Source organism: Phacochoerus africanus, chromosome 14, assembly GCF_016906955.1.
Source record: "Phacochoerus africanus isolate WHEZ1 chromosome 14, ROS_Pafr_v1, whole genome shotgun sequence".
NCBI lineage: Eukaryota > Metazoa > Chordata > Mammalia > Artiodactyla > Suidae > Phacochoerus > Phacochoerus africanus.
In genome coordinates this window covers 49791771-49919793 of record NC_062557.1, presented here as the reverse complement: position 1 = coordinate 49919793, position 128023 = coordinate 49791771, and the positions used below count along the sequence as shown (strand labels likewise).

The 128023-nt window shown below is 53.2% G+C and overlaps 4 protein-coding genes across 9 annotated transcripts; 3 read left to right on the top strand and 1 right to left on the bottom strand.

Annotated features, from left to right (window-relative positions):
• The first annotated feature begins 23021 nt into the window (after positions 1-23021).
• Positions 23022-48477, top strand: TEKT1 (tektin 1). Of its 3 annotated transcripts, XM_047758541.1 has the most exons (9): positions 23023-23087; positions 24728-25459; positions 27381-27587; positions 31881-32046; positions 34094-34222; positions 34778-34921; positions 35630-35852; positions 46482-46678; positions 47346-48477. In XM_047758541.1, exons 3-9 carry the CDS (start codon positions 27398-27400, stop codon positions 47551-47553), a joined length of 1257 nt encoding a protein of 418 aa, XP_047614497.1. In that variant the 5' UTR covers positions 23023-23087; positions 24728-25459; positions 27381-27397; the 3' UTR covers positions 47554-48477. The 3 variants fall into 3 exon arrangements, with proteins under 3 accessions (XP_047614498.1, XP_047614497.1, XP_047614496.1); XM_047758542.1 differs by lacking the exon at positions 24728-25459 and having other exon boundaries at positions 23022-23087; XM_047758540.1 differs by lacking the exon at positions 23023-23087 and having other exon boundaries at positions 24333-25459.
• A 14659-nt stretch (positions 48478-63136) lies between these two features.
• GGT6 (gamma-glutamyltransferase 6) lies at positions 63137-66218 on the top strand. 2 transcript variants are annotated; one of them, XM_047758787.1, is made up of 4 exons: positions 63137-63332; positions 63919-64121; positions 64209-64322; positions 64804-66218. In XM_047758787.1, exons 1-4 carry the CDS (start codon positions 63199-63201, stop codon positions 65808-65810), a joined length of 1458 nt encoding a protein of 485 aa, XP_047614743.1. In that variant the 5' UTR covers positions 63137-63198; the 3' UTR covers positions 65811-66218. The 2 variants fall into 2 exon arrangements, with proteins under 2 accessions (XP_047614743.1, XP_047614744.1); XM_047758788.1 differs by lacking the exon at positions 63137-63332 and adding an exon at positions 63345-63840.
• A 1450-nt stretch (positions 66219-67668) lies between these two features.
• On the top strand, positions 67669-82420 carry MYBBP1A (MYB binding protein 1a). Its single transcript, XM_047758494.1, has 26 exons — positions 67669-67918; positions 68137-68235; positions 68883-68966; positions 69055-69129; positions 69235-69342; positions 70906-71081; positions 71198-71365; positions 71490-71607; positions 72522-72817; positions 73079-73189; positions 73715-73840; positions 74025-74192; positions 74283-74388; positions 75949-76045; positions 76155-76306; positions 76643-76729; positions 76805-76963; positions 77056-77232; positions 77309-77466; positions 78437-78677; positions 78858-78983; positions 79070-79138; positions 79647-79760; positions 79963-80064; positions 80964-81118; positions 81253-82420. Exons 1-26 carry the CDS (start codon positions 67712-67714, stop codon positions 82289-82291), a joined length of 4518 nt encoding a protein of 1505 aa, XP_047614450.1. The 5' UTR covers positions 67669-67711; the 3' UTR covers positions 82292-82420.
• Positions 82421-82603: 183 nt separating this feature from the next.
• Positions 82604-127291, bottom strand: SPNS2 (SPNS lysolipid transporter 2, sphingosine-1-phosphate). Of its 3 annotated transcripts, none has more exons than XR_007131933.1 (13): positions 127260-127291; positions 104589-104654; positions 95063-95199; positions 90537-90688; positions 89964-90030; positions 88429-88571; positions 87986-88138; positions 87677-87866; positions 87290-87355; positions 85297-85395; positions 85037-85200; positions 84550-84710; positions 82604-84071 (listed from the first exon to the last, which is right to left on the bottom strand). XR_007131933.1 is itself a non-coding variant. In XM_047758496.1 (13 exons), exons 1-12 carry the CDS (start codon positions 119321-119323, stop codon positions 84554-84556), a joined length of 1650 nt encoding a protein of 549 aa, XP_047614452.1. In that variant the 5' UTR covers positions 119324-119534; the 3' UTR covers positions 82604-84071; positions 84550-84553. The 3 variants fall into 3 exon arrangements, 1 of the variants encoding a protein (XP_047614452.1); XR_007131932.1 differs by lacking the exon at positions 127260-127291 and adding an exon at positions 118954-119498; XM_047758496.1 differs by lacking the exon at positions 127260-127291 and adding an exon at positions 118954-119534 and having other exon boundaries at positions 84550-84596.
• Positions 127292-128023: the final 732 nt, after the last annotated feature.

The window sequence follows — 128023 nt, the reverse complement described above, 5'->3', positions numbered from 1 at the left end:
CCATCCTGGCCTCAGACAGAGTTTGCACACAGTAGGTGCTCAGGGGACTCTGTTGACCTGCCAATACCACTCCACTGTCATGGTTGCCACGACATTGCACGTGGGCAAATCCAGGGGACACCAGCGACTTTGTCCCTCAATAAGGGCTTTGGTGTAACCAGAGCGGGTTCTGGGCGAAACTAACCAGGGATCAGTGGCTGGTGAGCCCCGTGGGAGGTCCTCTGTCGTGAAGGGGTACCTGATTGACAAGAGTCTTGCCTCCCACTGTCCCCATTCCCTCTCCTCCCCGACCTCCCCACCACCCCAGCAGGGCTGGGCTCTCACACACCAGGCCCGCCCCTGAGAGGGACCAATTCCCCAGAGAAAAACCCACAGTTCTGCCCAGAACTGTGCCCCTTGCCCGGCTCGCTGCAGGCTTCCTCTGGGCCTAGGAATTCCATTCCAAAGGAGATCTGTTTGTTTCTTTCTGTTACTTTATCCAGCAGGCTTACGCTGACCCGAGGAGGGTGACTAAGGGGAAAGGGAATATTTGCAGCCAGGGGCCATCGCAGTTGCTGTATCAAGTATCTTTTGGGGCAGTGGATTTCATGACAGGTGTGTTTTTATTCAGGAAAAATAATGCACTTAATTTAGAGGGAGTTCTTCTTCCCTTCCAAGAATATTCCCTCACCCTCTCCCCTGCCCCCATCCCGCCCGCCCCGTGTGAGCCCGGATGATGGCAGCCACCGCGTTTATCGCCGAGACACCATCGCGCCATATGCCAGAAGACCTAGCTTCCAGTCTCTGTCTTTCGGTGACTAGGTGAACTCACTGAGCCACAGTCACAGCTTTCTCCTCTTTCAAATAGATGCCGGCCTTGCCCCCATCAGCATGGAAGGGCTGGGGAGGGGGTTTTAGTGAGATGACCTGAGACTTGGGATGCTGCAGGGGTCCTTGCTGGGACCCCATGGCAGGAAGGGGGACCCAGGTTGGTCTCAGCTCACTTTCGGGCCAGACACATGAAGGAGAAGGCACAGAGTGGAAAGGGAGCTGGGTTGGGGTATTTTCTAAAATTGCCCTTGCCCAATGGATTGGTTATTTTTTTTCCTAGACATTTAAAAAAGTGATTTGAGTGAAACAAAATGTGCATCCTTTAGAAAACTTTTATCAAAGTAATGCATGCACATAGGCTTAAAAGACAAATGGTTCTAAAAGACATGGAAAAACACCAGCCCCCTTCCCCTTCTGCACCTTCGCAGTCTTGCTCCCTGGAAGGAACCATCCTTAGTGTTCCTTCTTCTCTGTATTTCCCTTTGCATTTATCCTCACTTTTTTTTTTTTTTTTTGCTTTTTAGGGCCACGCCCATGGCATATGGAATTTCCCAGGCTAGGGGTCTAATCGGAGCTGTAGCCACCAGCCTGCGCCACAGGCACAGCAACATGGGATCCAAGCTGCGTCTGTGACCTGCACCACAGCTCAAGGCAACCCCGGATCCTTAACCCACTGAGCCAGGCCAGGGATCGAACCCGCAACCTCATGGATGCTAGTCAGATTCTCTTCCGCTGAGCCACAATGGGAACGCCTCTCCTCACATTTCTAATTGACACTGTTCCATTCTTCTCTCCTCTCTGGATCTGCCCTTTGTACACCCCCGTCAACGTCCCTCAGCAAGAAGGTGCCCCTCCCACATCGCAACTCCATCCCTCTCTCCCAGCAACACTCCCGCCCCAATGGGGTCACATCACAAGTTTGGGTTAAACCAGTGGTCAATGCTCTGTTTGTTATGACTATGCACATAGTGTCTTAAGACCTCAGGCAGAACTATCCTGCTAATGTGTGAGTCAGATCACGTCCCTTCTCAGCAGCAGCTCCCCTCTCAGCCAGTGTGAAAGCCAGCGTCCTCACAGTGGCCGACAGTCCCTCTACATCCGGGTCCCTCTTGCCTCCCCGACCTCATCCCCGAGTCTTCTCCCCTCCCTAGATCTGCTCCAGCCCTGCTCTTCCCGCTAGTCCTGAGTGCAATAGGCTTACTCCAGCGTACGCCCTTTGCAGAATGCATCCTTTTCCTTTATTTCCTGGAACTAATCACTACCTTTTGTTTTTTTAATTTGCTTAGCATTCTATATACCAATTGCTAGTCCCCCCCAAGTGCTTCAGTGTTTTGGATACTATTTTTGGATACTGGATGCTATTTTTGGATACTGGATACTATTTGGATACTGGGTACTATTTTTTTTTCATTGTGGTTCGTTATGGGATATTGAATATAGTTCCCTGTGCTATCCAACAGAACCTTGTTGATCCATTCTATATATAATCGTTCGTCTCTGCTAGTCCCAAACTCCCAATCCATCCCTCCCCGCCCTCCTGCCCCAGGGGAACCACAAGTCTGTTCTCTGTGTCTGTGAGTCTGTTTCTCTTTTGTGGATAAGTTCATTTGTGTCATATTTTAGATTCTGTCTTTAAGTGATATCACGTGGTATTTGTCTTTCCCTTTCTGCTTACTTTGTTTAGTATGATAACTTCTAGGTCTTTCCTTGTTACTGTGGATGGTATTATTTCAGTATTTTTATGGCTGAGTAGTATTCCATTGTATATATGTACTGTGTCTGGATACCATTTTCTATGTCCTCAAACATGTCATTGTCTTTTATTCCTTGGGTGCCTCCATCCCGGTCCCCTCTCAACTGGTTGTCACTGTCATCCTGGCATTTGCTTTCACTGTCCTCCTGTATTGAATCCCATGAGTGCTAATTCCACATCTCTCTTATTTTCCTTCCTTGTTCGGTTGGCGCACATCCTGCAGTAGCTGTTTCAGAGACGATATATGTGTGAGGTTAAATTAAGTCCTTGCATGTTTGAAATGTTTTATTCCACTTTCATACTTCATTGGTCATCTGGCTACAAGTATTCTAGGCTGAAACTCATTCTCACACAGAAGTTTGAAGGCATTGCTCCATGATGTGCTAACTTCTGTGCGGGTATTTAGAAATCTAATGCCATCCTGGAATCTTTTTTTTTTTTTTTTTGCTTCTAGAAGCTTTGAAAATCTTTTCTTTTCTCAGGGTCTTCTGAAATTTGTGCTGATGAATCTTGGTGTGAGCCTTTATTTATTGTGTCAGACACTCAGTGGGGCCTTTCAATCTGGAGACTCATGTCCTTCAGTTCTGGGAAATATTATTTTTGCTAGAATTTCCTTCCTTCCATTTCTCTCTTCCCCTGTTCTCTTTTGAATTCCTATTAGTTGAAAATTGGACTTCCTAGACTGGTCATCAGTCTTATCTGTCCTCAAAGTATTATTATTATTTTTCAATCTCTTTGTCTTTTTGTTCTATTTTATCTCCTAAACTTTCTTTAAGTATTTTCTTCTTACTCTCCTTTTAAAATATTTCCAAAATCTTGGAGTTCTCTTGTGGCACAGCAGGTTAAGTATCCGGCATTGCCACTGCAGTGGCTTGGGTTGCTCCTGTGGCATAGGTTCAGTCCCTGGCCCTGGAACTTCCACATGCTGTGGATGTAACCAAAAAAAATATATTTCCAAAATCTCATTCTTTTTTTTTCTCATTAATCACTCTAAAAATAACACCCAACTCTCTCTCCCTTTTTTTTTTTTTTTGTCTTTTGTCTTTTTAGGGCTGCACCTGCAGCATATGGCTCGTTTTCAAAAGCAGGAGAGGGGAGTTCCTGTTGTGGCTCCGCAATAACAAACCCAACTAGAACCGTGAGGTTGTGGGTTAAATCCCTGGCCCTGCTCAGTGGGTTAAAGATCCAGCACTGCCATGAGCTGTGGTGTGGGTCACAGACACAGCTTGGATCCCGTGTTGCTGGGCTGTGGTGTAGGCCGGCAGCTGCAGCTCCGATTCGACCCCTAGCCTGGGGACTTCCATATGCTGCAGGTGTGGCCCTGAAAAGCAAAACAAACAAAAACAAAAAAGCAGGAGGAGGAATGTCATCACCCCCTACACGTGTCATTTCGCCCCCTGATTCTCGTGCTATGCCTCATTCTCACTTTCTGTAGATCTCGTGCCTCCGAGTCCCCAGAACACAAGAGCTTCCTTTTGCTTGTTGGCCTCCTTGTTTGCAGAGACCCAGCGAGGGATCCCCAGTTCCACCAAGTCAGCCACCGTCCTCCCCATCTTCCACATGGGCGTGGAACTCTCTTATCCATGTCATCTCTGCTCCCACTCTCTCCCTTACAGGTTATGTGTATATATTTTTTTCCTCCGCTGCCGTCCTAGGGAGGCGTTGGGAGTGGGAAGTCTGCCATCTGCCATGCTTCCTGGGAAGTGGGTTGCATTCCAGTAACAAAATTGGCTGTATCGCTTAAAGATAAGGGAGGGCAGCTAAAATACCCAGTCAGTGGGCAGGATGTACCACACATGCCTTCCATGAGGGGCCAGCCATCAAACTCCCCAATGGTGGACTCACCTCCTAGAGCTCTTATGAAGATTCAGCCAACTAAGGTGAGTAAAACACACAGTGCCTGGCATTTGAACACTAAAGTGCAATTACTCTTATCATTTGGAATGAACTTGACTGAGGGCTCTAACTTCTAACGCTCCTATTCTGTGCCATTTCTTTTGAGCTTCTCCCGGGAGGTCCACCAGCTCCTGGGTCTTGGGACTCTGGGTTTCGAAGAGACGAGGGGAGATGCTGGTCTTGGTTGTGCGTAACTGGTATATATAGGGCACGCAGCTCAACCCAGAATGTTCTTGGTTCTTGACATGAACCCATCTCTTTGCAAACACAGATATTTTGCCTTTCTCCTCAGCCCTCTTCTAAAGTTTTCTTCTATGTATTCCTAAAAAAAGGACACAATGAACTTCTTTGCAGATCAGATACTGACTCACAGACTTTGAAAAACTCATGGTTTCCAAATGAGACAGGTTGGGAGGTGGGGGGATGCACTGGGGGTTTGGGGTGGATATGCTATAAAATTGGGTTGTGACGATCATTTTACAAGTATAAATGTAATAAATTCATTGAGTAATTTGAAAAAATCTTCCATGTATTCCTGCGCAAACGCATCTTTTTTCTCTTTTGTACATTTTATTGAAGCATAGTTGATTTACAATGTTGCGTTGATTTCTGCTGTACAGCAAAGTGATTTAGTTACACATATACATATTCTTTTTCATGTTCCTTTCCCTTACGGTTTATCACAGGATATTGACTAGAGTTCCCTGTGCGCTACAGTAAGACCTTTGGTTTATCTGTCCACATTTAATAGTTTACATCTGTCCGTTCCAAACTCCCACTCCATTCCTTCCTCTGCACCCCCTTTCCTCCTGGCAACCACAAGTCTGTTCCTCTTGTCTATGAGTCTGTTTTTGTTTCATAAATACGTTGATTTGGGTCATATTTTAGATTCCACATATTAGTGATATCATATGGTATTTGTCTTTCTTTCTGACTTACTTCACTTAGTATGGTACTCTATCTCACGTTGCTGCAAATGGCTTTTTTTTTTTAATTCTTTGTACGATTGAGTAATATTCCATGGTACAGATATATCATATCTTCTTTATCCATTCATCTGTTGATGGACGTTTAGCTTGTTTCCACGTCTTGGCTATCGTAAATAGTGCTGCAATGAACATGGGTGCATGTTATCTTTTCAAATTATGGTTTTGCCTGGGTATATGCCCAGGAGTGGGATGGCTGGATCCTATGACAACTCTGTTTTTAGTTTTTTGAGAAATGATACATATCGTTTTCATCATTAGAGTCACTCTTTAATTTGTAAGAAAGAGACCTTGGTCCCAGTTCTGTCTTTGCCACAAATTGCCTGGAAATAGCTCAATCGTGGCATCTAGATTCAGTCAGCCCGGTTTGAATGCCAGCTCTGCCACTGATTTGTGGTGTCATCAGTAAGCACTCAGTCTTCCATGGGCTTAGTCTCCGCATCTGCCCAAGTGGTAATAATAGGACGTAACTCATAGCACTGCTGCGGGGATTAAAGAGATAATCCATGTGAAGCTCCCAGCCTAGCACACAGTGTTCAAAAAAAAGCTAGCTACTATGGCTCTTCTTATCGTTCCCCTTTTAAGCCCTCGCACAAACTTTGTTGCTCTGAGCACAGCTGGAGATGAGTTTCTTAGGGGTTTGAAGCTTTTCAAATGGCTGAGGCAGAGGAAATGTGATCTTGATTATGTTTGTAGCTTCTACTAGACCACATAGCAACAGAACAACATAGCAACTAGTGAAAGCAGTTCCGTTGTGTTCAAGTCAGTCAACTTGCTTTTTTCTTTTTTTTTTTTTTTTTGGTGTCATTCTGACTTTTTTTTTAAAAAAAACTGCTTGAGAGGAGTTCCTGTCATGATTCACTGGTTAATGAATCCGACTAGGAATCCTGAAGGTGTGGGTTTGATCCCTGGCCTTGCTCAGTGCGTTAAAGATCCAGCATTGCTGTGAGCCGTGCTGTAGGTTGCAGACGCGGCTTGGATCCCGCGTTGCTGTGGCTCTGGTGCAGGCTGGGGGCTGCAGCTCCGATTCGACCCCTAGCCTGGGAACCTCCCTATGCCGCAGGTGCAGCCCTAGAAAAGACAACAACAACAACAAAAAACTGCTTGAGTAGTTTTCATGTCATAGAGGCAAAGCTCCTCGGATAGAAATGGTACTTGATTTTTCTGTCTGCTCAGGGCCGTTCTCATCACAAATTTAGAAGGAATCACAAACTCCTTCCCTCCGTGCTCTTGAGCCTCTTTTATAAACTGCTTACCAGATTGTTGCCACAGTGCCCTCTAGTGGAACATAATGATTTCCTTGAGTTGGGTTGCTTAGATTTTCTTAGTTCTTGTCTATTTTTTCTTTTTTAATTGAAGTACAGTTGATTTACGATGTCTCAGGTATACATCAAAATGTTAAAATATATATATAATATATGTGTACTTTTTCCAACTCTTTTCCATTGTGGGTTATTAGAAGATGCTGGATATAGTTTCCTGGGCTACAGAGCAGATCTTTGCTGTTTACCTATTTTATATATGGTAGTGCGTATCCCATTTATTATTTATTATTCATAGTATTAGGATAATTTGAAGATATGGCTTATCCACATATTTCACAACACTTTAAAAAGTTACTTAACGATTTAATTTTCAATCCTTTGAACTGAGAGACTTGGTTTTCACCATCTAAGATTCTGCCTTCATCCAGAGCTGTGCCACCTGCTGGGCACATAAGTCCTGACTCCTGCGGTCCCTCTGGGTTCAGAGCGGTGCTCGAAAATTAGTCCACAGCAGTTCTGGGGTGGTGGGGACAGCAGGCCTCAAAGAGCAGGGGCCCATTGCTCTGCATGGAGTGGGGGAGGGGGGGTGCAGTTAGAACTCAAAGAACCTGCCCACAATCACCCATTTGTGCCAGTTCCTGTGCAGCTGCTCCCCATTGGGACGTGCTGATGATCCTGAAGGAGATCTGAATATGCCACCCCCAAACATGCTGCATAAGGATGATTTTGAGCTGAACGTAGCTGAGAAACAACAGGTGCAGGAAAAGTCCTCTGCCCTCCCCTTTTCTACCTAAAAGTAGGGCATAAATTTCCTGTGAGGAAGGTGCCCCTCTGTATCAGGAGGAGGAAACTAACTCTTATCACCGGAGATTCAGGTCACACGGCGACCCATCTGCATAAACAGACCTTACTAAAATAACTCCTATATTCCATTAGTTTCCCCATACATCCCCTGGCCACTTTCCCAGAATTTACCCCTTCTAGAAACCCAAAGCTCTTTTTCCCTTGTCTAGTCACTTCTCCACAATTTATTGCCCTTTATTAAAATGGTATCTAAGCCCAAGTCTAGCTGCTGCTTTGAATTTTCACTTCTTTTTTGGTGATGTCCTCAGGCACCCCAAAATATTAACATCAGTCAAAACTGTATGCTTTTTCAGAGGTGAGGGTGATCTGGCTGTAATATCTGTCACCCCGTTGATCACCAGGGTTGACTGGGCTGATCTGGCTGGCTAGGCGGGTGTCCCGTTCCTCCCTCACCGCTCTATGTGCGTCCCCCCCGAAGCTGCACGCTCAGTCGAAAAGGACGACATCCCCGATAGAGGAGGCTCGTTCTTCGGTCAAGGGTATAGGAGTAGCTGTGCTCCCCTGCTAGAACCTCCAAACAAGCTTTCAGAATTGTATGCTTTGTCTTCTTCTAATCGCTGTTGGTTTAATTTGCATGTCCCCAGACACTGAACCTAAGAGGATGCAGGAACCATTTTTCCTTTCCTACAATCCTAAGTATGGAGACAATTGTGAAAAGGACAGACGGTGGGTTAGCACCCTTGGCTCCACCCCCCAGGGAGCATCTTGCAGCCGCTTTGACTCTTGAACGTTTCTACCTTATCCAATTCAACACCTTCAGCCGCTGTGCCTAACAAATGGCTAAAGGGAAGAAACCAACCACACCAAGAACCCAGGGCACACTTGGCCCTACCTCATCTTGACTTTCAAGGGGCTCGGTGCACTCTGTGAAATGTTAATCCTCCAGGGTGAAATCCAACCTAGTTTATCCTCAGAGCTACCAGAGCCAGTAGTGACGGTGAGCAATGAAGCACTAAATTTCTTCTCCTAAAGTACAAAGGATCCATTCACCAAACTCACTGTTGCAGCACAAAAAGCTATTCTTGTATCAGATCAACAAAGGGAACTGGTCCAAGTGCAAAGACAATTTGAGGCTTATGTTCTGTTTCCTGTGGAAAAGTGAAACCCAAGAGAAGCACACTGGTTGGACAGAACAGGCCCCACCAAGGTGCAGCATTTCTTGAACTGAAGTTCTGATCCAGCAGGTTTGTGGTGGGGCCTGGGAATCCATACTTTAACAAGCACCCCTGGGGGGTTCTCTAGCCGCCTATTGGAGGGTCGCCCACATTCTGAGAAATACTCAGTGGTGTCTGCCAAGATTTAATAGCAGATGCCATTAAAACTATCAGGAGCACAAGGCCATGACAATATAGTAAAAGAATAAGTATAATTACTTTTTCCAAGGTTTGGCTCAATGGGACTTTGATTGGCCCACATAAATGCTAGTAGATAGGTATTTATAAACAATAAACTTATGTTTAACATCCTGAACTATATATATATATATATATATATATATATATATAGTTGGTCTTTTTAGGGCTGCACCCGTGGCATATGGATGTCTACTCAATGTGCCGATTCACTTTGCTGTAAACCTAAAGTTAATACAACACTGTAAATCAACTATACCCCAATAAAGTTTTTAAAAAATTTTAAATGAAAGTAAGGAGTTCCCATTGTGGCTCAGTGGAAATGAATCTGACTAGTATCCATGAGAATGCAGGTTCAATCCCTGGCCTCACTCAGTGGGTTAAGGATCTGGTGTTGCCCTGAGCTGTGGTGTAGGTTGCAGTTGCGGATCCTGTGTTGCTGTGGCTGTGGCATAGGCTAGCCTGGGAACCTCCATATGCCAAGGGTATGGCCCTGAAAAGACAAAAAAAAAAAAAATTAAAAAATTAAATAAAAATAAAATATTTTTGAAGTGTAAACACTAAAAAAAAAACCCTGTTATTTCTATACACTAATAATGAACAGAGAAATTAATAACCCCATATAATTGCATTGAAAAGAATAAAATGCCTAGAAATAAATTTAACTAAGCAGGTGAAGTACATGTATATTGAAAACTGCAAGCAATTGAAGAAGACACAAACAAAAAGATATTTTATGCTCATGGATTGAGGAATTAATATTGTCAAAATATCCATACTACCTAAAGCAATATACAGATTCAATGCAATCGCAGTCAAAATTCCAATGGCATTTTTCACAGAAATAGAAAAAACAATCCTAAAATTTTTATGGACCCATAAGAAACCCCAAATAGCTAAAGCAATCCTGAGAAACAAGAATAAGGCTGAAGGCATCACATTCCCTGATTTCAAACTATATGGCAAAGCTATAGTAATTAAAGAAGTATGGTATTGGCATTAAAAACAGACACATAGATCAATGGAAAAGAATAGAGAGCCCAGAAGTAAACCCACATATATTGGTCAATTAATTTATGACAAAGGAGCTAAAAATAAACATTGGGGAAAGAACAGTCACTTCAATAAATTATGTTGGGGAAACTGGACAGCAGCTTTCAAAAGAAGGAAACCGTACCACTGTCTTACATCATACAGAAAACTAACTCAAAATATACTAAAGACTTGAATGAAAGACCTGAAGCCATAAAACTCCTAGAAGAAAAACATAGGCAATAAACTCCTTGACATTGCTCATGGTGATGATTTTTTGAATCTGACACCAAAAGCAAAAGCAACAAAAGCAAAAATAAGTGAAACTACATCAGACTAAAAAGCTTCTATATAGCAAAGGAAACCATCAACCAAATGAAGAGGCAAGCCACTGAATGAAAGAACATATTTGCAAATCATGTTGTTGTTTTTTTCCCACTGTACAGCAAGGGGATCAAGTTATCCTTACATGTATACATTTTTTTTCCCCACCCTTTGTTCTGTTGCAATATGAGTATCTAGACATAGTTCTCAATGCTACTCAGCAGGATCTCCTTGTAAATCTATTCTAAATTGTGTCTGATAACCCCAAGCTCCCGATCCCTCCCACTCCCTCCCCCTCCCATCAGGCAGCCTCAAGTCTCTTCTCCAAGTCCATGATTTTCTTTTCTGAGGAGATGTTCATTTGTGCTGGATATTAGATTCCAGTTATAAGTGATATCATATGGTATTTGTCTTTGTCTTTCTGGCTTATTTCACTCAGTATGAGATTCTCTAGTTCCATCCATGTTGCTGCAAATGGCATTATGTCATTCTTTTTTATGGCTGAGTAGTATTCCATTGTGTATATATACCACATCTTCCGAATCCAATCATCTGTCGATGGACATTTGGGTTGTTTCCATGTCCTGGTTATTGTGAATAGTGCTGCAATGAACATGCGGGTGCATGTGTCGCTTTTAAGTAGAGTTTTGTCCGGATAGATGCCCAAGAGTGGGATTGCGGGGTCATATGGAAGTTCTATGTATAGATTTCTAAGGTATCTCCAAACTGTTCTCCATAGTGGCTGTGGCAGCTTACATTCCCACCAACAGTGCAGGAGGGTTCCCTTTTCTCCACAGCCCCTCCAGCACTTGCTATTTGTGGATTTATTAATGATGGCCATTCTGACTGGTGTGAGGTGATATCTCATGGCAGTTTGTTGTTGTTGTTGTTGTTGTTGTTGTTGCTATTTCTTGGGCCGCTCCCGCGGCATGTGGAGGTTCCCAGGCTAGGGGTTGAATCGGAGCTGTAGCCACCGGCCTACACCAGAGCCACAGCAACGCGGGATCCGAGCCGCGTCTGCAACCTACACCACAGCTCACGGCAACACCGGATCGTTAACCCACTGAGCAAGGGCAGGGACCGAACCCAAAACCTCATGGTTCCTAGTCGGATTCGTTAACCACTGCGCCACGACGGGAACTCCTCATGGCAGTTTTGATTTGCATTTCTCTTATAATCAGCGATGTTGAGCATTTTTTCATGTGTTTGTTGGCCATCTGTATATCTTCTTTGGAGAACAGTCTATTCAGGTCTTTTGCCCATTTTTCCATTGATTGATTGGTTTTTTTGCTGTTGGGTTGTATAAGTTGTTTATATATTCTAGAGATTAAGCCCTTGTCGGTTGCATCATTTGAAACTGTTTTCTCCCATTCTATAAGTTGTCTTTTTGGTTTCCTTTGCTGTGCAAAAGCTTTTCAGTTTGATGAGGTCCCATGGGTTTATTTTTGCTCTAATTTCTATTGCTTTGGGAGACTGACCTGAGAAACTATGCACGATGTTGATGTCAGAGAGTGTTTTGCCTATGTTTTCTTCCAGGAATTTGATGGTGTCCTGTCGTATATTTAAGTCTTTCAGCCATTTGGAGTTTATTTTTGTGCATGGTGTGAGGGTGTGTTCTAGTCTCATTGCTTTGCATGCAGCTGTCCAGGTTTCCAAGCAATGCTTGCTGAATAGACTTTCTTTTTCCCATTTTATGTTCTTGCCTCCCTTGTCAAAGATTAATTGACCATAAGTATCAGGGTTTATTCAAATCATGTTTTTGACAAGAGGCTAATACCCAAAATATAAAAAGAACTCATACAACTCAAAAGCAAAAAAGAAAATCAATTAAAAATGGGCAGAGGATATGAATAGACATTTCTCTCTCTTTTTTTGGCCACACCTGCAGCATTCAGAAGCTCCTAGGCCAAGGATGGAACCTGCACCACAGCAGTGGCCCAAGCCACTGCAGTGGCAACACAAGATCCTTAACCCACTGCGCCACAGGAGAACTCCATGAATAAACATTTCCCCAAAGAAAACATACAGATACTCTACTTCATGAATCATCAGGGAAATGCAAATCAAAACCACAGTGAGGTAACACTTCACACCTGTTAAAATGGCTGTTCTCAAAAAAACAACAAATAACAGGTGTTGGCAAGGATGTGGAGAAAGGTAACCCTTCTATAATGTCGGTGGGAATGTAAATTGATGTAGTCACTATGGAAAACAGTATGGAGGTTCCTCAAAAAACTAAAAATAGAACTACTACGCGATCCAACAATTTTACTTCTGGGTATTTATCCAGAGAAAACAAAAACACTAATTCAAAAAGATATAAGCACCCCTATGTTCATTGCAGCATTATTTATTATAGCCAAGATATGCAAGCAACCTAATTGTCTATAGATGGATGAACAGATAAGTAAAATGAGATATACACAGAATGGAATATTATTCAGCCATAAAAAAGAACAAAATCTTGCCACTTGTGACAACACGGATGGACCTTGAGGACGTTATGCTAAGGGAAATAGGTCAGACAGAAAAATAAATGACGCATGATCTCTCTTACATATGGAATCTAAAAAATTAAGTTAACTTAAAAAAAGAAGAAAGAAACCGAGTTCATAGATACAGAGACTAGATTGGGGATTGCCAGAGGCGAGGAGAGGGGTAGGAGAAATAAGGGAATGGTTTTTGAATTTTAAAAAGAACAAAAGAGCCCTGCCCTCAAAAAAGCAAACACTTTAATAGGGAGAAAGAAAAAAGAATAATAAACATACCAAGCATATTATCTAGTAGGAAGGAAGGTTAAGTAGGATGGGGTTAAAGGGCAGGATAAGGAAGATGGTACAGCTTGAAATAGGGGTCAAGAGAGGTTTTGCTGTAAAAGTGGACATGCACTTGAAGGCCGGAGCGAGAGAAGCCTGCAGATCGCTGGGAGCCCCAAATCCTCCTCCTCTCCTTTCTGGACGGTGCTGGATGGTGCTGCAGCCACAACTCCATGCCTTCAGTAAGCAGTTCATTAAGCAAAAGGGAAGGAGGCATGCGTTTCTAATCCCAATTGTTTAAAAATGACCAATGACAGAGGTTTAGTCATTCACCTATCTCCAATGCCTAGCAGTGTGTGAGGATTCAATTAATATGTATGTGTTGAATCAATTAATTCATCTATAATCAATAACTTTTAAAATTGATGCGAATGTGAAGTTACCATTGTGTTCAGTGGAAATGAATCTGACTAGCATCCGTGAGGATGAAGGTTCGATCCCTGGCCTCCCTCAGTGGGTTAAGGATCTGGCGTTGCTGTGGCTGTGGTGTAGGCCAGCAGCTACAGCTCCAATCTCACCCCTAGCCTGGGCAGAATTTTCATCTTTTGATAACTGGAACTCACAAATGTATAATAATCTTTTAAAAAATCTTTATAATTAAATTGACTCTTGGTAGGTGAGCAAAAGCAGTCATAAAAAGAGAATCTGTTTCCTATAGCTTTTTCTCTGGTTAAAAAGGAAAGAATCACTACATTTGGTCATTTACTGTAAAGAAACGGTAAATCAAATTTCCACTTTGGTGAAGCCATTACATCATCTTCATTTGTCATGATTCCTTTGAAATTTTGGTTCCTAATAACTTCCTTCCTTCCTCCCTTTCTCCCTCTCTCCCTCTCTTTCTCTTTTTCTTTCTCCCTCTCCCTCTCCCCACCCATGCCCACCACATGCAAAAGCTTCTGGGCCAGGGATTGTATCCACACCACAGCAATGATCTGAGCCACAGCAGTGACGACTCTGGATCCTTAACTGGTTAGGCCACCAGGGAGCTCTCCTAATAACCATTTCTTACTGTCACAGTCTCAGAAGAAGTCCAGGCATAAAAACAAATAGAAATTTGTAGTTTTCATCACTCTCACCAGTAGTTAGGCACTTGCGTTTCGGGAAGACTCTACATTATTTACACATTCACTTAACAAGTCCCTTTCTGCTCTCCGTGGCTGGCATGTTTCAGAATGGGCAGCGAGGGGCAGCCTCTGGAATCAGACCTGAGTTCAAATCCAGCTCAGGCTCATGCCAGTTGTGTGATCTTGGTCAGATTACTTGTTTGTCTGCATCTCAATTTCCTCATCTGTAGAAAATGGACACAATACTCCCTCATAGAGCACATTATGGATTAAACTAATGTACGCACAGCGCTGTGACATGGGAGACACACAGGACATGTTTGATGCCCTTTTTCTTTAAGGTCTTGACATACTCGGAGGAACATCCATTTACAAGGTCGGAGGATATGGTGTCACAACAGCAGATACCAGAGGCCAGTAGTTCCCAGGCAGCACTTCAGATACCAGCGTCAACTGAAACCTTTTTAAAAAAGTTCTTTTTAGCAATACTCAACAGGGTAGGGGTGCGGTATCTGAGTATAGTATGTACTTATTTCCTAGTTAAATAGGTAATACACGCTGATGACTAAAAACTTAAATGATGGAAAGCGATGGGCAATGAGAAGGGAATTGCCCCCCCCGCCCCCCCCTCCCCCGCTGCATTCCCATCCCCTGGCCCCTAGTCCCCTGCCACGGGGCATTCATTGTTCCAAAGATATGTCTCATTTTCCCTATCTTTTTTCTCTGTGTTCTTCAGATTGGATAATTTCTATTCTAAGTTCATTGATTTTTTTTTTCATTTACATTTTGCTGTAAGCCCATGCAGTGATTTTATGTTTCTGATACTGTGGGGTTTTTGTTGTTGTTTTTGTTTTAGTACTAGGACTCAATCATTTGGTTATTTTTTTCTAATAGTTTCTATTTCTTGATGATATTTATTATTTATTCATTCACTATGAATAATTTTCCTTGATCACCGGTTCTTATCCCATGATCTAGTCTCCTTATCCATTAAAAAATCTTTTTTCAGGAGTTCCCGTCGTGGCGCAGTGGTTAACGAATCCGACTAGGAACCATGAGGTTGCAGGTTCGGCCCCTGCCCTTGCTCAGTGGGTTAACGATCCGGCGTTGCCGTGAGCTGTGGTGTAGGTTGCAGACGCGGCTCGGATCCCGCGTTGCTGTGGCCCTGGCGTAGGCCGGTGGCTACAGCTCCGGTTCAACCCCTAGCCTGGGAACCTCCATATGCCTCGGGAGCGGCCCAAGAAATAGCAGCAACAACAACAACAAAGACAAAAAAAAAAAAAAAAACTTTTTTCCAGGAGTTTCCGTTGTGGCTCAGTGGGTTAAGAACCTGACACAGTGTCTGTGAGGTCTGTGAGCGAGTGCCTAGCGCAGTGGGTTAAGGATCCGGTGTTGCCGAAAACTGTGGTGTAGGCTGGCAGCTGTAGCTCCAATTTGACCCCTGGCCCGGAAACTTCCATATGGTGCAGATGTGGCTATAAAAAGAAAAAAGAATTTTTTTCCATGTCTATCTATCCTATATAGATAGCATTTCCTATCCATCTAGAGAATGAAGAATTAGACCTGGGATGCTGGAATAAATAATGTAGGCTCCTGGAGTTCCCGTCGTGGTGCAGCGGAAAAGAATCAGACTAGGAACCATGAGGTTGTGGGTTTGATCCTTGGCCTCGCTCAGTGGGTTAAGGATCTGGTGTTGCGGTGAGCTGTGGTGTAGGCCGGCAGCAACAGCTCCAATTAGACCACTAGCCTGGGAACCTCCATATGCTGTGGGTTCGGCCCTAAAAAAAGACAGAAGACATAATAATAATAATAATATAATAATAATAATAATAATAATAATAATAATAATTAGTGTAGGCTCCTGAGTCCACTAGCTGAGAGAAAGCAGGTCTCTCCTGGCCACTCACTGCATCGGGGGAAACACATTTCCTCTGCCTGGGGGAAAAGGAAGCAGAATTGCTAAAACCATGCCCAAGAAAATAATTTCTTCTGAAATGATTCCATTATCTATTCGTCATAGGAAAGTATTTAACATCTAATTAGTGTATATTAAAGTCACTGAAAATTGCTTTCAAGATGAAAAGAAGCCAAAACTGAGAAGAGTGTCTAGAACAAAATAACCACTCATAAGCTTTTTTTTATAAATGAATGAATGCCAAAAAAATTTAAAATAAATTATTTAACTGAATTGTATTTCCTAGTAAAAATACCAGAACCTTCCAAGAAAAGCAATGTCTGAAGGATTTTTTTTTCCATGCAGATTTTATATTTAACACATTTAATAAAGAATAGGAGTTCCCGTCATGGCGCAGTGGTTAACGAATCCCACTAGGAACCACGAGGTTATGGGTTCGATCCCTGGCTTTGCTCAGTGGGTTAAGGATCCGGCGTTGCCATGAGCTGTGGTGTAGGTGGCAGACGCGGCTCAGATCCTGTGTTGCTGTGGCTGTGGCGTAGGCCAGTGGCTACAGCTCTGATAGGACCCCTAGCCTGGGAACCTCCATATGCCGCAGGAGCGGCCCAAGAAATGGCAAAAAAAAAAAAAAAAAATCCACACCATGGCAGAGTATGTCTGGATATTGTAGTTACCTTTGTTCTTTATGATGAAATTATCAGACACATCAACAAGATCTCAAGATCCAGTTTCTGAGAAAGGAAGATGGGAAGGGATACAGGTTCAAGCAGGGACTTCTACAAAAGCTTGAAAATCACCTGATCCTGGGAGTTGTAAAAAGATATTTTATTTAATTAATTTTTTTGGCCATGGTGTGCTTGATTGGGGACCTTGGTTCCCTGACCAGGGATTGAATCTGGGCTGTGATGGTGAAAGCACTGAGTCTGTTATAACTGCTGGACCACCAGGGAACTCCTGAGATATTTGATTGATTGGTTAATTGATTGATTGTCTTTTTAGGGCCACACCTGCGGCACAGGGAGGTTCCCAGGCTAGGGGTCAAATCAGAGCTATAGCTGCCAGCCTATGCCAAGGCCACAGCAACACCAGATGCGAGCTGCATCTGTGACTTACACCACAGCTTGCAACAAAATTCTTCAAGATCTTAGAAAGCATGTGATTTGAGTATAATTTTTAAAAGTTGTCCTTCGTGATTACCTACTTGGAGCTTGTGAAAACCAGGAAAGGATGCTATCGTGTTGTCCTTTTATCGCAGTGCTCCTCTCATTCTCACGGACATTTCCCAGTGTGGCCACGCCCTCCACCCTGGAAACTTTCTGAACTCCCGACTAGTGGGATTTTTACAGAGGCTTCCTCACACAGGCATGATCAATTACTAACTTGATTTCTAGTTCCTCTCCCCTCTGTAGAGAAACTGGGGGTAGGGCTGAAAATGCCAAGCTTCCAATCACGGCGTGTGCAGTCTACAAACCATGCCATGTGACCAGGAGGGACAAACTTCTTCGGCATGGTGACCAGCCGCCATCCAGGAGCCCATCCAGAGTTGCCTCATTAGAACGAAAGCTGCTCCTAGTGTTCTTATCACTCAGGAAATTCCAAGGAGCCCTGTGAGGATAAAGACTAAAAATATATTTATTATAAATCACAACATCACCGTATTCTTTCCCCTCTTTTTTAGACACTTGATAGCATGCAGTACCGACCTTCTGCACAATGGTATTTATTGTTGTTTGGGGTTTTTTTTTTTCATTTAATATTACCCCTTGGGGATTATTTCATTTGGCTGTACAAGGACTTTCTTGTTTTTTACAGCCTCACAGTTTATGATTACAAGCCTGTACCGTAATTTATTTAATAAGCCCCCTATTGGTGGGCATTGGAAGTTGTTTCTAGTCTTTTTCCATTATCAACCATGCTGCAGAGAGTACCATGCTACCTGCAGGCATCATTTTAAAGCCCTCTCATCGCTGCTTTCTTTCTTACCTTTGATTACTTCGGCCTTGTTTCTGGAGAACCTGTCAAGCAAGCCCTGAATATTTGAACATGTTCAACTTCCTATTTGATTGACTAGAAATCAGCCAGGAGCAAGTCTTCTAAGGCTGATCAAATGAATACTGATTCTGGAGTTCCCATTGTGGCACAGAGGAAACAAATCTGAGTTGGAACCTTGAGGTTTTGAGTTCGATCCCTGGCCTCACTCGTTGGGTTAAGGATCCGGCATTGCCAAGAGTTGTGGTGCAGGTTGCAATTGCGGCTCAGATCTGGCATTGCTGTGGCTGTGGTGTAGGCCAGCAGTTGTAGCTCCCATTAGACCCCTAGCCTGGGAACCTCCATATGCAGCCTTAAAAAAAAAAAAATATATATATATATATATATATATATATATATATATATACACATACTGATTCCCTGGGTGTTTCTAAAACAAAACCCTGAAAGACTTGAAAAAAAAATAGGAGTTCCTACTGTGGCACAGAGGCTTAAGGATCTGGTGTTGCCACAGCTGTGGTATAGGTCGCAGCTGTGACTTGGATTTGATCTCTGGCCCAGGAACTTACATGTGCCATGGGTACAGCCAAAAAAAAAAAAAAAAAGTACTTCCTGTCATGCCTCAGCTGAAACAAATCCAACTAACATCCATAAGGACACGGGTTCGATCCCTGGCCTCACGCAGTGTGCATTGCTGTGAGCTGTGGTATAGATCCCATGTGGCTGTGGCTGTGGTGCAGGCCAGCAGCTGTGGCTCCGATTTGACCCTTAGCCTGGGAACGTCCATATGCCTTAGGTTCAGCCCTAAAAAAGCAAAAAAAAAAAAAGTTTCACAAAAATTCATCCAGCAATCTTCAAGAGGAAAGACCCATGGTCTTCCTCAAGGTCCAACTGCCAAGGCATTGCCAAGGCACTGCCAAGATTCAGATGCGATCCAGGAGCCCAGATTCCAGGGACGGACAGCCTGGAAACAGGGATCCTGCCCAGGATGTTGTTGGCTGGGGGAGCAGCCCACAGGAGAGCTCCCAGAGGCAGAAGGGGGCACACGCTGACCCCTCACGTGGCTTGCCTTTCCTTTGGAGATCCGTGTAGCACGTGGGGAAGGACATAGCATGGCCCCTTGGCTCAGATTCCAGAAGGCAAATATGGACTAGATGTCTTACCACATTCAGAAGAGGTCTCAGTTGAGCCTCTGGCATTGCACATTGAAAAGGCCACTTTGGACCACCCTAGAAATGACCCGCCTAAGGGCAGTGCTCGGATAATGGGCACAGAAAGTACAGAATCTGGAGTCAGGTCCTTAAAGCCTCTTTGTCTTTTCCCCCAAGACAACTAATAAGCTGGGATTCCAGATATAGTACCATATCAGCTTCAGTATCTATTAGGCTGCACCTGCAGCTCTGATTTGACCCCTAGCCTGACCCCTCAAACTTCTATATGCAGCGGGCGCAGCCATAAAAAGAAGAAAAAAATTAGCTGCATGATAATGAGAAAATCCTGCGATGAGTTTTAAATAATATTATTTTCCAGACTTGCAAACTCGATGTATTCTTTGCCCAAAACCGATTCTAAAGCTTGTAAGAGGAATCAGTGGGAAATGTTGGGTTTCAAAGCAGACATCCTCATAACATCTTTCATTCCTTGGCATAGCTCTAAGTGTTAGACAAATAACATCCTAAATGTAACGAGCATGGCGGCTAGTGCTGAGTCCCCTGCGATTGTAGGGCTCAGTATTGCATTACCGCAAGAGCATGCATCTCAGCAGGTGGCCTGAACTTTGCCTGGCGTGGATTAAAGGTGGCATGTATGTTCTCATGAGGACAATTTTATTTAAAGAGACACACAGAGCCTTGGATTTTTTAAAAACTCTGCTGAATAAATCCTTCCTAATCAAAGAACCTTTCAGATGCAGTTCAAAAATACGACGAAAGCTGGTTTTAGTCCGAGGTCTGCAAAATGTTGTTTGGCTCCAATGAGCTAAATGGACACGTGTGTAATAATTGACAGATTTGATGTATGTATTTTGATGACTTTTTCTAATAGTTTAAAATAAAAGCCAAACATTTTGTGAAACCAGTGAAACATCTATGCCAACCCCTGGAGTTCTGGGCTTCTGCAGTGCCCTCTCGTTTTACCGGTGAGGAAACTGAGGACCAGAGAGGGTAAGCAGCTTGCTCAAGGGGTCACTGGCATCACCCCTAAGTGCCTGCCCCTCAGCCTCTCCTGGGCAGTTCATCTTCAGCTCTGCAAAGGGCCACAGTTGAGTTAATTGTGCTGCAATCAATAGCTCTTGTTCTGCATATTTTCATGCTATAACGTTATTCTAGGAAATTTCCATTAAAATAATCAACACCTGCTGGTATGGGAGTATGACATATAATTTGGGACTGTAGGTAAACTGAAACAAGTTAGGAAGAAAGGGTATAATGAAAGTTAGAAATTTTAACGTCAGGAAGTGCGCCGCTTGGTTTTTCTTTGTTTGTTTTTTAGGGCTGCACCCACGATGTATGGAAGTTCCCAGGCTAGGGATTGAATCAGAGCCGTAGCTGCCAGCCTATACCACAGCCACAGCAACGCCGGGTCCTTAACCCACTGAGCAAGTCCAGGGATTGAACCCTCATCTTCATGGATACGAGTCGGGTTTGTTACTGCTGAGCCACAATGGGAACTCTTCTTCTTTATCTTTGAATAATGAAATTTCACCAGAATAGGATGTATTAATATAGGTGGACATATAATGTGTGTACTACGTGTGTGTGCGTGTGTGTGTGTGTGTGTGTGTGTGTGAGAGAGAGAGAGAGAGAATTATTTCGGATGGGTCTTTCAATCTCAAGACTTGACTCTTAAATTCTGTATGATATCACTTATATGTGGAATCTAAAAAAAAAAAAATCCAAAAAAACAAAAAACTAGTGAATATAACAAAAAAGAAGCAGACTCATCCATACAGAGAACTAACTAGTGGTTAGTTAGCGACAGGGGAGGGGCAAAGAGGGATGGGGGGATGAGAGGCACAAACTGTTGGGTGTAATATGGCTCAAGGAATGACTATAGAACACCAGGGTATAGCCAATATTTTGTAAGAACGGTAAGTGGAAAGTAACCTTTTAAAATTGTATTAAGTTTTTTTGGCGTTCCCGCTGTGGCATAATGGGATCAGTGGTGCCTCTGGAGCTCTGGGACGAAGGTTCAGGCCCTGCCTGGCACATTGGGTTAAGGATCTGGCATTGCCCTGGCTGTGCCCTACCTAGGTCACAAAGTGTGGCTTGGATCTGATCCCTGGCTTGGGAACTCCATATGCTGTGGGTGCAGCTAAGGAAGAAAGAAAGAAAGAAAGAAAGGGAGGAAGGAAGGAAGGAAGGAAGGGAGGAAGGAGAAAGAAAGAAAGAAAGAAAGAAAGAAAGAAAGAGAAAAAGGAAGAGGGAGAGAGAGAAGGAGGGAGGGAGTGGGGGGAGGGGGAAGGGGAAGAAAATTGTATTCAATTTTTGTTGCTTAATTAACTTAAGTCTTTAGCTCCAGGACATTTTCCCTTTCTCTTTCCTTCACCTTCTATTCTTCATTTTCCCCCCCTTCTGGAAGTTCCACTTGACAAATATTAAACCTCTTGGGTCTATCCTCTTGGACTTAATTTTTCTCCTGTATTTTCCATCTCCCAGTGGACACGTGACGGGGGTGTGTGTGGGGGGGTGGCACCTCCTCCCCACACATGCCCTCAGAGTTGCCCATTCAGGCCTCTCAGTTTCTCCAGAGGAAACGCATTGCATCTATTTAAAATCAACTTGGGTGTTCCCGTTGTGGCGCAGCGGAAATGAATCCAACTAGGAACCGTGAGGTTGCGGGTTCGATCCCTCGCCTCGCTCAGTGGGTTAAGGATCTGGTGTTGCAGTGAGCTGTGGTGTAGGTCGCAGACGTGGCTTAGATTGGCATTGCTGTGGCTGTGGCTGGCAGCTGTAGCTCCGATTAGGCCCCTAGCTTGGGAACCTCCATATGCCAAGAGTGTGGCCCTAAAAAGCAAAAAAAAAAAAATCAACTTGGTTTTCCAATTAAAACCTTTCAGTTCCAGGGACGAAGTGTCAAGAGGTAAGTAGGTGTAAATATACATTCATATGTATATATATGCCACATCTTTTTTATCCATTTCTCTGTCAGTGGACATTTAGGTTGCTTCTGTGTCTTGTCTATTGTAAGTAACGCTGCAGTGAACACTAGGCTGCATGTATCTTTCCGAATTATGGTTTTTGTCCTGATAGATGCCCAGGAGTGGGATTGCAGAATCATATGGTAGTTCTCTTTCCAGTTTTTTGAGGAGCCTCCATACTGTTTTCCATAGTGGTTGTTACATTCCCAGTAACTTCCCTTTTCTCCACACCCTCTCCAGCATTTATTATTTATAGAACTTTTGATGATGGCTATTCTGAAAGGAGTGATACCTCTTTGTAGTTCTGATTGGCATTTCTCTAATAATTAGTGATGTTGAGCATCTTTTCCTGTGCTTTTTGGCCATCTGTATGCCTTCTTTGGAGAAATGTCTATTTAGATCTTCTGCCCATTTTTTGATTAGGTTGTTTGTTTTTTGTGATATTGAGCTGCATGAACTATTTGTCTATTTTGGAGATTAATCCCTTGGGTGCTTTGTTTGCAAATGTTTTCTCCAATTCTACAGGTTGTCTTTTCGTTTTGTTTACAGTTTCCTTTATTGTGCAAAAGCTTGTAAGTTTAATTAGGTCCTGTTTATTTTTGTTTTCATTTTTATTACTCCAGGAGGTGGATCCAAAAAGATATGGCTGTGATTTATGTCAAAGACTGTTCTGCCTATGTTTTCCTCCAAGAGTTTTATAGTATAGTATAGTCTTACATTTATGTCTTTCATCCGTCTTGAGTTTATTTTAGTGTGTGGTGTTTGAGGATGTTCTAATTTCTTTCTTTTACATGTCACTGTCTAGTTTTCCCAGCACCACTTATTGAAGAGACTCTTTTCTCCATTGTATGTTCTTGCCTCCACCGTCCTAGATTCACTGACCGTAAGTGCGTGGGTATAAAGTCTTCTTTTGAAATAATTATGCCTACAAGTAGAAATGAGCGTATTTTAAGAAAAATATCAAAATAATTTTATAAGTGGTAAATGTCAATGGATATGTCAAAAATGAAGAAGTTGGTACTAGGATGACAAGTTTTGGAAGCATAGTTTTATTCTAACCAACAACAACAACAAAAAATCTCAAAATCACTTCAAACTTCAGTGCACCTTGCCTGTTTCTGCTTTGAATGTAACTTTTGGTTGCATGTTTCTGAGTTTGGCAAATTCTAAGCCCTGAGCTGCATATCTGCTTTACATTCTATTACTCCCTACCTATATACTGATGCCAGACACACTGAGTAATCGTTAATAATAAGCTGTTCCATATGTCCTCTATTGGACTCATTCTTTTGCTGGTCTATGTTGGTGCAAACTAAGATTTTTCTTTTGCAAATATTTTCAAATACTTGCAATTACACTTAAACTCCAGAATAAATAGTTGAAGGAGAGTTATTTTCTTCTTTTTAAAGTATGTCAAGAGATGCTAAAGCATCCAAGTTAGGCCTTTCAGAGGTCAGAACCAGCAGAGGAAAGTCCACTTGGCTGGACTCAACTATAAGCATGTCCTTCAGTGAGAGTTTCAAGGTTTTTCTATCCCTCTCCAACCCGTGGAGTAGGGGCAGGGGATTTAACTTGTATAGGGATGAAAAATACAACGGTTACCTTTGATCATAATTAATATTGCAAATTTCATGTACTTTGGCCAATTTCCAACAGGTCCAAGAAATTTCCCCTTCTTTATTTAAACTGAGGTGAGGGAACCCCAGGGTCAGGGCCTCCAAAGGAAAAGACAAGGGCCATTCAGGGTTGGCTCGCTCTATGAGGACGCCGCCTCTTTTTTTTTGGTCTTTTTAGGGCCGCACCCATGGCATATGGAGGTTCCGTGGCACATGGAGGTTCCCTGGCCAGGGGTCCAATAGGAGCTGTAGTCGCCCCCCTGCTAAGCCACAGGTACAGCAACGCCAGATCCAAGCAGCGTCTGCGACCTACACCACAGCTCAAGGCAATGCCGGATCCTTCACCCACTGAACGAGGCCAGGTATCAAACCTGCAACCTCATAGTTCCTAGTCGAATTCGTTTCCGCTGTGCCACGACAGGAACCTCTTTTCTTTTCTTTCTCTCTTTTTTTTTTTTTTTTTTTCCTTCTTTAGGTGTCCTTGGAATGGGGCTGGGACTCCGGGCGGTTCCTGCAGGACCGCCTTCCCCCAGGTCCGCCTTCCCCGAGTGGGGAACCCGGACTCCAAGCCCTGAATAGCCAAGTGTAGCCAAGACCCGCGAATCTCCCGCTGGGTTGTGGGTGGTGGCAAGGATACCTTGCTCCTTAAGTCGCCGCTGCTCTGAGGTGCGAGGAATATGAATATGCAACACGAGCTCCTCCGCTGGCCAATGAACAGGCGGTGTGTTTAATATTCATAACACTAACATAGATCTCGCGATATGTTAGGGAGGCGGGCTCCACGAGGCAAAGCCTCCTCTAATTGGTTGCCCTTTAGGAGAGGTTGACTTCGATTGACTGGTGTAAAGGATGTCAAGGCAAGTTTGCCATTTGGGCGCGAGATTTGAACATCCGTTTTCTGTTTCAGGCTCTACAGGGGAGGACACAGGTCTGCAATCTGCATTACGTCCCCCACAGTATAATCCCTTTATTTTCTACATATTAGTGCTTTACCAGTATTACAGCCATAAAGAACATGTTCCATCACCGTACTCTTAGTTTGGGAAATAAAATCTACTCATTTTATAGATGGAGAAACTACTAGCTCTGGGTCCAGTCCCCGCCCGCAGCTGGAGACGGCCGTCGGTCCGCTGAGGGGCAGGCCCGGGGTGCAAGAACGAGCACCTCCTTCTACCTCCTCTTAACCCCCTCGCGGCCGCGGGAACCCCAGGAATCCCTCCCCCCGGGTTTGCGGCTTAGTGGTCCCGGGCCAGCCCAACCCCGCTGTACACCTGGGGAGTCCGAGGTGACCCAGTCCTCAGCAGGGAAAAGGCTAGTCGCAGTTCCTGACTCCCAGCTTGGGGGTTTGGTCGCTGTCTCCTGTTTGGTGTCCCGAGTCTTCCGGCCCTAGCGCTCCCAGGCAACAACCCTCTATCTCCAGCGGGGGAGGGTGGGGGTGAGGAAACTCAGAACTCGCGCCTGCGCAGAGCCTTCCGGTAAGACAGCCTCGCTGCAGACCCCGCCCCCTTTGCCCTGTTGACGTGTCGCCTGTTGCCATGGAGACTGAGCTGTTTACCTCCCAGTTCTGCAAGAGCCCGGAGCTCCAGTTGGGGTAAGGAGATCCCATCCTGAAACTGTCGTAGTACTTTGTGGTGCTGAGGTAAGTAAACCCTGGTTCCACCCCACCAACTGTGAAGGGTAGCCCTCAGACCTACCCAAAGTCTGTGCCCACTGGAATCAGCCAGAATTTAGGTTTAATTTCGACCTCATTTAGCTCTAATTTCAAGTTTTCTGGGAGCTCCTCAGATTTATCCAAGAATCCTGGGTTAAATGTTGAGCCCCACACTCAGACAACCTCAGCAGAGGCCATAGGAAGGGCTGGATTAGGAGAACCTGAGTTGTCAGAGGTGGCCGGGTGGCCTGGGGCGCAGCCCGGTCAAGATCTGACTCCAGTTTCATCCTTGTATGCTTGAAGAACTTTAGAAAGGTCCAGAAGCCTTTAGGGGCAGGAGCTGATTTTTGTTTTTGTTTTTTGTGGGTGTTTTGTTTTTGTTTTTGTGCTTTTTAGGGCTGCTCCCACAGCATATGGAGGTTCCCAAGCTAGGGGTCTAATCAGAGCCCCAGCCACCGGCCTACACCACAGCCACAGCAACGCAGGTTCCCTAACCCACTGAGCGAGGCCAGGGATAGAACCCACAACCTCACGGTCCTCTGTCAGATTAGTTTCTGCTGCTCCACGTCGGGAACTCCAGGCGTCCCGATTTCCTGAGTGGGGATGTGGGTGGAGGCATATTTTAGCCCCATCTGGGGAAGGCAGCCCTCACAGTCAGAGCTGATGCAGATGAAGTGGGGAGAAGTTCCTCTTTCTATTGCTGCTGGCAGTTGCCTGCTGCCTCCCAGTGTGTTCCTCTTGTTTTCTCCTTTTCTTTGCTCTGGGAAGGTTTTGTTTCTTTCAAGTGCTGAGTAGGTTCAATAGGCAATCCCTAATGAACCTGAGCACTGCCCTTTGACCTAGCACTTCTAATGAATCATAAAAAGGAGTTCCCGTCGTGGCTCAGCAGTTAACAAATCTGACTAGCATCCATGAGGACGCAGGTTCAATCCCTGGCCTCACTCAGTGGGTTAAGGATCCACCACTGCCATGAGCTGTGGTGTAGATTGCAGACACAGTTTTGATCCTGCGTTGCTGTGGCTGTGGCCGGCGGCTGCAGCTCTGATTCGACCCCCAGTCTGGGAATCTCCATATGCTGCGCGCATGGCCCTAAAAAGCAAAGGAAAAAAAAAATACATGCATGTGTTCACCAAAGAACACTTCTGAGAATATTGATAGCCTTCTCATGATGGCCCCAAACTGGAAACCTAAATATCCATAAACAGAAAAGAGAGAGCGATTTTGGTATATTCAGAATATATACTATACAATATATACTGCACTGTAATGAGAATGAACCAAGCTATAACTATATGAATAATGCCGATAAATTTCTTACAATGTTGAACAAAAAGAAGTCAGATACAAAAGACCACAGAGTGATTCCATTTACATTAAGTTCAAAAATACCAAAACTAACATATAGCGTTAAAAGTTGGAATAGTGGTTACGGTGTGGGTGTAGGGGTGAAGAATAGTGACCAGAGAGTTCTCAGGGTGGCTCAGTGGGTTAAGAACCTGACATAGTGTCCAGGAGGATACAGGTTCCATCCTTGGCCTCACTCGGAGTGTTAAGGATCCAGCATTTGTACAAGCAGCAGCATGGGTCACAGATAGGGCTCAGATCCAGCGTTGCTATGGCTGTGGTGTAGATGGCAGCTGCAGCTCAGATTCAATTTCTAGCCCAGGAACTTCCATATACCACAGGTACAGCCCTAAAAAAAAAAAAAGGAGTGGCCAGAAAAGAGGCATGAGGTAGTGCTAAAACTTGTTTCTTAACCTGGGTGCTGGCTGTCCAGAGGTTCTCATTTTGTGTACAGGTTATGGTTTGTGCACTTTTAGGCATGCCATGTCACACTTTAATAACAACTGACATTTAAAAAAACTTGCTTTCTGTAAATCTGAAAAAAAAAAATTCTGCTTTTGGTCAGGACATTGGAAACCTCAAATGGCCAAATTACTGCAACCTCCGCCCAAGTTCTTGCCCTCAGAGTGGCACATTGCCAACAAGAACCAGTACCACCGAGCAGAGGCCCAAAGGTCGCGCTCCGAACGCCTGGTGGCAGAAAGTCAGAGGCTTGTGGATGAAATCGAAAAGACCACAAGAAAATCTCAAAGCGATGTGAACAAGAAACTAGGTAAGAAAACACACTTGGCTTATTTGTGAGCACATTTGGCTGATACTGTGGACGGACGGTGACACTGTCACTTGCACTTCATGTTCAGGAGTGGCAGTGTAGTATCTTGAAATAGGAGGGAGAAAAACAGGTGTACTCTCCAGGTTCTGCCCTAAGTTAGATCCATGATAACCCAGTCTGATTTTCAGCTACCTGTCATTCATTCTTTTTTCGATTTGATACATATCTGCTGAGCATCTAAGAAATGGACCGAGCACAGGGACTGTCACGAGGATGATCAGAGTCTCTGTTTTTTAGGGACTCCTGGATTGATGAGGAGAAAAATACAAAAATCATTAAGCAGACAATAACTGGATAGGTGCTGGGGAGAGGGTACAAAAGTAGGGGTGAGGAAGGCCCTCGAGAGTTGGAAAAAACTTCCTAGAGAGGAATATTTGAGATGAGTCTTAAAGAAAGAGTAATGCCGGCATTCCCGTTGTGGCACAGCGGAAACAAATCTGACTAAGAACTCTGAGGTTGCGGGTTCGATCCCTCGCCTTGCTCAGTGAGTTAATGATCCGGCGTTGCCGTGAGCTGTGGTGTAGGTTGCAGATATGGCTCCGATCTGGCATTGCTGTGGCTGTGGTGTAGGCTGGCAGCTACAGCTGTGATTAGACCCCTAGCCTGGGAACCTCCATATGCCTCGGGTGCAGCCCTAAAAAGACAAAAAGACCAGAAAAAAAAAAAAAAAGAGTAATGCTGTCTTGACAGTTCCATTCCTACAAACATGATTTAAAAGTTGGTGTGCTGAAATCGGCAAAACAAGAATAAACATAAAACCTTCCAATTGCCAAAAAAACGATAAGCCAGAGGTCACAAACCCAACAGTCTGTCAGGGTTGGGCAGGCAACACAGGAGTTTGGATAAACCCCCTTGTGGCAAATGGGAGTGGTGGTGACTACAGGTACCTGGAGAATGCAGTCTCCATCTAAGCAGGGAGCAGCTACTTGATTTCAACCCCTCTTTATTTTCCAAAAAGAATATGGGCCTGATATTGCCAAACTGCCCGATTTTTTCTTTTTTTTAAAGAAAATGTGAGCCTTTCCTTTGGACACTCAGTGTCCATGAGGATTCAGGTTTGATCCCTGGCCTTTCTCAATGGGTTAAGGATCTGGCGTTGCCATGAGCTATGGTGTAGGTTGCAGGTGCAGTTCGGATCCCATATTGCTGTAGCTGTGGCGTAGGCTGGCGGCTGTAGCTCTGATTTGACTTCTAGCCTGAGAACTTCCATGTGCTACAGGTGCAGCCCTAAAAAGCCAAAAAGAAAGAAAAAGAGAGAGAGAGAAAGGGAGAAAGAAAGAAAGAGAAAGAAAAAAAGAAAGAGAGGGAGAGAAAGGAAAAGAAAAGAAAAGAGAAAAGAAAAGAAAAGAAAGTCTGGGGAGTTCCCATTGTGGCTGAGCAGGTTAAGAACCCGAATAGTATCCATGAATATGCAGGTTAGATCCCTGGCCTGAGCAACGGGTTAAAAATCCAGCATTGCCACAAGTGCAGCATAGGTCACAGATGCAGCTTGTATTCGACCCCTAGCCTGGGAACTTCCACATGCTACAGGTGCGGCCCTGAAAAGTTAAAAAATAAATAAATAAAATTTGGAAAGATAGAATTATCCACTTTTTAAATGCTGGCAATTGTGGTGTGTTTTTTTTTCTTTTCTTTTTCTTTCTTTTTTTTTTTAGGGCCACACCTATAGCATATGGAGGTTCCCAGGACAGGGGTTGAATCAGAGCTGCAGCCACAGGCCTAAGCCACAGCCACAGCAATGTGGGATCCGAGCCACATCTATGACCTACACCACAGCTTGCTGCAACACTGGATACTTAACCCACTGAGCAAGGCCAGGGATCAAACCCACATCTTCACGGATGCTAGTTGGGTTCTTAACCCACTGAGCCACAGTGGGAGCTCCAATTGTGATGTATTTATAACACTAGGCAGGAAGAACAAACACATCTATAGATAAAACCTGGTCTAAGGGCTGCTAGTTTTCTGGCCTCCAATAAACCAAAGCTTTATTCAGGCCTGCAAAGTTAGATGTTAGGCTTCTCCTGATAAGTTGATCCTTATACCTGATACCAGCCTATACCAAGCAGACCTGTCCTAAATAATTGAGTAGATAGGTAGGTATTTGAAATGAGGATGCACCATTCATTTTTCACATTAATCATGTTTTAATAGGCATGAGAAGAAAGTTTTCAAGGTCTGAGTTGATTTCATTGATTCATTGACTCATTATAAAATTAGCCATTGCAGTGGCATTAAAAAACATCAAATATCTAGGAATAAACCTAACAAAAGACAGGTAAGAATTCTGTACTGAAAGTGATGAACTGATATTGAAAGAAGTTGAAGAAATTCTAAATAAATGCAGGGATAGATCAGCTAATAGATTGGAAGAGAGTATTTTAAAGATTCAATTCTCTTCATATTAATCTGTAGATTCGATGCAAAGTCAATGAAAATCTCGCAAGTTTTTGTGGTGAAATTGGCAAACTGCTTCTAATATTCGCATAGAAATGCAAAGGGGCAAGAATGGACATAGCTTTCTTGAAACAGAACTAAGCTGGAAGGCTTTCACTGAGGATTTAAGGCTTACTGTAAAGTTACAATAAGGGACACAGTGAGGTATAGTCAGAGACAGAGCAATATTGATCAATGGAACATAGTAGGGTCTAGAAGCAAACCCACACATATACAATACATTGGACTGTATTAAAATGAAGAATCTTTGGAGTTCCCTTGTGGTGCAGTGGGTTAAGGATCCAGCCTTGCCACTGCAGAGGCTCAGGTTGCTGCTGTGGCATGAGTTTGATCCCTGGTCCAGGAACTTCCACATGCTACAGGCATGGCCAAAAAATAATAATAGAATAAAACAAAGAACCTTTGTTTATTCAAAAGACTTCATTGGAGCTCCCATCGTGGCTCAGTGGTTAATGAATCTGACTAGGAACCATGAGGTTGCAGGTTCGATCTCTCGCCTCACTCAGTGGGTTAAGGATCCGGTGTTGCCATGAGCTGTGGTGTAGGTTGCAGACTCGGCTCGGATCCTGCTTGCTGTGGCTCTGGCATAGGCCGGCGGCTACAGCTCTGATTAGACCCCTAGCCTGGGAACCGCCATATGCCGCGGGAGTGGCCCTAAAAAATGGCAAAAAGACAGAAAAAAAAAAAGACTTCATTAAGAAACTGAAAAAGCAGGACTTCCCATCATGGCTCAGCAGTAACGAATCCGACTAGGAACCATGAAGTGGCGGGTTCAATCCCTGGTCTCACTCCACGCATTAAGGATCTGGCATTTCCGTGAGCTATGGTGTAGGTTGCAGATGCAGCTTGAATCCCACGTTGCTATGGCTGTGGTGTAGGCTGGCAGCTGTAGCTCCTATTCAACCCCTAGCCTGGGCACTTACATATACCACAGGTGCGGCCCTAAAAAGCAAAAAAAAAGAAACTGAAAAAACAAACCACAAAATAGGAGAGAATAGTCATAACATACATACCTGACAAAGGATTTGCATCCAGATTTATATATAAAGAACTTTTAAAAATAAAGACGAAAAACGCAGAAAACTCAATACAAAAAATGGGTAAAAAACTTGACAGACACCTAACAAGTGAGGAAATCTAGTGCACGAGGAAGATAGAATTCAGGTTAAAAAGGCAAGTAAGTGAAATTATTCCAAATTGTTATCTTGGACTAAGACAATGTCAGTAAATAGGGAGAAATGGGGCAGATTCGAATCGTATTTTGGAGACAGAACCAGCAGGACAGGCTGAAGGACTGGGATGGGGCACAGAGGTGTCGCAGGGCTACGCTCTCTCTGAAGGCTTTACAGGGAGATTCTGATCCATGTCTTTCTCTTAGTTTCAATCGTCGCTTGTAAATGTCAGCGTTCTTTGACTTGTGATACTATTTGGCTTTTCAAATATATATACATTCATATTCTGATAGAATAAAAGTTATTAAAAACAGTGGGCAATTGAAGAATTGAAGTCGGAGTGTAGAATGATATTCGGATGAATTTGATGTTGCATGTAAGAAGAAATCTTTCTTTCCTTCTTTCCTCCCCTCCTCCCCTCTCTCCCTGCCCCCCCCCCCCCCCATAAACACTTACAAAGACATTAAAAGGCCTCAAGGAGCGCTGCTCTAAGAAGAAAAGAAAATATCTCAGGTAGTTTTACAATAGTCTTCAAGTTTCCAATCCAAGAGTTGGTTGCCCGGGAATTAGATTCACCCTGGTGTAACTTCTCTGTGTGGTTCAGAACAGAGGCTTGAGGAAGTCAGGTTCTGGAAGAAGGAGTTAGATGACAAACTCGAGCAGCTGGTGTCCGCAACCGAAGACCTGCTCATCTATCAGACCAGACTGGAGAAAGCGCTTGAGAGCCTTAAAGAGCCGCTGCACATCACTGAGAAGTGTCTGGAATACAGGTAGGAGGCAGTGAATGCTCTCTAACGAATCACCTGTCATGAGAAATGAACCGCTGGGTAGTAGAAGCTGACTCTTACAGGTGGTGGCTTAGAAGGAGGCAAATGGGCATGTGTTCTTTTAGAGCCTGAAATTCTCTCAGGGGGCTCCTGGTGCGGGGCAGCAGAAGGAGCCGTGGATTGAAGTCACGTCTCAGTTCTGCCCTTGACCAACTGAAGTGTCAGTTAGGACTAGGTTTGGCTGCGGGTCATCAGAAAAATGAGCAGAATAACCTTGGACTTAACCCAGTTCGTTTCCTTCTCTCTCACATTTAAGGAATCTGGAGATAGGTCAGGGTTGGCATGGTGGACCAGTGTCAGGCTTGCAGGCCTTTTCTGTCTCGTTTGGTCCATGTGCGTGGCTTTGACTCCCAAGGTTATCCCATGATTCAAGACGGCAGCTGGAGCTCCAGCCCTTATGTCTACATTCCAGCAAGTAGGAGTAATTACGGTTTGGTATCCCCCATTTCAACCTGCACTCCATTGACCAGAGCTTAGTCACACGGCCACACCAATGCAAACTGGGGAAAGGGAGTCTTTCTTTGGCGCAGGTAGAGCAGATAGAGTTACTAGAGGACAACAAGACTGCTCCCTCTACAGAGCCACGTGGAAGCACTTTGCAAACCAGAGAGCACTCTACAAACATTCCTTGTGTCTACAGACATGCCTCCTGGTAGTCCCATGAGTAGGGTCATCCTCTCTGCTCTGGGGTGATGCTGATTTCCAGACCTGATCCCCATCGCAGCCCTTGCCGGAGCCCCCTGCTGCCAGCATAGCCCCCTCTGTTCAAAAGCATCCTCCATTCTGGTTATTTTCTCTTTCTTTTTTTTTTTTTTTTTTTTGGCCTGAAGCATATGGAAGTTCCCAGGCCAGGGATCAAACCCGCACCACAGCAGCCACCCAAGCCACTGCAGTGACAATGCCGGATCGTCAACCTGCTGCGCCCCAGGAGAACCCCCATTCTAGCTACGGAGTTAACTTTCCCCAGGGCAGATCTTCACAGGTCACTCCCACGCTTAAAACCCTTTCCTTACATCCCTACGCCCTAACACCTTCCAAAACGAGGTTCCTCACGGGTGGGGCCCCCGTGACCCCAGCAGTGGGTGTGCTTAGGGGCACTGAGCTGCTTGCAGTTTCCCACATGCATCGTGGCTCAGTCCACGCTGTTCCTCCTTCCCAGAAAGCCCTGTCACCTCAGTGAGCTTAGCCGGGACCCTCAACCAGGCAACGATCCCCCAGCCAGGCTGAGAGAGTCTGTGAAGCAAAGGTTAGTAGTAGCAGATCAAAGAGGCCAACATCGGTTGGCTGGAGCCTGCACCTAAGGGTGACTAGGATGTAGAGGTTGCTGAGTGGACTGAGCACGTGCTGTTCTGTGCCAGGTCCTCTGCTGGCTGCTTTCGTTCCTTGCCACAAGCCAGGGACGTACTAATAGTTACCCCCAATTCACAGAAGAGGAAACCAAGGCACAGATAAGTTATTCAGTGAGCCTGAGGCCACACAGCAGGAGAGGGGTGGAGCCTTCCACACTGTCACGTGAGCAGATGGAAAAGAACAAATATACAGCAGTGACGGATCAATTTTGGGAGTAAGCGGTTAAAAGTGAGTGTAATGCCCAATTCTGGGACATGGGGTGAGTTAACCTCTGTGAAACTCCCTTTGCTCACCTGTACTTGAAAGGTTATGTGAGAATGAATATTCATATGAAGAGCTCAGCTCGTGGCTCAGCAGAGACAAATCTGATATCCATGAGGACGCAGGTTCGATCCCTGGCCATGATCAGCAGTTTAAGGATCCGGCATTGCCGTGAGCTGTGGTGTAGGTTGCAGACCCGGCTGGGATCCTGCGTTCCTGTGGCTGTGGCGCAGGCCAGTGGCTACAGCTCTGATACCACCCCTAGCCTGGGAACCTCCATATGCTGCAGAACCTCTGTATGTCCAGATAATTTTAAAAGTTAGCAAATTTCAAGTTGCCTCCCTCCGCTCGTGGGATGACTGATCTTTGTCCTGGTCAGGGAGAAGCGAATTGGCATCGACCTGGTGCGTGATGAAGTGGAGCAGGAGCTGATCAAGGAGGCCGAGGTCATCCAGGGGGTGACGGCGCTGCTGACACGCACCCTGGAGGAGACGTCCGAGCAGATCAGGTAGGCCGTCGGGGGTCTGCCCTCGTGTCTCCACCGACCGTATCTAAAAAAGGCAGCGACCACCCAGGCCGTGCCCCACGGCACAGAAGCAGTGGGGTTTAACATCCTACCAGCTCTTTTCCATCCTACAAGGTGGCCCAGGGAACACTCAGGATGAGACCTGGACGACCTCTCGTGCGTGACAGTCGCCCTCTGGTGGTGGGTCGGGAGGGAGCTGGAGTACAAACTGGAGGACAATGGAGCCAGTTCTCCCCAGGTGGACCCTGCAAATAGGATGCCACAGTGGTGACATGGGAAAATGTCGCAGTTGGAGGGAGGACTTGAAGTTCAGGCTTGCACACATTCATTTGTCACCAAGTACCTAATGGGGTGTGTGTGTGTGTGTGTGTGTGTGTGTGTGTGTGTGTGTTTGGAGGAATAGGAAGGTGGGAGGAAGGGCCTCCTTCCTGCACTAGGCCAGCTTTAGCTCCGTTTTGCAGGGTCTCCCCAGAGCCTGGGCTTAGGTGCCCACGGGGCTTTGCAGAGGGAGAAATCCAGCTTGGCTTCTCCCTTCAGGCTGAACCGCTCTGCCAAGTACAGTCTTGAGAAGGACCTAAGGGACAAGTTCACGGCCCTGACCATTGACGATATCTGCTTCTCACTCAACAACAACTCGCCCAACATCCACTATTCTGAGAACGCTGTGAGGATTGAACCGAAGTGAGTGGGTCTCTGCCGGCCCGGCCATGCTGTGTGACGTCCCAGTGCTCCTGGGACAGGTGGCAGGACCTAGGACGTCCCCCTGACCATAGGCTGCAAGCTGGGAAGAAACAGGCTTGGGGTAAAGGCTGGCGCTGAGTGGTGACAACCCTGACACAGGGCCAAGGGGTGCCTTGGTACCTTGTGTATCACTTTCCTTCCAATTAGCATTATGCTGAGATCCCCCAGTGTGGCATAAAGCAATTCCTTTTCAAGCCAGCAGTGTATGCATTTATTTGTTTTCAGTATGGACTCCTGTTCTCCTGTTTTATTCAGTGTGTTGTAATCTGGCACTATTATGATTTATTTTGATACTTAAATTGCCCCTACCTGTATGATTTTGACCAAGTCGCTCCATCTTCCTGAGCCTCAGTTTTCCTCATCTGTCAAATGGGGGTACGAAAGTTACTAAGCTTACTAAGCCACTGCAAGGATTAAATGAGACGCTGTCTGGAAGGTGCCAGCCCAGCGCGTGCTGCAGAGTGAGTGGGTTTCCCCAAAGTGACAGCTATTGCCGCTGGCCACTGCTCCCTCTGCCTAGAGCTGGGGAAATATTCTAGGTGCTTCTGATGGCGGAGGGAGGCTTGGCTGCTTGGTTTCCAGTAGCTTGTCCCCTTCCCCCCGCCCAGCCCAAATGCACTGTGGCTGAATGCACGGGTTGTCTTCCAGCTCTGTGAGCCTGGAGGACTGGTTGGACTTCTCCAGCACCAACGTGGAGAAGGCTGACAGGCAGAGGAACAACTCGATGACACTGAAGGCCCTGGTGGACCGCATCTTGTCCCAGACAGCCAGCGACCTGCGAAGGCAGTGTGACGTGGTGGACACCGCGTTCAGGAACGGGCTGAAGGAGACCAAGGATGCCAGGGACAAGCTGGCTGCTCATCTGGCCGAGGTGAGCTCCCGGGAGTGACCATGGACCAGCCCGTGCAGAAGGTTTCACCCCGGAAACCTAGCGTAGCCTCTGGGCTTGTGACCCTGGGCGACCTAAGGAGTAAAGTCCCCCACCTCGCTCCATCTTAGCAGCAGGCTCTGGGTGCAGGGGGCCTGGAGCAGGACTCGGTCCCACTCCGGGCCTCCTGTGTCATTGCTGCAGAGCACAGGCTGTCTGCCTACACTGGGCCTAGTTCCTGCTCCTGTCTAAGATATTCTTAGACATTCTTTATGACTCAGAAGTTCCATGAGTTGAATGCAACCAATTTCTCCAAACTCAGCTGCCACCCTGGTCTGGCCAATTGTCTGTCCCTCCCAGTTATCCAGCTGAGTGCTGGTAAACTGACTCCTGGGGTGGGGGGGTGGGGGGGGATGGGCAGTGGGGGCTGGGAGGGGGAAGGCCCTGATTTGTAGAAGTTGCAGATTTCTGTAGCATAAATACTTCTACTATGGTCAGTTTCAAGTTGCCCATTAAACACTGGTCTGGTGGAATTCCACAATATCTAACCATCAGCCCAGTAAGCCAGCTCTAGCCCTCCTCCTGCACCAGCAAGGACCCTGGATCCTGAGCCTCTAGGCCCACCCCACAGGCTAAGCTCAGGGACACTGAGTAGAGTCCAACAGAACAAGAGCTGAACTGGGACTGAAGATCTGGGGGCCCAAGTTCCAGTCCTGCCACAGACCAGCTGAGGGACGTAAGCAGGTGAGCTTGTGCCTCAGCGGGAACATCGGGTCAGTTACAGCCACCCCATGTGGCCACTGATGGCATTTCACTGATGGTGAAACAGACACAGAGGGCAGAAGGGACCCCAGGTGGCGGGTGCACCGCTGGCAGCCTGGGATTAGAGCCTTGTCCACCCCGCGGCCTTCCCACCTTGCCTTCCGTGAACCCAGAGTCCCCCTGTCAGAAAAGATCTCTGCGATGAGCAGAGCAAACCACGATGTCATCGGGTGTCATACTGCAATGTTCAGCCAGACGACAGGGAGAAGAGGCTGTGAGTGAGTGTGCAGAGCCCGGAGCCAGACAGGCCGGCTTTGACTTGCGACTTCAGCACTTGCCGTGCGGTCTTAGGGAGGCTACTTAATGTTTTGTGTGCTTTTGAGATGGTCAGTCAAGCACAGCCACGAGGAGGCGGGAGGCTCAGGAAAAACGAGGTTTATTGGAAATTCCCTGAGGGTCTAGTGGTTAGGACTTGGCCTTTTCACCACTGTGGTCCGGGCTCAATCCCTGGTCTGGGACCTGACACATCCAGCTGCTTCAAAAAACAATCAACCTTTTTAAAAATGTATTATATTCACAGGTCCTAGCGGCAGGAGGCGGGGCTCCCCAGGCCAGGCCACCCGGGGCAGACAGCAGGGTGCTCAGGAGGCAGAGAGTGGGAATGCGGGGAAGGGGCAGGCCACGGCCTTTCCTGGGGTTTCATCGGGGCGGGCAAAGCAAGGCCAGGGAGCCGTTTGGGATCTGCTACTGTGTGCCTAGCCTCAGTGGGCTGTGGCATGGTCCCCAGTTGCCTGGCACCCGGCCCTGGGATGCTCGAGGAAGAGGAAGATGGTCACCTGAGCTGAAAGGGCACATGGCAGGGAGGTCTCTGGGCTGGTGAGTCTTCATATCCCAGGCTGCTCGGGCTGGGTCCTCTGCCATCTCTAAGAATCAGGGAGCCCAGGGAGGGGCAGCCTCCCCACAGCCAGACAGGTTTTCTTAGGTGTCAAAGCATCATAATATACAGAAAGTTTAAAACATTTCCAATCCACTGTTCCTTAGTTCCCTCCTTAATAAATAATGACAGCAACAGCCCTCACCTCCGAGAGTTGGTAAGGGTAAAATTCGACAACCCAGACAAAATATTTAGAACAGGAGTTCCCACTGTGGCACGGTGCGTTAAGAACCTGACTACAGTGGCTTGGGTCGCTGTGGAGGTGCAGTTTTGATTTCCAGCCCAGGATCCAGCGTTGCTTCAGCTGTGGTGTAAGTCACAGCTGTGGCTGGGATTCAATCCCTGGCCTGGGGAACGTGTACATGCTGTGAATGCAGCCATAAAAAAAAAAAAGAAAAAGAAAAAGAAATTTAGAAGTTCCTGTTGTGGCTCCGCAGTAACAAACCCGACTAGTATCCATGAGGATGCAGGTTCAATCCCTGGCCTCACTCAGTGGGTTATGGATCCAGCGTTGCCATGAGCTTTGGTGTAGGTACCAGATGCAGCTTGGATCCCATGTTGCTGTGGCTGTGGTGTACGCTGACAGCTCCAGCTCCAATCTGACCCCTAGCCTGGGAACTTCCATGTGCTACATGTGCAGCCCTAAAAAGCCAAAAAAAAAAAAATTTAGGACAATGCCTGGCACATATCCATTTTATATGTGTACACACATATATATATATAGATATATATATATGTTTATATAATTTTTATATATAGTCAATATAATAATCAATAAAAATTGGCAGCTGCTGTTGATGATAATAATGATGATGAACACAGCCAAGGAATAGTCAAGTGGCTTCCTGGTGGAGTAAGAACTAAGTCCAGGCATGGAGAGTTCCCTGGTGGCCAATGGTTAAAGATCCGGTGTTGTCACTGCTGTGGCTCAGGTCACTGCTGTGGTGCTAGTTCAGTCCCTGGCCCAGAAACTTCGTATGCCATGGGCACAGTTGAAAAGAAAGAGGTTGGAACCAAATTAAGAAGAGGCAAGAAGCTGGTCTTTGCAGGGGCCTGTGAGAAGCCCCATCCTGCTGGGGGAGACCCTGGCAGGAGCTGGGAGCCGTCTGGCGGAGGCCTTGGAGGCCACATCTGAAATGAACACCCCAAGTGATCTGGACAGGCTGGAACGATGGACTAAAACAGATCAGGCGAGACTTGCTGCCCCATCCGGAGACGCCCACCAAGGCTCCATGAGAAAAGGCTCTACCTGGTCACCATCTGGCTGGAAGCCTCTGTGGTCAAGAGGCAGAAAACTGAGGAGAGCACCTCCAAATTAAAGGGTAGGGTAGCCCCCGTTTTGATTTCAATAACACCATTGTTTCCTTATTGAATGAAACCTATTTTGACCCCAGTAAGACTTAGAGTTAGTACCACAGTGTTTAAGATAATCTAACCAAGGGTTTCAATTACCTTAATGAGTCAGCAGACTTTTTCCATAAAGGGTCAGTTAGTAAAATAGTTTAGGTTTTGTGGACCAAGAGGCAAAATCAAAGATAGTACATAGGTATTAATATAATAGAGAAAACAAATTTCCACACATTCTTCATCGACAAAACTAAAAATAGGGAGTTCCCATTGTGGCTCACTGTAAACGAATCTGACCAGCATCCATGAAGGTGCGGGTTCGATCCCTGGCCTCATTCAGTGGGTTAAGGATCCAGCATTGCCGTGAGCTGTGGTGTTGGTCACAGACATGGCTCAGATCCTGCGTTACTGTGGCTGGGGTATAGGCTGACGCCTACACCCCCGATTAGATCCCAAGCCTGGGAACCTCCATATGTCTCAAGTGCAGCCCTAAAAAGACAAAAAAAAAATTAAAAATATAATAACTGGGGAGTTCCCGTTGTGGCTTAGTGGGTTCAGAACCCAACTGGTATCCATGAGGACATGGGTTCCATCCCTGGCCTCAATCAATGGGTGAAGGGTCTGGCGTGTGGTGTAGGTAACAGATACAGCTCAGATCTGGCGTTGCTGTGGCTGAGGCGTAGGCTGGCAGCTGCAGCTCTAATTCTACCCCTAGCTTGGAGAACTTCCATATGCCATACCTACAACCCTAAAAAGGCAAAAAAAAAAATACATTTAAAAAAAATCTATTGCAAATATTCATCTGCTAATGCTGATCTGTAATGAGATTTTATATATTTCACCTTTGAAAACGTTCCTTCATTCAGATAAGTACTGCCACGTACAGATAACCGTCTTGGAGCAGACAATTTTAATTGAACACACTTTCGCTTGGAAGGCATCCACAGATTCCCGTTAGACTGTTCTCCTGATATCTGCCTTGTCATACATCATTACATTTCAGATTAATCACTCCCTGTGGAAGCGTAGTTAGAGGCTCTTAAGTGCATAGTTAAGTGGATTTTGAAGAATGGAAATTTGCTTTGAGTTTCCAAAAAACCCTTCTGCAGCTTGGAAAAATACTTCTGCAAATGTATGTGGGAATGGAGGTCTTGCTTCATGTTTTAGTGGTGGTTTTTTGTGTTTTTCTATCTTACTGGAGTATAGTTGACTTACAATATCGTGTTAGTTTCAGGAGGTCAGCAAAGTGAATCAGTTATGCACATACATCCACCCATTCCTTTTCAGATGCTTTTCCCACACGGGTTATTATACAGTATTGCGTAGATTTCCTTTGCGATACAGAAGGTCCTTCTTACGTATCTATTTTATTGACAGTAGTGTATCTGTGTTGATCCCAACCTCCTCATTTTTCCCTCCCCACAGTGTTTCCCCTTTGGGAACCATAAGTTTGATTTTGAAAACTTTGCCTCTGTTTCTGGTTTCTGAATAAGTTCTTTGGTATCTTTGGGGTTTTTGTTTGTCTTTTTGCCATTTCTTGGGCCGCTCCCGTGGCATATGGAGGTTCCCATCCTAGGGGTCCAATCGTAGCTGTAGCCACTGGCCTACATCAGAGCCACAGCAACGCAGGATCCGAGCCTCGTCTGCAACCTACACCACAGCTCACGGCAACGCTGGATCCTTAACCCACTGAGCAAGGCCAGGGATCGAACCTCATGGCAACCATGGCAACCTCATGGTTCCTAGTCGGATTCATGAATCACTGCGCCACGACAGGAACTCCTGAATCATTTTTATTAGATTCCGCATGTGAGTGATCTCATATATTTGCCTTTCTCTGTTGGACTTAGTGTGATTGTTTCTAGGTCCATACATTTTGCTGCAAATGGCATTGTTTTGTTCTTCTTTATGGCTGAGTACTATTCCATTGTATATATGTAGGTTGCTTCTACATCTTAACTGGGCAGCATAGAAAGAGGATAAAGCAGTTTGATATTACTTGTGGCTCAAGTCATGTTAGTGGTTGAAATAACTTTAGCGCAGTCAGTGTTTGAAGGGCCTGTCTTGCCCTGTGATTTTAGGTTGATTCACTAAGAATTATTTTACAGTGTGCAACAAAAGCTCATTTCCAAAGCCACTCAGTGTTTGATAACAGTGGTTGAGGGTGGTTGTACTTGTTCAGAAAAATTTCAGTCTTGGCCCTGAGCTAAAATAAATCACAGAAACGTTTCACCACTGCTAAACCTTGGTACCAGGCAAGTCGGGAAAACCAGCTTCTACCTCTGACGAAAATTCTCAGAACCGATGATGGCCAAGTCCATGAAAGCTAATGAAGTTCATTGACACAGCTGGTTCAATACCACATGACGGATCCAAGTATTTTCTGCAAAGCCCTTCCTGATGTGCAACATAATCAATAGCCAACCACAGGCAGTATTTAAATAGCTTACGTTTCCACAGGCTCTAAATATGTTCAGCTACGCCTTCTTGTGCTCAACACAGAGAGGTACCATCATCAGCTCTCTCTCTTCTCAGCAGGTTCCACTTCAGGTTGTATTGAACTTGTGCTTGCTTCTCAATGTTTTGAAAATATCTTTGCCTGTATTCTTTCACGCACCCATTCATAGAGGCTCATTCTTTCATCACTTCCAACCCCGCCTTGACCTTGAATGAACAACCCTGAACAGTGTTTGAACAGTAGCGGAACCCCCAGTTCAGGAAGAGCCTAGGAAACCATCCAACGTCGTGCGCTTTGGTTTGCGTGCTTTTAACTGACTCTCGATGTTCCTCCGAAGGTCCTTCACTCCTCAAGTAGCTCTTCTGGCAGAAAGACCAATAGTCTGAAAAGAATTTCTATTCTCTGGAGCCCCTTCCTCAGCTGCTGCAAATCAATCACAATTTCATTAAGTCACCGTCGAGTAACTGGTGTTCCTTCCTTGGAAAACCCATGAGCCACTTGGAACCTTATTTTGATGACAGCCTCATTTTCATTTTTGTGAAGAAGTTCTGCGGGGATGAGATCCTAAGTTTCTAATGTCTCTGGCCGTCGCTCCCTGGTGAGTTGGGAGCCTTGTGGTGAATGCTTAGTCCGGTCCTGCTGTCTCCTTCGGCACAACCACGGGGTCGTGGCACCATAAACGCAGTGCTTTGCTACCCAAGAGATGAACAAAACCGAAACTTCGCTGTGCCTGACAACTACAACACACGAAGCCCACTCTTCTTGTCTTGACATGATGGGCATGCATTGGCAATAAAAAATAAAACAAGATGCCACCACATGGTGACACATAAACACTCGGAAAGCTGTCAAGTTATGACCATGTCACTCGGACCGGCCTTGCTCTGGACAGCAGTGCAAAGCAATGAGAGCGGAACACACACTGTCCGCTACAACGTCCCAACTCTGCCCTTGCAGTTCCAAAAGCAGACATGTGTAAATGAATGAACACGGCTGTGTTCCAAGAAAACTTTAGTAATAGACCCTAAAAATGTGAAGTCGATATAATTTTACAAGATACAACATGTTATTCTTCTTTCGATCTTTTTTCCAACCATTTAAAAATGCAAAAACCTCTCTTTTAAGAGAATGTAAAGAGAAATATTTGATAAAGGACCGTTACTCAAAATATACAAAGAACCCTCAAAACTCAACAGTCAGAAAACAAACAGCCCACTTATAAAATAGGCCAGGAGTTCCCATCGTGGCTCAGCAGAAACGAATCCAACTATGAACCATCAGGTTGCATGTTCGATCCCTGGCCTCGCTCAGTGGGTTAAAGGATCTGGCATTGCCATGAGCAGTGGTGTAGTTTGCAGATGCGGCTCGGATCTGATGTGGCTGTGGCGTAGGCCAACAGCTGTAGCTCCGATTAGAGCTCTAGCCTGGAGACCTCCATATGCCATGGGTGTGGCCCCAAAAAGCAAAAAAAAAAAAAGGCAAAAGTGAGAGTTCCCACTGTGTGGAGGCGGATTAGGGATCTGGGTTGTCAGTGTAGCAGCTGGCATTGCTTCTGAGGCTCGGATTTGATCCCTGGCCCAGAAACCTCCATATGCCAAGGGAGCAGCCAAAAAAAAAAAAAAAACCTGGGTAAAAGATCTGAACAGACACCTCACCAAAGAAGCATATGGCAATGAAGCATATGAAAAGATGCTGAACATCATACCTCATTAGGGACTGAAATTAAAACAAGATACCACCACATACCTATAGATAATCTAAAACAGGGAGTTCCCTTTGTGGCTCAGTGGTTAACGATCCCGACTAGGATCCATGAGGATGCAGATTCGATCCCTGGCCTCACTCAGCGGGTTAAAGATCTGGCGTTGCTGTGAGCTGTGGTGTAGGCTGCAGACTCAGCTCAGATCCCCAGTGGCTGTGGCTGTGACATAGGCCAGCGGTTGTAGCTCTGATTCGATCCCCAGCCCGGCAACTTCCCTATACCTTGGGTTCGGCCCTAAAAAGCAAAAAAAAAAAAAAAAAAGAAAGAAAATCTAAGACATTGACACATCAAATGCTGGCAGGGAACTGTCATTGCTGGTGGGAAAAGCAAAATGGTACAGCCACTTTGGAAGACAGTCTGACAGTTTCTTACAAAACTAAACATATAATTCAGCAATCTCCCTCCTTGGTATTTACCCAAATGTGCTGAAAATGTATGTCCACACAAAAATCTGCACGTGAATGTTTATGGCAGCTTTCTTCATAATCGCCGAAACTTGGAAGCAACCAAGTTCTCCTTCAATAGATAAAGTTTATCCAAACCGCTCTAACCATACAACGGAATATTATTCGATGATAAAAAGGAGCAATCAAGCCACACAAAGACAGGGAGGAAATTTACATGCATATTACTCATGAAAGAGGCCAATCAGAAATTCGTACTGTATGACTCATACTGATTGATTCCAACTATATGACATTCTTGAAACGGCAACACTATGGCGAGAGTGGAAAGGTTACTGGTGGTCAGAGCTTCAAAGGGGGACTAGGGAGGGAATGAGGGACGAAAAGGAGGAGCACAGAGTATCTGGGGGGCAGTGGAACCTATTCTGTATGATAATCTGATGGCAGATACTTGAATGCATTTGTCAAAACCTGCAAAATGTATACCACAAAGAGTGAATCCCAATATTAACTGTGGACTTTAGGTAATGAATGCGAGTTGTTAATAATGCGAGGAAACTGTGGGAGGGGAGATAAGGTATATGGGAATATGGTATATGCTCACTTTTGTTATAAATCTAAAACTACCGTAAAAAGGAACGTCTATTCATTTAGAAAAAAATTCCTCTTTCACAGTCTGTACAAAAACAGGTAGCAGACTGGATTCGACTCAGAGGACATAGTTTACTGACTCCTGATCTAACCCATAGTGTCAGTCATTTTGTTTTAAAGAGTCTGTTTATTTTGGGTATTTTAAAGTATTTGTAAAATACTTAAAATATGATCTGATTTTTTTAAATTATAACTTAAATATATTTAATTAAAGAATTAGGAGTTCTGTCATGGCACGGTGGAAATGAAGCCGACTAGGAACCATGAGGTTGCAGAGTTGATCCCTGGCCTCGCTCAGTGGGTTAAGGATCCAGTGTTGCCGTGAGCTGTGGTGTAGGTCACAGGTGCAGCTCGGATCTGGTGTTGCTATGGCTGTGGTGTAGGCCGGCAGCTGTAGCTCCGATTAGACCCCTAGCCTGGGAACCTGCATGTGCTGCAGGTGTGGCCCTAAAAAGACAAAGACCAAAAAAAAAAAAAAAGAATTAACTTAGCCTTATCATATTAAGCTGAAATTTTGAGTTTGAAGTTAGTGTTAGGAGTTCCCTGGTGGCCTAGCAGGTTAAGGTTCTGGCATTGCCACTGTTGTGGCTCAGGCCACTGCTGTGACATAAGTTTTATCCCTGGCCCAGAAACTTCCACATGCCACAGCATGGCCAAAAAAGAAACAAGTTTTAGTGTTAAAACATTTCAGAACCTAAGATTAATCATTTCTACTAGTTTACTAGATTGACAAGATATTTTAAAGAACTCCAGAAGTTCCTGTCATGGCTCAGTGGTCATGAACCCAACTAGTATCCCTGAGGACCTGGGTTCGATCCCTGGCCTCGCTCAGTGGGTTAAGGATCCAGTATTGCTGTGAGCTTTGGTGTAAGTCGCAGATGCAGCTTGGATCCCAAGTTGCTGTGGCTGTGGTGTGGGCCAGCAGCTACAGCTCCAATTTGACCCCTAGGCTAGGAACTTCCCTATGCTGCAGATGCAGCCACCCCCCCCCCCAAAAAAAAACCTCCAGAAGGCCTTAGGACAATTCAAGTATTTGTAAAAGTTATATATCAAATTCTAAATTTTGTTTTAAACAAATGTTCAAAGGATTTTAACTAAGTTTGGTGGGAGCAACTATTAATCAAAATCAATTTAAAATATTAACATATGGAGTTCCCGTTGTGGCTCAGTGGTTAACGAATCCGGCTAGGAACCATGAGGTTGCGGGTTCGATCCCTGACCTCGCTCAGTGGGTTAAGGATCTGGCGTTGCCATGAGCTATGGTGTGGGTCGCAGACGTGGCTCGGATCTGGTGTTGCTGTGGCTCTGGTGTAGGCCGGTGGCTACAGCTCTGATTTAACCCCTAGCCTGGAAACCTCCATATGCTGCAAGTGTGGCCCTAAAAAGCAAAAAAAAAGACCAAAAAAAAGAAATTCTTCTGTTTTTGTGTGTAAAAAAATATTGTTGTTATATTAACAAGAAAAAAGAATTCTTATATTTTAGAAACATATACTCAAGTATTTAAGGCTGAAATGATATAATATCTGAGATTTCCTTTAAAATAAGCTGATGGCAGGGGTGCAGAGAAAGCATTATAGATGAAATAAGATTGGCAGTGTATTGACCATTGCTTAAATTGATGGTGGGTCCATAAGGCTCACTGCACCATCTGCTTTCACCTATGTTTGGAAATTCCCATGGTGCAACATTAAAAAAAAAAGTGTAATGATGAAATAAAATTTTCAACTAGTTAAATATGACCAGAGTAACTTCTAAGGAATCTTTTCTTTGCACAAAGCCACCAAAGAGACCTACAAAATTCAGATTAAACTGCTCACATGCGGAAGTTCTCGGGCCAGGGATCAAACCCACACTGCAGCAGTCACCAGAGCCATGCCAGATTCTTAACCTGCTGAGCCATCAGGGAACTCCATAAACTTTCCCCTCTTTCTTCAGGCTTTTAGGGGGCAGGTCTGGTACAAATGGGTGGATTGATGAGAAAATAGGCAGCTTTCAAAGGGACTTTGCACCAAGACAAATGGGCTGCTTCCAGCCTTTGCTGAGGGGCTTCTCCAGGGAATCCACATATTTGGGGAGGAAATGAGGCAACCATGGCCCCTCGTGTTTCTTCCACATGTGAAGTTCCAAGGTTGGGGGAGGCACTTTGCCCACCAGCAATCACGGCTGTAGGGAGGGGAGATCAGACCCGTTCTGGGGCCCTGCCTGGGTCAGAAGTTGAGGTCCGCTCTTCCTAACTTCCTGAGTGTCTGCTGTTGCGTTTTTGAGGAACACAGCCTGGCCTCACCCACTCTCATCCCCTCGTCCCTTCTGTAAGGTCATGGAAGAGATTGCCTCCCAGGAAAAGAACATGACTGTTCTTGAAAAAGCCATCCTTGATCAAGAGGGGCCTGCCAAGGTGGCTCACACTCGCCTGGAGACCAGGACCCATCGGCCCAACGTGGAGCTGTGTCGCGATGTGGCACAGTATAGGCTCATCAAGGAGGTTGATGAGATCGCTTACAACGTTGCAAGGTAGGCAGAGGGCTGCTGGGGCTCCATTTGAACCCCGATTGTGGAGTTCTCATCATGGCGCAGCGGAAACGAATCTGACTAGGAACCACGAGGTTACAGGTTCAATTCCTGGCCTCCCTCAGTGGGTTAAGGATCCAGCATTGCCATGAGCTGTGGTGGAGGTCGCAGACGAGGCTCGGATCTGGCGTTGCTGTGGCTGTAGCATAGGCCGGTAGCAACAGCTCTGATTAGACCCCTAGCCTGGGGGGTGCGGCCCTAAAAAGACCAAAAAAAAAAAACCCAGATTGTGAGCCAGGCTCAGCAGTGTCAACATGGGCCAAGCCGGCTAGGCACAAGGACCTGTGCATCTGTGATGTTTGAGGGGTTCCTTTCTAAAGAGCAGTCCCTCCTACCTCCAGCCAATCGCTGCCCTGCAGGGACTGGATCCCAGGGTTTAAATTTTTCTAAAGTTCACATCCCGAGGTTTAGGTTAAAATCTACAGTTTTAAGCCTGTGCAGTTCATGGCTGGATCTGCCTTGTGAATCTGGCTCGCAGCCACCAATTTGAAATCTCTGTCTTAAGAGAACGAGGGCGAAGACACAGCAGTTTGGGTTCTGCATGGAGTACAGAAAGAGCGATAAGTTACTAATTCCCTTGTGTTCCCTTATGTTCTTCCTGTTCTCGTAGGTTAAAGGAAACGCTGGCGCAGGCTCAAGCAGAGCTGAAAGGCCTGAATCGCAGGCAGCTCGCCCTGCAGGAGGACATCCAGGTCAAGGAGAACAGCATCTACATCGACGAAGTGCTGTGCGTCCACATGCGGCGGTCCATCCCTCCGCGCGCCGGGGACGACCGCGGGCAGTGGGCCGGGGGGCTCCGGCCCGACGCTGTCTGCTGAAAGCAGGATGCCCACCAAGCCATTCCCATTAAACCGCGTCCTGAACCAGGAGCGCAGAACTCTCCTTTCAGGTTCCCGCCAGAAACTCTGGGCGGGGGTTCCCAAGCCCGAGCTGTGGGTGCAAGGCTCTATCCTGCTGCTGCTGCTGCTGCTGCTGCTGCTGCAGTGGCCGTTGAACAGGTAACCCCATGAATTAGCACAGGCCAGTCTTGTATCACGGGACTTCAGGCCTGGGGGAGGGGCCCAAGACTTTTTCCTTCGATTCATTTCCATTCGGGAGTTGGGCGGGACCAACGCCCACCTTACCCACAAGAGGGCGTGCGAACGCCTCTCCTGGTCCCAAGATTCCCTTCCCTGGAAAACAGCGCAGCGGTGGCTGCTTTAGACCCCGGCCGGTCCGCGGGAAGCAGGTTCAGGTCATAGGGAACTTAGAAGAGAGAGAAGCCGCCCTGGGTCGGGAGTCCCCTGAAGTCTTCCCAGCACCTGCAGGCGTCTCTCTGGGCCCCGTTCTCGCGGCTGAAACAAGTAGGCTGCGACCCGGGGCCCTTTACCAGAATGCCTGCTCCTCGGCAAAGGTTTCCTTAAGCAACTGAAAACAGTGAAGCTATAAGGGGCTAAAAATAACAGCACGTAGGCAGAGTCGCGGCAATTATGAATGATACAATACAGAAAGGCCACAAACCAAGTGCCACGTCTGAGGTGCCAGGAGCAAAAACAGGGTACTGTGCGTGATCCCCAAACAGCACACCACCAAGGGGGTGGGCAGGCCGCCTAGGCCGCCCCTCTGGCCCAACCTATGAACCTGCCCCGGTTCTCATCCTCATTTAAGGAACCAGCTGGTGCCCCTGTGGGGAGTGAGCAAAGGCACCTGTTACTTGTTTTCACTCCTGCTGCTGGTCAGGTCCCAATAAAGCCTTGCCTGGATATCTTGTGTGGCCTTTTATCAATTTCTATTGACTAAAGAGCCAAAGGCCTTTAACAAAATGAATAGGAAGGGGAGTTCCCGCTGTGGCTCCATGGGTAAGGACCCAGCGATATTTCTGTAAGGATACAGGTTGGATCCCTGGCCTCAATCAGTGGGTTAAGGAGCCCTCATTGCTGTAAGGGTCAGCGTGGGCTGCAGCAGCAGCTCTGATTCGACCCCCATCCCAGGAACTTCCATATGCTGCAGTCCAGCAGTTAAAAAAAAAAAAAAATGAGGAAGGATAGGGCCTGAGGGCTGTCCAGCTCTTAGGAAGTCAATCCTGGTGGGAGGGGTTGAGGAGCGGGTGAGCCAGGCAGCCGTTTTCTGGGGTCATGGTGTTACCAATTCAGGTCCTTGGACTCTTTGGTTTATAGAAATTGATAAGAGGCCAGACAAGGAATTCACGGCTTCACTGGGACTCAAGCTGCAGCAGGAGGGAACAAAACAAGTCACAGGTGCCCTTGCTGGCTCTCCAGGGGGGGTGAGCTGGTTCCTCCGATGGGGGAACAACAGGGCCAGGTCCCTGGGTTGGGCTGGGGGTGGGGCTTGGGTGGTGCCTTACACGGGGGTCCTGCCCAGACCCTGCTTTTGCTCCTGGCACCTCAAAATGCCCGTTGGCTGGTGGCCTTTCTGTACTTCATCATTCCTAAATGCCCCACTCATATGTGTGGTTATCATAATTGTTATTTCCCCAATACAGTTTTTTTGCTACTGCACAGCGTGGCGACCCAGTCACACATACATGTGTACATTCTTTTTTCTCCCATCATCATGCTCCATCATAAGTGACTAGACAGAGTTCCCAGTGCTACCCAGCAGGACCTCAGGGCTAACCCGTTCCAAAGGCAATAGTCTGCATCGATTAACCCCAAGCTCCCCATCCATCCTGCTCCCTCCCCCTCCCCCTTGGCAACCACAAGTCTCTTCTCCAAGTCCATGATTTTCTTTTCTGTGGAAAACCTCCTTTGTGCCGTATGCAGTTACTTTTAGTCCCTGATGGTTTTTCTGTTGCCGGAGGAGATAGTTGTCCAGGCACAAGCATTCCAGTAAAGGGCCCCCGGTCCCAGCCTGTTTTAAGGAGGTATGAGGGGGGACGTCTCTGGTTCCCAGGGCGGGGCAGGGCTCAGCGGGCACCAGTGGACCCGTGTGTCAGCTGTGGGGGTGGGTGGCTCTGGCGGGAGGACCTGTGAGTGATCCTGAGGAGGCTGGAGGCATTGGTACCAACAGGGCAGGGGTGGCGACGGCTTACAGAGGGTGCTCTGACCGCGTTCTGAACCCAGTGACCAGAGCCTGAGGATTGGCAGCCTGGAGAAGAGGGAGGCAACTGTGCTGGGCTCCGGAGGTCCCGCCGCCCGAGGGACCTGTCGCACCACTGCCTTGAAAGGATTTCTGGGTTTTGTTTCCTTTCCTGAATGTAAATGCAGTGTGAGTTTGGTGTTGGTTTTCAGACTAGGTAGCAATCATTCTTTTTTTTTTTTTTTTTGGCCATGCTCATGGCATGTGGAACTTCCCAGGCCAGAGATTGAACCTGGGCCACAGCAGTAACCAGAGCCACAGCAGTGACAACGCCAGATCCTTAACCCACTGAGCCACCGGGGGATTCCTGTAGCATCTTTTTCTTAATACTCAAATAACAGTAAAAGAAAAGAACTACTCCCATTCTTGCCACAGATTCAAGTCAGTGGCTAAGCATTTGGGTTCCAGAGTCAGGCATAGCTGGTGGTCCTGTCACACCCACCTCCTGGGGCTCCCGCGGGATTGCGTCTGATCACCTGTGATCTGTCTCGGGGGGCAGCAAGCAGAGAAGGGACAGAGGCCGGATAGTCCGGGTGGCCGGGGCTCAGTGACTGCCCAGACAGCAGATGCAAGGCACTGGTGGTCAGCGGCTCACATGCTCCAGCGTCAGCTAAGAAAGGAAAAGCATCCTTGAGATTTGGCAGCTAGGCAGTCGCCAAGGACCCTTTGCCAAAGGCAATTTCAGTAGAGTGTTCGGGGCAGAAGTCAAGAAGTGTAGATGCTTATTTTTCCTTCTTTCTTTTTTTCTTTTTTTTTTTTTTTGGTCTTTTGTCTTTTTTGAGCCACACTTGTGGCATATGGAGGTTCCCAGGCTAGGGGTTTGATTGGAGCTGTTGCTGCTGGCCTATACCACAGCTCACAGCAACGCCAGATCCGTAACCCACTGAGCGAGGCCAGGGATCGAACCTGAAACCTCGTGGTTCCTAATTGGATTCGTTCCCCCAGCACCATGACGGGAACTCCAGTGCTTATTTTTTAAAGATGCTAATCTCAGGATGTGCTTTGAAAAGAAGATGGCTCACTCCTGCTCGCTGCTGGTACCTATTCTGCCCCAAGCACTAAGGCACGGAGAGGTGGGAGCAGAAATAGTGCAACATGGGTGTTCCCTGGTAGCCTCACAGTTAAGGATTCAGCATTATCACTGCTGTGGGGAGGGCTTGAGGCTGCGCCCTGGGCCTTCCTCATGCCATGAGTGTGACCAAAAAAAAAGAAATTGTGAAACATCTCTTTTATTACACATGAGTCTGCGATCAACAGCATAAGATGCCATGTTGATTTTTTTCAACTTGGCCTATAGCCTTGAAAAATCAGTGTGTCTTGGAAGTCATAAACCTTGAAGCTATGCATGCAGACTTTGAAAAGTATCTAGTCCAACTCCATCATTGCACATTTGGGAAAACTGAAGCCCCGTGGGGAAGTAGTAGAATGCTAGACCCAACTGTCCTCCAGCTAATAAAGTCTCAGTCGCAGCTACTGCTGTTCGCCTTTGCAGGAAAATCACCTGATAAAGTTATCACAGAGAACCAGATACTGGCTGGGTTGGAGCCTTGTTAATGCATTGTGGCTCTGGCATAGTCTCGAAATCCTCAAAGAAGAACTTTTTTTGGCCTTTTTTTAGGGCCTCACCTGCAGCTTATGGAGGTTCCCAGGCTAGGGGTCGAAACGGAGCTGTAGCCACTGGCCTACACCACGGCTACAGCAGTGCCAGGTTGGAGCTGAGTCTGTGACCTACACCACAGCTCACGGCAATGCGGGATCCTTAACCCACTGAGTGAGGCCAGGGATTGAACCTGTGTCTTCATGGATACTAGTGAGATTCGTTTTCTCTGAGCCAGGACAGGAACTCCAAAAGACCACTTCTTTCTTTCCCTTTTTTTTTTTTTTTTTTTTGCCTTTTTAGAGTCGCACCCTCGGCATATGGAGAGAGGTTCCCAGGCTAGGGGTGGAACTGGAGCTGGAGCTGCCAGCCTACACCACAGCCACGGCAACGAGGGGTCCAAGCCACATCTGTGATCTACACCACAGCTCACAGATCCTTAACTCACCGAGCAAGGGCAGGGATCAAACCTGAAACCTCTCGGTTCCTAGTCAGGTTTGTTTCTGCTGCGCCACGACGGGAACGCCTCCAGGAGATCATGCCTTCACAAACCACTTTCCATCACCTTCCTTAGACCGTAAGTGGCACTCGAATGGCAGCTCTCAATTAGGTACAAAGACTCTTTAACGGGGGGGGGGGGGGGGGGGGGGGGGGGGGGATGAGCGTGTCTCAAATTGACTGAGGCAGTTACAATTGAGGAAAGGGTGCCTCTACCCTAACAGAGGTTAACCCGTCAGTAACAAGCCAACTCAAAGAACACCTGCTTCTCAAACCGGTAAGTACACTGTTCCCTCTCCACCCCCTGATGCCATGGAAACTCCTCGGGTTTCAGAGCCCCTGAGGTCTAAATAAATGTCATCTGTGAGTAACAAGGGGTGAAAGGTGTTATTACCAACCCAAACTTGGTTCTGCTCACCTGCATACAGCAAAGTCCCTCTACTGACAGCAGTTTGTCATGAAGGACGGTGCAGCTTTTATTGCAGATGTCAAGCAACAGAACCAGGCAGCTAGTGCCTAAAAGTCCCCAAATCCCCGAAGGCATTCAGGGAAAGGTTTCTAACCACCTGGTGAGGGAGGGGTTGCAGGGTGGGTGATCCGCTCAGGGACACTCTTCTGATTGGTTGGTGGTGAGGTAATCAGGAGTCAGCATCCTTGACCTGGTGGCTTCCAAGCCCTCTGGGGTCTGAGTGCTCACGAGCAGCATAGTTAACCTCCTCCCCTCGATGGGAAGTTTCCGTTTCCTGCTGTTTTCAGTATCTGCAAAACAGCTCAAAGGACAAGGCTCAGACTCTCATCTTCCGACCTTGAGGAGGAACTACAGGTCCGTGACTTCGTTAATGGCTAAACTATGATTATTTTGTCTGGCTTGACCGGTTTCCTTTCTTTCTGCATTTTCTCACTCTTCTGATTAAAATTACTCTGTAGGGAGTTCCCATTGTGGCTCAGTGGTTAATGAATCCGACTAGGAACCACGAGGTTGCGGGTTCGGTCCCTGGCCTTGCTCAGTGGGTTAAGGATCCGGCGTTGCTGTGAGCTGTGGTGTAGGTCGCAGACACGGCTCGGATCTGGTGTTGCTGTGGCTCTGGCATATGCCGGTGGCTACAGCTCCGATTCAGTCCCTAGCCTGGGAACCTCCATATGCCGCAGGGGTGGCCCAAGAAAATTACAAAAAAAAAGACAAAAATTAATAAAATAAAATAAAATAAAATTACTCTGTAACTCTGGGAAGCCCTAGGAGGCTGAAGTTTTTCGACGGACAAGAGGCAGGCAGACGATGCGGGCGTGGCAGGGCAGGAGTCTGTTCCAGGAGGGTCCCGTACTGTCCCCCCCACCCCGTTCCCCTGTTGGGTCTCGGGGCGCCAAGTCTTTGACAGTAGATCACTCCGTCTGAGAATCTACTTACATCACTCACTCCTGAAACCTTAGAGATTTCCTCAGAAGGTTCTGAGGTTTTCAAACCCACATCATCATAGATACTATGTGGGTTCTTAGCCCACTGAGCCACAACGGGAACTCCCCAAGTTGTTTTTACTTATTTTTATTTTTCAGCCACACACATGGCACATGGAAGTTCTCAGGCCAGGGATCGAATCTGAGCTGGAGCCTCGACCTATGCCATAGCAGCAGCAATGTGGGATCTTTAACCCATTGTGTCACAGGGGGAACTCCAAACAACCAAGTCTTTCCATGAGATGCCCGGGTATAGCACCTTTCTTGGCTTTAAGCTCTCAGAAGTTTTTTGTTAAGCTTGCTCCATGAAGAACCTTAACTAGGGCGTTCCCCTAGTGGCTCAGTGGAAACGAATCCGACTAGGAACCATGAGGTTGCAGGTTCAATCTCTGGCCTCACTCAGTGGATTAAGGATCTGGCATTGCCATGAGCTGTGGTGTAGGTCGCAGAGGCGGCTTGGATCCCAAGTTGCTGTGGCTGTGGCTGTGGCGTAGGCCGGCAGCTGTAGCTCCGATTCAACCCCTAGCCTGGGAACCTTCACGTGGCCAGTGTGGCCCTAAAATAGGAAAAAGAAAAAAAACCCAAAACACCTTAATTAGGGTAGTTCCTGTTGTGGCTCATTGGGTTAAGGACGCAACAATGCCTCTGTGAGGATGTGGGTTCAATCCCTGGCCTTGTTCAGTGGGTTAAGGATCCAGTGTTGCCACAAGCTGCAGCATAGGCCACAGATGCTACTTGGATCCAGTGTTGCCCTGGCTGTGGCATAGGTCCCAGCTGAAGCTACAATTCAGCCCCCAGCCCAGGAACTTTCATACGCCACAGGTGTAGCCAAAAGAAAAAAGAAAAAAAGAAAATTTAAAAAAGAATCTTAACTAGGAGTTCCCTGGGGGCTCAGTGGGTTAAGGATCAGGCGTTGTCAGTGCTGTGACTTGAGTTGGATTCCTGGCCCTGGGAATTTCCACATGCTGCTGGTATGGCCAAAAAATGAACTTTGGGAGTTCCTGTTGTGGCTCAGCGGAAACAAATCTGACTAGTATCCAAGAAGATGCAGGTTCAATCCCTGGCCTTGCTCAGTGGGTTAAGTATCTGGCTTTGCAGAGAGCTGTGGTGTAGGTCATAGACATGGCTCGGATCCAGAGTTGCTGTGGCTGTGGTGTAGGCTGGCAGCTACTGCTCTGATTCAACCCCTAGCCTGGGAACCTCCATATGCTGCAGGTGCAGCCCTAAAAAAAGACAAAACAAAACAAAACAAAAAAGAACCTTAATTTATATACCTTGAAGGAACGACTGAGTGGCCCTGCTGGGACCAGAGAACACAAGAGGACACAGCTTCTGAAAGGCAAGAGGTCTCTCGGTAAGCAACAAGGTGGCTTCTGGCTCATATTCAAATTCCTGCACAAATGTTCCTTCTCAGAGACTGTCCGCCCCCTCCTGGTGACTCAGCGCATTTGCACCACCCGGCTGACTGGGTTGGGAGTGAGCAGCTAACAGAAGGCAGGGCAATGAGCCCCTCTCCTGAGGATCTGGATTTGGGACCAGGAGATTTCAGTTCCATCCGGCTGAGGCGCTCTTGAGTAGAGGAGAGGCAGGCTTTAGAGGGTAGGTGACAGCTGCTATCATGTGAACAGCCGATTTGCAACTAGAGAAAAAGTGGAAAGAGCTCCCTGAAGCTTCCCCCTCCCTCAGCTCCAGGCAGTTTTTGAGGCCCTCACGTGCTGTGAGACACTCCAGCATCCTTCCGCTGCATCCTCTTTCTGCTCACTGATGCCTGGTGGTTTTTCTGTGGCTGCCCCCCCAGGGGAGCTGGGACTCAGAGGCCACACCACGAGACTGGACCAGTGAGTTGAGAGGGCTGGGTGATTAAAGGGAGTTACCCCTGAGTGGGATCTTGGAGAAGCAGATGTTTGCTGGAGCTGCAGCTGCCAAACGACACCACAGCTGCAGCAACGCTGGATCTTTAACCCACTGTCCCAGGTTGAGGACCAAAGTGGCGCCTCTGCAGTGACCTAAGCCCCTGCCATGGGATTCTTAACTCACTGAGCCACAGTGGGAACTCCAGATCTTACCATCTCAAAACCGAAAAGGACTTGTTACATAGCCTTCTAAGACCAGTATACCATTGGTAATCCCAACAATTATGACAACGGTTAACGTGTTGAATGCTTATAATAAGTTATTTACATAAACTGCTACTACCTTTCTTTTATAGGTGGGGAAATTAAGGCTTGGAGGGGTCGCACAGACAGGATTCAGACCCAAGCAGGCTGACTCTAGCACATGCCCTCCTAAAACCATTATGGCCCATCATTTAGTAGCAGAGAGAGATTTTTAGATGGAAAACAGGGCACAGAGTTAATGACTCGTTCAGAGTGATTCAGTCCCAGATTTAAGCTCAAAGTTTTCCAAATCAGACCTGCAACATTGATTTGGGGGGATTTCCTGTCGTGGTGCAGCAGAAACAAATCCGAATAGGAAGCTCGAGGTTGAGGGTTCGATCCCTGGCCTCGCTCAGTGGCTTAAGCATCTGGCATTGCCGTGAGCTGTGGTATAGGTCGCAAACGCGTCTTGGATCTGGCGTTGCTGTGGCTGTGGTGTAGGCCGGCAGCTGTAGCTCTGATTCGACCCCTAGCCTGAGAACTTCCACATGCCCTGGTACAGCCCTAAAAAGACAAAAGACAAAAACAAAAACCCTTGATTTTGGGAAGTCCGTTTCCTGTGGTGACCTCTCTCCAAGTCCCTTCTCCCCTGAAGATCCCCTGCCCTCTTCCCTTCCTGCTCGTGGCCCAGGCTGCTCTCCCTAGAAGGTCGCCCGCTATGGGGGGGCTTCCTCTGACTGCGGGCCTGTCCAGGCAGGAGCCGCCCTCGTACAGCGCGCTGTGTGCTACTGCCATCTAGTGGTCATGGAGGTTTTCCCTCGATCAGCCTCTAGTATTTGAACACAACGCCACTTCTCTCCAGGACCCTCTGCAACGAGGTGGGAAGGACTAACTCCCCAGTAGAAAATCTGGATGCTCTTAGGAAGGAGTGTAGAGGGTAGGCGGCTGTAAACTTGACAAACCAACTACAGTAAGTAACGTCAAAGATAAATAAGGCTCCCAACACCGAAGACTGGTACCCAGAGGCAACTGGAACTCAACAGAGATCAAAACAGTGAATGAAGAACGAGATGCTGCCAGAAGAGGACACAGATGCTTCATGATTCAGGCCTCTGGCTTTTTTTTTTTTTTTCTTTGCAGCAGGCATGTGTTAGTTCCAGGGCCAGGGATCGAACCTGTGCCACTGTGCCACAGCAGCAACCCAAGCCACAGCAGTGACAATGCCAGATCCTTACCCCGTGGTGCCACCAGGGAACTCTTGGGTCTTCTGCTTTAGAAATACGCAGAAAAGAAATTGACCAAGTAATGACCTCTTACTGGAGTTGAATTCCCCAATTCTAGGTCTGCGTCTAGGACACACGATACCTGTACTGGGCAAGGGCACACATGTGGCCTAAGCTCAGCCAGTGAGATAACTGACCTGGGGTCTTTTCATTTGCGTGAGGTCAGTGTTTTAAGATGAGAATTCTGAACCGTCTGGCCCTATCCAGGCACCTGTTTCTGCTGCCCACTTCAAGCTTTGTCGGATGTTTGCTGCCCTCTAGTGACTATATAGAGGTATATGCCTCAGTCAGTGTTGGTTGTAAGCAAAAGATACACTTCTGCCTGAATTAATTAGAAAATAAATTGATGAAAAGTCTGTGGGCACAGAAAGTGGACGGAGTGAGAGCTGTTCAAGAACTGGCTCAGAGGCTATGCATCCAGAGTTGATGCTCAAAGTCACGGGGCAGAAATGTCTGGTCAGAAATGCCAAAAGGCACCACTATTTCCATTTTATCTGGGCACCAGATGCCCAGCTTTGTATCCCTGACAGTGATGTTAGACCCTGTGTGGCCATCGCTCTGAGGCTAGACTGTGATGGTACATTGCTACCCCTCCCAGGTGAAAACAAATGACTTCTGGATTCTCTGCTTACTGGGATAGAGAAGAAAGCATTTGCCAGAGGCTGTGTGCATTTCCCTCAATAAAGAAATACCTGGAATTGCAGCCGCAATTTGAATTCCCTCTTGTTACTCTCGGTCCTGTAATTTCCCCAGACCCATCCATCTTCTGTATTTTACCAACTATGAAATTAAGTTGGGGTATAATAGGAATCAGTAACCTCCCCCCCTCATCTTTCAAGTCTTTCAGGGTAGCATTCATCTTTGCACTGCCCCCAGCATTGACTTACTATTCCTGATTTGCTCCAAAACCCTTTTCAGTGATATCTGCAACTGGAATCACCTGGGATGATTTTTGTAATTTTTAAAATACCAATATTCTGAGCACATTGCCATTGTATCCAGTTTTTTCATACATTACATGATAAGGTCCAGTAACCATCGATCACCATACAAAATTATTACAATATAATTGACTAGGAGTTCCCATGTGGTGTGGCAGGCTAAGGACCTGTGCCGTACATTCCACCCCCCTGGAGTCTCCAAATGCATAATCAGAGGGAAATCTCAGCAGCTCCCAGAGATCAGTTATAAAGTCATGCAGGTTTGAGGCAGAGAAGATGAGCAGGAAAGTCAGCTAGAGGGCACAGGGGGAGGCTGATTGCTGGGCCTATATCCTTCTTTTTGTAGGAGCAGCCAGTGTTGCTGGAGACCAACCAACCTCTGGCTGCTCCTCGGCACCCTCTGCCAGCAAGAAGAGCTCCTCAGGGAGTGCCTGGTACACGCACCTGTGAGGGTATTCGTAGCAGCAGCAATTCTCAAACCTGGCTGCACCTTAGAATCACCTGGGGAGCTTTTACAGCTCTGCTGATGGCGGAGACTCACTTCCAGAGATAGTGACTCCGTTGGTGTGGGACTCGGGAGGGGGACAGATGAGCGTATTGGTTATTTATTTAGTTAGTTAATCACTGGGGCATTCCCGTTGTGGCTCAATGGGCTAAGAACCCAACTAGGATCCATTGAGGATGCAAGTTCAATCCCTGGCCTTGCTCAGTGGGTTGAGGATCCAGCATCAAACTCTAGCCTGGGAACTTCCATATGCCATAGATGTGGCCCTAAAAAGATTTTCTTAGTATTTAAAAAAAATTTAAATGCTATAAAATTTGGTTGTGATGATTGTTGTACACCTGTAAATGTAATAAAATTCATTAAGTAATAATAAACCAATAAAATAAAACCATCAAAAAAAATGTTTTTAATCCCTGGAAGTGATTCCAGTTGCTGAAATCACTGTGGATTAGCGAGCTAAATAAGGCAGTAGTTCTCAGCCTTGCCTGCACATCGAAAACACCTGGAAAGCTTAAACAACCAGATACTCTCCAACCTAAAGCTTTTGATTTAATTATTTAATTGGTCTGCCTGGGTAGTAGGCGTTTTTAAAGCTTACAGGGGATTCTAATGTGCAGCCCAATTAGGATAAAGTTGAGAACCATCAGAGTAAGAGAACGAAGGAAGATGTGAAGGAAACTAGAGTCTGAGACTTCCAGCTTGGGGGCGTGTGAGTGCGGCGTGTGTGTGTGTGTGTGTTTGTGTGAGTGTGTGTGTTTGTGTGTACACGTGTGTATATATAGTTGCAGAGGTGAGGTTTAACCGTATTTTTTTTTTTTTATCTTTTTAGGGCCACACCCGGGGCATATGGAGGTTCCCAGGCTAGGGGTCGAATTGGAGCTACAGCTGCCGGCCTACACCACAGCCACAGCAACACTGGATCCGAACCACATCCACGACCTACACCGTGACTCAGAGCAACGGCAGATCCTTAACCCACTGAGCGAGGTCAGGGATCGAACCTGCGTCCTCATGGATACTAGGCAGATTCATTTCTGCTGAGCCACGACAGGAACTCCCTATCCATAGCATTTTAACATTGTGAGATAGAGGCTGTACAGTCAGACCCCCAAGGTTGCCATTCTCCTGCTCTCCATACAGCCCCAGCTTGACCAGTGCCGCCTGCACCTACATCCTCTTCACCTGACTGTCGGATGCCCTTAATCATAGGACTTAATCAGTAACTCCATACACGCTTGCCCCCGCCCCAGCTGCCGGTTTCCCTGGTAACTGATGAGCCAATCAGACGTCGACTCGCCCTATAAATGGTAGCCTCCTTCTCCCCCAAGTAGTCGGGATTGTTGCCGTGTCTTGCCTGCTGTTCGAGGTGAGCTGTTACTCCAGGACTTTGCTTCGGACGTGTAAGAGTCCCTATCCGATAAGTCGCTGGGGTTACTCCCTCCAAGCTCGCAGACCTCCGGGGTACAGCCCACCAGAGGCCCAAAGGACGAAGAGGAAGGAACTCATGTCTTTGCAGGTCCAGTCCCCACCACACACTGGCCTCAAGGCTTTAAGTGTATGTCCTTGTTGAATCCCCACAACGACCCTGGCAGGACAGACCCATGATGGGCCCTATTTATGGACTCAGAGTCAAGACTCCCAGGTTAAGTGACTTGCAGTCACGTGGCAAGTCAGCTGCAAGAGCTGGACCAGACCCAGGTCCCCGGAAGGGCCGTTCTCGCCTCCCACTGACCTGATTGGCTGCATCTGCCCCTGGAGCCCTTGGGCCTGACCACCATTCATCCCCAGAGCCTGTCTGGCCTCTAATTGGAGCTTAGCTAATAGGGGGTCTCTGGGGGTGGGGGGTGGGGGTGGGGGTCCAGGCCCAGAGCTGTGTGAGAAAGAGCACACAGGGACCTCAGGGCCCAGCCAGTGGAGGTCTTGGTCCCAAAGAGTTCGCCAGGGCACAGTTCTAAGGATGTAGTTCTGGGAGTCAGGGGCCAGGCTGAGGATGGGGCAGTGTAGACACATAAGGTTCCCATCTGCCTTTTCTTAGGAAGGACTGTCTTCACTCTGATATTATAACCTTCCCACGTTGTGTTCAGAGGAGGTGGAATCTCATTACTTTATAAAGTGAATGCAGATGGCATTCGTGGTTCCCCCAGCCCTTGGCAAAACAAAAAGTTGGCCACCCTATGCTGATAGCGCTCATTGGTTGGTTACTAGTCCAAGAAAACCTAGAAACTGAAGGTTTCTCAAAGGGGTGGGTAAGGGATAGAAAGCAGCTTGTAGCGGGCTGAGGGGGAAGAAAATGAGAGGTACTGGGAGTTCCTGTTGTGGCTCGGTGGTAACAAACCCAACTAGGATACACGAGGATGTGGGTTCGATCCCTGGCCTCGCTCGGTGGGTTAAGGATCCAGCGTTGCCATGAGCTGTGGCGAAGGTCCCAGATGCGGCTCAGATCTGGTGTGGCTGTGGCTGTGGTGTAGGCCGGCAGCTGTGGCTCCAATTCAACCCTGAGCCTGGAAACTTCGATATGCCACAGGTGCAGCCCTAAAAAGAAAAAAAAAATTAATAAATAGGTAAGGAATTGGTGACAGCATATGTACAGTGTACATCTTATGTGAATAAGTGCTTGTTCCTGGACTGGTCACAGCAGCATCATGGGATTTAGGAAAGCAAACTCTTGGTCCCTACCCCCAACCTATGAAGTCAGAGTCTTTGGGAGCCTGGCCATCACAATGCACCAAAGTTAGAGAACCACTCTACCTGCTTGTGAAGAAGCCAAGAGAAAGGGAAGTGGCTGGAGAGCCAAGTGGGATTAGAGAATGATTTCTGTGGTGTTTGTGTTTGTTTTAAGGCCATACCTGCGGCATATGGAAGTTCCCAGGCCAGGGGTCAAATCAGAGCTGCAGCTACCAACCTGCATCACAGCCATAGCAATGCAGGGTCCGAGCCGCATCTGCAACCTATGCCACAGCTCACAGCAACGCTGGATTCTTAGCCCACCGAGTGAGGCCAGGAATGGAACCTGCATCCTCATAGGGACTATGTTGGGTTCTTAACCCCCTGAGCCACAACAGGAACTCCTGCGGTGGTGGTTTTAATGTAGAAAATAGTCAAGCTTTGAAAAACTTTATTGAAAGACAATATGCTGCCAGAAAAGCACACGTGTCACACACGTACAGCTGGTTGCGGTTTCACAATCAGGAACCCACGTAACCAACTTCAGATTGAGAAAGAGAATGTCGCCAAGCATCCCAGAGGCCCCCTCTGCCTCATCTAACTGGTAGTGACAGACTAGTTTTACCTGTTCCTGTACTTTGTGTAAGTGGAAGGCAGTAGCATGTGCTCTTTCGTGCCTGGCTTCTTTCACGTGCCATGTTTGTAAGTTCCATCCATATCATTACCCACAAATGTAGACCCCTCGTTCTCACCACTGCAGAATGTTCTACTGTGCGACCACGCCATCCGCTCTAATGATGGATGTGTGAGCTCCCCAATTTGGGACGGTTCCGGTGAGAGCTGTGATGAACACTGCCTTTCTTTCTTTTTTTGCTTTTTTAGGGACACACCTGCGGCATATGAAAGTTCCCAGGCTAGGAGTCAAATCAGAGCTGCAGCTGCCAGCCTACACCACAGCAACACCAGATTCTTAACCCAGTGAGGAAGGCCAGGGATCGAACCCGCATTGTCATGGATGTTAGTCAAGTTCATCACCACTGGGCCACAACGGGAACTCTTTTTTTTTTTTTTTTATTCTTTTTTTTTAAATGGCTGCACCCATGGTACATGGAAGTTCCTAGGCCAAGAATCGAATCCATCTGAGCCACAGCCGCAGCAGCGCTGGATCCTTTAATCCACTGTGCTGGGCCGGGATCCAACATGCACCTCCACAGTGACCTGAGCTGCTGCAATCAGGTTCTTAACCCTTTGCACCACAGTGGGAACTCCCTGCTATGAACATTCTAGTGCATGTCTGTGGGGTACATACGTAGGAGGAGAATTTCTGGGGACTCACCCCTGTTTAACTGTTGTTGAGAAGGGCCTGGTAGGAAGATGTGAAGGGGTCGGTGAGAGAGTAAGCTCCTTGGGGAAGCAGGCAAAAGGAGGGAGGGGTCGGGGCCAGAACCACAGGCAAGAAATGGCTTGTCCACTGCAACAGGTGGAGCCGTGTGGCGGGTGGGTTTGTAGTTGGGGTGGACTGGGCTGGCTCCTTACCTTGGCCTTGATTTGTTATGTGAGGTAAGATAGGTGGTCTGCTGAGAGAGTGTCCCGAGGGATCCCAAATTTGAGGCAGGGGAGATGGAGGTTTGAAGTGGCCCTGGTAGAGGGTGGTGAGCAGAGAGATGACTAGAGAATGGATGCGACTGCAGCTCTGCAGAGTTACAGCATTTTGACAACAGAACAGCTCCGTGACGTGAACCCCAGAGTAAAGGAACTGGAAAAGCCCGATTTCCAGGCTGTGCCTCAAGTGGTCTGTGGCGCCACCTGCTGGACAAGAGCACCATGACATGCCCCAGGTGTTGCCTTCACCCCCGGGGTTGCTCCCCAAGAGAGAGAAACCCAGACCCCTGGAGTGGCCTCAGGCTGAGACTTGATCCCAGTCAAAGACACCCCCACCCTGGAACCTAGTCACATGATGAGCCCTGGTCCAAGCCAATGTAGTGCAGTTCTCATTCCCACTCCCCCGTCCCTAGATTAGAGCCTTAATAGCCAGGGGATCCAAGGGCTGTGGCCCCTAAAAGGAGGAGCCAGAGGCCACTTTGGGGTCTGTGGCTGGGGCCTTGAACTGGGCTCCCGCTCCCTTGCTGAGCTGCAGCCCCTGGCGGGGTCCCTGCTAGAAAGCCCCTCGGGCCCTGTGGCCTAATGGGGCAGGCTCATGTGCACAGCCTCCTTGGCCCCGTGCCTGCCCGGACCTGTTCTAGATTCCACACCTTTCCCAGGGCTGCTTCCCCCTCCCACCCACTGGCTCAGGCAGAGACTCAGCTGGAAAGGCTGGCAGGCAGGAGCTGGGCGGGCACCGTGGGGGCCATGGAGGCCATGGCAGGGCCCGTGCTTTACCAGAAGCTGCCAGTCTGGGAGCCAAGCTTGGAGCCGGAGGAGGAAGAGGCGGAGACATTAGAGCCATTTGTCCCTGACCCCCCGGGACCCCAGGACTCCTCTGGGTGAGTCAGGGAGGGGTCTGGGCACTGAGTGACTCGGGCCTGAGCCTGGCAAGTCCCTTCCTTGGGAGCCCCTAAGGCACAGGCCAGCCAACCCTGTGCTCGGCCAGCTCCAGGAAACTTCGGGTTAATCAGGGGGAACTAGGGCTGCAGCCCCAGGCCTGGCCTGTGCCAGTTAATCCAAAGTCTGTGGGTCTGAAGGGACATTTGTACCCAGTCGGCCCTGCTGGCTGCTCTGCAGAAGGCTCCCAGCCCCCACCCCCTAGTGCAGGAGGCACCTGCTGGGCAGGTGGGGCCTGGCTACACCTGGCCGGGCCCTGCTCAAGTCTGCCAAGCCCCCCTCGGGAGTCCCTCGGGACTGGCTGGACCCAACCTCACCCATCCCTTCTCCAGAGACTGTTTCCCCAGGCTTTCTCATCACCATGTCTCTGTCCATGCTGTGCCTTCTGCCAGGAGGCCCTTTCTCCTCGGCACACTTAGACTCCTCTTACAAGCAAGACCCCACCTTTTGGTAATTATGTCCTGGGATTGCATGGGGTTCTTGGGTGTCCCTCTGCCCGGCCCTGGCTCAGGGCATCCCTCTCTGCAGGAACAAGGTTGGAGGTCTGCCTGGGACCTGGGCCCGGCTGGTGGCCGCCCTGCTGCTGCTGGCCATTGGCTTCTCCCTGGCCGTGAGGCAGCTCCACAGCAGCGGTGGCTCTCCAGGAACCTTGGGCTCTGGGGCCCCTCCACGCAGCGGGCACTCCCACAGGCCAGGCGTGTACCACCACGGCGCCATCATCAGCCCTGCAGGTCAGTGCTAGAAGCAGCTCGGGGGGAGGGAAGCAGCTGGGGTCACTGGTCCCAGCACCCCCCATGACAGTCCCTTTCTTGCCACAGCCACGTGCTCCCAGCTGGGCCAAGAGCTGCTTGTTGCTGGGGGCAACGTCGTGGATGCTGGAGTTGGAGCAGCTTTGTGTCTGGCAGTGGTGCATCCTCACGCCACAGGGCTAGGTCAGTGACCCACAATCCCAGACAGTGACCCTGATCCTGGGCCCAATCAGGAACCTGGAACTTAGGCAGTCAGTGGCCTTGACCTCAAGGCTGGCTAGTGAGCAGGACTCAGGCAGTAGCCTCAACCTGAGGCTGTGATCAGTCACTAACCCCAGGCTGTCAGTGACCCTTCAGTTGAAGGGTTACAGGGACCAGAGTTCCTACTGTGGCTCATCAGGTTAAGAACCCAATTAGTATCCCTGAAGATGTAGGTTTGATCCCCAGCCTGGTCAGTGGGTTAAGTATCCAGCGTGGCTGTGGCTGGCAGCTGCAGCTCCGATTTGACTCCTAGCCTGGGAACTTCCATATGCCACGTGACCCTACTCCAGGTGGCAGCCCACTCAGAACTAAGAAAAAAGGGGGGGAGGTTACAGGGACTACTGAGTGCCCCTGGCCCCAGTCAGTGCCCCTGACCCTGTGTGACCCCTTTGTCTCCTTCCAGGTGCCACGTTCTGGGGCCTTTTCCACAATGGCTCCTCGGGCAACTCAACTGCCCTGACGTCAGGCCCAGCCCAGGCCCTGGCCCCTGGGCTGGGGCTGCCTTCGGCTCTGCCCGCCCTGAGTTTGCTACATGCCCGCTTCGGCCGCCTGCCCTGGCCACACCTGCTGCTGGGCCCCACCACGCTGGCTCAAGAGGGCTTCCTGGTGGATGCACCCTTGGCCAGGGCTCTGGCAGCCCAGGGCCCAAAGGGCATCTGTCCACTCCTTTGCCAGACGGACGGGATGCCCCTGGGCCCTGGGGCCCGCGCCACCAACCCCAAACTAGCAGCTGTGCTCCGCAGGGCTGCCCTGGCCCCCACCCCAGACTTTGCTGGAGAGGCTCTACTGAGTCTGCTGGCCAGAGACCTGGGGCTGGAGGGCCCCTCAGCCAGGCCCATGCCCACCCTGGAGCCAGCACTGCAGCTCCCTGTGTCCCAGGGCACCGTGTTCACCACCCCCAGCCCCTCAGCTGGCCCAGAACTGCTGGAACTAATAGAGGCAGCCCTTCACTCGGGAGGACCCAGCCCCAACCCCTGCCCACCACTCCCACCAGCCGCTGTGACCCCCATGAGCAGTGTCCTCGCCACCGTGGACAGCAGCGGCTCGGTGCTGCTTCTCACCTCCTCTCTCAACAGCTCCTTCGGCTCTGGACACTTGTCCCCAAGCACCGGAGTTCTACTCAGCAACCTAGTGGCCAAGTCTGCAACTAGTGCCTGGGCCTGTCCCCTCATCCTTCGTAGCCCAGATGACCCAGAGACCGATGTGTTGGGGCTGGTGGCTTCAGGGACCCCCACAGTGACCAGAGTCATGTCTCACGCCCTGCTCGGCCACCTGCACCAGGCCCAGCAAGGACTAACAGGGAGCCTCAGAGCTTGTGGCCACGTGACCCTACTCCAGGTGGCAGCCCACTCAGAGCACGCCCATGTCTCCAGTGTCCCCGGGGGCTGCTGCCCCTTCCAGGGGTTTTAAGGAGGGGGCAGTGTTGGGCAGGTGGGAGTCTCCAACCTGGAGGCAGGGGCAGAGCAGGCCCAGCAGCGATGGTGTGCATAAAGAGCACGCATGGCGTGTGCACTCACTGATGGCTCAGGACCTGGTCAGTTGCCTGGACTCGAGGTCCAAATCTTTTATCAGCTACAGAGCCTAAGGACGATGAGGAACGAATACCAGGGCTAGCGTTCGGATCCAGCTCTGGGTAGGACAGGTGGGAGAATGCCATGCCCCGATGCCCCCATGCCCCCAGCCTGGGCTCTGAGTCCCTGGGCAGAGCAGACAGAGCCTGGGCATTGCTGGCATGTCCATTCTCCCCTTCAGGCCACAGCTGCTAATCTCCCTCGACAGGGCTGGGAACAAAATAAAGATCAAGTCTCCTGGCTCTCATGTGCCCTTCCTGCTGCTTGGTTAATTTCACATCAGCTTTTGAGGTGCCTGTGGTCCAGGCTTCACCCACAGATGCAGAGCTGGTGCCTGGTGATTTTTTGCTCCCCCCCTGTCCTCTTACCTTCTGCCTCCTGAGGCACCATGTGTACAAAGTAAACTGCTTATTCACATTTTCTTTTTTTTCTTTTTGTCTTTTTGCCTTTTCTAGGGCTGCTCCCGCAGCATATGGAGGTTCCCAGGCTAGGGGTCAAATTGGAGCTGCAGCTGCCGGTCTACACCAGAGCCACAGCAACGTGGGATCCGAGCAGCGTCTGCAACCTACACCACAGCTCACGGCAACACCGGATCCCCAACCCACCGAGCAAGGCCAGGGATCGAACCTGCAACCTCATGGTTCCTAGTCAGATTCGTTAACCACTAGCACCACAAAGGAAACTCCCAACTGCTTATTCACATTTTCTGAAACAGACAGCAGAGGAAGGGGTTGAGAGGGTGAGTAGGAGGTGCCCCTGGGACCACAAAAGGGGCTGGGTCTGGGTAGCCACGGCCCTCCCCTCCCTGCCTCCCTAAGGGCTGGGGTCTCTCTGAACTATAACCCTCTAGAGACAACTTGTCAAGCCAAGAAATAGGGGTGGCCAGTAGCTCTCCTCTCCTGAACTGTAAACAGTATCTCTGATCTAAGAGAACTTTTGATCCCACCGCCTCTCCCTCCTTGCTCCCCCCACAAACACTAGTTCCCCCAGCTCAGTAAATGATATCACAGTCTACCCACTTTCTTTCTTTTTTTTCTTTTTTTAGGGGCCACACCTCCAGAATACGGAAGTTCCCAGGACAGGGGTCAAATCGGAGGGAGCTGCAGCTGCCGGTCTACGTCACATCCACAGCAACGCCAGATCCAAGATGTGTCTGTGACTTAAGGCCTCCGCTTTCGGCAACACCAGATCCTTAACCCATTGGATGAGGCCAGGGACCAAACCTGCATCCTCACGGATATTAGTCAGATTCTTAACCCACTGAGCTACAAGGGGAACTCTCACAATCTATCCACTTATTTTTGGCCCCAAACCTATCATCCTTCTCTTTTTCATCACCTTCTACCAGCTCCAAATTAGCTGGAATTTTCTCATATTACCTTGGTCCAATCCACCACTGTGCAACTGGTCTTCCTGCTTCCACCCCTGCTCTCCTACAATCCATCCCCCACACAAAGAAGACTAATCTGATAAAAGTACGGATAAGATCAAGACTTGTCCCTGCATAAAACCCTCCAATGACTTCCTATTACAATCAGAATAAAACCCAAACTCCTGAGCTCCCTGAGTGAGTGCGGAAGGGCCCAGCTGCCCCGGCCCGGGCCCGCCCCGCCCCGCCCCGGGCCCGCCCTTTCCCCCCCGCCCCCAACCGGCTCCGCCCCCAGCCGACCCAACCCAGTGCGCACGCGCTGCGACCCGACCCGGAAGAGGCAGTCTTCAGGTCCCACGTGTTCCGCGAGCATGGCGGAGACAGAGAGTATGGACGTCGCTGAGCCTGTGTCTCCGGTGGAGGTCCCGAAGACGGGCGCCGGGCCTGCCGACCGTCATGGCCTGCTGAAGCACAGCCGCGAGTTCTTGGACTTCTTCTGGGACATTGCGAAGCCGCAGCAGGAGACGCGGCTTGAGGCCACGGAGAAGCTGCTGGAGTATCTGCGTGCAAGGCCAAAGGTGTGGTGGCGGGGCCTGGGGCAGGAATCTGCGGGGCTTGGGGGCAGGAAGCTGCGTAGATCCCGGCAAAAATATGGCGGCGGGCCCCAGGACTCGGGACTGGGGTCATGTAGTCGCGAACCTGGAGGCTGAGGCGAATGCGCGCCGAAGCGCGAGGATGGGCGGGTGCCTGACGCGTCTTTTCCCTGGTGCCCCTGGGGATGTGCTTGGTTCCTCAGGGATCGTCCGAGATGAAGTACGCCCTGAAGCGCCTAATCACCGGGCTCGGGGTCGGACGTGAAACAGCCCGGCCCTGCTACAGCCTGGCCCTAGCACAGGTGAGGTGGTGGCTCCCTGGAGGAGGCCAGCCATCCTACTCGGAGCGGTGGGGAGTGAGGAGGGCAGATACGGGGGAAGTGGCTGCTGAGAGGTTGTTGGGGTGGCGTCGGAGCTATTGGAGGGTGTCCCCACGTGGACGTGGAGAGAGTGTGTGAGCAAGGTCTTTCTGCAGAGACGCCCAGGCAGGTGGAGTGGGAGGGTGAGTTTGCTTTTGAGTACATGGGTTCACCAGCCACCAAGGTACATTTACTGTGGGCGGTAAGCTTTGGAGTGGGTTCACTTACCTTTTTAGGGTTCAGGGTCCCCCCCCCAACTTGGCTAATTATAGGCCACCCAGTCCTTGTGGATCAGCCTGGGGGGAGCTCAGAAGGCTCTGGGGCAGAATATCTGGGGGATCTCGGTGCACAGTCTAGGGGCTAAAGGAAGTACTTTCTGAGACAGGGAGGCAAGATTTCTCTCCATTTACCGCAGTGTTCCATCGTCAGCACTGCCCAGCGTGCGGCGTAGGCAGCTTTTGAGGCGTCCTTTGGATGGAAGCAGGGGCCCATGAACTCTGGGCAGAAGTTGAAGGGAGAAGTGGGAGGAGGTTGAGGTCTGAGGGATGTGGCTGGGCCGCTCCCCTGAGCCCCTCTCTTCCTCCTGGCAGCTGTTACAGTCTTTTGAAGACATCCCTCTATGCAGCATCTTGCAGCAGATACAGGAGAAGTATAACCTGCAGAAGGTGAAGAAGGTGAGAATTAGTGGCCCCAGGGAAGTCGGCAGCCCCGGGGTGGGGAGCGCTTGGGCCCTTCTCACCAGTGCCTGGGATCCTTTTCCAGGGGATGATGAGACCAGCTCTCTTTGCAAACCTGTTTGGGGTGCTAGCCCTCTTTCAGTCAGGCAGGCTGGTGAAGGTAAGAGCCTTGGGGATCCCAGGACGCGCGTGTGGACTAGCTTGGGAGTTGGAGGAGGGGGAGTGGCAGTGCCCTGTTGACACCCTGTCCCCTTCTGGGTCCCAGGACTCGGAGGTGCTGATGAAGTCAGTGAAGCTGCTGCAAGTCCTGGCTCAGCACTACAACCACTTGCAGGAGCAGCCCCAGAAGGCCCTGGTGGACATCCTTTCTGAGGTACTGGCTCACCAGCTTTGGGGCCTCTGGTAGCGCAGCCTGTTCCAGAACGTGGGGAAGACTCAAATTAATGCCTGGAAACAGGACTGTCCCACAGATACATAAATGTGCACTGTGACACTTTATAGTAACTAAGTTTAAAAAGTAAAAAGAAACAAGTATAGTTGAGTAGCATGTTTTATTTAACCTAGTATATCTGCAGTATCACTTTAGTCTGTAATCAGTATAAAAAGTTACAGAGGAGTCGTTCCCGTGTCCTGGCTCAGTGGAAATGAATCCAACTAGGAACCATGAGGGTGCAGGTTTGGTCCCTGGCCTTGCTCTGTGGGTTAAAGATCCGGCATTGCTGTGAGTTGTGGTGTAGGCTGGCAGGTGTAGCTCCAATTAGACCCCGAGCCTGGGACTCTCCATATGCTTCGGGTGTGGCCCTAAAAAGACAAAGGACAAAAAAAAAAAAAAAAGGTACAGAGGTAGTTGAGTTCCCACCACGGCACAGAGGGTTAAGAATCTGACTGTAGCAGCTTGAGTTGCTGCGGAGGTGCAGGTTTGTTCCCCAGCCAGGTGCAGTGGGTTAAAAGACCCGGCTTGCCACAGCTGTGGCTCCGATTCAATCCCTGGCATGGGAACTTCCATATGCCACAGATGCGGCCATAAAATTTTTTTCAAAAAAGATGTATAGGCCAGTAGCTGCAGCTCCATTTTGACCCCTGGCCCAGGAACTTCTATATGTCACAGGCACAGCCCTTAAAAAAAAAAAAAAAAGCTGTAGAGGTATTTTGTGCTTCCTGTCATGTTAAGTCTCCAAAACCCGGTATGCATTTTACACTGACAGCACGTGTCCATTCAGAATAGCGAATTCTAAGTGCTGTGTCCATGTGGGGCCAGTGGCTGCCATATTGGGTTGCAAGAGGGTGAAACCTGTTGGCCATTATTGTCTGGGTCGGAGCTGGCCCCTTCGGGGGGTCCCCACCACTCTGCTTGGGAAATGGAGGTGGACTAGGACCTAGAATCCTTTGCTGTTGAGGAAGAGGCAGGGACTGGCACGTCCCAGGCCAAGGCTTTCTTCACAGCCCCAGCCACAGAGCCAGGACCCGAGTTCGATTCCCAACTCTTCACTTGGGGCTCCTTGTATAAGAAGCAAGCTGGTCCTGGGAGTTCCCTGGTGGTTTAGTGGTTAGGACTTGGTGCTTTCACAAAGATCCCGCACCAAGCCACTGCACGCCGCAGCCAGGGAGGAAAGAAGAGAAGAAAAGGAAGAGGCTAATCCTGAAAGACTCGAAAGAGGAATGATCAAAAGGGCACACCTGGGCCAGTGAGCGCCAGAGAGGAGCTCGTTTAAACCTAGCTTCCAGGGCTCGGGGATTTGAGCTTTTTTAACAGATACCCTCTGGTCGTGGTGTCTGATAGGTGGTTGTGACTGTTCCTCCTTGGGCTGGCACTGTGCCAGGGGCCTTGTGGGAGCTGGGCAGGTGGAACCGGACCCAAAGGGCTCTCCCTGCAGGGGGAGGGACCAAGGGTGCCGTGAGGGAGCCCCTCTCCCTCAACCTGTCCCCCCCACACCAGGTCCCCGAGGCCGTGTTGCAGGAGGTGCTGCCGAAGGTCCTCAAGACCGAGCTGAGTTCGGTTCTCGGCTCCCCTGAGCACCTGGAGCTGTTCCTCTTGGCCCAGCAGAAGGTGCCCAAGAAGCTGGAGAAGCTGATGGGACCGGTCAACCTGTTCTCAGATGAGAACATCCCCAGGTGCGAGGGAGCTGGCGGGTGGGCTCTCCAGCTTGGCTTCGTGCCACCGCCTGGGGGGAGGCTGTCCCCACGGCCCTGGGAGCCTGGCCCTGAGTCCCCTCTGCCAACCTCCACAGGCTGGTGACTGTGCTGAAGATGGCGGCCACCTCTGTGAAGAAGGAGCGCAAGCTGCCCGCCGTGGCTCTGGACCTGCTCCGCCTGGCGCTCCAGGAGGACAAGTTCCCATGGTTCTGGAAAGAGGTGGTGGAGCAGGGGCTGCTGAAGAAGCAGTTCTGGCCGGCCAGGTGTGTGGGCGCTTGGCCTCGCTCCGTCCCCTTGCCGCTGCTCGCTAAGCAAGGGCGGGCTGGCATCTGAGGTCCCCCCTGGGGCGCCCGAGGGCTCTGACCGGGCTCTCCTGTGCCCCCTTAGCTACCTGTGTTTCCGCCTGCTGGGCGCAGCCCTGCCGCTGCTGTCCAAGGAGCAGCTGCAGCTGGTGATGCGGGGGGACCTGATCCGACATTACGGGGAACACACGGTCACGGCCAAGGTGGGTGCTCACCCCTGGCCCCCACAGCCCAGACCTGCTGGAAGGGGGCGGGTTGCCCTGGACATCGGTGGTCCTGCCCAGGATGGGAAGGAGCCTGGGACCGGGGCGCCCTTCCCCTCCGGGTAAAGTGAGCGACCCAAGGTCCCCTTCCCTCTCTCGCCCTCTGGACCAAGTGTGAGCAAGGTCAGCAGTCTGCCCAGCCCTCCCTCCACCCCCAGCTGGTGTCCCACTCAGGAGCCTCATCGTCACCCATCTGTCCTGAGCATCCTCTCAGCTGAGTGCGGCCCACGCTCCTCTCAGTGCCCGACAGGAGAATCCAGTGGTGGTTAAGGAGCGGGGACTCAGAGGCCAGGCTGGTTCCATCCTGCCTCCCCCGCAGCCGGCCGTTGCCCTCACACAGCTTGCTTCCCTGCGCGGCGCCCGCCTCTGCTTGTCTGCGACACCGGAGGAGCAGGGCCTGCCTCGGAGTCATGAGGATCATTGGGCTGATGTCCACAGGCGCTTAGAAGTGCCCGGTGCTGCTGGCTTTGTCCCTGGCTCGTTTTGCCTTCACAGCCGTCATGGGGGAGCTGCCATTCCCATCTCCTGGGTGAGGGGTGGGCCTAGGAAGTACAGGGCAGTGGTGCAGGGCCAGACCGACGGGGGCCAGATCCCAGCTGCACCACTTGGAGCCCTGTGACCCTCAGAAGTGACTTCCAAGTTTTTTCGTGCCTTCTTCATCTGCAGAGCTATTAAAGGGGCCCAGGGCAAAGGGTGGTGACAAAGATTAAACGTCGGGGCCCCCCAGCCCGGCAGGGTACAGAGGAGGGGGCTTCTTGACCTTGGCGTACCCGTTGTGGAAGAGGCGGGGCAGGGGTTTGGACCTCCCACCCAGACCCAGCTGGTGACCCCAGCACGGCGCCTGACTCCCGCAGCTCCCGAACCACTACAAGTTTGCTCCGGAGATGAACCAGTACGTGGAGGCCTTCCTGGAAGGCTGCCGGGATGACGCTGAGCGGCAGTTGGCCATGGTCGTGGCCTTCACCTCCGTCACCAACCAGGGCCTCCCTGTCATGCCTACCTTCTGGCGGGTCGTGAAGCTCCTGAGTCCCCCCGCCCTCCAGGGCTACGTGGCCTGGCTGCGGGACATGTTTCTCCAGCCCGACCTGGACGCCCTGGTGGACTTCAGCACCAACAACCAGAAGAAGACGCAGGACGCTTCACTCCATGGGTGCGTGGGCCCGGCGAGGAGGGGCCTGCTGGGCCCGAAGGCCTGGACCTTCCCTGCCCCCTGCAGGACAGAGGTTCCCGGGGAGGGCAGGGAAGAAGCCAAGCCCTCGCTCTCAGAGAAGACCTCAGGGTCCTCGGGCGTGTTCCTGTGCTGGCGATGAGGGCGTTGGGGTTCTCCGCTGGCTTTCCCATCTCCGAGACAGGGCCGAGGCACAGCGTGTGGCCGTCCCTAAACTGCTCTGTGGCCCGGCTCTACCCACAGGCCTGAGCGAGCTGTGTTCCGGCTCCGGAAGTGGATCATCCTCCGCCTGGTCAGCATCGTGGACTGCTTGCACGCGGAGAAGGAGGAGGCCTTGACCGAGGAGGTGGCCAGGTGTGAGGCATGCTCGAACCCCAGCTTCCGTGGGTGCAGTGGCCAAAGAAATGGGCCTCTTGTCTCCTGCTAGTTTGGGTTCTCCTGGAGCCAAGGCAGTGGGGAGCGAGCAAGGCATCCTTGCTCCTTGAGCAGAAGGAGATTTGGGGAAGTTCCTTGGGAGCCTGAGAGAGGAAGGGACCCAGGGCATGTGGGGCTGCAGGGCGTCAAAGGCCCAGGCTGGCTCTGCGTGATCCCACAGATGCCTTTGCGCGTCACGGCGTCCAGGAAGCCTCCTCACAGGTGCTCTTCCCACTGTCACCACAGCCCGAGAGGGGCAGACGTGGTGGTGACCTGGCCGCGGCCGTGCAGCCTCGCGTCTGTCTTGGTTACAAGGGAAGGATGCTGGGGACGCAGACCTGAGAAATGTCCCCTCTCCTGTCACTGCCAGAGTGGCATCAGGCCCTTGGTGAGGCCACCCAAGGACAGGCGGCCCACGGCAGTGGCACTGACGGAGGTCACTTAGCTCGCTCCCACTCCGCCCAGGTTTTGTTTCTTCCATTCCTTCTTTGAGACAAAGAAGCCCACGTCCCAGATCCCGGAGACCGAGCAGCACTTCTCCCCCGCACTGGAGAGCCGGACCCGGGAGGTGGTGAGCGGTGCCTTTTTCAGGTGGGTGCCAGGCAGTGCGGGAGGGGTCTGGGGGTGGCCAGCGGCTGGGAAGGTGGCCTCGGGGACATTGCCCCTTCCTGTTCCAAGCTGAGGCCCGGTGAATTCCAGGGGGTCAGGGCATGGAGTGGAAGGAGGGGGCCGTGTTCACCAGCCCCGCTCTGACCCTGACGCCCCCTGCCACCAGCTTGCTGCAGACCCTCAGCACGCAGTTCAGGCAGGCGCCGGAGCAGGCCCAGGACAGGCAGCCCTGGACCTACCGCCTCGTGCAGTTTGCAGACATGCTGTTGAGCCACAGCCGCAACGTGGTTCCCCTGACGCCCTTCACCACGCAGCAGCGCCAGGCCTGGGACCGGTGAGAGGGCAGGGCTTCCAGGGCAAGGGCGGGACCCTCTGGGGTCTGGCACCGGCGGCAGTGGCCTGAGAGTGTGCCCGTCTCACCCAGGATGCTGAAGACGCTGAAGGAGCTAGAGACCCACTCCTCAGAGGCCAAGGCCAAGGCCACTGCCTTCCAGCACCTACTCCTCCTGGTGGGCATCCACCTCTTCAAGGTACTACGATGGCCCCGAAGGGAGGGGTTGTGGCCAGGAGAGGCTCTGGGGAGTTGAAGCTGGCAGGTTTTGTAGGCTGGCTGCTCCTGGCCGGAGTTCCGGCCCAAGGAAAAAAAAATCACTCCATCCACTCACTGCGCTGTCCACGCAGCTCCCCGCAGTCCTAAGACAGCCCCTTCTTCCTTGTTGACAGATGCGATGACAGACTCAGGGAGGGAGGGAGCTCGCCCAGGGCTCCACCCTGTTGGCTGGGTTTCGGACACAGGGATCTGACTCTTTGCCTAGGGACCTCTTAAAACGGCCTCACTGACCAGAGGCGCTGGATTAAAGGGAGGCGGGGGGGGCCTGGCTCTGGCAAGCTGTCACCCACAGGGGCGTTTCTTCTGTCCCTTGGTGGTCAGTCAGAAGTGGGGTCTTGATTTGTCTGCTGAGCTGTCACCCACCCGGAATCCACAGTAGTGGCTTGGGCTGAGTGTGTTCTTGTCCAACGGTCCCCCGTGGAGTTCTGTTGCCGTGTTCCCCTCATTGTCCCTTGGCCAGTGACGGGTCCTCTAGAACCAGCTCTGTCGCCCTTTCTGTCCTCTCCACTGAGAAGCTCTGAGCACGTTTGGAGCTTAATGCCGGCAACCCTGGCCTTGACCGTCATGTTTCTTCCTGACGGAACCCCGGTTTCTCTGGAGGTTTTCTTTCATGTCGTGTGAGGCCCTGGCGGGGCTGCTTCAGGTCTTAAGTAGCCCAAGTAGACCGGAGTCTCAGTTGCCCCCACGCCGGCCTCTTAGCTGAGGTTTGTGCTTCCAGGCCTCGGACACACCGAGCCCAGCTCACAGACAGGCTGTGGCTAAGGACCGGCCACCACGCCCCTGCCAGCTCTTGGCGCTGGGCTTCTGATAGCGGCCTGCCCCAGGGACCTCCGCGCTTGGCTTGGATAAAGAGCGCCCGGTCACAGCCAGGGAGCTAGAGGCAGAGGTGGCCAGGGCTCTGGGCCTCTGTTCTACCTCCCCGGCCTCAAACATTGAAGCTGCCCCGCTACATTATGGGGTCAAAGTGCCTTTTCAGTACCACTGATCCCAGTTCATTTTCAACTCACTGGTCAGCGGCTGGAGTCTGGGCTTAACCCTTAGAAAGGTGGACTGAAACTGGTTTAAATTAACTTTGTTAAAATGAATGATGTACAGGTCTTTTTCTGTAAGTACATCAAGCCAGCGTGGGAGGAAAAATCTCGAATGGCATGTGCGGAGGCTGGGACCCATGGGCATTATGACCCTGACCTGGGTCTCCCTGTCAGGCTCTCTGAGCACCAGAGGGGAACTTGGGCTTCCTGGTCCCCAGGTTCCTTCAGACCCTGTGATCGCGTGTTGGGTGTGAGACGTCAGCAGCTCTTGGGCTGACCCTGGCTCTGGCTGGGGTCTTGCCTTCTAGGTTGTGAGGGTGACGGGCCGGGGCAGCCTGGAGACGTCTAAGGCCTTGGATGCCAGCTCCTCGCACTTGGCACCCTCTGTCCTGACCCAGCCAAGGCTGGGAGTGGGGCCTGGCTCCTGATTTCTGTCCTGTCCTGCACAGTCCCCTGCAGAGAGCTGTGACCTGCTGGGCGACATCCAGACTTGCATCAAGAAGAGCCTGGGAGAGAAGACCCGCCGGACCCGCTCCAAGGCCACCAGTGGGTCTTCATTGAGGGAAGGTGGGGGTGGGCGGCGAGGCACACCCTCCTGGGCACAGGAGGGCCCATGGCGCTGCCCTGCCGAGACTCAGCCTCTCCCTGCCCGCAGACCCCCAGGAGCTGCCGTGGGTGGAGGTGCTGGTGGAGATCCTGCTGTCCCTCCTGGCCCAGCCCAGCCACCTGATGCGCCAGGTGGCCCGGAGTGTGTTTAGCCACATCTGCTCCCACCTGACTCCACGCGCCCTACAGCTCATTCTGGACGTAAGTTGGGCCTTTCGGGAAACGGGTCCCAGGATGGGGCCCTCCAGGCACCAGGCTGCGCCAGGGCTGCCACAGCACCCCCTCATCCTCGCTGTGACCTGCAGGGTGCTGGGGGGCCCCCCTTCTTAAGCCTCCTGCCATGCAGCCTAACCCGGGGCATGCCGAGGGGGTGGTTGGGGTGCTGGAGGGAGTGGCCTTCTCCCCTGGGCTCTGTTTTCCTTTCTGAAATGGGGGTCTTTGGGCGTCGTGAGCGAAGGCAGCGAAGAGGGGTCAGGGTCTGGGGAGAGGAAGGGGCCAGGGCGACAGATCTATCAGCCCCTTGGGACCCCCCTGCAGGTGCTAAACCCCGAGGAGAGCCAGGATGAGGACGACAACGTGGTGGTCACAGACGACTCTAAGGAGGAGCCGCTGGGGGAGGCGGAGGTACTTGGCAGCAGGAGGGAGGGTGGGCATTCGTGCGGTGGGCGATGGGGAGGCGTGACACACAGCCACCCCCAGGACAAGAGCTCGGACGACGAGGACAACAAAGGCGACAAGAACTCAGAGAGTGAGGAGGAGAGCGATGGGGAGGAGAGCGACGAGGCGGATCGGGACGGGGATGTGGACCAGGGCTTCCGGGAGCAGCTGATGGCGGTGCTGCAGGCGGGGAAGGCGCTGGTGAGCGGGAGCGGCCCGGGGCCCTCCGTCTGTCTGGGTCTGTCTCTCTGCCCGCCTGCGGCCAGGCTACTCACGGGGCCTCTGTCCCTAAGGGCGGAGGGGACGGTGAGGACGATGACGATGAGGAGCTGGGGGACGAGGCCATGATGGCCCTGGACGAGAACCTGGCCAGCCTCTTCGCCGAGCAGAAGCTGCGCATCCAGGCCCGGAGGGAAGAGAAGAACAAGCTGCAGAAGGAGAAGGCGCTGCGGCGGGACTTCCAGATCAGGGTGCGCCCTCTGTCCCCTCCCGCCCCGTCCCCTGCTCCCGCCCCACGCCTGGCTGAGCCCACCTGTCCTGCCGCAGGTCCTGGACCTGATCGAGGTGCTGGTGACCAAGCAGCCCGAGAACCCCCTGGTCCTGGAGCTGCTCGAGCCGCTGCTGCACATCATCCGGCGCAGCATGCGCACCAGCAGCGCCAAGCAGGAGCAGGACCTGCTGCACAAGACGGCCCGCATCTTCACGTGAGCACGGGGCTTCCGGGATCGAGGGGCGGGAGCAGGATCTCAGAGCGGGGACCGGTCACTCAGGAACTCTAAGCCCTCGATGCTCCCATCTGTTCTGTGACACTTAGCACCGGGACCGCGCCAGATGCACAGCTCTCAGGGCCCTCCGTCCTGTCACTGCACTTGGGAAACCAGGCTGGCTGGCCAGCGGTAACATCCCGGGGCTGTGGCAGGGGGCGCATGGGAGCCAGTGAGGTCGCAGGGAGAGCCTCCTGGGAGAGGGGTCAGCAACGTCAGAGCTGAAGAGGGCGGGAAGGCGTGTCCAGCCGAGCACCAGTCAGATGCAGCCACAGCATCGAGGCCTCACGGCCCGGCCCTTGAACTGTTGGGGGTCTGCGGAAGTGTTTGCAGCAAGAGCACAGGCCCAGGGGCTGGTTTGCCTTTTCAGAAATGGGCAGCAGGGTGGGCTGTGCTGGAGCAGGGAGCCCAGTGAGACGCAAGCAGGTGGCAGGTAGAGGCATGAGGACCGTTGAGCGGGTGGCGAGAGTGGGGCAGCGCACCCGCAGCTCGCTCCCCACTGGCCCCGGGTTGCAGGTGACGGCCGGCCCTCCCCTCCCCGCCGCAGTGTCGTCTGTGGAGTGCCCTGCCTCCTGTCCCATCTGCACCTGGTCCCACAGGGCCCAGCAGGCTTCTGAGCACACAGACCCTGGTTTTGCTTTCCAAAGGGCCTGGAGGCCACTGTCCCCCGAGAGAGAATGCAGATGCGGCTGGGGACCAGGTCGGGATGTTGGCCCTAGCGGAGCCTTGCCCAGGGAGCCAGTTGCCCCCCGTTTTCCTCAGAGCAGATCTGGGCGTGGCCCCGGGGCGACCCCTTTGGCGACTTTCCTGCCTGGGATGTGGGGCCCGGGGCTCTGGGGCTTGGCTCCTGCTGGGCAGGGAGCAGGCGGGGGCAGGCCGCTGACCAGCTCTGGCCCTTCCCCCGCCACAGACACCACCTGTGCCGCTCCCGGCATTACTGCCGCGACGTGGGGGACCGTGTGGAGACGGTGTATGCCCAGCTGGAGCGGCTGGTGCGGCAGGCCGGCCAGCAGGCCGACTCCTCCGTTGCCCTGTACCACTTCAACGCCTCGCTCTACCTGCTCCGGGTCCTGAAGGGCAGCACCATGGACAAGTCCGCCCAGAAGGAGGAGAAAACCACCGCCGCTGATGCCAGCGCCCAGGGCGGCGAGGTGAGCAGGCCTGACCCGGGAAGGCTCCCATGCCCAGAGATGGGAGCGAGGCCCAGGGGGCGCGGGGCCACCCGCCCATTTCACGGAGGGGGAGTTGAGGCCGAGCCTTCCCCAGGATCCAGCGGCCCGCCCTCCGAAGGCAGCCCGGCCTCACACTGCGCTCTGTCTCTCGTGGTGCAGGCTGCCACCTGCTTGGATTTGAGCCGCGTGACCCCGATCTACTCAGCGGTGCTGAGCTCCTTCCTGACCAAGCGCAACAGTCCGCTCACCGTTCCCATGTTCCTCAGCCTCTTCTGCCGGCACCCGGTGAGTGCAGGGCCGGCCACCCCCTTGGGCCCCTGCTCAGCCCGCTCCTCATTGCCCACGTCCCAGCCCTGTCCTTCCCTCCGCAGATGCTCTGTAAGAACCTGCTCCCCCTCGTGGTCGAGCACGTAGCCAGCCACGGTCGGCCCCGCCATCAGGTAAGGGGGTCCCCGGATCCAAGGACCCACTTGACTCCTGTCTGGCTGCTTATTGGAGGGGGAGGCGTTGGGTGTGGGGACAAGACACTTTGCTTGTGGCCTGAGCCCTCCAGCTCCTCAGAGCTCAGGCTCTGGCCTACGTGGAGGGAGCCCCGAGGCTAACAGGTTGGCCTGGGGGTGGGCATCAGACAGGCGGCTGGAGACGCTGGAGGAAGAGGCACTGAATTAGCAGAGGACCAGTAACTATGTCACCCTAAGTGGGGCCCCCCATCCAGGTCCTCCCACCTGCCTGAGAAGAGGGGGGCAGGAGCAGGCGATGGCCGAGCCCCGGGCACCTGTGGTGACAGCTCAGGCAGGTTGGCCCCAGAGCAGCGGGCAGCCCCTCCCGCACAGCCTGGCCTTGTCACAGCCTATTCGGGTACCGGGCAGGCTCCCCGGGTCCCCTGTGCTTCCCTGAGCCTTGACGCAGCATGCCGAGGCTCCCGGTGACCACGTGTCCCCCGCCCAGGCCCAGGCCTGCCTGCTGCTCCAGAAGAGCCTGCACACGCGGGAGCTGAGACTGTGCTTTAAGGCCCCGGAGTGGGAGCAGCTGATGGCCCAGATCCTGGCGAAGGTCACCGAGGTAACAGCCACGGGGCCCCCGCCCCCCACCTGCCATCAGTGGCTCTGGGAACCTGCGGGCAAGGAGTGCGGGACCCCGTGCCTGGGGCGGGTTTGGGTTTGCCCAGGAGGCGTCTGTTCCCTTGGGCCTCAGCCTCCTGTGGGAGGTGGAGAGGCCTGGAACGGCTCTGTGGAGGGGCTCAGGCTGGCCGCCTTCTCCCCAGAACCTGCGGACGCTGGGGGAGGCCGAGACCAAGTCGGAGCATCAGAAGGAGCTATCCTCCTTGGAGCTGCTCAACACTCTCTTCAGGAACATTCGCCAGGAGGTGAGCCTGGGGCTCAGGCGGGAGGTCGCCGCACGTGCTGGTGAGCACGGAGCCTGAGCAGGGGTTTGGGAGCTGGTGGGAAGCCACATGGGAAAGGTTCTGGATGCCGGGGGAGGAATCTGGGCTTTTCTTATGCGGGTGGTTAGAGAGTCTCAGGTCAAGGCACTTCACTGGGAAGAGAGGCTCACAGCTCGCACCTGGCCAGGGAGGGGGTGCTGGTGGGCTGTGCTCCCGGGCGAAAGCTGAGAAGGGGCGAGGGGCGCCAGTGATAGCGGAGGAGGCGAGGAAGGTTCCTGGGGGGCAGCTTCAGGAAAGAGCCTAGGTTCCAGGCCTGCAGACAGGAGGCGGGCGTGTGGGGCCAGGAGACCTCTGAGGGTGTCTGGTTCTCCCTGTCTGGCCTAGAGGGAAGGTGTGGGGGCCTTCGGCGTAGACACTGGTCCAAGCCCAGGTACTGAGTGCGTGTCCAAGAGGGCACTGCTGAGGCGGGAGACAGGCCAGGACCTTGCAGAAGGGCAGGGGGACCTGAGAAGCGGTACCGAGGACGCCAGTAAGCAGTCGAGAGAGAGGGTTATTCTGGAAGCTGGTGGGTTTCAAACACAACCCATGTAGTACGTGGCGGGAAGGGCTTTGGCAGCCCTGAGGTCACTGCACGGTGCCCCCAGAGAGGGGCGGGCCTGCGGGCTGTGGGAATTGAGGACAGTTCATGGCTCCAGGGGCTCTCTTTCCCTCCCAGGATGAGAGAGACCATGATTTACGGGGCAGAAAGAGCGGTTGAGGGGCCAGAGCAGGCCATTAGCTCGCTGGAGAGGCAGGCGTGGGAGGATGGGGACCAGGAGCCAGGGAGAGGCCATGCCTCCGTCGCCACTGCAGCCACAGCCTTCCCACCCCTGCCTCTGTAGAAGCTGACCACGGACCTGAGCGCCGTCCTGGGTGTGCTGCAGAGCCAGCAGCCGAGGCTGCAGCAGAAGCTCCAGCAGGAGGAGCACTCGACCGGGACCGGCTCCAGCCGCCTCCACGACCTCTACTGGCAGGCCATGAAGCTCCTTGGGGTCCAGTATGTCTGTGGAGGGGCAGGAAAGACCCTCACCCTGCGCCGCTCAACGTGGGAGCTTTGGGCAGCTTGGAGACCCCAGCAGCCCAGGCCCCCGCTGCCCTCACCACTCACTTCCTTTGTTCGCTTCACCTTAGGCGCCCCAAGTCAGAGAAGGATGCCAAGGAAGCCCCTGAGGCCACGCAGAACCCCGTTAGCATGAAGCGGAAGAAAAAGGGGTTCTTGCCGGAGACCAAGAAGCGCAAGAAACGCAAGTCTGAGGGCGCCGTGCAGGGGGAGGGGGCTGCGCCCGCAGCCACCGGTGGGGACCAGCCCCCCAGCACAGGCAAGAAGAGGAGGAACAAGCGGAAGGCCAAGGTCCCAGCCCAGTCCCAGGTCAACGGGATGCCTGCCGCCAAGAGTCCGGCCCCAGACTCCCCCGCCCAGCCCCCCAAGCCAAGGAAGAGAAAGCGGAAGCAGTCCCAGGTGAACGGGACCCCTGCTACCAAGAGTCCGGCCCCAGACTCCCCTGCGCAGACCGAAAAGCCGCAAAAGCAAAATGAGAAGCAGTCCCAGGTGAATGTGACCCCTGCCATTGAGAGTCCGGCCCCAGACCTCTCTGCCCAGACCCCAAAGCCGCAGAAGAAAAATCCGAAGCTGTCCCAGGTAAATGGGACACCTGCCACCAGGAGTCCGGCCCCAGACCCCCCGACCCAGACCCCAAAGCTGCAGAAGAAAAATCAGAAGCTGTCCCAGGCAAATGCGATGCCTGCCACCAAGAGTCCGGCCCCAGGCCCCCCTGCCGCAAGCCCCACCGCCTCCGCCCAGACTCCAAAGCTGCAAAAGAAAAATCGGAAGCTGTCCCAGGTGACTGTGACGCCTGCCACCAAGAGTCCGGTCTCAGACCTCCCCACCATAAGCCCCGGCCCTCCTGCCCAGACCCCGAAGCTGCAGAAGAAAAATCAGAAGCTGTCGCAGATGAAGGGAGCCACCCCGGAATCCCTCGACTCCCCCGAGGAGCCTGCTGCCAAAAAGCGTCCAAAGAAGAATCTCCCCCAAAAGGGCATCTCGGGCAAGTCTCCGCAGTCGGCGCTGCCGCGGAAAAAGGCCAGGTTATCTTTGGCCAGCAGGAGCCCCAGCCTCCTCCAGAGCGGGGCTAGGAAGAAGGTGCAGCCGCGGAAGGTGAAGAAGCTCTGAGTGCCTCCAGACGCCCTAGAGACTCCTATTTTTTCATCACAATTTTAATTAAAAAGCTGCTGTCGGAGGTCTTACCTTCCACGCTGTGGGGAGTGGGGTCTGCTGCCAGCCTGCCGAGAGGTCCCCCTGCACTGGACACAGTCTGAGTCCTTTTCCAAGTGAGACCCCCCCAGCCCTGGGCTGGGCCCTGGCCCCTGGGCAGTGCGGGCCCGGCCTAGGGCTCTTGGTTGTGCGTGGGGCAGGGCGGGGGGACGACCCGTGTGACCCACCACCCCACCCCCCAGCCTGCTTTGCTGTAGGAACCACTAGAGCGTGATTTAAATAGCTTTATTCATTTACAAGAGGAATATATTTGGCTTCTCTCTTAAAGACTCTGAGATTCACAATCAGCAGCTCTAAAAAATAAAGGAGCAGTTTGGCTTCCGGAAGGAAGAGGAAGCAACACTTGGACCTGGTTCTTGTACAACAAGAAAACATTGCTGGGGCCCCCGTTGAGGCTGGGGTGGGAGTGGAGGCCAGGCTGGTCTTTGGGGGATCCCACCCCGCAGGGGGCCCCAGAGCTTGGTGGGGAGTGGGTTCCCCACCAACTTACCCACCATTGAAGCCATGGCAGCCAGGAACTAGGGACGGAGAATGCTAGGCTGGCTCTCGGGCTCCCGCTGGCCACGAGAGGCACCCAGACCAGAACCACCTTGATTCCAGCAATCGGGAAGGGTGCGTGGGGAGCAGAGGAGAGAGGAGACACTCCACAAGAGGGCCAGGGGTCTGGCGGGGAGGTGGCTGGGGGTCTCGGCCTTCCGATGGGCCCCCACCTCCACCAGGCTCTTCCCTGGACAGGAAGCTTAGCGGCTGCTGCTTCCTCCGGCAGCCAGAGCCCTGGCTGCTCCTGCGTGGATTCTGGGAATTGCCCCCTGGGCCCTGCGCCTGGAAAGGACCCAGCCTGGGGGTGGGGGGCTGGAGTCAATTCTTGGCTTCTGTGGTGGCTCAGGGAGGACGGCAGGGGTGCTGTGGTGGATCTGAGGAGCCCTGGAGGGGCGGGGAACCCCCAAAGGCCTCAAGTCTGGGGCCCAGGTTGCTGTGTGGCTGCCACCAGGGCCTTCACCCCTGATGCGGCCAGCTCCCGGTCAGGGTGGTCCCCCCCTGGAAGACCTCCAGGCTGACATCCCCAGAGGCAGCAGAGACAAGGGTTCTCCAGCGTGACCAGCCAGCCGGAGAAGCACCTGGTAACTTGGGGGCCCACCTCTGCCAGGTTGAGTCCAGTGTCCCCAAGGTCAGGCCCAACTGAAAGGCCGTGGTCCTCACTCAGAGCCTGAAGTGCCGCCGTGAGGCCTGGGCCGCCTCTGCTCTGTGCAGTCCAGGGGTGGTTGGGTCTTCAGGACAGCGGAGGGTGCCTTGCCCAGCAAGCTCTGTGGGAAAGTTCGGCCCCCTGGCCCCGCGGTCTGGGGAGGGCAGGGACTTCCCCCGGATCACATAAGCTGGGGACAGGCCAGTCTCTCCCCACATGTCCCCTGGGGGCTGTCGTCTTGCTGGGCCCCAGGACCCCTGCGGCCCAGACCCAGGCCTAGGGGTCTGTCCGTGGCTCCAGCACACACAGGCTCCCAGGTTAGTTGAGGACACGGCCTCCTGGAGCCAGGGCCACTCAGCAGTCCCGGACCAGAGCCGGTGGGTCCCCAGCCGTGGGTCACATGGAAAGCTTCGGGATGGCCCAGCAGGGCCAGGGTGCCTGGGGACACCTCCCAGCCCAGGTAGGAGCAGGGGCTCTTCACTGTCCCAGCGGCACCTGGAGGGAGGAGGGAGGAGGTGAGGGGGCCGTTCAGAGCTTCCCTCCTTGACGTGCCAGGCCAGCCTTTGGGTTCTGGGGGCATGAAGGGTGTGGTTCCTACTGCGGCCAAGGCCATGGAGGCAGGGACCTTGGCTCTTGCACTGCTGGGAAGCTGCAGCCCCCAGAGGCCAGGCCCAGGGAAGGTCCAAGAAGGCGTCAGTCAGGCGCTGGCACCTCGAGGATTTGGGAGGATGAAACCCTGAGCAGGGAGTTCCTGGCAGGTCCCCACCCTGACCTGTGCCCCCAGCCCTTCTGAGGAAGGAAGGGGGTGCGGGTTTACTGGAAAGGGGGCCCACCCCCTCCCACGGATCCACCAGTCAAGCCGGGCCACGTTTCAGGAGGTCAGGAGGAAGACGCCAGGGGTTGCGCTGCGCTCAGGCAGGACGTGACTCGGGAGCCGGGCCCGCCCCCCCGCCAGCCCCGGGCCTGCACTCACCGGCTCAGACCTTCACAGAAGCGGGTGGCATCACCAGCTGGTTCACCCTGAGGGAGAGACGGGCGGGGGTCAAGGTGGCGGATCAGCGGGGGCCGGGCCCGGGCACTGCTCTGGCGCATCGCGTCACGGGGGCTGGCAGACCGGACGTGCTGGGCAGGGACCTCGTCAGCCCCAGAGGGAGGCGGGAGAGCCCAGGGGTGGGGAGAGGGGGGGAGAGAGAGAGGAGGAAAGAGGAGAGAGAAGTCAGAGGACGAGGGGCAGGGTCCCCGCCCTGAAAACCATGCCTTCCCTAGAGGATACTGAACAGAGAACCACTGGAAAACCCCAGGCCCCCTGGAGCTCCCGCTTGGGATGCAGCGGGAAGGAGGCAGCACCCTGGCAGCAGGCAGAGACCCCATGGGCCAAGTGACCACGTCCCCCTCTGACCACCCCAGGGGGCTGTCACAGCTGAGGCGGCAGGCCCACCCCCACCCCCACCCCCACTCACTGCTGCTCAGCCTTGGCGCGGTCGCTGAGGAAGAAGAGCGCGGTGGCCAGGAAGAACATGCCACCCAGGACCACGACGAAGGGGCAGAGCATGAGGGCGTAGCCCAGGCTCAGGAACTCCCAGAGCGGGGAGTCCTTGGTACTCTGGCGGATCAGGTCAGAGATCTGTAGGGGGGACGGGGGCATGGACGTCAGGGCAGGGCCACCTCCCCAACCCCGCTGCCACGCGGCCCCCCACCCCACCCCACCCCCAGTACTCACAAAGCCGATGAGGTAGGGGCTTCCGGCGTCCCCCAGCAGGTGGGAGGTGAAACTCTGCAGGGCCACGGCGGTGGCCCGTCTGGTGGGGATGACCACATACTGTGCAAGAGGCAGGCGGCCAGTCAGAGGCCAGGAGGGCCCGGCGTGCCCAGCTGGCCTCATCCCAGGCATCGCAATGCTTCTGAAGCTCAGGGTCCTGCCCGGGTGTCAAGTCCCGGCGCTCCTGAGCCCCCTCCTCCAGCTCCGGAAACCAGGTGGCCTTAAGTGCTGCACTTGGCCCTTGGCACAGAGTCAAGGGCACCGTTCACGGGGAAACCAAGGCCCAGAGACTCTCTGATTGCACATGGCAGCCTGGGGACCAGTCTTACCCTCACCTCCCCACAAGCTAAAGATCCATCTTGGATCCCCTTCCACAGGAAGACCCAGCAAGGCCTGGGCTGGCTGGGATGGGCAATGGTGGTGAAGCAGGACCCGGCCTGGAGAAGCCTCCACTTTTGCCCCCAGCACTGACTGTGGGGCTGCTGGGCCCCCGGAATCCCCACCAGACCAAGCCCACCCTGACCAGCAGGGGCTGTAGCTGGAAAGCTGGGTGAGCCGCGGTCAGACAGGGGTTGGTGGCAGAGGAGCAAGGGGAGCCCTCCTCCCAGCGGGTGCCCTGGGTGACGCCCTGGTCCCCCAGCTGCAGCTGTCTTATCTCGTCAGAGCCCCTGCCTTTGTGGACAGTCTATGAGCACAGCCAGTGCCCACCGGGCACCCCGTTACTGGGGGGAGGGGAGACCTGGATTGCACGGCCCCATTTCCAGGAATAATTAGTTGCTTGGCTGTGACACTTAATAAAATGGGACACAATCTCCCTGGGACCCAAACCCTGTCAGCAGCTGGGGCTACCCTGAGGGTGGAGGCAGAGGCGGCAGTCCCGCCTGGCACCACGGGCCCCAGGTTCAGACAAGTTCTCCCCTTCACTCCTGCGTGGGCAGTGACCCCTGCCGCACCCCTGCCACCCTGAGAGTGGGTCAGACCTCCCACCACTACCCTCCCAGCCATGAACTGTTTGGTGGCGGGGGGAGGGAGACAGACAGAGACAACCCCGGGTGAAGCAGACACGAAGGGAAGCTTGGGTGGGGCCAGGCAGGCTTCCTGGAGGAGGGGAGTGAGCGGGGGCCGGATGCCCAGGCAGACTCATCTCCTGGGCTGACCCATATTGTGGCACCAAACCCCAAGTGCTTTGAAGGTCAGCCAGCAAGGAGCCCTCCCTCCCCCTGCCCCCAGGGTCCACCCTGGCACCTCCCCTCTCCCCACCCCTAGCCTCCTGCCTTCCCTTCGCCCTGTCCTCTCCTGGCCCAGACTTGGAGGACCCCTGAGGACAGGGCCAGATGTCACCCCTTAACCACCAACCCCCCACCCCGACTGCTGCCAGTTTTCAGGGCCACAGCCCCCTCCCGGTTCCACCCGGGCTGCGCCCATCCCGCCCAAGGACGCAAGTCCCCGCCGCCACTCAGACGGCCCTTTGTCCCTGGCCGGCTAGTCTGGAGCCCATTGTTGGCCCTGTGAAGACGGCCTCTGTCCGCCCGGCCCAGCCGCAGGCTCCCAGGCAGGCGCGCCTGGAACCCAGGCTGAGCTGGGAGGGCAGAGTCCATGGGAGCTCAGACCAAGGGGGAGGAGCACGGGCAGGCAGCACCACCTCCGTGCCAGCCTGGCACTGCCAGCCTCCCAGCCACAAACCTGAGCCTCCAGACACTCCCGGCTCCCCACCCAGTCCCCACATCCTGCCTGGTCAACCCCCTGATTCCAGGCCCTGCCCGGCTGCAGAGCCCCAACTCTCTGATCCCCACCACCCTGCCTCCAAGCTCATCTTCCCAGCACACCTTGCTTCCCGTACACCGCCCCCCACCGCAAGCCCTGCCAGCTCTCCCTCCTCTTCACCTGCCCTCCCCAGCTGCCCCGAGAGGTCCAGAGGCCGCGGTCAGCGCGAGACAAGCTCGGCCTGCCTTACCATGAGGATGTCCGCTGTGATGGCCCAGTTGGAAAACAGCAGCGTCTCCCCAACAAAGATGCAGATCTGCCCGGGAGAGACCAGAGCAACCGTCAGGGGGCGCTCCACCCACCATGGGCCCCCCAGGCTGCTCCCTGCGCCCTGGGCTGCTGCTGGCAGGGAGCCCCCAAAAGCCTCCCGCCGTTCCTGGCAGTCACACTCCCACGGAATGCGTGTACTATCTACAGGCTTCACGCCAGGTCCACAACCCTGAAGGATGCCCAGAGCCCTGGGCAGAGCAGGGGCATGCTGAGCCCCCTCATGGCAGGGCCCCCACAAGTGAGACTGCGTTTCCTGTCCCAGAGGAGCCTGGTCCCCCCACCACGCTGGGCCCCTCGCTGCACTCACATAGGCCCCCACGATGCTGGTCTTGGCAGCCACGAAGATGAGGCAGATGAAGATGGCAGAGCCCAGCATGCCCACAGCACACACCAGTGGGTCAGCCCTCTGGGTCCGCAGGCGGCACCAGCGCGTGGCTCCTGCCCCCGTGACCACACCAAGGAAACCCGTAAAGCAGGTGATGGCTCCAAAGATGAGGCTGTGGGGACAGAGGATGGTGAGGCAGGGGTTAAGGGCCAGGGCTGGGGCGGAGGGGCTGGCAGCATCACCACCCGGCCGGCCGGCCCTGCCCCCCACCGACCCCGGGCCTGGCCCCACCTGTCCTTGGCCCCACAGGGCGGGCTGCTGCACGCCTCTGCCGTCTTCTGCACGACTTGGGCGCGGTGCAGGTAGAGCGGGATCCACATGCCCAGGGCCCCTGTGGCGAAGGACACAGCCGACGTGGCCAGGGAGGAGAAGACGTAGCTGCGGCTGGGGAGAGGCCGGGGCAGCGATACTGAGCGGCCAGCACCCCTGAGGCCAGCAGGGTCGGGGTCCAGGAGGCAGGCTTTTCTCCCTCACACCTTCCTCAGGGGCAGAAGGCCTCAAACGCCTTCCCTACAGGCTCCGGCTCCAGGAATGCGAAATGCTAGTGGCCAAAAGGTCAACTCCCGGCACAGTGGACACGGCAGGGAGTCTGGCTGGGGGCGCTGGGTGGGCCGGCCTGCCCGCGGGGGACCCTCTCCCCTCGGCGCCCCGCCCCTCTTCCCGGCAGCACTCACTTGCGGATCAGGGCCCTCATGTCTCGGAGCCACGACGTCCGTGCCTTGAGCTGCCCCCCGAGCTGGTCTGCGTGGCCTCTCTTCGTGGCGGGGACCAGGACGAGGATGAGCGTTCCCGTGATCATGCCCAAGATGGGAGACACCTGGCGGGCGGAGTGCACCAAGCTAGGACACCGGGGCCCAGGCATCCTCGTCGCTGCTGCACCAGGAGGGGGGCCACAGGCCATCCACACCTTCCCTGGGCTGGTGTCTGCCTAGCCTTCCTGACTGAGCAAAACCACTAGGGAGGAGGCCAGCACCAGAGGCCTAGGGACTCGAGATGGGCTGTCCAGACCCAGGGCAGGACGGCAGGGGGCCCCGAAAGTAAAAGGGAGGGAAGGACGGTGAGATGGATGGAGGAGGGACAGGAGACTGGACAGATGGAAGGATGGAGGGAGAGATGGATGGAACAAAGGAAGGGAGGGTGGGTGGATGGAGTGTTGGATAGGAGGAGGGATGGAAGGAAGCGTGGATGGGTGGCTGGGTGGGTGGCTAGGTGGCTGGATGAATTAACACATGGAGAAACAGGAAGATGGGTGGGTGGAGGATGGAACAAAAGGACAGATAGATGGGCAGATGCATGGAATGATAACTGGGAGAGGAGAGAGGGTTTCCGGGGACAGAGAGCCACACCAGCCCCCGTCCACTTCCCTGGGTCTGGGAGAGTTTCCCAGGCCAGCTCCTCACCCTGGGGAGCAGAGAAGGGACTGGCCAGGCATGAAGTTGCCAGCTAATATATCAGGCAGGTGGTCTTTTGGGAGAGGCCTGTGTGGACCCCAGGGGAACAAAGGCTCCAGGGTCCTTTTGGGTATCCCCTGGGTCCAGCCCAGCATGGAGAACAGACTCGCCAAGGCCCTTGGCCTCTTTCTGGATGGAGGGGCACATCTCGGGAGCCTGAGTTTCAATAGAGCAGCTCCTCTGCCAGCTCGTGAGAAGAGGGAGATGTGTCCCCACCCCCCACTGGCCTGGGGGCCCATGGGCTGGGAGTTCCTCTCCATTCACCCCCCACCCATCAAGAAATTCCACGGAGGCTGCTTCCTTCCTGCTTTTGAGGAAAAAACACTTTGTCTTAAGCTTCCTTTCCTCTGCGAGGCTGGCAATCTCTGTTTCCTCTGATTGCACTGTCCTGGGGCCCGTCAAGACTTGTGCTGAATCCTCCTGCGGGACAGGAAGTGGCTCCGGACCCCCGGCCGCCCACACCAAGGTCTTGTCTCAGCCTCGCCCCAGCACAGTGCCACGGCCTGAAATAGGAAGTGCCACCGTGGACCTGGAATTTCCTGTCCTGGTGGGAGAGTCCTTCATCCTCACAGACGGGGGGCCCCTGAGAGTGGCGGGGCCGGGTTGGGCTCCCTGACACCTTACCATGGACACACTGAGTAGAGCCCAAGCCTGCAGGAGGGAAGCTTGGAGGCCGAGGCTGGGTCCCAGCCTGGGCTCCGTCCCTGAATCTCTGGTAACCCTGGGGCAAGGGCTGGTCGGGGCGGGGGGGTCCTTACCCGCAAGGCCCAGTGCCAGTCTCCAGCCGCCTGCTTCACGCTGGAGCCAGTGATGTAGCCCAGGCCGCTGCAGAGAAGACACCACAGTCAGGCGGGGGCAGCGGGGGCGGGGGTGCAAAGGATGCTCACTTGTCTATGAAGCTGCCAACACACCCCCATCCCCACCCCAGCCAGCCAGGGAGCTGGTCCAGGCATTTCTCAAGGCTGAACGCCCACATGTCTAAATCATAGGGTGAGGAGCGGGGGCATATATCAGGAAGAGAGAGCAGCCAGAAGTCCAAGGGGCGTGTTCCCGTTGTGGCTCAGTGCCAACAAGCCCCACTAGTACCCGTGAGGTTGTGGGTTCCATCCCTGGCCTCGCTCAGTGGGTTAAGGATCCAGCGTTGCTATGAGCTATAGTGTGGGTTGCAGACGTGGCTGGGATCTGGCGTGGCTGTGGTGCAGGCCAGCAGCTGCAGCTCCGATTCCACCTCTAACCTGGGAACGTCCATTTGGCGCAGGTGCAGCCCTAAAAAGACAAAAAAAAAAAAAAAAACCCGCAGAAGTCCAAGGGGACCTCGCCCAGATCCTCACCTGCCCAGCGGGATGGCGAAGTAGAAGACGGACAGCATGAGCGTGCGCGTGTTCTTGGTGAAGAGGTCGCCGATGATGGTGGGCGCGATGGTGGAGTAGCTGGCCTCGCCGATGCCCACCAGCCCGCGGGACAGGACCAGCAGCCAGAAGTGCTGTGGGGGAGGGGCAGAGAGTGCTGGGGGACCGTCCCGCTCCTCTGCCTGCTCGTCCTCGGTCCCCAAACGGCTCCCCACGCCCTGCAGGGCCCAGGAGCCAGGAGCGAGGGTGGAGCCCAGCCCCTGCCTCAGCAATGACCACACCGCAGGCCACTTAAGAGCCTCAGCTCCCCCTCTGACACTGGTTGACCCAGGGCTGATGGAGCCGGACTTTCTCAACTTGTCGGGACAGTGGGGGACATGAGCCTGTGTTTCCATGGCCACCCCCCCCCCCCGCCACCCAATGAGAAGACTTCCTCCCTGGGGTCTGGCCCCCACCTTGGGAGCCTCAAGCCACCCCACTCTGTGTCCTATCCTCTGGCAGGGCAGCTGGCTGACCCTGGCAGCACTGAGGACCCAGTGTCAATGGGGAGGGGAGAGGGCGGCCGAGGGGCCTCAGTGCCCCTCCCCCCCCCACACACATCAAAGAGCAAAGCCCAGCTCAGCTGGGAAGGGTGGGGCCATACCAGCTGCCAGTGGTACCGCCCCTTTGATGTGGACCCAGCCCCTCTGTCCCCCTGCAGCTGCCCAGGCCTGAGAACCAAGGCTGGTCATTTTTCCCCGGCCCCACCCTGACCACCCATCCGGCCAGCAACGCCCACGTCCAGCCCTCCTCCAGGTCTCCATTTCCCTCTGTCCATTTCCGCTGCATCTCCTTCCAGGCCCTCTCTCTGCAGCACTGGCCCTGCCCATCCATCTCTGCGCCTCTCGCTTCCATAGTTCCTTCACTCTCACTTTGCAGCCCCGGGCCTTCCCCTGGCTCCCTGCCTCTGCTTCTTTCCCTGGGAATCATCTGCCCACAACCTTTGCCCATTTTTCTGCTGGGTTGTCTTTTTTATCAGTTTCTATTAGCTTCCCCCCCCCCCCTTTTTCTGTTTACAGCCTATGCCACAACAACGCCGGATCTTTAACCCATTGAGCAAGGCCAGGGATGAGCCCCCTTCCTCGTGGACACTAGGCCAGGTTCTTAACGCACTGAGCCACAGTGGGAACTCCTCTCTTAGCTCTTTGTGTATAACAGATATTGACCTTCGTTCGATAGGTCACACATAGCCCCATCATCCCTTTCCACTTTGTTTATGGGAAGTTTCCCCAAACAGAAGCTTCCTTTTGTGTTAATTTGAGGCTGTCCAATCTGTTGAGTTTTCCCTTAAGGGCTTCTGGGTTGCATGTTTTGCTCAGGAAGGACTAATCCACCCCAGGACGATAAAGATATTCTCTTCTCTTTTGTGTTTGTTATATTTTAGAAAGTGAAAGAATGGGAGTGATGCCCTGATTCTCCTCCGTCTAAGAGCTGGCAGACAAAGATCTTGGACGAGGGGGTCCCGTGGATCCTCACTCTCCCCCCAGAACCGGCTGTCGCGGGCACCTGTTGACTTTGTGTACATGTACGCGTGCCAAGGAGCAACACCTCATGGCCCCTGTGTGCTTTCAAAAAATAAACATAAAAAACCATGCCATGCATCTTGTCTCACAACTTGCCTTCTTCTCTCATTTGTTAGAAACCCATCTAAGCTCATGAAGACAGATCCAGTTCATTCATTTGCTGCCAAGAATCTCAGAGCATGAATACACCCCATTCTATCTGGACATCCCCCAGTCGTGGTCTAGATTGTTTCTCTCGCTTTTTTTTTTCCCCCTCCATGACAAAACTGCAATAAACACCCTTGCTTGCACCTGTCACTTCATATCCACAAGTCGGAGTTTCTCCCCTGCGCATAGACCTCGAAGGAGAAAGGCTGGGCCATGGGATGTACAGTTAGACTCTTAAAAATCCTGCCATTTTACTCTCCAGAGAGGCTCGACCAATTTACACGCCCACCAGCAGCTTTAATGACACTTGGTATTGTCAGCCTTCTTCACTGCTGCCAATCGGAGGGGTGTGAAATGGTATCTCTCTGGTGTTTTAATGCGAGGTGCCCTGATGACGCCAGAGGCTGAGCACCACCGCTCCCTTACACATGTCACTCATTTGCGGACCTTCCCCTGGAACTGCCCGTCCCTGTCCTTTGCCTGTTTTCCCACCGGGTTTGTCTTTTTCTTGGTGCGTAGTTCTAGATGTTTATAGTTTGCTTCCTTTTTACCTGTCACCTGTCTGGGATTTATTTTGAAGTATGGTTAGAAATACAGACCAGGAGTTCCCATCGTGGCGCAGTGGTTAACGAATCCGACTAGGAACCATGAGGTTGCGGGTTCGATCCCTGCGCTTGCTCAGTGGGTTAACGATCTGGCGTTGCCGTGAGCTGTGGTGTAGGTTGCAGACGCGGCTCGGATCCCGTGTTGCTGTGGCTCTGGAGTAGGCCGGCGGCTACAGCTCCAGTTCGACCCCTAGCCTGGGAACCTCCATATGCCGTGGGAGCAGCCCAAGAAATAGCAAAAAAAAAAGAAAAGAAAAGAAATACAGACCATACTCACATCCTCCATGCAGATGCAAGAGTCAGGTGCCCCCCAAACCATTTCATCCTACACTCGGCTCCCGTAAAAAATGAGGACACTGTCTCCTCGCTCTTTTCGCTTAGCCTTCCGCTGTTTTAGTTACAACAGCCAAGTTGTGAAAACCGAAAGGGCACGGCCCCTTTCATTGTTATTTTTACAGTGTTCTTGGCTGTTCCTGGGCACTGTCTCTGCCAAATTAACTTCAGAATCACACTGCCAAGGTCCACCAAAAACCCCCACGGGGCTTGGACTGTTACGGCAATGAATGCATAGATTAATTGAGAGCGGTCTGCTTTTCTCTCTGCCTCTGCTCATCTTCCCTCCCAGCTCTTCCCCTCCACAGCAGGGCGCAGCCGTAAGCGTGCAGTCCCGGACTCACTGGCTGATCCCAGGAGCAGAGTCCCAGAAGTGGGACGATCAGGGGCCTGGCCAGGGGCAGGACGAGGCCCAGAGGGGTCCCAGAAGCTTCTTCTGGTCCAGTCCTCATTTTTGACTATGGCCATCAGGCCCTACCTGACACTCCAGGCCTGGAGCTTGCCTGGCCTGACCCACCCTCCATGAAGCTGCCCCACAAGACAAAGTTGTATCCCCCAAACCTGCCAATCCTCTGTCCTCACCTCCCACCTCCTTTCATTGTCAACTGGACTCACCAGTGGCCTTCGCCAGACTCTTCCTGGGTCTAGCACGTCCCTCAGAAGGAGGCTCAGGCCTTCCATGCTGGCATTCGAGGCTGTCCATGAATGGCCCCAGCCTTCCTTTCCAGCCAAAGCACTCGCCGCCTCAAATCTATCTATATGTGCCACCAATTTCTGCATCCATGCCAGCCTCACCAAAGGGCCTAACCTCTCTCTCGCCTGCCCAGATCAAGCGCCACCTCCTCCAGGAAGTCTTCCCTGACCACGTGGATGTCAAAGACTGTTCTCTCTTCAGTGGGAACTTTCAGTATGTTGCACATCTTGAAGGCCCTGAGCATAGGAGCTCCTGTCCCATCTTCCCACCCCCAGCCTAGGTACTCCCAAGGCCAGGGCCGGGGCCTCCTCCTCTGTCCTCTAGGCTGAAAGCTCCAGAGAACAGATCCTGGTCACCTCCCTTTCTTTCCCTATCTCCCTCTACATAGCCATCATGTTGTCAGCCTTCCTCTGCGATGGGACACTCACTACCTCTCAGAGCGACATTAGCTCCTCTTTGAAACAACAGAAATAATGATTTGTTGAACACCTGCCACGTGCCAGGGTCTGGACAATCATTAGTTCAGTTATTTTTCACAAGAGATCTTCAAGGTGAGATATATTGTCCCCACATTAAAGATGAGGCAACTGAGGCCCAGAGAGGTTAAGTAAGTGCCTCCAGATCACACAGCTGAGTGGGCAACAGAAGGGGGATATTTAAACCCAGAACCATGGGAGCCAAGGAAGAAACATCTTAAGTTGAACTGACGCTCATCTCCCTAGGACTTCAACCCGGGGAGTTGGCTGGCTGTAGGACAAAGAGCAAACTGCGTGAGGCCCAGAGAAGGGGAGTGACATACCTAGGGTCACATGGCAAGATGATGGCAGAGCCAGGGACTAGAACCCAAGGGTCCTGACTCCTTGGCCTGACTCGCTCCCCGGTCCCCTGCATTCTCTCTTAAGCAGAGGCAGATGAGAGAGTGTCGGGATGCCACCCAGGGCTGCCAGTCGCTGGGGTCAAAACCAGCATGCGGAGGGGCTGAGCTGCAGAGCCAGTGTAGACTGACACCCAAAGACCCCCCCCCCCTCCTCCCACCTCACTTGGAAGACACCATGTAGGACTCAAGCAAAGGGGCTGGAACCCCAGTCTAGACCATGACAGGTTAAGTCAGGCTGGCCGACCCCCGGAGGGATCAGGACACTCGGGACGGGATGCCAGGGGCCTCACCTGCTGGGGGATGAAGGAGCTGGAGAACGTGACCGCCGACCAGAAGAAAATCCCGCAGCTGAGGATCACCTTCCTGTTGAAGCGGTCGCCCAGGTAGCCAAAGATGGGGGCAGCCACCATGAAGCTGCAGATGAACACTGCGGGGGGGAAAGGAGAGCTGTGGGGGCCCCGGCGGAGCCCAGCGGCCCACGCCGCCCAGCAGGAGGCCAAGGGACGGCCAGACAAGGCTCGCTCGGTCTGAGCCAGGGGCTGGGGAAGCAGCCCCCGCCCGAGGGGGGGGGGGGAGGGCTACCGCGGCCGGGCCCGGGCCCCAGGGAGGCAGGGCGGGCCCCCTGGATTAAGGTGACTCCATGACTCCATAGTCTTCACCGGGCAGCTGCAGGGGAGCCCTTTGGATACTTTTGAAACAAGCAAAGATTTGTTCTGGAGCTCCAGCCACGGCGCAATGGGATCTTTGCAGCACCGGGACAAAGGGTCGATCCCTGGCCCAGCACAGTGGGTTAAAGGATCTGGTATTGCAACGGTGGCTCACATCTGATCCCATACAGCCTGGGAACTCCATATGCTGTGGGGTGGCCAAAAAAAGGGGGGGAAAAAAAGAGAAAAAAAGGAATAAAAGATTTTTAAAAAAAGAGAGATTTATTCTACCTGTCGGGAGCTATGCTAGGGGCTCACCATACAGCATCTTTTGTATCCTTGTCACCCCTGTCCCACCTCATAGATGGGCAGACACTCAGAGAGAAGTGACTTGCCCAAGGCCATCAGCAATAAATGTCCCAGTGGGGATTTGATCCCCTGTCGGACTCCAGAGCCAGAACTCCTTATACTTTGCCACCCTGCTCTCCTTATTATACTTGAAAAAGAGGTTCAGAGAAGGAAAGGGACTTGCCCTAGGTCACACAGCAAATCCGGCAGACCTGGTCCGAGAATCCCAGGTTTCCTACCTGCCAGCTCACATAACCACCCTCAAACCCAGTCGCTGCAGATGCTTTCCTGACATTTGGGAACTGCTGTTCACTTCATTCATCCATTCTCTCATCCATTCATCCATCCTTTCATCCATTCACCAAAAAATTCCTGGCCTCTTGGAGTTTTCAGTCTAGTGAGAAACAGACAATAAAATTACATTATGTCAGGGGGTGACAAGTGCTAAGGAGGGAAAAAGAAAGAGACAGGAAAAGCGAGCGAGAGAGAGAAAACAGATGTTATAATTTTAAATAGAAGGATCAGACAAAGTGACGTTTCAGCAAAGACCTGGAAGAAACAAGGAGACAAATCATGCAAATATTGGGTCCAGAACGGCAAGTGCAAAGGCCCTGGGGCAGAAGCATGCTTAGTGTATTTGAGGAACAGCAGAGACCAGAGCAGCCGGAGCAGAGGGACCCAGGGGAAGGGCCAGATGGGATGTGGCCCTGTGACTGCTGTGTTGACTGTGGCTTCTCCCGGGAGAAGAGGAAAGAGCAGAGGATGCTGAGCAGAGGAGCGATGCGACCTGGTTTTCTTCTTCCAGAACAAGAGAGCAGCGGGGTCTTAGAGAACCCTGTGGGGGTGGCACCTCCAGCAGTGGGAGGGGCCTTGGAGGCCCCAGGTGGGATGAAGAGGCCAACGAGGCAGGGCAGGCGCCAGGTCCCGCGGTGAAGCAGCCCCCGGGTCCTCCCTCTGGAAGGCAGTCCACAGCTGGCAGGCAGATGGCCAGACAAAGGCCGGATGGGCAGACAAGACGGCCAGTTGGCCGGCCTCTGACCACCAAGCTGAATGTTCACAGGGGTTGGCTGTTCCCTCGACAGCCCTGAGGGTCCCCCGGAGGCAGGCAGGTGGGACTAGAAGAGATTAGAGAGAGGGGAGGAAAGAGGAAAGGAGGCAGACGAGGGGAGAGCAGGCTGGACTGGAGCAGTGCGACTGTCTCTGTCTTATCCTTGGAAGCAGGACTGTGAGGGGTACGCGTTGGGTGGGCAGGGGGATGGAGGGCGAGGAGGGAAGGAGAAGCTTTTCATCCCAACTGTGTGCCAGGAGCCTCGGGCAGAATCAGCACAGAGGTGCACGAATCTGGGCGCCAGAGACACGCTGTCTGGGCTCAGATCAAGCTCTGTCCCTTCCCATCTGGGTGACCTTGAGCAGGTTACAACCTCTCTGTTGCTCAATTCAGTGGTGCGCTGACAAACGCTTAACAGCCGGCTCTCCACAAAGGGAGGGGAGCCTTGATGCGTAGCGTGTGCCAATTTTCATGGTGCAAATACTCCCATCACGGCCTGATTTCAAGCTACCAATGTGTGTTGCTCATCAGAGCTGGGAAGAGGGAGGCCAGCCCCGCAGAGCTGTATGTACAGTGCTTCTGCCGTGCAGAGCCGAGAGCCAGAAATAACCTTAAGAACGCAGATAATAGTAAAAACGTAGTAATTAGAGAATGATGAATTTTGAGTATAAGTTGTGTAATTGTACGTTTCTATAATTTAGCTTTTAATAACGGTTGCGCTTAACAAGCAGCTCACACAATTCCTGAAAATTTAACAATCAGCTCTCGGGAGCCCATCTAAGCCAGCCCCAGCGTGCCAACTTCCTCATCTGTAAAAGGAAGATAAAAATAGCAACTCCGTGCTTGCTCAGAGCACTGGGTGAGATCAAGCTTGTAAGGTGCTTTAACGCCACGCCCTGCCCAGAGTGGGTCAGCCTTGGCCAACCCTGGGCCCTTGTTTAGATTAGCAAGGTAGAAACTATTTCCTCCTGTGTAGAAAAAGAATTGTTCCTGCTGGGTCTGTCTCCCAGGACCTGCCTGAGATCAGAGCAGCATAAGGGCCGAAAAGAGGTTGTTTCGTGTCCTCAGGACGTACACACGGGAGGGCGAAGGAAGACGTGTTCCCTCTGTGCCTGTCTGTTCTAGGTGGAGAAGGAATCAGCATAGGCACTGCCCCCTGTCTGGCTGGAGAGGAAACCCTGTCCACTGGGTGCCCAGCTAAAGAGTTAAAATGCCAAGGATCCAGGAAGGAGGGCCAAATCCTGCCAAGACAGTGAAGGGAGGCTTCATGGAGGCAGTGATGGCACCACGGGGCATTGAAGGCTGCATAGGAGTTTACCATAATATTCACAATCAAGCAGACTGAAATATAAATGACAAATCGTAGAAGACTGTATAATTATACTTATAACTCCAAGACTCATTAATTAGTAAGGCACAATGCTGATTGCTCATGATAACTGCAGTCGCCATTATGGACCATCTACCATAGACAAGGCCCAGGGATGTGCCCTGGACAGAAGCACCAAATATCTCATTTGACTCTCACTCTTGTCATCTTACAGAGGACACAACAGAGGCTACATAAAAGGAGTGATATCACATAGCTAGTTGTGGCTGAGCCAGAATTTAAACCCCAGTCTGTCAGACTCCAGAGGCCTTGCTCTAAATCACACTACAGACCGCCAGGCAGGGAAGGACGACAATCCCAGCTGCTGTTCCAAAGGTCAGAGAAAGCTCAGGATGTGTCGGGGACAGCAAGAAGGTGCGTGAGGCCACAGACTGGGAAGGCGATGGGAGTGGCAGCGCTGGGGGGAGATGTGGCCGTGACCCCCAGGACCAGGTCTGGCAGTTAGTTAGGGGGCAGTGGAGAGCCACAGCACACCGATCTCCCCATTCGAAGGGGCGCACTGGACAAGCCCCCCACAGGGTGGGTGCAGAGGGGCTGGAGGAGGCGAGCAAGGCAGCTGCCAGACTGTAGCCACCCTGGTCCAGCCGCCCCCTCCTGTCCACAGCGAAACAGGAAAGCCACCCCCCACCCCCAGGCACTCTCCTCGCTGGCTTTCTGCCTACCTGTCTGGGTGGGCAGTGCCATCCAGGACTGGAGGTGGCCTCCCATCCGAGTGGCCACAGCCCATCCCCACCCCCATCCCAGCCCGTCCAAGATCACCGAGTCCCAACCTGAATTTTCCCATTTGTCCTATTTTGCACCTGGGGCCACCGAAAGGTAGAGGAACGGGCCCAAGATGACACAGCGACTCTCCTGACCCCAGACTCCCTTGTCATTTTGTGTCCTCCCCTTGGGAACAAGAGTCCAAGGTCGAGAGACAGACACGATCTATCTTTACAGCACTCCCCTCTGCTCAGGAAAGACAAGAGAGAGGACCTCTCCTGGGCCTCGGGGATGTCACAGGCCAGCAGACAGGGCTGAACACACAAAACCAGCAGCTGCGGGGGGAGGGGGGGGACGGGAGGGGGACGTTCCTGGCAGAAGGAGCAGCACAGGCAAAGGCCTGAATGTGTGAACCTTGGCCCGGATGGGGGCCCAGAGGCTTCTCTGGCCAGCAGGCAGCTCTGCTGAAAATAAAGACCAGTCGGAGCTAGAAGCTTCCCGGACCCACCACCCCCAACCCCACAGGCTTTGTTCAAGAGGAGAGCTTGCTGGGCAGACCGGCTGCCCCACCCCTGGTCCCGGCAGGGGTGGCCTTTCCAGCACGAGGACATCCTGTGGTCGGGGTGCGGGGAAGCCCTCGCTCAGCTCACGTGTGCTGAGCCCACAGGTCTGGGACAATGGAGCCGCGGGCCGGGCGCCAGGCCAGGGGGGCAGGGCCATGGGGGAGAAGTCCGAGCCCCCCGCTACCAGGAAAAGCTGGGTCTGAGCCTCCCTCCCTCCTCTGCCTGCTGGACGATGCCCCCTCATCCCAGGGCTAGAGAGAGGTCAGCAGGGAGACAGAGCTTGGACAGCACCCCTGAGGCACAGTCCTTCTCTCCCGGGCACCCCAGGGCTCAGCAAGCTGGCCAAAGACCTTCGCCCGGTGGGCCCGCTGAGGCCATCAGCACCCAGACTCCGAACCACCCATGCCGAGAGCTCCCGGCCCCTGGCAGGCAGCCCCCACATACCACCCCCACCTCCAACCCCCAGGGGCTGCTGACGAGCTGGTCCTGGAGCTGTGCTGGGGGAGCCCGGGGCTCCCACGCTGCAGCCTTGCTGCCCCATGTCCAGCCCCACCTCGGCCTGGGCTGTACCAGGGCTATTTTTACAAAGTCCAGATCCGGCCAGCTTGTTATTTGCCTCGCCGTCCTCCACATCCTGTGGGCAGGGAGGGTCCTTGGGCAGGCGGGGGCCAGGCTCTGGAGGCCAGCCAAGATGACAGGGAGGACCCAGGACCGCCTGGCCCCAGCGAGGCCTGGAAGCCCACCACGCTCAGACTCCCTGCACGAAGAACGGCAGCTACTCCGCCCTTCAGCTCCCTTGAAGAGGGAAACCCTAGGGTGGCCCCTCGGGCTCCTTCATGGGGATCCCTCTGACGGGAGGGCCCTGGGGGCCGCCCAGCTTTGCCTTCAGAGCATGAGTCTTTGAAGCGGGAGGGTGTTATTGGGCGGGACGAAGCAGGGAGGGAGCAAGGCCAAGAGGCTCAGCCCCAGAGCAAAGGCACCGTCTGGTTTCGGTCTGAGCTGGCTCTTCCTCTGTCCCCGCTCTCCCTCCGCCCCCACCCCCAATCCTGGCACTTCCTCATGATGCCACGATGCCCAGCCCTGAGTGGCCTTCCAGCTTCCTCTGCCCTCCATTCCCACACTCCACCCCAGAGGGGATCTCATGCTGCACACAGCCTCCAGGGACCTGCCCTGCTCCGAAACCTTCTCTGGCTCCCGGCTACCTCGCCTCAAGACAAAAATTCAGATGCCTTTCTCCATCAGACCCTGCCTGCTGTCCAGCCTCCTCTCCCCACAGCTCAGCCCACTACCAACAAAACACCACCAGAGCCAGCAATGCCACAAACTTCACTCTCCCTGCACCCTTCCCCTGAATTGCATTTATGCTGATTTCCTCAGATCTAGCTTCTAATTTGATTATTTTCTCTTCAGCTGGGTCTAATCTACTTGTTTGCTCATCTAATTATTACATTTTTTAATACTTGTATTTTTCACTTCCAGAATTTCCAATTTAGGTCTCTTAAACATCTTTTTTAGAGTTCCCAATGTGGTGCAGTGGAAACAAATCTGACTAGGAACCATGAGGTTGTGGGTTCGATCCCTGGCCTCGCTCAGTGGGTTGAGGATCTGGTGTTGCCGTGAACTGTGGTGTAGGTTGCAGACACAGCTCGGATCCCACGTTGCTGTGGCTGTGGTGTAGGCTGGCAGCTGCAGTTACAATTCGACCCCTAGCCTGAGAATCTCCATATGCTTGTGGGTATGGCCCTAAAAAGCAAAAAAAAAATCTCCTTTCCTGAGCCAGGAATCAAACCCATGCCACAGCAGCAACCCAAGCCGCTACAGTGACACCACCAGATTCTTAACCCACTGCACCAAAGAGAACGCCTCCCTGTCCCTTTTTTGGTCTTTTTCCAGGGCCACGCTCATGGCATCCAGCATTTGAGAGGCCATCTCTCAGGATCCAGCATTGCTGTGAGTGTAGGTCGCAGATGCCGCTCGGCCTGTAGCTACAGCTCCAATCGACCCCTAGCCTAGGAACCTCCATATGCTGCAGGTGCAGCCCTAGAAAGACTATAAATATTTATATATACTATAACAAGCTTCTAAGACATACACTAGCCCCCGCTTGGCCTCATATCAGCTCCCACTCCTGTTTTTGAGTTCAACCGTTTGCTTGCAGCCTCTGGAAATGTCCCTGCAAGCTTGAGCTTCCAAACTCAGCTATAGGCAACTGAAATATGTTTTCTTGGCATGTTTTATCCAGCTTGGAGGAAGGGAAATCTGACAAATGGACAAGCTGACTGGAAGCCCTTTCCCCTGAGCAAACTCTAACTCATCCTTCAAAGCCCCACCTAAGTGTTCCCTTGCCACCAGGGACAGCTAGGTCCACACTCATTGCTCTCACCATCACCACCACCCTGCCCTGGGCTCTCACAGCCCCCCCTGGGTGTGGACTGGATCCATCTGTTCCCATCAGTAGAGGGCGTCTACCTGAGGGCAGGACGGAGTCCCTGGCAGACCCCAGCACAGGAGGCTGCAGAGCAATAGATTCGGCATCAGCTGCCCCTTTAGGTGGAGGCTGCAGGAGCCCGATTTCCCAAAACAGCAAGACCCAAGAGCTGCAATCCTGCTGTGGGCTTTTTTTTTTTTTTTTAAGGGCCACACCTGCAGCATATGGAAATTCCCAGGCTAGGGGTCAGATCAGAGCCCCATCTGCAACCTACACCACAGCCACAGCAATGCCGGATCCTTAACCCACTGAGTGAGGCCAGGAATCAAACCTGCATCTCATAGATACCAGTGGGGTTCGTTAACCACTGAGCCATGATGGGAGCTCCTGCTGTGGGCTTTCACAGAAGCTCAGCTACAGCTACTGCAGGGGCCAGCTCAGAGCTGGCAGCAGCCCGCAGGCGGTGCCAAAAGTAGGCTCTTTCCAAACCAGCTTTCTTGCTCTGGTCCCCGGGGGAAACAGCAGGGTCAGGCCCAGGCTGAATCCTCAGCCACCCCCATCCTGTCTCCTGGCTCAGCAGCCTCTGGTGCCCACAAATAAGCAGGCAACCCAGCTCTCGGCCCCGGCCCTTTGATCTGGGCAAGACTCGACACCTGGCTGGCTCCCTCCCCTGGCTTTAACCTTATCGGGGCTTGGAGACAAGACAGGTGCCTGGAGCTCAGGCCAATTAGGTGATTTGCCTGGTGGCCCACTGAGTCACATCCTGGTCTAGCTCACCCGACTTCTCGGCTCGGTTGGCCAAAGGGGGGCGGACCCTCAGGGGAGCCATCCCAGCCCAGGTAGGTGGTAGGGTGAGGGCCAGAGGGTAATGACTACAGGATCTCAGAGAGTATGGGGACTTCTCACCCTGGCCCAGGGGCACCCACCCTGAGAACATGGAGACGCCAGACACTCAGACGCCCGGGATAAGCCCCGCCAATCCAGTGGCCCTCTGTGCCCCTCCCAAGCAGGAGGACCCCAGCTGCGGAAGTCCTCCTCCCAGGCCAGCTCCTCTCTCACCATGAGACCTTAAGCAAGTCACATCCCCTCTCCTGCCCTCGTCCTTCCACCTGGAAAGTGAAGCTGACCGAAGGGAGCTGAAGAGCTCAGGCAAGATGATGCTGTGGGTGACTTGTCCGCCTGGGCCAGGGCGCCAGGGATAAGGAGAGGCTGCTATGACTGCTCTCTTACCCAAGAAGGACACAGCTTGGGACATAACTGCGGCAGCGCTATGACCCTCCCACCCTCTCCCAGGGCAGCTGCACTGGCCCTGATCTCCATTGGCGAGGGTTGAACGGAGACGGCCAGGGCAGATCGGTCAGCAATGCCAAGACCAGAAGGGGGACAAGCCTTGGGCTGGGTCCCGGGTGACTCAGGGGTCATGGAGAGAGGGGGCTGGGCAGCTAGGCTCCCCCTGTCCTGCCCCGCCCTCCCCAGCTCAGCAGCCTGTACTCCTGTCTCCCTGCTGTAAGTGCTGGTCACAAAGAGCCCAGGAGGCTGGAGGAACCTGTCCAAGGCCTCAGAGCAGGATGACTCTGACCAGCCAGGGAGGCCCAGCAAGAGGGGAGGAGCCTGCAGAGGGGCTTGGGCTCACATCCCGGGTGGAGGGGATGTCTTCAGGGCAGGGACATGGCCATTACCCTTAAGAGGCGCTGGACCCCACAGCCTTGCCCCAGTCCTAGCTCGGTCAATCCTCACGTATTAGGACTAAACTTCAGAGCCGTCGCCCCCCCTCTGAGCCCCAAAGACCCCAAGGGGGAAATGAGGGCAGACGCTGGGCCTGAGTGGCTGTGGCTCAAGGAAAACTGGCACTGTGGATACAGGAATGTCACCCAGACAGGTCAGGCAGGTTCCTGATGGAGCCAGCTTGCTTCACCCCTCCTTCCCCGGAGAGCCGAGGAGAAGGGGTTCACAGACTGGAATGCAGACCCCGGCCCTTCTCCCCTACCCCTAATGGGGCCTCACAGCCAGCTGGACTCCAGGACCAAGGGAACTGGCTATACAACAAGCTCAGTCGAGTCAGGACCAGCCTTGAGATAGAATACTGGCTCTGAGTCTCTGCCCAGGCCTAAGAGTCCTACTGAGGGCACAGCCAGCACAGCCAGAGCCAGTGGGAGGGCCAGGGAGCCAGGAATGCAGGTCCTACAGGGCCATGGAGCGAGTGGCACAGGGACAAAGTGGACAGGGACTCTGGAGAGAGGGGCCGATAGGCTAGAATTTGCTTAATCACCTGCCACACTGCCCTGGTCCAGGGGCCTCAGGCACTGCCCACCCCCCTCCCCGCCAGTCACAAGGCTGGGGTCCCAGGGGAGAGGGGCCATGAACCTCAGTCTCAGGCCCAGCCCAGGACCCAGGTCCTCAGGCTCCCGCCCTAGGTTTGCAGACGGCTCTGGAGCTGAGCACGTGGCGTCTTCCGCTCTGGCCTCTGAGAGGTGCTCCCAGGTTGCCTGCATTCTTGCAGCTTACCCACAATCCCCTCAGGGCAGGTGTTATTTGTTTTACAAGAACAGGAGCAGAGTGAGTGGCAACCACAGGGCCGGGACACAAAGCCCATGCTCTTTCCAGAGGGTCAGGACCAGGAAAGAGATGGGCAGAGCTGCCTCACTAGGTAGAGACCCGGGCAGGGGGTCAGGGGGGGAGATGGGCCTCACCTGACTGCAGCAAGCCGGCGCCACGGTCCTTGACCCCGAAGTGCTGCTGGATGTCCAGGAGGACGCCTGGGAGGAGAAAACAGAGGGTGCTCGCTGCCGACTTGGGCCGCCTGGGAGCCCCCAACCCCGCCACCCCACCGAGGGGACCCCCAGCCTCAGCGAAGACCTCCGTGCACCTTGCAGAGCCCAGCCTGGCCCTATCTAGAGAACTACACCCTGCCCAGTGTAGCCAGGCCACTAGGGCATCTTGGACACCAAGTTCCCACCCTGTCCCCCCCGGGCCTCCCGTGCTCACCCTGGGGATAGGACCCCACCCCTCACTCGGCCAGCGACGGGGCACCCAAGGCACAGACAGGCAAGGCTCCCCCGTGGTCACGTTGCCTGGTGGGGAAGCCATGCCTCCTGCTGCCAGCCTGGGCCTCTTGCCCACCTGCGGCCCAGCCCCTAACGAGGTGCTGGGACCCCGGACAGTGAGCCTGCCCTCAGAGAGGACCACAAAGCCAGCAGCCCAGAGAGTGGGTGAGCAGCCACTGAAAGCTGCAGAGGAAGCCATGTGGCCAAGGAGAGGGCAGAGAGGGCCCGCAGGCAACACAACATCCCCCACTCCCCCACCCCCGCTCACCTGCAGCCAGGACCCCCCACTTCTCCCAGGCAGGAGCCAAGAGGCAGAGGGAAGCAGGTGGAGCTCCAGGCCTGCCTTCTTGAGCGCAGGAGAGCCCTGGAGGCCATCTCCGCCCTCCTCCCCATTCCCAGGCACCTCTGCGCGCCCATTAGGGCTTTTATGTGTCGAAGGGGGCGGAATAAGGAGAATAAAGAGAAACTGCGGACAGCTGTGGGCCGACAGCGCCATGGCCGTACGGAGGCCAGCAACCTCTGACCTCTCCCAGCACTTAACCAGGGCTCCTGAGTAAGCACAACCTCCAGCCCCGCGGCCCCAGGGCCCCCTCCTCAGCTTATCTGGGACAGAAGGAGGCTGGGCCAACAAGCCAGAGCCCCCCTGACCACTGCACGTCTGCCCGGAGAAGGGATGGGGCAGGAAGGAGACAGGGCCTGCCTCAGGAGTCCCCAAGCACGGGACCAGGACCTGCCCTCAGGGGACTCCCAGGACGATTCAGCATGACGCTGATAATACTGATGATGACGTCAGCATTTAAAATGCCGATGGTTCGTCTTCCTGAGCGTGAGGTGCTCTTTGCGTTTAAGCCACAGACAACCCTCTGATAGGCTGGTATCGGCCCACTGGGTAGACGAGGAAACGGAGGCACAGGGGGTTAAGCCACATGTTCAAAGTCGCACGACAGGGAAATGGGGGAAAGTGGAATCTCCAAACACAGTATGAGGGTCCCATCGGGTACTGGGGGAATGGAAGGGCCGCTGTCGCCCTACCTGAGACCCAGGGCTGGGATGCTGAGGGATTTCCTGGGCGGCAGGGTCCGCCCGGCTGGTGTTGCAGCAGCCTGCCAGCCGGGAGAAGCTGGTCTCCTCCTTGTTAATACCCAGAGTGGATTCACCATAATTACCCATAATGAAGAGGCTGTGTGAGACCCAGTTAATGACTTAATCACCAGGGCGGGCTGCAACCTTTCCTTGGAGGCAGAAGCCAGGGGCTGGTCCTGGGCTTGTGGATGGCACGGTCACCAAGTGGGACCTCCAAGGGGCCACGATGTGGTGTCCGAGGCCCTGAGTTCCCTCAGGACCTGTGGGTGGCTCGGCTGGACCTGACCTTGGGAGCCACCCATACTCACAGCCCATCCCCAGTGCGGAGCCAGGGCCCCGGGAGCCTCCTAATGTGTGGTTCTGACCACATCCTTCTCTCGCATCATCCCCATCACCTGAGGCTCCCCAGTGCTCCGGGGAGAAGGCAGTGCCTTCACCTGGCCAGGGGGCCGCACATTCCCCCTGCTAACCCCACCCTCCAGCCTCACTTGTCAGGATACTACCCCCAACCCATACTCCAGCCACCCCCAAGTTCTCATGCAACCCCCCACCCTGACAACACACACCTCCTCTTCTTACACTGGCTCAAATTTGTGGGCTGAGCTAATTCCTGCCATTCCTTCAAGATGAGTGGAGATGCCTCCTCTTCTGGGAAGTCTTCCCTGATTTCTCCCCTTCCCACCCACCTCCACAAATTAGTTGCCCCCACTCTCCCCTGTCCATCCCTATTTCAGCACTTGTCACACCAGGTTAGTTTGTTCTACAGAGAAGATACAGAGGGACATGGAGAGGAGCTCCTGGGACCCACTGTGGCCCGGAGCTAAGGGGCACTAGTTATAGATTCCTGCTAAGTTCCAGGTACTGTGTGAGGCTCTACAAAGGGTATTTCTAGTCCCTCTACTCAGGCTGATCTACGATCATCATCCCCATTTTACATACGTGGAAACTGAGGCTCCGGGAGATGAAATAACCTGTCATACAGCATGAAAGATGTTGGAGGGGAGATGAGAAACCATGTCTATTGCCCCAAACCAAACTTGTTCTTCTGCCACAAGGCCTTGCGTGCTTTGCTCTTGTCTCCCAGCCCAGGGCCCAGAGTCCAGCCAGCCCGCAGTGACTGTGGGGCGGACACTAGGTGGGTGGGCAGGTGCCTGCCTCATCACCCACTAGACCATGACCCCCCAGAGCTGGGACCAGAGCAAGTCAGCTCCAGCAGCCAGGACAGGGACAGTCACAATTTAGGCGTTGGGTAGATGGAAGGATGGGTAGAGTCAGGAGATGATAGGGGGCCCTGCACTGCGAGTCTCCATCCACAGCCCAGAGGAGGGCGTGGATCTGCAGTAACCATAGGCCCCCCTTCTGGGACGGAGGCCACACCAAAATGGCCATCGTGAAGGTGGCATGTGTCCATAGCAGATCAAAACCCTCTTGCTTCCTCCCAGAGGCACATCCTAGCCACCTGACTGGACACAGTCTCCCATCCATGACTTTAAGGTCCAGCATTTGCCTCTGCCTCCAGGAAGCCTCCCATGACTTCCTCCACTGCACAGAGTTCCTAGCAAGGGGGGGGAATATTTCTCTATATCCTTGGAGTCTAGACTCTCCCTAAGCAGTCTAGATCCCAAGGTACAGGAAGCTTTGGATGCCCCCACCCCAACTGCCCTGCAGCCGAGTCATGGGTCCAAGGCCTGTGTTCCAGGCAGAAGGTCAGAGAAATTCTTCCAAGGAACAGGGCCTCCTGTGGGCTGTAAGACCCTAGGTCGGGCCTTGCCTGGCTTTCTGGGTTGTTTTCCCTCTTCAAGGCCTGGAAAGGGCCACAGCCACAGGCGGCTGAGATCCCACTGGCCGCTGGCACGGGAAGCGTGTGTCACACAGCAGCCCAGCCGGGCGGCTCAGATTTTCCTCTGGGCTCCAGGCCGCCTTGGACCCATACGCCCCCTCCCTTCTTCACCACAGCCTTATTTTTAGCCTCTTTCCTGGAGGCTGAGGTTTAGTGGGTCACAGGATGGGCCTCATGCCCAGGAGCAGCCTCCTGCAGCACAGACCAAGCCCACTCCACCAGCCCCACCAGCCTGGGGCAGGCAAGGTGGGGCTCCCCCACCCCACACAGCCCTCCTCGGTCCCACGCCCACCGCTCCTGCTCCAGGCCTCTCCAGGCAGTCACCCCAAATCCACAGCCACAATCTTCCTCTGCCCACAGGGTCCTCCTTCCCGGGCCAAGAAGACATTCTGGAAAAGCAGGAGCACCTGAATCTTCTTCCCCGTTGACCTTAATTACACCCCTCCTGAGCCTCCAAGGGGCTCGCCTCTTGTCCAAGGCCAGCTGCCCCTCCCGCCTCCTGGGGAGCTTGCCCTGAGCCAGCCGCTGGCTCGAGCCGTGCTGTCAGCCTCTCCCTTACGTCTGTCTCCTGCACATCAGCCCACACACATGTTCACGTCGCTCTTATCCTGCTGGTCAAAGCATTCCTGCCTTGTCCCTGCAGGCGGCGGCCCTGCCTCTACCCCCGCCGCCCCTGCCTCTACCCCTGCCGCCCATGCCTTCACAGCTGAAGACCTTAAAAGATGTCTCACGCCTCCGCAATGCAAGGGCCTTATCTCCATCACCCCCTGAAGCCAACCACCTGCTGGTGGCTCCACCCCGCAGGCTCTCTCATCCCTCAGTGTCCCAGCCCCCTGGACTCACGGCTCCACCACCTGGTCCGCTCCCCAGGCCAGCCACCTGGGAGTCGGCCGTGACGCCCCTCTCCCCTCCCGTGAATGGGCCCCAGTGATTCCATCTGGGACCAGAAGACCAACCATCTGGCCTCTTCCCTGGGCTCCCTGCCTCCAGCCTCTCCCCACCATCCAGCATCCCTCCTGCAGCCTGAGCTCATAAGAACTTAGCAAGCTCCTGCTAAGTCCTAGGCTAGGGCTTCAGAGACCATAAGAAAGTTTCTGGCCTCAAGGAGCTAAGGCCATGGCCCTGTGGTTGTCACCTCTGGCTAGGGCTCAGAGTCACCTGTGCGTTCTTCAAAATCTACTGGCCCAGGCCACCGGTTCAGCAGTGCCACGGCTTAAAGCAACGATCATATGGGTATTAACATGTAACACCAGACACTATCCTGAGAGTGTAACCAAATTAGCTTATTGAGCATGGCTGCCCAGTCATGCTTGGTGGCTCCCCAGTGCCACCCAAATTAAGCCCGGACTCCTTCTAGCATTTGAGACCTCCACGCTCCAGATCTGCACAATCCCCCTGTCTAGAAGCGAGAGCCAGGAATCTATTAACACACTGCCCAGGCCCCCGTGACTCACGCAGCACAGCCCACAGGCCTCCCAGCCTTGACTACGGCCAGGCCGTCTCCCTGGGCTGTTCATCTCACTTGCTAAGATCCGCCTCGTCCAGACCCAGATCCAAGGTCACATGTACCAGGGTGACCCCCCAACTCCCTCCTCTGGGGCTTTTGTTGAAGAGGTGCCTGGATCCTCAAAGGCACCCCCAGAGCTGGAAGGAATCTGGCCCTACTCACCCAGCTGGCTGGTCACAGATACTCAGCGTGATCCCCCATCACGCTGGCCCCACAGTGGCCCAGGGAGGAGCCAGGTCCAGATTCCAATCTGCTGATGTCACAGGGTCTTTAAAACGGCCAAGGTGTAAGAGAGCCCCTCCTTAAGGGGCCCTCAGTTTAGACCAGCCTCATGTATATAATGGGACCACATGATCCTGAGGTCTCTTTCTGCCTCATCATCCAGGGCAGGCCACCTGGTGCTTAAGCTCGTCACCCCACTTTTACACTGCTTGTCGCAGAGCAGCAGGAAGCAGAGCTGAATTCCCAAGAACATGGCTGCAGAGCCAGACCGTCTGAGTTCTAATCCTGGCTTTTCTACCTTCCCTGCTGTGTGACCTTTGTCAAGTTACTTAACCTCTCGGTGCCGGTTTCCTCCTCGGCAACAAGGATCAGTTTTACGATCTGATTCATATGGTTATTGTGAGGTTTAAACGGGTTAATCCATGTAAGAATGGTGCCTGGCACATAGTAGGTAGTCAACAAATGTTCTAAACATCATCATAGATCATTAACTCATGGGTCAAGAGCCCCTGCTGTGATGGAAGAACAATGGGAACTCCCGCCTCAGTGTTTTCTCCGAAATGGGGGTGGATGCCTGGAAAGATAGAATCTAGGGATCTGAAGGGATGGACAAGGGCTGCCATTGGCTGGTCCCTCTTGGAGGGACCCTGGCCCCCATGGGGAGGCCTCAGAGCTGGCTCGCTCTGGAAGTCTCACCCCTGCTCCAATGCTGGACTGCAGCTCCCGCCCTGGTAATTACAGAGGCCTGAGGGCCTGGCTCTGCTGACCTGGCTCTGGATGAGGATGGCTAAGGCTAAGAAACCACAGCCTGGCCCTGCCAGCACCCACAGCTCCCCTCCGGAGCCCAAGGGGACCAGCCAAGGCAGTGCCTTAGCTAGGGACCCAGGCTGTCAGGCACCCTCATGTCCACCTGTCCCAGAGCTTCCAAGAGGCAAGATCCTGCCCCAGGGACAAGCTGAGCGGCCCCCCAGGAGGATCTGGCCCGTCCCCTGAGCCTCAGGTCACCTCTCTGAGTGAGACTCAAACCCCACACAGCCCTGGATCCATCCTAACTCTTAATGGAGTTTGTTCCACCTATGCCACCCCTCCTACTCCCACGTCAGCCTACAAATCTGGGTCATCAATGTCAAGAAACCTCACCGGTCATCTCCGCGTGGACCCGTAGCCTCAGCCCCTCAGAGAGGCCCCAGCCCCTCCCTGGAAGACCTGGATGCCAAACCTGTCCTTGTGAAGAGCGCCCCAGAACACCCCTCCCTACCCAAAGCCCTGCCCGCAGACCACGCCCCAGAGCAGAACCATCCCCAGAGGGAGAGCCCTCCCCCCACCCCGAGCCTCTCTGCCCGGAGTGGGCGGGGACAGGCAGCCGGGCCTCTGGCCTGTGGTTCTGGTCTATCATTTGGGGCCAGCTTTCCTGGAACCAGACTCGGCCTTAGCAATTTGGGGGCTTTGCACGGCCACTCCTTCCCCATCTTAGCCTCCCCGGCCCTGTGCTGGCTCAGGGACTCCCAAGACCACCAGGGGCCCGAGACAAGGTGGCCACACCCTTATCATGACCCATGGAAGGTGTGGCCTCTGTGGCCAGAGACCCAGGATAAAGCCAGGGTATGGGGGGAGAGGGGGTGCGGGCAGATAAGAGACCTCAGAATGGAGTGGCTCCAGCCCATGACCATCGGCCTTCTCCCCATGCGCTGCCTCAGCGGCCAAGGCAGCCAGCGACTCCTGCTCCCACTTCTCAGACAGAAAAATTGTGATTCAGTTCCTGTGGCTCAACAGGTTAAGAACCTGACACAGTGTCCATAAGGATGTGGGTTCGATCCCTGGCCTCGCTCAGTGGGTTAAGTTCCCAGCGTTGTTGAAAGCGTTAGCGTAGATCACAGATGTAGCTCAGATCCTGCGTGGCTGTGGCTGTGGCTGTGCTATAGGCCTGCAGCTCCAATTTGACCCCTAGCCTGGGAGCCTCCATATGCCACAGAGGTGGCCGTAAAAATGAAAAAAAAAAAAAAGAAGAAAATTGAGATTCAGAAAGTGAGGGAAACAGGCTGCAGAGCCAGGCAGGAGCTGGGCTGAGCTGGCCTCCAAGCTCCCACACCCATCCTGTGTGCCCACCTCACCCCCCAAAACACCAGAAAAGAGGCTGCAGCCAGCCCCCCTCAACATCCACACCAACCGCCCTCACCTGGGTGCTAGATACAGTGTGTGACCAGGTAATACCCACCCCAGGCACAGCCCTTCACAGTTTACAAAGCCTAACTGTGCTCCTGGAGGCCCGGGACCCCATTTGGCGAACCCACGCTGGGCAGCGAAAGGGCCGTGAAGACTCCAGAGGGCTCTCAGGTCGGGGGAGGGAGGCCCCAGCAAGGTCTCCATGGGGGCAGAGAACCAAAGACAAAGCAAGGGCCCGGGACCCCAACCCTAACCTCTAAGCCTCCAGTGCATCACTCCTTGTATTTCTGCCTCCAATATAAATGCACCTGCCTGGGCCATAGCTTCCCTAGGGCTCCTTTCACCAACCCCACAGCTGCCAAGAGAGGGCCAGGCCCAGAGGCAACTGGCGTTCGCCTGCGTGCCACCTCCCCGTGCGACCTGGGGCCAGCCCCAGGGTCCACACGAACCACGGTCCCCACTTCCTTCCCAGAGGCGCAAGGCCTGCCGCTCATTGAGTGCCTGGTTGGGGCAAAAGGGCAGCACTGAACACGACAGGAGAAGCCTCAGCCTCAGCTCTGGGGGCCGGGTCCTTGCCCGAGATGGTCCAACCCTACCGAGGCCCCTTCAGCCCAGGAGGAGGGGCTTCGGGGTCAGGCAAGGCAGAGCCAACTCAATTCTGATGCTCAGTCGGCCCCCAAGGGCCAAACCTGTGCCGGCGCCCCACCCATAATGAGGCCACAGGGATAAGCAGACTCATCCCCCTTGAGGCTGGAGAGAAACTGCCACCCTATACAGGCGTAGGGGCTGTGATGGACGTGGGACAGAGCGGGAGCATGTCGGGAAGACTTCTTGGAAGGCGGACAGAGGCACCCCTGAGACCTATCAGCAAAAACTAAAGGTTGGCTGCTGGAGCAACTGGGGAACATCCCTGGTATCCTGGAAAAGGGGGGTGCAGCAGAGCCAGGGTGCAGCAGATAAGCGTCCCTGAGACCAAGTCACGTGCCCCACACTGCCCTTGGGAGCAAGACCCTGACCCCAGGAACAAAATTATCTACCGCGGATTCGGGGCTGAGAGAGAGTCAGGATCTATCTCGGGTCACACAGCAATTCTAGCAAAAGCAGGAGCAGGAAGCTTAGCCCAGGGGACATTCAGGGGCCAACAAGGAGCCTAGCCCCAAGAATCTGGCAATCAAGACAGTGTTGCCTTGGGAGTTCCCGTTGTGGCTCAGTGGTAACGAACCCGCCTAGCATCCATGAGGACGTAGCTTCAATCCCTGGCCTCATTCAGTGGGTTAAGAATTCCAGAGTTCCCGTCGTGGCACAGTGGTTAACGAATCCAACTAGGAACCATGAGGTTGCGGGTTCGATCCCTGGCCTTGCTCAACGGGTTAAGGATCTGGAGTTGCCGTGACCTGTGGCGTAGGTTGCAGACGCGGCTCAGATCCTGTGTTGCTGTGGCTCTGGTGTAGGCCAGTGGCTACAGCTCCGATTTGACCCCTAGCCTGGGAAACTCCACATGCCGCAGGAGTGGTCCAAGAAATGGCAAAAAGACAAAAAAAAAAAAAGAATCCTGTGTTGCCATGAACTGTGGTGTAGGTCGCAGACACAGCTAGGATCCTGTCTTGCTGTGGCTGTGGTGTAGGCCGGCAGCTGCAGCTCCGATTCAACCCCCAGCCTGGGAACTACCATATGCTGCAGGTATGGCCCTAAAAAGCCAAAAAAAAAAAAAAAAAAAGCAGCGTCCTCTTTGTCTCCTTTGCTCTCATGCCCCTTCTACCATTAGGATTTCTGGCCCCCACACCCCAACAGAAACAAAAGCCATTTCCTGCCTGGGGAAGGGACGGGAACTCCTCCTCTGAGCAGCTCTGACCCAGGCAGCCTCGCTCTCAGGCCAGGCTGCACCCTGCAGCCTGCAGCCTGCAGCCTTCCTGCCCCAGGCCCAAAGCGGGAAACTAAGGCACAGGCCAGGCCAGTCACTGGCTCTGAATCCCAGACCAAGGCAGTGAGTTTCAGGGCACTTCTCTAGCAGGTCAATGGCCCAGTGGAGGTGCTGACAGAACCAGCTAGAAGGTGGCTGAGGAGGAAGACAGAGCCAGAAAATGGGCTGCTGCTGGTTAGTCATTAGGTTGATGGCATTTCAGGCTGGCCCAGCGGTGCACCTGGGCGCTGACCTACCAGACAGGCATTCTGGAATGTGGCCATGGGACACCCCGCCCTGCAGGCCTTACGTAGTGCTGACACGGCTATGGCCAGGTCAGGGCCCCCTAAGGGGACAAAGCCACCTGAGGGGGCAGAGCGGGAGTGGTGCTGATTATCCTTATCCACAAAGATAGCCATGGAGCTTGGGGCCTGACGTGGCTTCTACATACCCAGGTGACACTGTCAAAAGTGGGGGGCCTCTGTTTCTCCAACTGTCAGCTCCGGACAGGCTCAAACAAGCAGACAGAAAAAGAGCCAAGGGGCCTGGCCTGGCAGCCCCTCCTGCACCCAGCTCAGGTGTTTGGGGAAGCCCTCGGCCTCTGCCAGGCCTGTGCTTGGTCCCTGTGCTCCTCTCTCCTTCTGGGTTTGTGTTAGTGAGCAGTTGCCATGGATACCGGTCTCAGCTTCTTTGGCAGAAAAGGACTCCCCCAGGGCAGGACTCCGCCTCTCCTCACCAGCCCCTGCCCCGCCCAATTTCAAGCCTGGTCTGCCAGGGGGACTGGATCAAAGGGAAGAAAAATCAGTCTCAGAAAGGGAATAGAAGCCCCCAGAGAAGTTGGGGGAGGATCTCAGCTCTCAAATAGTCATCCTATGAACAGGGCTGGTGCCAGCTCCCTCTTGCTGGGCCAGGTTCCAGGAACAGAATTTTGCCACCTACACCGTCAGCCCTGCTTCTACTTTACAGACGGAAGAATGGGAGCCCAGGGGCATGGGCAGCTCCAGCACCAGAGAGCAGAGCTGAGAAGAAGGGACACGGGACCCTCGCCTGAGGGGCTCCCACCTTCTGACCTGGCGGCCACGAGTGCGCTCCGAATGGGGAGTGGGTGGCTGCCAGGCTGGTAGAAGCCATGGAGCAGGTGCCGTGTGCCCTAGTGGACCACAAACTGCAGCTGTTAAACTGAGCTGAAATTCATCTGCCCTGAAGGCTTTTGCCAGCGGAGTCTCTCTGTTTCGAGAAGTGGGGGGCGTGCTCTGGCCCCGCGTGAGAGAAGACCACATCGGAGGGTTCTGGTCCTGCCCCGCCTGGCCTGCAATCTTGGATAAGTGCCAGCACACTCCCAGGTGTCGATGTCCCCAGCCATCCAAGGAGGTGGAGGCGAGGGTTTAGAGGGGTGTCTGGGCTACCTCAATTTCATCCAGCTGAAGCCAGAGCAGGAGCCTGGCCCTTCTCACCTGCTTCTGAGGTCTACAGCCCTCAGGGGGTTCTCATGGGGAGGAGGAGGGGAGGAGGAGAGGCCGTAATTAGCTGGATCACCGGGTGGCGCTGGGAATGCTAGGGCAGAGGCAGAACCTACTGGCATTCCCAGGATGGAAACCAGCCCTGGTGAAGAAGGGAAAGGTTCGCCAAGGCATCCCGAAAGGCACTGTCAGAAACCGAGAGACGGGAGGGCACAGTGGCCAGGGCACAGCCTGGGCAGAGGCATGGAAAAGCAAGCAGCTGGCATTTGTGAAGCTCTCCCAGGAGTCTGGCTTTGTCCCTGGCGCTTAAGAGATGTTCTCATTTACACCACACACACCCCAGGAGATGGAGGGGAGGAAACGATCACCCATAAGACTCAGGCGACATCCCCAAGGTCACACAGCTGGGAAGTGGAAGAGCCTGGACCTGAACTCTGGCACCAAAGTCTCTAGACCGTCACTGTCCGCCATGGTGACCCCTAGGCACCTGAAATGCTGCTGGTCCAAACTGACATGTGCTGTAAATGTAGCACACACCATGTTGTGAAACTCAGTGTGAAACACAAGCAATATCCCCTTACTAGCTTTTATATTCATTACATGTTGAAATATGCTGGATGTATTGAGTGGCAGAAAATACGTTATTAGGAGTTCCCATTGTAGCTCAACAGATTAAGGACTCGACATTGTCTCTACTGTGAGGATGTGGGTTCGATCCCTGGTCTTGCTCAGTGGGTTCAGGAGCCAATGCTGCTGCAAGCAGCAGCACAGGTCACAGATCCAGCTCAGATCCAGTGTGGCAGTGGCTGTGACGTAGACCGCAGCTGCAGCTCCAGTTCGATCCCTACCCAGCCCCTGAACATCCATATGCCACAGGTGTGGCTGTAGAAAGAAAGAAAATAATGTTATTAATTCATTTGACCTATTTCTTTTTACTTCTTTAATGGGGCTACTAGAAACCTTTTCTCGGCCCCCACCCGCAGCACATGGAAGTCCCCAGGCCAGGAATTGAACCCAAGCCACAGCAGTGACAACACTGAATCCTCAACCACTAGGCCACCAGAGAACATCTAGAAAACTTTTAATTATATCTATGGCTTGCATTACATTCCTTTTGGACAGAGCTGGTCTATACCATGAAAACAAACGCACAGGACGGGTTTAAGGAAGAGAGTGGGAACGCCTCCCATTTTTTGATGGGGGAGCCAGGGCCAGATGGTGAGGTTCTCAGGGATCAGGTGGAGGCAAATATCAAAGATGACTGAGCCGTGGAGCGTCTGCATCCCCCGCCTCTGCCCAGCTGGCCTGCCAGCAACAGGTGCACTGGGGCCTGGGATGACCATTCCCCTGCTGTCCCTTCAAACCACCTCCCAAGACACATTGAGCCATAGTAGTTGCCATAGAGACAGTAAATCTTCCTGAAAACTGAACTTGGCAGCAAGGGGGTGGTGGGGGGAGAACCTACCATAAAGAGAGAGGGAGGGAGCCAGGCTCATCCGGAGAGGAAATGTGTGTGTGCTGTGTGTTGGGGGCGGTGGTGCATGAGTTCCCGCCCTGGCGGGACAGGGAGGGATGCACAGCTCCGGCGGTGTTTGCACAGAGCTTTCCGGGCCTTCCTCCCTACTGCCCCACCCCCCTTACCAATTCACCAAAAATTTCCTCTCTTGTTCTCCCATTCTGACTGGGACTCAAATAGGGGTGGGGCAGATAAGCACCAGTCCTCTCTGATCCCAGCCTCCCACCTCAGCTCCTAGCCAAGTCAGCTTCCCGAAGAATATCAGAGGGGCGGGCTGGGGCCTGAGAAAACAAGTTGGAAAGCATTACAGCACCAGAAGCAGGCCATTCATTGACCAGCTGCGAGGGAAACAGGTACATCTAACACCAGCTTTGCTGTACCCTCTCCAGGCCATCTTGAACAAGGGCTTCGGTTTCCCCCATCTATGTGCAAAAGTCAATGTTGGACTAATTACAGGCCTCCGATGGCCTCTGACCTCTTCCCACTTTAGGGTGGCACCTACGCTCCCAGGTCCCAGGCAGCATGGCATATGCATGATGGGGGCTGGTACACCTGGGTGGTGCTGGGTGTCCCTGCTCGCCAACCAAAGTAAGAGCCCCCAGGGAACAGCTTGACCCAGAAACTGGTGTCCCTGATACCCACTTCCAACTCCCTGCAGGGAGGGACAAAGAAATAAAGGCTTTTGAAAGTAGGAGTGGAGTTCCTGTCGTGGCTCAGTGGTTAGCGAATCCCACTAGGAACCATGAGGTTGCGGGTTTGATCCCTGGCCTCGCTCAGTGGGTTAAGGATCCAGCATTGCCCTGAGCTGTGGTGTAGGTTGCAGACGTGGCTTGGATCCCGTGTTGCTGTGGCTCTGGCATAGGCCGATGGCTACAGCTCCTATTAGACCCCTAGCCTGGGAACCTCCATATGCCTCCAGTGCGGCCCTAGGAAAAACAGAAGAAAAAAAGAAAGTGGAAGTGGGGTTAAGGGAAGCCTCTGCTTTCCCATCAGTGTTCTCCCTTCCACTTGACAAGAACCCTCATCAACATAAAGGGAGACAGTCCTGGGGAAGGGGACCCAGGGGGCATATGGTTTCACTAGGGCTCTCCTCTCTCCATGGGCATAAAGTTCTCTTTACAGTCTGCCCAAAATTCCTCCCGCTATTTTTTTTTTTTTCCTTCTTCTTCAAGTTCCAGATTTGACTAAGTTGCGGTTAGGCAGGTTCTGGGCCAGCATGCCAGGTACACAGTCATTGCTCTTCTATGGCACAGGCTACCCTAGCCAAAGTCCTGTTCTCTGAAAGCTGCACCCTTCCCACAGAAGAGAAGCTCAATTTAGGGAATTCAGGGGAAGTCCCTACTCACAGACAGCGCCCCCCCCCCAGCACTGGGAGGGGAGCCAGGAGACTGGAATCCCAGAATGCCCTTCCATCCCCAAAGGGCCCGGGGATCAACCATCTCACAAACGGGGAATCAGACCTAAACACACACTAAGATCCGCCCAAGGTCACACACCAAGCACAAGAGAAGAAAATCCAGGACAAGAACTCAGTTGTTCTTATCGACCCCCACCCGCTCCCCAAGGCTGGTCCCCAGAGATGCTCACAGAGGATTGTGGCAGCCCCTCTCTAGCCCTAGTGGCCTGCGCCCTAACGCAGGCCCCAAGCGACATACAACAGGGGGAGGCGTCTTCAGGCCTCTAGCCAGGGCCAGCTGCAAACCGCATCCTGGGTCCCCAGGCGCCGCGGACCCGCCCCGCCCCTCCCTCCGCTCCCCGCAGCCCCAAGCCTTTGTCAGCCACGCGCTCTCTGGCTCACACACACAGCCGCGCCGCCCGCGCGCACACACTTAGTCTCCCCTGGCGCACACCCGCAAGGGGCGCGCGCACTCGCCGCACGCAGGCAGGGGAGTGGAGGCGGCGGAGGAAGGAAGGAACTGACGGGCTCCGGGTCCCACAGACCGCCCGGGCTGGGGGAAGGGGAGGAGAGGCCCGGGAACCTGAGGCTGGGGCGGGAGAGGGCACGGAGGCCAGAAGGCAGAGAGCCGCAAAGGAGACTCTCTCAGAGAAGAGGACAACGAAAGGGACGTGAAGGGCTGGCGAGGACGTGCGGGCTACTCCAGGGGTGGGGACTCCCCTAACCCCTGGTTCAGGGGTGCGCGGGCGGTCCCCGGATTAGACCGGTGGGTCTCGGGGCATCACTTGCCTAGTTGTGCCTGAACAGAGGGCCTTTAGAGACCCCATGAAAGGCTTAGATATAGGGGGCCTGGGACCAAAGGCTCCTCGAGGTACCTCGAGGCAGAGGGTCCTGGTTCTTGGGCTGGGTGGGGCCCTCGCTCACCTGCTACGGTGTACCTGTCCAGGTAGTTGAGCACGTTGCCCAAGCTGAGGATGGCGGCGGCTGCTCCCGGCCCGCGGCCCAAGCTGGCTGGTTTGGGCTGCTGTGCGCCCGAGCCCTTGGCAGCGGCTGCGCAGCTTGGGGTGCTGGGAGTGCTGGGGGGTCCGGAAGGGGCCCGTCTCACACTGGCCGACAGCGTCTGCACCTCATCGTCGGCGGTCGCGACTCCAGCGGCGCCCGCTGTCCGCGCCCCGCAGCAACCACCACCGCCAGCTCCTCGCTGCGCCCCCCGGCGCCGGCGCCGCCGCTCCGCGTCCGCCTCCTCCTCCTCCGCGCCGCCCGCCGCCGCCGAGACGCATTCCAGGCACATCATGCCGGCCGGGATCGGGGCGGCGGGGGGCGCGGGGGGCGCGGGGCCCAGCTTGGGCCCACTCAGTGCGTGTGTGCACCGCGGAGCCGCTGCTGCACCATCCCGGCTGGGCCCCGTCGGCTCCTGCGCTCCGGTCCCGGCTGCGGCGCTGCCACCGTTTCAGCCCGATGCACCGCGGTCGCTGCTGAGGCTCTGACAGCTGCGGTCCGGCCCCGCCCACCAGGCCTGCGCCCAATCAGCCCCGGGCTCGGGCCACAGCCCCGCCCCGCACGTGCTGCCCCGGGGGGCGGAGGGGGGTGCGGACCGCAGAGCCCCTCCCGCCCGATGGGGGCGCAGTCACGCCGGAGCTGTGCTGCCGCGGAGGCTGGCGAGGACCTGAAGGGGGTTTGTGGGGAGCTACGGAGCGGGGAGTAGCGTGCGGGAAGCAGGACTCCCCAGCACCTACTCAACGCCCTCCCTCCCGACTCCCCCCCTCGGCGGAGACTCGGAGAGAGTTGAGGGCTGGAGCTCGGGGCATGTGGACATCCTGGAGAGACGGTCTCAGTTGTCAGGAGCACCAGTAGGAGAGCCCATGGCCGCTCCAGCAGCTACTCACCCGCCATGATTTAATCAGTGTCAGGGAGGGCTGCATAAGAACCGGTGGGGGCTCGGCCCAGGACCCAAGCCTCCAGCAGACACAGAAGTCTATGTCGCCCGCCTCAGGGAAACTCAGATCCAGCCCCCAACCTCCCTCTGAGGGCTGGAGGTCTGTGTGCACGCCGAGACCCTACCCCAGCCCCACAGAGAGGTAGCCCCTGGCAGAGAGAGCCAGGGTTCCACCTGGGGCCCTCAGACACAGGGCAGTAAAAAGGGGCCTTCTCTCCTGAAGGCGCTGCAACCGCAAGCATCAGACTTCAGCAGTGCAGAGAGGAATGGAGAGACCCATGAATGGGAGACAGGAGGCTGGGTCCTAGCCCAGCCCAGCCCTGATGTGTGGCCTGACCCTGGGCAAGACCCCTAACTGTCTGAGTCTGTTTCCTCTCTGGGGTAAGGAGGAGGATAGAGGTCTGAAAATCTCGGGGTGGTCAGTCCCCCTTGGGGGAGCAGGAAGCCCTGTCTCCCGTGGAGAGTGGTTGGGTAGCTTTTGCATTCAGGGCCATAACCTCCACTCTCATCCATCTCAGAGGGGCTGTGGTTCTGGGAAGCTCCATCCCCCATTCGTTTGTCTGTGCCTTCGACGGAAATGAAAACCCTGGACAAAGTGCTGAGGACAGAATGTTAGAACTAGACAGAGCCTCGCAAACCAGAATTACTCCGTCTGGGCCCCAGGAATGACCCCACTGTCGATAAGCAGCTAGTTGGTGGTAGGGCTGGCACTGACCCAGGTTGGTTGTTGGCCTGGGCTGGGATCTCCATTCCCACTGCAGGCTGCTCCAGATCCCACGTCCATGGGCAGGTGCATCTCATGAAGGTGTCGGCCACAGTGAGTCATAGCATAGCCAACAGGTGACACAGCACGAGGCACCCCCCACCACCACTCCTGCCCCACTGTCTCTTGTGAGCAAAGTTAATCCCGAAGCTGGTGTTTCTTGGCACCTTCGAGGTGTATAAATTCTGCAAAGTGACTAAAAATATGCTTCCTCGTGTTGGGTATGAATGACTGTGACGGGAGAGTTAGGAAAACAGGTTTCATTCTGAAAGCTGCCCTGCTGCCTCTTTCCAGCTTGCGGAGTGTGCAGGCCTGCAAAGCTGCATGGGGGGAGTTCCACTGGGGGCCCAGGATGACAGGTGATTAAACAGGCAAGGACAGACCTAAGAACTCCATGAGGTTGGGATTGACCTTCATAACTGTGTGATGGTGCCAGCCAGAGGACAGTGCCCAGCTGTGGGACTGTCCAGCTGTGAAGGAAACACAGCCATGGCTGTAGGCCTAAACTCATGGCCCCATGGTCCTCTTCCCACTCCCTCAAATTCTTTATCCTTTCTTTTATCTTTTTTTTCTTCTCTCTTTTTTTTTTTTTGCCGCACCAGTGGCATGTGGAAGTTCCTGGGCCAGGGATCGAACCCACACTACAGCAGTAACCTGAGCTGCTGCAGAGACAATGCCAATCCTTAACCCCTGTGCCACAGGGGAACTCCTACTCATCCTGTCAGCCACAGGCCTGCCTGGGGAGCAGTTTTAGCCCTTGACCAGAAAGGGAAGCATTCCCTTCCCATGACACTGCCTTTCCACCACTGAGTAGGCTCTGGAGCAGGGGAAGATGGCAGAGATTTGAGCCTTTCAAATTGGGGGGACTTCTGAGCTGCCACCAAGCAAGCCAGCCATCCCCACTCTTGTGGGTTTTTCTGAGGTTTTAACTCAAAGGCACTCTCTAGAGTGGGTCTTTGAGGGGGATATGAGGCTACCAAGGCCAGGGTGGTGGGGAGAACAATAAGTCCTTTTGGGCTTTGTGACCCTGGGTGAGTCCCTGGGGCCTCCTGAGAGCCTCTGCCAGTGTCATGGGACCATCAGCTACAGCTATACCTCACCAAAAAGGACACTGAGAGCCAGGGAAGAGAAATAATCTGCTAAAGGTCACATACCTAGTGAACAATGGGGCTTGTACTAAACCCAGGCGTGTTTACCCCCTAATCCCCTAATCTACTGGCCCACAAGGCTGCTCTTAGCGTCTCCTGGACAGAGCTCCCGCATCGACATAATGGGAGGCTGAACCCAATGATGGCTTGAGGGCCTTCTAATATCCTTTCATTAGGTCTAGACCATAACTTCAAGACAAGCAGGGCACAGGACATCAGCAGCCAGTGTCCCAAGAGCAAGTATATTTGGGAAATGGTGGGGTAAACATACGGAAGTAGGCGTCCTTATCGAGGAACTTTTTTTCTTTTTGTCTTTTGTCTTTTTAGGGCCACACCCGTGGCATATGGAGTTTCCCAGGCTAGGGGTCTAATCAGAGCTACAGCTGCCAGCCTATACCACAGCCACAGCAACATCAGATCCGAGTCGTGTCTGTGACCTACACCACAGCTCACGGCAACACCAGATCCTTAACCCACTGAGCGAGGCCAGGGATCAAACCCGAAACCTCATGGTTCCTAGTCTGATTCATTTCCACTGCGCCACAGTGGGAACTCCCTTACCGAGGAACTCTTGAGAGCCTTTAACCTGAAAGTGTACATTAAGAATCTCCCATGGGAGCTACGTGCTGCCATGTCCCCATGTGTACTTGACCACAGAACACCTTGTCGGAGGACTACAGCTTTGCAGAACACACTCTGAGAGACACTGGCTGCTAACTGGGAGCTCGATCCACCTCCCCTCTGCCCATCTCCCTACAGGGGAGTGTCTCCAAGGTTCAGCCTCAGGCTCCTCCCTTCTCACATGGCACATTCTCCCCTGGCAGCCTCTCACTCATGCTTGGGCTTCAACAGTCATCCTCATGCCCAGGACACCCCAGCCTCCATCTCTAGATGTGGCCTCATCTCCAAGCACTAGGTCTCCTGCTCACTTCCCCCAGAAAGCCACTAGCACCTTAAACTCAGCACATCCAAGACTGAACTCATCACCTTTCCCCTAAACCGGCTCCCACCCAGCATCATTTATCTCTTGGCAAACAGTTGCACCATCCACATGGTCACGACGATGGAAACCTGGGACCATCTGGGATCCTTTCTTTTCCCTCAATTCCCACCTCTAGGGCCTGTCCATTTTTTTCTCTTTAATATCTCCCAGTGTCTCCATTGTTCACTGACTTAGCTCAAACCTCTCCGTACCTCACTTGGATCCTTTTAAAGCTCAACACCACCTGCCCTAACATTCCCTTCCAATCTTTCCTCCATATTTCTTGCCACTAGCTTCCTTTTTTTCTTTTTTGGCTATGAACGTGATATATGAAAGTTCCCAGGCCAGGGATCAAACCCGTGCTACAGCAGTGACACAAGTTGCTGCAGTGACAAGAGAACCACTACATCACAAGAGAATTCCACCAATCCATTTCTAAATCCACACATATGATCCCATTAGTACCTTGCACAAACCTTTCCATGTCTCCCCACTGCCTATAGGATTACAAATATTGAAGTTCTCCAACAACTCTTTGAGACTCAGGCTAATCTCCAGCCTCAGATCCTACCGCCTCTTAAAATTACACTCATCTACACTGAAAATGGAGCTCCCTGAACTCACTCATAGTTACAGTACTTCCTGGAGCCCAGAGGAGTGGCAGGAATTGGGGGCACTTGTCTATAGGCCCTCTCTCCCCTCAACACAAAAGTCCTTGTCCTACTAACACGATGATGGTTCAGGACCACGGAGAGCGTCACCTGGGCAACCCCCTCCCCTGGCTTTTCAGTCCTGCTCTGCCTATGCTGCTTACCTAGCTCCCTGGTCCAACTCGTCCTTCAGAAACCCAGCAGAGACATAGCTTCCTCCAGGAAGTCCTCCCTGACCTGCTTGTTTAAATTGTCACTTCCTCCTCTAGGCTACTTGAGTAACCTGTGTCTCCCTCCATCATACGGAACTCATTGTGTTGATGAGGTTGGTACATGAGTCCACCACTCCCCTCCACCAGCCCCACAATAGACCGTGAGCCTTGAGGGCTCATACCCTGTCTGATTCATCTCCGCAGTCCAGAACAGAGGAGGTGCTCAGAGAATGTTTGTTGATTGAATGAGTAAATGACATTTAGCAGGTGCTTAGGAAGTGTGTGCTGATTTGCATCATGTAGCTGTTGCTCTGTGTGACTCAGAAGCCAGCCAGATTCCTCTCCTGGCCTCTCTGGGAAAGGCATGTTCTCCCTGACTGGCTGCCCTCCATCAGCCTCCATGGGCCATTTGCCTCCACCCTCCGAATACCTTCTCCACTGGTCACCAGCCACAGGTGGGGGAAAGGACACCTCCTCTCTGCTGCTGCTGTCGTCAAGCTGGGGGCTCGTCAGCGCCCCTCTGCCCCCAGCCTGGGCCTGCCTCACGAGGTCCGCTCAGAATGCTTCATCTCTGCCTCTCTCTCCTGATCAGAACAGATGGCTCTGAGTCCCCATTAACACGGAAGCTCCTGTTCTGTCGTTTGAACATTTTTAACACTTTCTGAATTATAGAAGCTTCGATCTCCTTTGATCATAGGCTCAGACTATCGGAAATGAAGTATCCCTTGAAGGACGCTGAGTCCAGCTCCTCTGTCCCATGGAGCGGCTACCTCTGACAGAAGGCCAGTGGCCTGCCCAAGATCATAGTCTTTGGCTTGGTGTGTCTTGGGGGGTCTTTTCTTTTCTTTCATTGCTGTTTTATTTTTGATGCTCAGTGTCCATTTCCCTTACTAATTACACCCTGCTCTCCTGGTCTTAATGGAGCTATAAATCAAGGCATGAGCGTAGGATCCAATTCAAGTCTCCCATCCAGGGCTTTAAATCTTGAGTAGAGAATAGAGAAAAATTGTCTGGCGCTCTGGTGAAGATGCCCGCCCCCCTCCCCCATGAGATGGCCCACGAGCCCTGAATCCTGAATCTCCAATCTTCCCAGAGATTCTGTGAGCTCCCAATGTGCTTCGACAAATCCCTTTCCTACTTAAGGTATCAGCTTCTGTGGCACACAGAAGGGACACGTGCATCGCAGGCCTCCCTCTGTCAGATAAAGCTTGGCTCCAGCAACCTCGGGTTGCCTCCTGCAGCAGCATTAAACCAAACGAGCTCACTGGCCCACCGGGCATGAAGGAAAGAAGACACTGCAGGAAGTGAAACAGACTGGTGTCTGGTGTTTCAGGGGGACAAAGCCAGGATTAGGGTGACCATCTCGATGCACTTGCTCAACCCTCCAAGCCTGAGGTCAGGGTGGAAGGAGCGTTTTATCATCCCCGCCCTATAAACATCTCCTCACATGCTCACACATCAACAGAAAAAGGAGCATGCACGGACACACGCACACTGACCGGCACACCTGCATACCTGGATGACACCTGGGAGCAGGCATGCCACGTGTGTCCAGGAAGAGCAATTAACACATTAAGTGAACAAGTCAGCAGCGTATTCCCCCATCAACATTCCCGGCAACTGAGTCTAGAGCATCAGGGACTGGGATGACCCAGCCAGTGCCCCTTTGGCCAGAAAGGGGAGTTCCATGGACCACTCAGCCTGCCTAGCCTGAGTGGCCAGGCTGTCATAGACCTACACCTGTGACCTCAGCCCAGTGAGGTGTGAGCGACTGGCCCCAGTGAGGTCGGGGGTGGGAGCTGAGTACAGCTGGGGCTTGGGTGGGTTGCAGAACAGATGCTGGTTTCTCCCTGCCCAAGTCCGCCAGCCCCAGAGCTCCCGCCCCGCCTCCAAACACTTCGGATGACAACATCCTATAACCTCCTGGCAGGGCCTTGTGTCTAGCTCAGTCACAGAAAGCACCACCCTGCCCTGCCCGGCAACCCAAAGCCCAGAATGCACTTGAGCCAGAAGGAGATACCCTGATTACAGGATTCGAGCCCCAGCTCCTCAGTGGGCATCTGAGCCCTCTGGTCCCAGCCAGTCTCTCCCGCCTCGTCTCTCTCCCCTGAAACACACACACACACACACCCTTCCCTGACCCATCTTCTCTCTTCTGCCTCAGCCTCTGCACCTTTGCCTGTCCCGTTCCCTCCTCCAGAAGTTCCCTTCCCCACACCTTCTCCGGCTATTTACTTCACCAACTCCTAAGCCACTTTCTCGAAGCTTCTGAGGGATGTAACTCCTTCTTCTGCCCACAGGTGTGCTTCACTTGGCCCAGCCAAGAGTTTCCCTGTTTTTTCTAGGGCTGTGATGTCACAGCATCAAGGGCACCCGCTGAATACCAGCACGCTTCTGGAACTGGCATCAATGAGGATTCTGATCTTTCTCCCATCACTGGACTTTCGGGTAGGGGAGGGGGGGGTGGCTGATGACTCTTGGGAGGCCTTCACCCGGTTCCCAGGAGCTGAGGCTCACAGAGGTCCTCCCCAGGACCGCACGGAAGAAGGCTCAGACCCTGGAGCTGGGCTCCTGGGGATCTAGACCCAGCTCGTGAGAAATCACATGCAGCCTGAGCTAGAAAAAGCACATTCAACACACCTCTTAGCTATAGCTGGGGCACCTGAAGCCCCGAGAGGACAGGAAGTGGCCCAAGTGGATCCCGCTCAGACAGACTGCCTCCTTCTCAGGAGAAACCAAGTATGATATTGGGATTTATAGTAAGAAATATATATATTTGGTCTTTGTCTTGTTTCTGGCAGAGCTCCTAAAACCCTTGGATTTTCCTAGGGGATGAGAGCCCTAGAAAGTATCTTGTTTGTCAAGGAGGTGACTTTTGGACCTCACCTAAGGATAAGGCTGGTTGCCAGAGAGCCAGCCTTGTGCTTGGAAGGTTGGAACACACAGTCCTACCCCACCCCACCCACCTCCGGGGAGGGGAGAGCTGGAAATTGAGGTCAATCGCCAACGGCCGATGGTCTAATCAATCGTGCCTAAGTCATGAAGCCTCCATAAAATCCAAAAGGACTGAGTTCAGAGAGCTTCCGGCTTGGTGAACACATGGGTGTCTGGGGAGAGGGGCTCTTAGAGAAGGCGAAGGGGCTCCACCTCCTTTCCCCAGGCCCCATCCTCTGCATCTCTCCCACCTGGCTATTCCCAAGTTACCTCCTTTATAATAAATCTCAGCACTCCAGTGAGTGAATGAACTTCCTGCATTCTCTAGCATATTAACGAGACCCAAGGAAGGGGCTGTGAGAAGCTTGGCATTCGAGCCAGTCACAGCTTGGACTCGTGATGAGCATCTGAAGTGCGGGGCAGGGGTGGCAGGGGTATCTTGTGGGACTGACCCCTTAACCTGTGGAACCTGATGCTACTACCCCCAGGGAGACATGTCAGAATGAAGTTGGTGTGTAGGACACTCAGCTGGGGTCAGAGAGTTGCCTGAGGGAATGCCCCCCTCCCTCCCATACCCACATTGTAATTGGGTACAGAACCCTTACCAAGCATCCTCATGGATCCTCTTTCTTCTGACTTCAGAGGCAGCCCGTTTCATGAGCTCCCAGCGTCAGATCGTGGATTGAGGGGCTGGTCGGGCTGGTGATGGTTGCCTCTGAGGAAGGGTTGAGACTTGGGGTGGGGGAGGGCAGGTGTGGGCTCAGCTGGAGAGTCTCAGCTCCCGGATCTTGTTCCACCCAACCCCAGGGGGCAGGGAGGACACTCTAGGGGGCCAAGATGGAGCAAACAAGGGTCCGGAGGTGAGCGTGAGTCTGGATCACTGCTCTGCCCACAGCTGCTGCGAGGCAGGCCCAGCCGGGCACCGCAGAGGCGGTGATCAGTGAGGGAACAGTGACTGCCTGGCTGGGCACCAGGGGAGGGGGAGAGACGCTTATGCTCATGGCAGAAAGAACATGCCTTCCCACTGCTGCCCGCCTGGAAGCTGTTGATCTCCTGCAGGGCCCACTGCGCCCAGCTGCTCCGAACCCAGGAGCAAGCATGAGTCCCATCGAACCAGCCCTCCCCACGGGGGAGGGGGCCAGGATGCAGAACAGGGCACTCAGGTCCAGCCACGCGAGCCCCCGAGCATGGTTCTGGGGTAGCCAGGTCTGTGCAGGTGGGGGCGCTCCTCTGAGTGTCCCCCAGATCTTGCAGCCACACCCGCGCCCCAGCACCTGAGGAGAACCTATCTTCAAGACCACCGATTCAGCCCCACCTTTTGTTCAGAGGATGAACTCGCACGGAGCGGGATCTTGGGCTCTTCTGACCC

What these genes read in the sequence shown, in the direction of transcription:
- TEKT1 (XM_047758542.1), top strand. Translation starts at nt 27,398, where the DNA reads ATGGCCAAATTACTGCAACCTCCGCCCAAGTTCTTGCCCTCAGAGTGG. An exon ending in GAGACGTCCGAGCAGATCAG is followed by an intron (nt 34,223 to 34,777) that starts GTAGGCCGTCGG and finishes TTCTCCCTTCAG; the next exon opens with GCTGAACCGCTCTGCCAAGT. An exon ending in GCTGTGAGGATTGAACCGAA is followed by an intron (nt 34,922 to 35,629) that starts GTGAGTGGGTCT and finishes GTTGTCTTCCAG; the next exon opens with CTCTGTGAGCCTGGAGGACT.
- GGT6 (XM_047758787.1), top strand. Translation starts at nt 63,199, where the DNA reads ATGGAGGCCATGGCAGGGCCCGTGCTTTACCAGAAGCTGCCAGTCTGG. An exon ending in CGCCATCATCAGCCCTGCAG is followed by an intron (nt 64,122 to 64,208) that starts GTCAGTGCTAGA and finishes TTCTTGCCACAG; the next exon opens with CCACGTGCTCCCAGCTGGGC. An exon ending in TCCTCACGCCACAGGGCTAG is followed by an intron (nt 64,323 to 64,803) that starts GTCAGTGACCCA and finishes GTCTCCTTCCAG; the next exon opens with GTGCCACGTTCTGGGGCCTT.
- SPNS2 (XM_047758496.1), bottom strand. Translation starts at nt 119,323, where the DNA reads ATGATGTGCCTGGAATGCGTCTCGGCGGCGGCGGGCGGCGCGGAGGAG. An exon ending in GGACAGGTACACCGTAGCAG is followed by an intron (nt 104,655 to 118,953) that starts GTGAGCGAGGGC and finishes TTCTCCTCCCAG; the next exon opens with GCGTCCTCCTGGACATCCAG. An exon ending in CGCGCCAAGGCTGAGCAGCA is followed by an intron (nt 84,597 to 85,036) that starts GTGAGTGGGGGT and finishes TCTCTCCCTCAG; the next exon opens with GGTGAACCAGCTGGTGATGC.
- MYBBP1A (XM_047758494.1), top strand. Translation starts at nt 67,712, where the DNA reads ATGGCGGAGACAGAGAGTATGGACGTCGCTGAGCCTGTGTCTCCGGTG. An exon ending in CAGGACGCTTCACTCCATGG is followed by an intron (nt 72,818 to 73,078) that starts GTGCGTGGGCCC and finishes CTCTACCCACAG; the next exon opens with GCCTGAGCGAGCTGTGTTCC. An exon ending in CCCTACAGCTCATTCTGGAC is followed by an intron (nt 76,307 to 76,642) that starts GTAAGTTGGGCC and finishes ACCCCCCTGCAG; the next exon opens with GTGCTAAACCCCGAGGAGAG.